The 144,179-nt window shown below is 38.9% G+C and overlaps 1 protein-coding gene across 1 annotated transcript; it reads right to left on the reverse strand.

The window, feature by feature from the left end:
* Positions 1 to 6,296: 6,296 nt before the first annotated feature.
* Positions 6,297 to 74,832, reverse strand: LOC122808196 (vomeronasal type-2 receptor 116-like). The gene is made up of 4 exons (XM_044079163.1): positions 74,629 to 74,832; positions 53,829 to 54,056; positions 43,700 to 43,823; positions 6,297 to 7,225 (listed from the first exon to the last, which is right to left on the reverse strand). The coding sequence occupies exons 1-4, from the start codon at positions 74,830 to 74,832 to the stop codon at positions 6,297 to 6,299; spliced, it is 1,485 nt and encodes a 494-aa protein (XP_043935098.1).
* Positions 74,833 to 144,179: the final 69,347 nt, after the last annotated feature.

A 144,179-nucleotide genomic window follows, 5' to 3' on the forward strand; every position in this document is an offset into this window, starting at 1 on the left:
ACGCAACTTCGATTTAGTGTTATTCGTACAAGTGGATTTTCGACACAGTGTTGTTTCGTACTAGTGAGTTGCTACATTTCCTTTTCGATTTAATGCACTTTTGTTCTAGTGAATGGTTTCCATATATATATATATATATATATATATATATATATATACATATATACATACATATATATACATATATATATATATATATATATATATATATATATATATATATATATATATATATATATTCATATATGGTTTACCATCATAATGTCTGCAGGCACATTGTTGAAACAAATTCCACGAACTCTGAACTGCAACTCCTCAAAACCATGAACACCAATATTCTGAATCACAAAATCTTGCCCCCTTTTTGACCCATGGTAGCACTTGTTTCAGGTATGGAGTGGTCAGAAGTGTCAATGTTCGCTGTTTTGTTTGACTTTTTGATGTCGGCGGTACAGAATTTACAGAAATGGTTCGACCATGTGCATGTTTTGGGATGTGCCTGCCAAGATTATGATGGTAAACCTAGACACACACACACACACACACACACACACACACACACACACATATATATATATATATATATATATATATATAGCCTCTGTTACAGGAGGTTTGGGAGGTCACTCTTTGAAAGTTCTAGCTTGGCTGGAGTTTTCATTTAGTTTTTTTTCTCATTGTTTTTTCAGTGTGACCTTTTAACTCTTTGTTTTATTTGTTTTAATTTGTTATTTGGGATATTTTTCAATCACCCTAATGAAAATGGACATCAGCTGGGTATAACAACCTCGTGTTTCTTAAGCCTAGTCAAACACTCTGCTTATGCTATGCTGAAGAGGTCATAACAAGGCCGAAATATGCATATCCATAGCTAGTGGGGTTTGGCTTTATTGGCCTGAAATTGTCCATTAAAATGACTTCAAACGTAAAAGTCATGGGCATTCTGAATCGCCATATAGCTGAAACACCTGATGTTCATAAGGGTCATTTGCATATATCCCATGGGCCTCTGTTACAGGAGGTTTGGGAGGTCACTCTTTGAAAGTTCTAGCTTGGCTGGAGTTTTCATTTAGTTTTTTTTCTCATTGGTTTTTCAGTGTGACCTTTTAACTCTTTGTTTATATATATATATACATATCTATATATATATCTATCTATATATATATATATATATATATATATATATATATATATATATATATATATAGACTATGTTTAGCAGTTTATAATATGTTTTTGAAGTCATTTCTGGAAATAATTGTTTGTACCTATTTGTTTGATCACGTGTCAGATTTTTTGGGGCTGTTTTAAGCACACTTGCCCAGAGTATGTGAAAGTAGTTCTTTTTAACTCAATTCACTGTGGTGATTTTCTGTAATGTTTGGTCACTCTCAGTTTTGATGTTGTTAACACTGTCTGTTTTCCAGTCTGGCTGTGCTTTCTCTCTTAGTTCAATCTGCTTCCTTAGTTCACTAGTCAGTCAAGGTAATACATTTTTTTGCTAATGGGCATAGATGGTCATTAATGGGGATAAATATGCTACAAAATGTAGAGAAGGCAGTAGTGGGATCATTAAAGCTCACATTATATCCAAGTTAAGGAGCTGCTGATCTGATTACCATTGTGTTTCGCTCACTTCTTTTATGCTCCATAATTAGTTTTATTTGTAGTAGGGCTTACTTTGCTTTTAAACTCCAGGATTAAACTATGGGGCAATGATCACTGAAGCTGATATATTTGTAGTACGGATAATCTCTCAGGGATGTCTGGTATGCATACCTTTCAATTGTACAGATTTTTGCAGAATGTCCAGATTTTTCCCTCAAATATCTGGTCTGATTGTAGTAAAATCAGCAGTTTGCTGGCAAATCACAGAAGGTAGAAATCACTAAATAATGATCAAATAATGACATATATTTGAGTTTCAGACTTCTTATCCTTCAGAAAATGTATGCAAACACAAATTATTTTATTCTAGCAGTTTTATAAGTTTATAAGAGCAATATTTAAAATCTGTCCTCATTTTGGGCCTTTGTCCTCCCATTATTTTAGGCTTTGTCCAGATTTCTTGCATTAAGAGGTTAAGAGATATGCTGGTATGGCGGCATCTAAAATAGTACTTTTCCTTGTGTGGGGCTTGGTCAAATGCTGTCTTTTATAACTTGGAAGCAATTGATAGAAGTCTATTTAGTTCCAAATAAAACAAAGAGCTGCTGCCACAGACTGAAGTTTAATGAAATAGTTAAAGCTAAATACTTAAAAGCATATAAAAAATACTAAAACACAAATTTAAACAGGATAAGCACTTTTGGTTCATGACCTTTCTCAGATCCTGACATAATGAAATATATTCATACATTTAAAACAACACAACCTACCAAGCTTGTCTGCACTATTGTATTGTGCCAAGAGACTTATGTGTCAAATGTATGCCTGATTATGGGAATTCATACCCTGACCTGCTAGCCAAGTGGCAAGCTTTAAATCTTTAAACAAGTTTAATTATATTAGATTATTTATTGAGCATTTTATACCTTTTGAGGATGAAGCTGCTAAGCTGATAGATAGTAAAAAAACTGAGCTGGAGGATACAGCATTAGCAGATGCCTCATATGAAAGAATAGAGAAATTACAGGATAATCTGAATATTTATGACAGTAAAGTTAAGAACATCACGAGCAGGAAGATATTAGGGACTATTGGCACTAAATCTGGAAATGTAGATGGTTTAAAATATGACTTTGAAAAGGTGATCCAGATAGTACTTACAATGAGTAAAGAAATAAATTCCATACTTTTCATTTTCTAAAGAAATTATCTGCTTACTGGATTTGTTATTAAATGATGATAAATTAATAGTGCCTGGTCATTGAATTAAAGAAATGTTAGGAAGATTACGAATCACCCTATGTGAACTATAGAGGAAGATGTTGGACTGGCCTTAAATGTCAGTATAAATAGAGGAAGTTCAGAGTTGTGTAGTGTGTAAAGTATATCCCACGAACAGTCCAACATATCAGATGAAACCTTTTATAGTAATAAATAGGAACATAATTGTGATGACAACTTTAAAATGCAAGAACAGAAAAACGTAAAAAAAAGATGACTCAATATTTGAAAGTTTTGAAAGATGGTTAGTTTATTGGTTCAAGGAAGACTGAATAAAAATAAAGTGGGAACAACTTTGTTTAAGGCTTATGCTTACTTGCCTTATCTTTCTAGCTCACTATATTTTCTCAAACATGTTGAATTAAGTTGTCATTTATTCAGAGTTCCATTGCTCATTTCTTTGCACAGTGAGATATGTATATTTATTTAAAGCAATGCCTGGATGGACTGAAGGCAGTATACCTCAAGGAAGGGACAAAATGGCACTGCGCTACTTGCCAGTGATCACCCTTTCTCTAAGGTGCACTGACCTCAAAGTGAAAATTATAAAGTTAGATGTTAGAGGGGTATAGATTATTTATCCCCACATGGAAGTGTGCGAGGGGACTTGTCTCTTGCAATTAGTGCTTATTTTTGTTACAAGTGCACACAAAAGTGAGCAGCTTGAGCACATGCATTCCTGGGGTCCAAGGGGGTTGCCCCTTGCAAAAAATGAGTAGTTTCAGTCACACTTGTTCATAGTTTGAGCTGCCCATGTATATGCACTCAAGGATGTGTGTACTCAAGTTGTAATGTATAAGCTTATGTGACTGCACAGGTATGCTACATCCATTTTGGTACAGATTAGTAGATGGTCTATTTATGCTTCAAGATTGTGTGTATTTCATCTTTGTATATTAGGTTTCCAGGCTCTTATAGCTGACCTCTACACCAAGCAGGGATGTGATTAATGCTCTTTAAACAGTATTTTCAAGACAACATATTTTTAATACACTCATGTTTGATAATGGTGCAGAGTACATAACCGTGAATTTCAAGAGATTTTCATAGCATAATGAATTTCAACATGCAGCCTCTATTCTGAACTACCAGCAGTTGAATGGTCAAGTTGAGAGGACTGTGGCCTCACAAAGAAATCATAGAACATTAACAGTGACTGTTTCTTAGCTGTGCAATTAGCTTTCATGGAGTATAGGACTACTTCACTGCAAGGTGTAGGTCTTTCTCCAGGTCAGATACTGATGGGTGAAAGATTAAAGGGCAGATTTCCAGCATCTGCTTAGTTATTACATCCTGAAAATCTGAGCTATATTTACTTCTGTTGTTCCACAATAAGATGATTATCCTCTTATAACGAAGGAAATAAAGTGAGACTCTAGCAAGATTCCACAGCAAAATTACCCTAAGGCATAGCTATGAGGTAGTGAGAGTAGCATAAATCATCTGTTGCTCATAAAGATGATGGACATTTATTGAGAAGAATTCAATGACATTTGATCCAAATAAATATGCCTCATAACTTTGCTGTATGCAGAGACAGCATTTATGACGTGTCCACCAAAGAAGCAGGCACTGAATTGTCTGCGCTGATAAGCAAAGAGCTACCTCAATGGGTAGTTCAGTCAGGTGGTCAGCAGGAGTTCAGTGTCTATCTGATTCCAGAACATCCTGAGAAATTGTTAATTTGTTATGCTAAGTGATTTTTAGTACATCAACATGAAAAGAGCAGACCATCTCAAACATTATAAGTATGGAAGATTGCTCATAAAGCCAATAAGTTATTCTCTGTTACAAGACTGATGCATATTAATTGTACTGAAAAGTAGTGAAAAATATTTCTACTATATTGTTTTGTTTTGTTTTTTTGCCAAATAGTACAAAAGAAAATAAATGCTTATAGGGTAACAAGGGTTTTCAGAAAAAGAATACCCTCCTGAAGTAAATATTTGTTAGCACAGTGTATGTGTGTGTGTGTGTGTGTGTGTGTGTGTGTGTGTGTGTGTGTGTGTGTGTGTGTGTGTGTGTGTGTGTGTGTGTGCACTCACATGTGCATGTGAGGATGAGAGAGAGAGTGAGAGAGAGAGAGAGACACTGCAAAATTTAGCTTCAGAAAAGGGGGTTGTAATTTTAAGAGTATACATTTAAGAAAATTGGTAACATTGGTCTCTGTCACAGTCACAGGTCCGGATCCTGAATGTGCTTCAGGCAGTCTGATATCCTATCTGTCTCTATGTGTTGCACAGTCTAATACAGCTGACTGTATACAGTCTGTGTCTATGTCATCATTTGATTATTTTCACTCTATGCAACACTCACATTTGCATGGTTGTTAACATCGCCAATTATTTCTCAGAACATTTGCTGTGGTCCATTACATACTAGATCTGCCTGACTGCTTATCCTGTGCCTTTTTTTTCCAAGGATCTGATGCCATCTTTGACTACAATACTAACTATGTTCATCCTGTTGTCCATGTCATGACCTCCGTAATAGTACAATAAGGCTAAGGTACACAGTCTTCTCATATATCTAGGTCTAACAGCTCTACCATGCATGGCACAATAGATATGCACAATGTGAGAGACAAGATGTGCTGTGGTTAAACACTAATGCTTTGTCTGCATCACAGGATATACAATGCTAACCCATCTTACACTTTGTTATAAATCTTGTCTTGTCTGCCATTTCTATTTTATCATAAACCCTCTGTTCTATAATTTTAATTATTTCTGTCATTTTGTATTATGGAAGGATGTTTTAAGTTATAGTACCTTAGTTTTCAGCAATATTTAGAAGAAATAATATTTTTTTATCCTGAATCATCAGATATCTTGCCATTTTCATATTATTTTACACATTATAGTTCTACAAATCAGGTATGCCCTATAAGAAGAGGTGCAGGCAATAGCCCTAACATGCATACCATATTTGCTATATTCCTTCTGATGCACCAACATGGGCACAGGTGTGTTGGATCACTGATGGCTGGAGTACAACTGATACCACAGAGTTGCACAGTTGCTACATTGCACATAAATAGAAGTGTTAAATAACCCTGTGTTCCCTTAGGAAACACTTAACACTGGTTCACTCTAATTCTCTGTTCTCCCTCCTTGTTCTCTGTGCCATGGTGATTACTTAACCTAGTAGTAGCTCAGTTATCTTATAATTAAGAGAATGTCAGTCTGTTCTATCAGCCTTTGTGTTACTGTTTGTAACTGTGATAACTCTTTTTCTGTAAGCAAGCTGCCATTTTTGTGATCTTTCTGAATTACATGTAAAATGAACTCCAGTGTCTAAATAATAACGCTGCATGTCTCTCTAAGGGACTGTTTGCTGATACTAATATTATAACATACAATAATGTCAAGCACCTAATGGTAAAGCTATTTCACCATTTTTATTCGTTAATTATTACTGTATATTTTATTTCTGAGACCATCTTTTCCTCGCAGATGATCTTTGTTGTTCTTTTCAGGCCTTATCAATATAATGTAACACCTGCCAAAAAATATGCAACCAAGCAATGCAGCACTAGATGATAAAATGGCAAATATCTCTACTGCTGTTGTATATTTGCCTTGTGTGCTAAGGTATGCAGGTATAAACAGTATCCAGACACTAACAAATATAAGCAAACTAAAGGTTATATGCTTAGCTTCATTAAAGCTTCCAGGTAGCTTCCTGGCTAGGAAAGCCACAATGAATGACATTATAGCTAAACTTCCAGTGTATCCCAGCATGACATAGAAAAACACTTTGCTCCCTTCATTGCACTCAGCTATTATACGTCTGTGGTTAGACTTTGCATTCAGATATGGGAATGGGCAAGATACAATTAACCAAACAGTACATATAATGACTTGTATAAGTGGACATGTAACTGTTATAATTTTGGGTGTTAGTAATCTTGCCCTCTTCTTTATTATACTCTCGGGCTTTGTTGCTTTAAAGGCAATGATCACCGTTACAGTTTTAGCAAGCACAGATGATATGCAGATGGAAAAAATAATTCCAAACACAGGTTGTTGGAACGTGCATGTCAGTTTCAGGGGGTAACCAATGAATAACAAAGTACAGAGGAAGCAAAACATGAGAGATAGTAGAAGGAAGTAACTCAAACTGCGGTTGTTAGCCTTCACAATTGGAGTGTCCTTGTACTTAATGAAAATGAGCAAGACAGATAATGTCATTAAAAAAAATGTCACAGCAATGCCAGCCAGAAATTTGCCTAGAGGTTCTTCATATGATAAGAATTCAATGTCCTTTTCAATGCACTTGTCATGTGTGTCAGTAGTCCACTGATCTTCTGGGCACATCAAGCAGTTAGCTGAATCTAAATTAAAAAAAAAAAGTATTTTCAAAAATACTGTTCGTTTCAATAATGTACTCCGGCTATATACACCAAAAAGCAAACATAAAGTAATGACAACTGTCTGTGGCATAGAAGAACAGGCTATTAAAACATTCATTTAGCTTTGGACAAGCTTCTTCAAAAAAGTGGTCTAAGTCATCAAAATTTCAAGTACAGCTATATAATTTTAACAGTGCAATATCCTTATCTTCGCACTAAAGTAGAATATTTTTGAAAAAAGCATCCTTTGAATGTATTTAGAACATTGATCACAGGTATGGTCTTAAATCTGCTATGCACTATAAAATTTTAAAATAATTTAGCGTTACAAAAATTATAGATGTCAAGCAAAATGCTAGTGATGGCTGTTAGTCATTACCTGGGTTCCCACTGCATGGGCAAGACCTAATAGTGCTAGTCCTAAAAAAAAAGAAATTAAATGTGCCTGGGAGAAATGTATACGTATTTGGACATTGCTGTATCTCGAAAAATTACCCCTTCAATGAGGTGCAAAGATTTCAGAATTAGTACATATAAGTGATTTTAATGTGTAACAATGAGTTTTATGCTTTACAGTTACAGTTGTGAACTATGCTTAATTTTTCAGTGTTCTGAGATTTATATTGTAGAGCGTCAAAATTCCAATATGTATTGTCATTATTTATGAATGTTTTTAATTATTTGTCCAAAAGAGTTGAAGATAGTATAAACTTTTAGTTATGTACTCACCATAACTTCAGATGTTTGGGATCCATCTCGCCTACATTCTGACTGATGGGTTCGGAGCCGATCCCTCGGCTCTGACTCGGCACGCTTATGCCAAAGAGCGAAGTCTCTTATTGGCTGAGCTTACTATATCCCAGGATGCACCACTACCAGTCCCCCAGATCTAGTTTGTCCGCATACATGCACACATGCAAGCACTGCTTATATAACATCGTCAGAAGAAACAAGATAAAACAGTAGAACTCAAAACCGTTCAATCTCTTCTGATCTCCAAGGCCGGGAAGGAGGGTGGGTATTAGGAATGTAGGCGAGATGGATCCCAAACATCTGAAGTTATGGTGAGTACATAACTAAAAGATGTTATGTGATCCTATCTCGCCTACATTCTGACTGATGGGACAGCGTCCCTAGCACCTGAATCCTGGGTGGCTCACTGGAAAACACTCCTGAGTACCGTGGAACCAAATGATGCTCGCCCTTTAGATGCCACATCCAATTTATAGTGGGAAATGAAAGTGTGCGGATTGGACCAAGTAGCCGCAGCACAAATCTCAGAAATAGCGAGCTTGGAATGAAAAGCTATAGAAGTAGCCATAGCTCTGGTAGAGTGAGCTTTGATAGATGTTGTAAGTTGCTTATTTGAAGAGGAATAAGCCTGAGTTATACAATCTCTAATCCATTTGGAGATAGTAGCTTTTGTGATGGTTTTACCCAATTTATTGTCTGAGAAGGACACAAACAACTGGTCTGATTTACGAATTTGCTGAGTCCTGTCTAGATAGAAGCGCAATTGCCTGTGAACATCCAATTTATGGAGAGTGTATTCTGCTTCATTGGAGAATTTTGGAAAGAAAACTGGTAGCTCTAGAGATTGTTGGAGACAGAGATTAGAACAGACCTTTGGGACAAAAGATGGATTAGGCCTAAGTGATACTCTATCCTTGTGAAAAATCAAGTACGGTGGTTTGATAGATAGGGCTTGAAGCTCTGAAACTCTTCTTGCAGAGGTAATTGCAACTAAGAAGGCAGTTTTCCAAGACAGATATTTCAACTCACATGTAGCAGCCGGTTCAAAAGGGGAAGATGTTAATGCACGAAGCACCAAATCAAGATCCCACGGAGGCGCAGGATGAAAAACTGGGGGTCTTAACAGCCCGCACCTTTAATGAAAGTTTTGCATAATCTGCTGCTCATCAACGGAGGATCCATGGATTCGTGAAATTTAGAGATAGCTGCTAGTTGGACTTTAATAGTAGAGACTGAAGATCCTTGATTAAACAAGGATGTTAAAAATTTCAAAACCTCTGGGATCGGGGCAGTGATAGGGTCTAAGCCCCTGAGTTGAGCCCAGATAGCAAACCTCTTCCACTTACTGAGGTACAATTTCTTAGTGGTGGGTTTGTGGGCCAAAGATAAAATGTGAATAACTTCCGGGTCTAAGGTGTGATTTCTGACTAAAGTCGGAAGTGGAGGAGCCAAGCTGTCAACTTCAAAGTGTGAAGGGACTGGTGTTGTCATCCCAACTGATGAATTAGCAGATCCGGAGTTAGATCTAAAACTCAAGGATCGTCCACCGCATGTTTCTTTAGGTAGGGAAACCATACCTGACGAGGCCAGTGCGGAGCAATTAGTATCATTGTGGACCCCAATTGAGAAGCTTTCTGAATGACTTTGGGGAGAAGTGGAATCGGAGGAAAGGCATAAAGTAGCCCTGTTGGACAAGGTTGTGCTAGAGCATCCATAGCTGCTTCCCCCTGATGTGGAGTCAAGGAGAAGAACCTTTTGCACTTTGTGTTTTGTGGTGTTGCAAACAGGTCGCAGCACGGCGTCCCCCATCTTCTGAAAACCTGAGCTGCTACTGTTTCGTTCAGGGACCACTCGTGAGGAGAGAGAATTGTCCTGCTTAATCTGTCTGCCAATATATTGGATTTCCCCGGAATGTGGGTCGCTACCAAGAAACGGCTGGTAGCTACAGCCCATTCCTACACCCTCATGGCCTCTCTGCAAAGGGGGTAAGATCTGGTCCCTCCTTGTTTGTTTATATACCAGACCACCGACATGTTGTCTGTGTGGATAGCGATAATGCCCTGAGGGAGAAACTTGTGGAGGGCCTGTAGGGACAGAAGTACAGCCCTCATCTCCAATACATTGATGTGGAGAAAGGTTTCGTCTGGAAGCCAAGAACCCTGAACTAACCTGCCCAGACAATGCCCCCCCCCACCCTGTCTGGGAGGCATCCGTCGTCAGGGTGACCACTGGAGGGGGGATAACAAAAGGACTTCCCTGATTCAGATTGGATGGCTGAAGCCACCAGCGAAGGTCCCGTTTGCACGTTTCTGTAATCATAATGGGGTGATTGAGGGGAAGATCCTGAAAGGATCATTGAGTCGATAATAGCCACTGAAGAATCCTCATGTGCAATCTTGCCAAAGGAACTAGGAGAACCGTGGCAGACATCGAACCTAAAAGTTGCAGGACCATCCTGGCTGGGGCCTTGGATCTTGAAAGCAGGGCTTGAACTTGGCCTTGTAAAGTTTGAATCCTTTCGTAGGAAGAAAACGCAGATCAATTTTGAGTCTATCTCTGCTCCTATGAACCTTATGCGCTGAGAGGGCAGCAAGACAGACTTTGACCAATTGAATGTAATTCCCAGGGTAGCACCCAGGGAAATGGTGGCTTTGAGGTTGTCCATTAGTAGATGACTGGTGGTGGCAGTCAGGAGCCAGTCGTCCAGATAGGGAAACACTTGGAATCCAAGACTCCTCAGGTGAGCAGTTACTACTGCCAAACACTTGGTGAACACCCTGGGGGCTGTGGTGAGACCAAAGGGCAGTGCACAAAATTGGAAATGACTGTCTCCCAGGCTGAAGCGCAGATACTTCCTGGACGCCCGATGTATCGGTATGTGATAATAGGCGTCCTTGAGATCTATGGAGCACATCCAAACATCCTTCTCCAATAATGGGAGAATGGATTGTAACGTGACCATTCGGAATTTGGATTTCGTGACGGATTGGTTTAGTCTGCTGAGATCCAATATCGGTCTCAGGTCCCCTGTCTTTTTTGGCACCAAAAAGAACCTTGAGTAATTTCCGGATCCGATCTGGTCTGTGGGGACCGGTTGGATGACTCCTTTTTCTAGCAGCTTTAACGCTTCTGCGGCTGCAATTTCCCTTTGACTGGGTGGTGGGTCCGGGATTTTTTTGGACGGTGGGGGTGAGTGTGTGAAGGGAATGGTGTAACCTCCGGCAATAATCCGAAGCACCCATCTGTCCTGAGTGATAGACTCCCAGGCTTTTAGGTGCTTGGCAAAATGGCACCCGACTGGCTCCGGAGCAGCACAGCCGGGCAATCCCTCATGAAGTGTGGGAGGCTGAAGAGCCATGAAAGGACTCGCGGTCTCCAGAATTGCGGGGCCCTCTGCCGCCTCTGGGACGGCGTCTCCCAGAAAAATTTCCCCGTCCTCTGCCTCTGGAAGGGGAATCTTCCTGCTGTTGAGGGAAAAACTTACGTGATTTGCGGAACCACATCTTCCCTCCTCCTTTAGCCTTGGGATAAGGCCGAAAGGGAGTGGAATAACGTGCACCTACGGCAGATAAAGTTTTTCCTTCTTGCTCACAGCGGGTAAGAGTGTCTTTAACCTTAGGTCCAAACAAAGAGGACCCATCAAAGGGAGCGTCGGCGAAGGAAGACTTGAAGGCCTCCGCAAAATGACACAAACGGAGCCAGGCTTGTCTCCGTAGAGCCACGCCTGTGCCTGCCGCTCTACCCACCCCTTCAGCCGCATATGAAATGAGCCTCATGGACGAGTTAGAAATTGAAGTAAGGATAGCCAACTGAGAGCTAATCGACTGGGCTAGCTGCTCAGGTAGGTTACCCGAGAGGGAATCTGACAGCTCCTTGACCAGATCCCTCTGAAGCCTGGTAAAATGTGCCAAATAATTCAGGGACCTTAAAGTAAAGGCCGCTGAAGTCAGGGTGCGCTTCCTGCATCGTCCATGCTCCTAGACTCCTTATTAGGAGGATGGACGGACGTTGAAGCCTCTGCCACGTCCTGTTGTGTAGCAGATGCCACCACCATGGCATCTACAGCCACGCCTTTAGTCAGGAACTCCTTCTCGGGTGGGGCAGACAAAAATTTGTTAGGATGAGAAGGGACTGGTTCCACGGTATCTGGATGTTCCCACGCCCTCCGACAAACCAAATCCAGGAGCTCGTCGAAGGGCGGAGACACCCAGGAGGCGGAGGGCTGAGCCCCAAAGGCCTTGAGAAGCACTGACTCATCAGCAGAGGGGGGTTTGGATATCCAGCCGCCTCGTTGTTTGAGGATCTCTAAAATGTCTGCAAATGAGACATCATCCGAGGACGACTTCGGGGACCCCTCCGCATCATCAAGATCAGTGTCCGATGTAATAGACTCGGGGGAGTCCACATGCTTCCTCTTGCACGATCTCTTCCTTGGGGGCTCCTCTGAAGACAACTCCGAAGAACCCTCAGGAGGAGGGGAACCCCCAGTGGGGGTAACCTCAGGCCCAGGGGCTCTGCTGCCTAAGGACAGGGGAACTGCCAAAGACCCAGTCTCCACGCCCAGGGGAAGGTGCCGGTAAAGCCGGAGAGATGGCCGAAGAAGACTTGGCCAAGGCACTCCTCATAGCTCTGAAAGCCGGACCCCCAGAATCCTGGGAGTGTCCGGTCCCCGGAGCCATGATAGCAGACAGAAGTCCCGCAGCCGAAGCACCGAGAGGGAGGCTCGGAACCGACAGCATAGGTCCCGAAACATCACCCCCGGGTCCAGCCGAAGAAGTCCGTGTACCAAACTCGGACCCAAGGCCGGGTTGGAGTAAGGGTCGGAGCCGACCCTAAGACCTCCACCGGCTCCAACAGCACCTGCTCCGACGGAGCCGAAGCGGTCGGAGGAGGAATGGCAATGACATGGGCATGGGCCGTCGGCTCCAAAGCCAACTGGGTCGGAGCCGAAACAAATTTTTGAAAGACTGGGGACTGGAACAGTCTTTGGAGCACCCTGTCTATGTCCGAATCTGACATCCTCGATGACCTAGAGGATACTGAACGGGTTCGAGATGGCCTCTCCAATGGCCCCAAGGGGCTAGGGGACCGGCTCCGAGGCGACTCGATGACTATCGGCGCCGAAGGAATACCCAAACTAGTTTCCATCGGTGCCGAGGAGGACTTTGGCGCCGAGGAGGAAGTGTCTGAGCGGACAACCTTCATCGGCTCCGAGACCAGTGGAGCCGCGAAGATGACCCGCCTCGATGCCCCAGCCATCGGCTCCGAAGCCAGAGGAGTCGAGACTGGTGGCATCGAGGCAGACCGTTCGCCTCGGCTCCAAGTCCTTGGAGCCAAGGAGAAACCTGCCTATGTCTTTTGGCGGTCGGATCCGACGGACTGGTCGGAGCCGACGCCTTTCTTTAGCAGGAGAAGGAGAGGATGCTAAAGCTTCTTCAAAGGAGGGTTTTATAAGGCCTTTTAATATGAGCTTATTTTTCCTCTCTTGGAGGACCCTCGAGGAAAAAGCGTGACACACGCTGCAGGACTCCTGCAAATGTTTTGCACCCAAACAATAAACACAGAGAGAGTGGTCATCTGTGATAGACATTTTAAAGTTGCACTTGGTGCACTTTTTAAAGCCTGAAGGCCTAGGAACCTGAGACATTCCGGTAAATTATTCAGTGAACTAGCCAAAACACAGTACAAACTGTAATTATGACAGAAAAAGAAATTTTCTCTGCTTTGTCCTTCTTTTAAAAGAAAGAGAAACTATCAGCAGTATAAAGGATCCGAGATCCCTAAACAGAACAGAAGTCACCTAACAACCAAAAAGACCGGGAAAGGCCTTTCCACACAAGAGGTACTCCTAGTCAATCAACACTCACAACACAAGAATTTACCAAGTAAATTTCTCCAAACGCACTCTAAACACAAGATAGCTGTTAAAACAGCTTTTAGTTGAAGAATAAAGAAATTCCTGACAGAAAGTTAGTGAAAATAATCACTACTTAGCTCAGCCAGCTCGAGACCACGTCTTCACTTGTTAGCGGCAAACGAGATCTGGGGGACTGGTAGTGGTGCATCCTGGGATATAGTAAGCTCAGCCAATAAGAGACTTCGCTCTTTGGCATAAGCGTGCCGAGTCGGAGCCGAGGGATCGGCTCCGAACCCATCATTCAGAATGTAGGCGAGATAGGATCACATAACATCAATTTATTTAATGTGAGTACCACTGTACTGTTATTCTGTACTAGCAACTGACAATGAAGTGAAATGCCAATCCCTGTATGCTCATATATATACCCACTTAAAGTTTATGTTTAATTTCAAAGTGAGATTAGGGACTGGCTTACTCTTCCTTTCATATAACTGACAGATTAGTGCCAACACTAGCATTATAAGATGTTGAACTGTAACCGGAAGGTACTTTTTAACTTAATTCACCTATAACAACAGCTGGCAAAAAATATAAAAAAGACATCATAAACTGCATTATGCAATTTAACACAGAAGTCATACTATAACATTATACAAATTTATAAAAGTATTGATAGAGTAAAACCTACAATCTATGTGTCCCTGAACACAAATGTCACTTTTCTTAATCTTAAATTTCCCTATTTAAGCTCTGTACCACTTCCCTAGCCTTCTTCCCCAAACGTTCACCTACTCTTATCTGCCATCAGAACATAAGGCAGCAAGTAAGCCCGCATATATTTACCATCTTTCTCTCTCTCTCTCTCTCTCTTTCTATTTATTCCTCCTACTAAGCCTACTCACCAGTCACTTTGACTGTTTTCTCATATGTCAGTAGTTTTGTTCCACTGACTTTGTTTATGCTTTGCTGTGTTCTCTCCACCAGTCTAAATGTCCTTTGTTTATATGGCTTCCAGAATTAAATACAGCTTTTCTAGCTCCCTAACCATGGTAATAGTTGAGAACCTTAACTATGAGCTTAACGGTCTACTCAGCGATTAATACATTACTTTTCTAACCTGTAGTTTGGATCATATATAGCCATGGTTGAAAAGCATACACATTATCATAATAAAATAGAATTACAGATTATGACACAACTAACAAAATTAGAATAATCAGCCACTCAATAATGGTTATCACGGGCTGTAAATAATTAGAATGTCAAAAGTCTGTAACTCAGATGTATGCACTGAAAAGTGGGTGATAAAGAATGTATCTGCAGCCAAAGTTAAGTGCAAAGTCATGAAAAGTACAACAGCGCAACATATCACCAGGCCAACCTCTCACAATAACCTGTGTGATTGGTAGAGTCATAAGTGGCTCCTAGGCTATCAGCTCAAAAAGGATTTTAAGCCTAGTCAAGCTTAACTCAAATTCACCAAAATTTTGAAGTGTCAACATCTCCTAGGAATTCTATGGTTATAATATTGGCATGTACACATCAGACATTCATAGGATGACCATGTCAGTTAGGGTCACAGGTGCCAAACCAGGAGTGATTCTGCAATTTCCTATCCATGGGTCCAAGTTACATTGAATAGGGTTAGGGAAGAGCTTTGCTTTAGATGGATTGGAAGCCTATTCAAGAAAAAAGGTAATCTTTGGGGCACATATCTGTCCCTCTGACATGTCCTGTTTATGTCACAGATGAGGTTTACAACCTTAGAATGTAAATGTCTTATGCTATTTGTTTTGCAGATGTGCAACAGATCCATCAGTGTGAGATCAGAGGATGCCTTGTAGGCCAAGTATAGATCACCCTGCAGCAGTCTGTAGGAGACTGAGTGCAGGGATATGGCTTTAAAATGGTCCACACTGGACTTGTTGTTTTCTCCCTGTATTATTTTTCTGAGGAACCTCTATGGTCCCTCAAGTTGTTGCAAGTGCCTGGGCAGGTGCATGTAGAAGGGTGAGTTGTTGTCGATGACTGATCTGATGAGAGCCAAGTACAGTGGAACAATGATCTCCTTTGACAACTACATATCTACTGTGGTGATAAAATATTTGTGGGTATGTAGGATTCTCAGTTAATGTTGGGATAGTTGAAGACCCCATGAATATTGTATTTAGTTGAATGGAGAGTGCCTCCAGTTCATGCAACTACATGGGATGGACTTCCTGGGACAAGGAGGGAGATCTATAGCCCCTCCCTATTGTGTCTTGTGTGGATGGATAACCACTGCAATCCTCTGTTGATATGTCACAAAACCTGGAGGGTATGGTGAAATAGATATTCTAGCTGGCCTGACAGGTCATGTTTCACGCTCTTCAGGAGGCATCCTGGAATATTATCAGGGCCCACTGAAGCAGTGTTCTTGGCCTTAGGCAGCACGGTGACAACTTGCTCCTTAGTGATAGTTGCTGGAGAAATGGGGGGGGGGTATTTCCTGGGGGGTGACTAGGGATGATAGAGGTTTAAAATTGGAGCTACATTTAACTGCCATCAGATTTGTTATATATTCTGGCTTTCTATAGGTGTGTTTAATTTGCCATTAGTTCGGCAACTTCATTAGCTTGGGAGCTATTTTTTTTCAAACATGGATTTGGTGGACTTGATTAATCCCCTGAATTACTTGTTCAAATTGATAAGGCAGTATTTACCTTGCCTGTAAAAGCCCTTTCTAATTTTGGACTTGATTTTTCTTTTATTATACTACCTGCTTATACTGGGATTCCACGTGGGGGCTTGTTTTTAGAGGTTGTCCTATGTTTATTTCAAGTAGGTATAGCTGTCTCTATGCAGCTATTTACATGACTATAAAGATTTTCTATGAACAATTCTACATAGGCAGCTGTGTTCTCAGGACTGGTGGAGGACTTGGAATTTTGCAAAACTGTCACTTTAAAGGAGATAGTTAGCCTTAGAATATTTTTAAAAGTTCCAAAGCTAAGTGAGGTTTCAGGCTTAATATTTATTTCAAAGGAAACAACTTTGTGGTGTGACCTGACCAATGAGGAATTTACATTGGGGGGAGTGCATCGTTCCCCCATGTTTGTGATGACCAGGTCAAGGTAACTTGTGTTCCTGGTGAGTGTGCTTGTGTTAACAAAGTCCAGAAATCTCTGAACATGCACGTATGAGGTGATGTAGAATTTCCATTTAATGATGGGGTAGATGACATTGCCCATAAATATTGTGGTGAGTTGAATGGGGAGTGTCTCCAGTTCATTCAGGATCTTGGGTTGGGATTCCTAGAACATGGATGGTGATCTGTAGCTTACAATGATATGGTATGGGACTTTATTTTGGTAATTTGGACATGGAGAAGCTCAAGTGTGTCATAATGTTTGAACAACCCTGAGGTGTGTTCATATTTAATGTAAATGTAAACTGCCTCACCTTTAAATCCCACCTGTTTAGTAGATGATCTAAATGTAACCTATGTAATTTTCCCTTGGTGCTGAGAAATATCTTTTGCATATGTTTAAACATAATTAACAGGTAGAAAACCAATGCTAACTCTGCTCTGCTCATGATAGTTCTCCTGTTCTAACGCTATCTGAATCTTGCAAGTATCTCATACCCTGTTAAAACATACAGGTATTTTGCTGTGTACTACCCAGACTGGGAGCTCATTTAATTTGTCCACTGCCCTTTCAGTGATATAGTACATTATTTCCAAAATAATACTAGACCCTCCCAATCACCACAAATAGAAATGCATGAGTGCACACATGCACGCACACACATCCACACACACACACACACACACACACACACACACACACACACACACACACACACACACACACACACACACACACACACACACACACACACACACACACACACACACACACACACACACATATGTACTTCATCTTCAGTTAATAGTTTTTTCAGTTCACTGTTTTTGTTTCTATAATATTTTTGTGCATACCAATTATACCCCTTCCATACTACAGAGAGAGCAACTCCTAGCTCTGTCTTCTCTAGTCCATGTCTATCATATTTCATTTTTTAGCACTGAATCACACTCACCAATAGGTCAATGCATTAAAATAACTTTCTCATATCTCTTAAGACTGTTTTTTTCCAACCCCCCAAGATCCACTCCAGTATGTATACGTGGAAAGGAGCTTCCAGTGTTGTCATGCTAAGTTGGTTCTGGTCCTTTGGAGCTTCCAGTGTTGTCGTGTTCAGTATGTATACATGTTAGCCATAGATTCTTCTGTGTGTAATGCTTTTTAATATTAAAATCTAGCTGATACTTCTCTGTTCACACTGAAATCTGTAACAGGACTTCTCAGAGACTAGGGCGTGCTCATATCACCACACCAATTTACTGTGGTAAGTATGTAGGCTGACATTGCTTTCCAATCCAAGTGTGACAACTGGCATACATTTTCTGAATAAGGCATTCTAGTAAAGAATCATTCATAAAGAACATTTACTATGACAGTAGATGCTCAAACAGACCACTGCTATGGTAGCCTAAGCTGTATGAGATGTATTCTTGCAAGAACTGGATGTCCAACCAGTATTCAAAGTGTTTCGGCACCTCTCATATGCCTGTATGTCTGAAGAAGCATGCGAGTATATCTGCATAAAAGTGGATGTACAGGTGCCAAAATTCCAAGCTTTAATGTCCAGGAGATCCAGAAGACAAAGAGCTATAGGAAAAATGGATACCCCGAAAGGATCATCACTCTGAATGCCTCAGAACATGAAAACAGACCCAAAAAGAAAAATTGAGGTTTATTATGTCTTGTGAAGAGTCAAGATAAAATGTCGAACATATAACACTTCATCCACATGTATTTTCATCCCAAACACCATCAGGACCTCCTCAGAACAATAAAACTCATATCTGCAACTTCCTTATAACTTTAACAGATCAAGTCACATAACATTAAAAAAGCAAATCAAAAAGTTCTTGTGCTACAACAACTACAACATACTTTTAAATACTACAATCATTTTTAAAATTGAGAAGCAAGCCGAGGTAGTAAACTAAAATAATGTTAGAATGTATACAACAAGTTTTAAGTAAGGACCAAAAACAGATTCATAAGAAAGACAAGGAAAATTCACCAAAATACTATATTACAGGTGGTGAAAAAATACATTACATAAAACAACAAGTATTAAACCATTCAAATAGAAGATCTTCTTAAATAAGATAGTCCGTCGGACTCCTTTTATTCCTAAAACATAAGTGCATTTCCATATAAAGCATGATAAAAAATGACCTAGGGTACATCCTAAACCAAGACCGAAAAAAAAAATCCTAACACTATAACTATCTGTTGGGTGATGTATTTATAATTAAATAAACCAACCAAGTCATAATTTAGCTGCCCTTAACCTGAGTACAGGAGCTATGGATATAAAATCATTAATTCCAGGGAAAACAGTAGTGTTCAACTTAAACTGCCAATATAATTCTCTGTACTCAACTCTTATTTCCCACAAACTACCTCTGGGATCTCATGGAACAACTTCCAAGATGCCAAACAGAAATTTTTGAAACTGTTACATTTGATGGAGTGTTTATCGAGAGCACTGTTCGTGTTCCATTTCTATATGTCATAACAGTGCTCATAAAAACGTTTTTTCAAAAGCCTTTCCATTTTCCCTATGTTGAATGCTGGTCAAGTTGCACATCTGGCTATACATATATATATATATATATATATATATATATATATATATATATATATATATATACACCAAGCTGCTGCTATTACAATTCCTATATGAGAGCGTGATTTTTGTTTATATAAGTTTTCAAATATAAACTCATCTACCCTCATTATAAAATCACAGTGCCTGTACATAAAGATGTGGTATGCAAATGAGCTTTGACTTTGAAAGAAAGGTTTCCTATGGGACAATAATAAAAATAGATTGCATGCAGTAACCACCCAGAAATAGTCTGATTTGGCATTGATTGTACCTTTTTCTTGCCTTCATGGGAAATAAAAAGTGGATTATAGGATCCAAAGTCCTTTGTCCTGTTAGTTTAGTGTGTGAGTTGTCTGTGTATGATTCTTTCTTTCATATTTTCTGGTCCAGAAAAGAACACAAGGAGATGACTAAATTACTTCAAAGATAACTCTGATACAACCTTTGGCTGAAGGATGCATTAGTTCTTAAGGATACCCTAATCTTATGAAAAGTGAAATAAGACTGAACTACTACCAGAGCGGACGACTCAGAAACTCTCCTTGCTGAAGTCAGAATACTGTTTTCCATGTTAAGAGCTTTAAATCGGTTTCATGAGCTAGTTCAAAAGGACAAAGAGTAAGTTTTTCTGCTACAAAAACTAAGATCTCATGGAGGAGTCACCTGTTTCATAACTAGACAAATATGAAGTACCCCTTTCAAAAATTGTTTTTTCTTGATATAAGGAGGAAAAGTGGAGGGCAGACAGGCAGACATTACAAACAGATTAATGTTAATAGACTAGGAAAGGCCAGATTTGAGAAATTCACAAAAATATTGAAGAATAAAAGGGGCTCCAGCATTAATAGGGCTTTGGCTTCTTTTATGGTACCAAATAGAAAATCTTTTCCACTTAGGCAAAGATGACTTTTCTAGTTGCAAGTTTCTTAACCTCATTTAAAATGTTGTGCATATATTTAGGAAAAATGTGCTTGAGAGGGATCACAACTCTGTTATTCAGGTCATCAGATATAGAATTTGAAGGTTGGGGTGACTTACAGATCCCTTGTCCTGTATGTGCAAGTCCATCCTATGGGGAAGTTTGTGGTAATTTCTCTTGGCCATTTTCTAGAGGAAGGAGAACCACTGTTGTCTGGGACAAAAGGGAGTTACTAAGATTATTTTTGGAAAGTCCTTTTGGATCTTTAAAAGAATTCTAGCTATTAGGTTTAAGGGATATAGGATATAGGAAGAAGGCATTTGTCATCCAGTCCTTTCTACAAGGAGTCCTGGAATAGAAATGTTCTAATTATCAGTTATGAACAGTGGCATACAAATATACTTAGGGAGAACCCCATATGTGCTTTATGCTCTGGAAGACCCCTGTGTTCAACTTCCCTTCGTGGGGGTCTGAACTGGACCTGCTCACAGTGTTTGCCACAATATTCTGCTCTGATAAAATGAAATCAGCCTGTAGGGATAGATTGTGCTGACTTGCAAGATCCCAGGCTATCATGGCTTGTCTGGATAGGGGGTACAACTTGGGCTCATTTACTTGTTTATGTACTGCATTAGACAGGTGTTGTCTATGATCACTAAAACAAGTCTAGAGTCCATGAATGATTCAGTCTTCAGTACATTTACCAGTGCCATCATTTTTTTCCCATGCTGAATTATTTCTAACACCCAAGAATTTGTTTTAATCTGGTACCACAGAGAAAGATTCTTTGAAAAGTGTATGCAGTTGCCAGGGTGGAAGGGGAGAGAAGGGGATTATAGTCAGTCATTTTTTTCTTGGACTGAGACTGGACTTGAGGTGTCCCTCCTTTTGTTTCAGAGCTGCTCTGACATTGTTTTTTAAACTGTTGCTTTCCTGACTTTTGATGTTGTTTAAATGGTTTCCTATAAAACAGCCTAGGGCTGAAATGCAAATTTCTGCTATATTTAGGTATAAGGGGTTGACAAAATGTGTTACCTATTGGATCAGTTTCCACATTTCATCAAATCACTCAAGAACATCATAAGAAAAAGTGCTAAGTAAAACCCCTTTATCCAGGGAATATTTATGAATTTTAGGTTTGATATCCTCTGGCAGATGTTAGAATTTTAGTTGTGCATACCTGCTCATCATTGATTCAGGTGCTGCAGCTCTGGATACTGCATCTGCAACATCATAAGAACATCTCAACAAAAATCTAGAAACAAATAAATAATGAACTCACACAAAGTAAAGAAGAAGTGACTTCTGAAGCAAGCAGTCTGGAATAACCTTATTATTTTTTTAAATATTCCCCTGACCTGCTCTGCTCTGTCCCAGCATAGGCTGCTCCTCCTTGCCCGCTGTCTGCACCGTGGCAACTCCGGGTGCTTCCATCCCTCTCTATCACTCTGCAAAGACAACTCCCTGAAAGGAAATCTCCTCCAGGACTCCTGAAGTGCTCCCTCAAGTTTCATTTCCATATAGTGTATGTACCTGTGTTTAACTGTTATTTGGTGCTCCCAGTACAGTAGAGCATGTGCTCCCCCCGTGCCTGAAAAGATGCCTACAGTGATACTTTATCTTTACTTGTTTTTCCCCTCATAACTCCCCTGTATTTTACTCCCTTTTTCTGGCCAATCTGGGTCAAAGGCTGTCACTCTCCTCCTTAGCCACTAGAAGGCATTATCCATCAACCTATACTCTTCTTAGACTTTACAGTACACCCGTGCTCCTGCTGAAGCAGACCCACTCCCTTATCATAAATCCCTTACTGCTGGCTTGCTTGCTTTATGTGCATCCAACATTTATTCCTGCTGGCTTGCTTCCTCTCTAATATATCTTACTTTACCTTCTATCCTCTGACTCCACAATATGGACTTACCTCTGCTACCTGCCCCTGCAATCCCTCCAGGTTTCCTTGCTCCAGACTCCACTGATTGACTCCAGCCATCCTCTCTCTTGGCTCTAGTCGCTCCGTTCGCCCTGTGGGCTCACTCCGCTCCCCTACCCTGCCCCCAATTCTCACCAGTCCCCCACTACTCCTACTTTTATTCTAGCCATTATTCCATCCCCTTCCTCTCTCAACCAATCCATTCAATTTCTTATTAACCCCTCCTCTACTCATTGTCCAATACTTAATTGCCCCTCCCCATCCCACACCATAAATCCTATATTTAAATCTATACTCCTCCTTCTTTCATTCTTACTACCCCCTACCATCCAACAACTTACATTCAACTCACATCATGCTTTCTCCACTTTCTCAAACCCTCCTCATCCCCATTCCCCACCTTATTTCTTCTAATCCCTCTATGCCATTCTACCTCCTATTCCTCTTACAAGCTTCCTCCTTCTTTCCTATCCCCCACCACCACCCCAACACCCATCCTCATCTTACCAGGTCTCACTTTCACACTATATCCTCCTCTCTAGTTCAACCAAACCTACTTCAATACTTCAAACCAAAACTCCTACTCTCCTCAATAAAACAATACATACCTAAAGCTATACTGCACTTCCCACAAAGCTCAAGAAGCAAACCCAAACCCCTGCTCCCTTTCCCCTTTAACTGCCTAATATTAGCAGGAGACATACACCCCAACCCAGGTCCTATTACCAGAAACAATCTTACTCCTCCCACCTCAACAAATATTGCCAACCCTAAATATCTCAAACTGCTAACCATTAATGCCCAAAGACTAAAAAACAAAACAACCCACTTCCATGCCTAGCTATGCCATACCCTACATGACATAGTAGCTGTCACTTAGACATGGCTAAAACCCTACATTTCTGACTCCGAAATCCTTTCCCCTGGGTTTCAGGCTCTCAGATATGACCGCCAAAATAGGAAAGGAGGAAGAGTGGCCTTAATCTTCTTAAGCCTACTCTCCATCACTCCCTACCAAAATCCTATTCCCCAATTCAGTAACACTGAACTAGTCATAGGAATACTCAAGCTGAATAACTATAAAAGCATCTGTGTTATGGCCCTCTATATCCCCCCTGGAAACAATACAACCCCTGTAGAAGAAATTCTTCTATGGGCCTCAACTAATATTAAGCTTGAAACTTACATACTAGGAGATGTAAACATCGACTGAAACAAAATCAATACCAATAATCCCTCCATAGAAATCAATCTATTCAATTTCACTCAGCTTACAAATGCCATCACCAGATCTAATAAAAACAACCCCCAGGCTTCACACTTGACTGGATCCTAGTATCTCACCCAAATAAAATCACACACACACAGGCATCTTACCAGACTCCATTAGTAACCACTTACCAGCCTTCATCCATAGAACAACCCCCTCCAATCCTCACCTACACCAATATATTCATACAAGAAAATTACTAACTTTAACCCCACAACTTACTCCAATGCATTCAATCTTACAAACTGGGACAATCTAAAAAATCTCCCCCTAGACAACACTGTGGAACTCTTCTACTCAACCTTCTTAAATACCATAAACTCCCAAGCCCCACTAAGAACAAAACGTATAAAACCCAATTCCACCCCATGGCTAACTAAAGACACCAAATCACTTATACATCTAAGAGACAAGACCTGGAAACTTTACCATTGCACTAAGCACCCTGACACCCTTCTTAAATATAAGCAACTCAGTAACCTTGCCAAAAAACAAATTATACAGGATAAAAAATCTTACTATACCAAACTCCAGTCAAATCATTCCAAGAACCCCAAACAATTCTGGAACTCCATCAACTCTCTCCTCAACCTAAGTACCAAAAATAATCCCTGCCCTGACACCACCAAATCTGACATAGAAATAGCTACTCTATTCAACTCCTTCTTTATTAACTCTATAGCAGAACTCACCAAGACTTTCCCAAACAACCCATCCTCCCAAACCAAACCCTCTACCCCTCCATCCCTAACCCTCCTCCCATATTTCATCTCAAACCCATCCCCACCTCATACATAAAAAAAACTTCTCTCTAAGCTTAAGCCTTGCTCCAATGCCCCTGACAATATCCCGTCTCTCTTTCTAAAACTGTCAGCAGGCAGTATCGTCATCCCCATCAGTATTCTCATTAATAGATCCATACAGGAGTCATATGTCCCCAAACTGTGGCATTCAGCCTTCATCCTACCCCTCCACAAAGAAGGTAAGAATACTAACATTTCTAACTTTCGACCTATAGCTATACTTTCCCCAATTTCAAAAATCCTTGAGAAATATATCCACCTCCAGCTCATGCCTTTCCTTACCAAAAACCAACTCCTCACCCCCATACAACATGGTTTCCGTCCTGGCCATAGCACAACAACTAATCTTCTCTCTTTCCTTGACATAGTAAACCATGCCTGTGACTCAGGAGAACTTGTATCCACAGTCCTTCTTGATCTCTCCAAGGCTTTTGACACAGTCTCCCATACCCACCTCATAAACCACCTCTCTAACCTTAACCTCTCTCAAAATACCCTTACCTGCTTCAACAGCTAACTCTCTGACAGATCTCAGCCTGTAAAATGGAAAACTGGCATCTCATCCTTCCTTCCTACCCCAACTGGGGTACCCCAGGGATCCATACTTGGTCCAATGCTCTTTAATATATGTATTAATGATTTCCATGCAGCCATTCCTAACACTAAGATTTTACAGTACGCAGATGACTCAACTCTCGTCTGCTGTGCTTCCAACCTTCCTGACCTGCAAACAAAAACTCAAACTGCCTTCTCAACTACTGAAAACTGGATGCTTCAAAATCACCTCTCTCTGAATGCCAAAAAATCTAAAATTGTACTATTCTCTCCCTCAAAATCCCTCCATCTTGACACAACCTCTTTCAATATTATCAGCCATGCCAACTTCACTATAGAAGTTGTTCCTTTTGCTAAACTCTTCGGGGTTACTATTGATGAGCATCTAAAATTCAAGACTCACATTCAGATAAATATTAAGAAAACACATCAGAAACTTGGCTTGCTGTACAGAAACTCCCACTTTCTATCCCCTACTACGAGACAGACACTCGCCACTACCTACGTACTACCATTACTATTGTACGGCACTTCCCTACTAACCAACCTATCTTCCTCTATTTCCTCCAAACTGGAAATCTGTTACAATAAAATCTCAAAATTTGCCACTATATCCAAATAAACCACCTACCACTGCATGTCTCTCCACCTGCTGAATTGGCTAGAGCTGCCCAACTACCTTGACTACCTCCAACTTACTACAGCCCAAAAGCTTATCTTTAACCCTACTAAATGCCCATCTCTAACAAACATCCTACCATCATATATCCCACACAGAACTCTAAGATCAGCCCACCAAAATCTAATTTCCGTATGCAAACCAAACCGCCCAGGTGGCCAGTTTCTCCTATCCTTCTCCTTAGCCAAGAAGTAGAATTCTCTCCCGCCTTCTCTAAGAACCACTGAAAACTTTGAACAATTTAAAACCCAGCTCCATTCCTACCTCTCCCATAATTGGAAATGCAATTGTACTCTACCTACCTAACCTGCCTATTACTTTAATGCACTCATTATACTTAATGTACTTCACACCTTATTCTCTCCTTTCCTGGGATTAATCTTATTTACTGCCATCTTACAAATGTTAGTTTGTATATCATTCACTGATGATTTTCAACCTCTGTACAACTTAAAGCCTGTAATACTTCTCTAATTTGTCATCATGTAAGTATGTAATGTATATTCATCTATTCTGCTGTTATACTTTGCTTAGTTCTACTATGTAATATAAAATTTGCTTAATTGTACTATTTTTACTATGTAATATGAAGTTTTTCTCCCCGGGCTTCCACTGAAAATGGGCTCCTTCAGCCCAGTGGACCTCCTCAGTCATCAAAGTGGAAATAAAATAAATAAATAAATAAATGTCAGGAAATGATGCAAAGGAACATCTGGAAATGAGGTAGTTCAAAAGCACATGTGTAAACCTACTTCTAATACCTGTCAAAGGATTTACCATCCTTGTCTGGGTGAACAGAATGAGGTGCAGTAATATATTTAGATTTAGAGCTTTTCTTCAAGGATATAACAAATAGGTCAGATATTGGGTTATAGAAAAGGAACTAGTAAGACTGAGGCACCTTGTAAAGTCTATCTGATTTCACAGGAACAGGTACATCACCAGTAACACTGTTAGCATTAAAGGTGTTTTGTAATGCTCTAATGACAGAAGAAATCACCAGTGATTTAGGGTTTTCTACCTGCAAAAGGTCAAAATACCTAATTTGTGTGTCAAATACTTCATTTTGCTCCAACTGAAGTAAGAATTCAGCCCCTTTGTAGTGACAACCAAAAAGATATTTTCCACAAGAGAATCTGAAGACATGTTTACTTCAGACTCTCATGCCAAGTTTTCAGGTAAAGACACGTGGGAACCATAATCTAACCCAATCTTCTCAATAACAGAATAAGAGTTAGATGGAGAAGGAGCTCTCTTCCTTTGTAAATGTAAAGAAGCTGGAAGCAGCCGGAAGTGACTGGAATTCCTTTAAAAGATCTGTAGCAAGGGAAAAATCATTCCCCTTTGGGTTCTTTAGAAGTTGGGGAAGTGGGAGTAGAGAGATTTTGAGGCTTCTGATTAATTTTCTTTGGAGATTCCAGAGAAACTCTAGGTAGACTCCAACATCTGGACCTCCACCTGGGTGCTAGGTACTTCTTTCTTAACTAAAATCCACCAGACACTATCAGCCCCTTCTGATATGACCAAGTGCAGTTCTTCCTTTTCCAAAGCTGTATCCTAGACTCCTCAGGAGCAGCACCACAGGGGTTAGAAGAAGCAGATGAAAGGTTTGAGGTTGCCAATATGGCCACAACAGAGTTATCCATCGAGGACCAGGGAAGAGAGGATATAACAGCAGGCATTACAGGAACCTTCTCATGGCTTTTTTTCTTCCTGACAACTGGAAGAGAGATATCAAAGTACCAGCACTTGTATCTACAGTTGGTTGTGTCAGAGATTTAAGCTGTTGATTTTCCTTGTAAAGTTTTAGGGAGCTAAGATGACTCTTTATCATTTCAGGGGTAAACAATAAACATATAAGACATGACCAGACATTGTGTCCCTCTCTTAAGCAGAAAAGACCAAGTATGTGGGAATATTTATATGGAATCTATTGTCAACACAGACACTTACCCTTCCTTCTAGACATAAGTAAAAAAATAGCACATATTTTTACAGAAATATGGAAGGAAAGTCCCCAACAGGGTACTTATCTGACCAATATCTTAATCTAGCTAACCTTTGCACCACTGAAGATGCAAAAAAAGACTGGCACTTATTGGTTTCTTCAATGGCAAGAATGTTCTGACTTTTGCCTCATTTATTTCCACTTTTATACCCACACTCACTTTAGTGTCCTTGGACATTACAGGCTCATGAAAAAGCTTTGTATACTGATTGCACATCTGATCCTCAGCAGGATACAGCTCATATAGCTTAGGCTACTGCAGCAGTGATATAATGATGAACATAAGTTGTAGTTACTAGTTTTCCATTAGCAAACACTCCCAAAAAAAGCAAGCTGTATTTTCTGTCAGCTAGCTAATTCACTCCACCCCCAGTTGTAGGAGCCAGTTTCATACGTTTTACTTTTTGCTATGATTTCTTAAGAGATGCAATATAAACAATATTGTTGGAGGCCAGATGTATGATATGAAAGAAATGTACTAATCCATTTTATTATTAATCCAGTTACAGAACTAGATTATGGTGGACCACAAAATCTCCACTCAAAAGGCAGCTGATATTCAAGAACTGAACTCACTATGATTTCAATTATTTTCCATAACATTAAATGCAATGCAGATGAAGCTGGTAGATAGTTATTGTTATGATTCGGCACTGAGGAAGCATTCCTTTGTAAATATTCTCCAGTCCTATGGCACAGGTTTTTTTTTTTTCTAGCAGGGGGTAATGATCAGTCAAGCAAATCTCCCAACTTAGTTAATACCTGTAGCTGTCTATACCATCCATCATGTGTGTTTTAATTTTCTAAGTGCATCTCAGATTCTATTACACTCTTCGCTTGGTATATCCCTGTATACCAAAACACCCCCAGTTCATCCTCTCTTTCTTTCAGGTTGATGTAGCCACACATTTCCATCCCTTTGGATTAATGGAGGTAAAAATACTAATTTAATACTGCTATCAGATCTCTGGCCTACTTGTTGTTCGTCTCTCCACCCTTTTTTACTATAATCCAGTGTCACTCCATTTCCTCCATTGTTTCAAAATATGTCAAAAGAGATTATGATTGCAGCCATATAATCTGCTATTCACTCCATTCATTAGGGCTCCCATGACAATCTGATGTACAAAATCATATTTCTTTAATATACTCTTAGGACTATGGCTCTCATTCTTTTAAATAACCACATCTTTTCTGTTATAATTTCCTTATTTATCTCTCTAGGCAGATTGTCAGAATTAACTTCCCATACTGCCGTCATTTCCTGGTATGTAACCCAATTTCTCTTACTCTTTCTCTTTGGTATCTACTAGTTCTTCTGCTACTGCCAGTTCCTCACACATGTTTCTGCTACACTTTCCATGCTGATGTATATTTAATTATCTGTCTCTGTCAATGCTGTGCCTTCAAAAGGCTGCTGTAGAAATAACAAAACATGTGCAATAATGTATATGGGTTGTCACATCTACAGCCACATTCAATCCAAATTGATGAGGATCAGATATTCAGTATCTGCATAGCCTATATGCAGGACCAGATCTAGCACTAGCAAACCTAGACAGATGCTTAGGGTCAGGTGCTGCCTGGGGAGCCTGGTCATACAACATTAATTAAAAAAAAAACACACAGCAAGGAAAGTTTTCCTACAACATTATTACTTTTCTGTTCTGTTCAATGTATGAACACCAACCAAATACTGCTGTGTTAAGATTTCCTGTTTGGTGTGCAACTGCGCCAGCCTTTTCACTGGCAGATGCCTTCAGCTGTTAAGCCAGTGAGACTGAAGCTGGCACACACAGCAAATGAGACACCTTACAGGTACTGACATGAGATTTAATCTCACAATAGAATGGGCAAGCACTTGTGCTAAATACAATACATTTGTGCAGTATTACGGAATTTTTTTGTGCATTAGAAACATTTTTCTTTGCTAATGGTATGCCATGGGAGAGGAACTTTGTGTACATGAATAGGGACTGATTTGTCTTTTGCAGCTTTCATCTGTTAATTTAGCAAATTTTAAATTCAGCAGTATTAAAATAATATTTAAAAACTTTCCTTGAGTTGGGACTTTTGTCCTTACTTATTTTACACCTGATTCTAGAGATAAGAAATTGAGAGTTTTTGTGGGATGCATAGCTATCAACTTTCCTCTCATATTATGGAATAAATGGGCAAAATGTAGAACTCTTCCTAACACCTTCAACTAAGAAATTTATAGAATGAATAAAATGTATCCCTTTAAACTTATAAAAAGTAATTTAATGAAATAGGATTCAGTAATATATACCACAGATGTTAGTGACTGACGCAGTCAATGTGGAACAGTAACGAGGATTGACTTTTTAAGACTCAAAATAAGTACTGTTCCTCATTGACATGCAAGACTTGAAAAGAGAAAAAAAAAATAACTACACTGGAATGTATTTGCATGAGCTAATGGTACACCTTATTTGCACACCTAATAATGTAATACTTTACAGTTAGCTACTAGGCCTAAATTTGAATTTATATCACCTTTAAGATTTGCAAACCAGTTTTCATGTACTAATGCTCTGTACCAGTTTTCTTACATTGATATAGTAAAAACATATTTTTATTGCCACATTCTTAATTATTTAAATTATAGTATGAACAATCCTTACAGATTCTGTTCCATATACCAGTTATGTCAGACTATTTAGCAAAAAAAAAAAACTCTGCCAAAAAGTTTTGAAGCTTATTTTTCAAATGATGTAAGAAGGAATAGCTATTCTTGAAGATAGACATACAGAGGTCAACAAATGGGATGGTGTCCTGCAGCATATAAGCTCCTCACCCCCAAAAAATATGTTTTATGCTGGAATATTTTTAATCTTTATATGACTTCTGGGTTGTTCAGCAAAAGCTTGAACAGGCCTTCATTACAGACTTTAGTGGAGATGCAGGGGTAATTCAAAAAGTGTTTAATAAAGAGTGGGATAAATTTGTTAAAATTACAGATCTCAGTTTTAAACGGAAAGAACCTTTGAATATTATTTTTAGGAGGGGACGAAACATTAAAGACTGGTTGACAGTTCAAAATAAAGGGAAAAAGAAAACTATTGAAGCCAGGGGGCACTCATCCATGTGGTATATGTGCACAATGCCCATGGATGGCCAACATGCATAGTATTTTTATTGAATCAAGGGGAAAGGAAATTACAAGTAAAACACATAATACTTGTGACTCATATGGAGTAGTATATATTGCAATATGTGAGATATGCTCTGCTTTTTATATAGGTAAGATGGAGAGAGAAATAAAAAGGAGAGTTTATGAGCATATGAATGACATTAAAAACAAAAAAGAAAGTAATGCATTATACAGACATATTAATATTTGTCCCTTAGCAAAATATAAGTTTTATATTGTTGAAGAACTTAAGAGAGATGAGAGGGGAGGTTTATGGGAAACTCATACTGAATACAGGGAATTGTATTGGCAGATTATTTTGGAGGCAAACAAATTCCCAGGTTTAAATGATAATATTTCCCTGGCCCCTGTTCTTAAATTGAGAGCAGCTAGGTTATAATATGCTATATATCTATATATAAATATATATATAAATATATATATATATATATATATATATATATATATATATATATATTTATATGACATTGTTTAAACAAATGTTTTATCATGTTGGCCAAGGTTCTTCTGGTTTTTAACTATAATTTGATACTTACATTTTATCAAATTATTTTATTTTATTAAATTATCTGTTATATAAAACACATTTATTGCCACTTGAATATTTGTATTTATGGGTTTTTATATATTTTATAACGTTTTTAAGATGTGTTTAACTAGTTATTTATATATTTATTTTAATTCATCTAATTTATAGCATTTATTGTCCTTTTACTCAGAATACCACTACATTCATTCATTCAGGTATATGCAGAGTTCATAGCATTATTCGTTGCAATTTTCAATTTGACCACAGGGTGGGAGCATTGTTTATTAGAACAAAGTTCTGCTTCAGTTTTTTTCATATAATGTTTTTATATGTGCAAATAAATAAATAAATAAATATGTAAACATTTCATATGATTTTACATCTTATGATATTACGTTTTACAAATTTGGACTATTTTGCACTTATTTACACACATAGGTGCTTATTTTAAATAGTTTTTGTTAAAAGGTTTGAAAAGGGAACGAAAGATGTTTATACATATTTATGAGGAGACGTTCTCTTTATTTTTTCATTGGGTGATTTAAATGTTCATCAGCATATAAATATGTGGTATTAATTAAGTGTCTTTGATGAAGTCTGTTTGTTCAAAGGACGAAAAACGTGGTGATTCGTCAAATGTTTAACTTGGATTATTTGTGCAATAAATTTCAGTTTGTGTATTGTTATAGGCTGTCTGGTGCTTCCGTTTTTTCCTCTCACAGTGTGTTTTTGGTTTACAGTATGAACAATCCTTACAGATTCTGTGCCATACACCAGTTATGTCAGACTATTTAGCAAAAAACAAAAACTCTGCCAAAAAGTTTTGAAGCTTATTTTTCAAATGATGTAAGAAGGAATAGCTTGAAGATAGACATATGGAGGTCAAAAAATGGGATGGAGTCCTGCAGCATATAAGCTCCTCACTCCCAAAAAATATGTTTTATGCTGGAATATTTTTAATCTTTACATGACTTCTGGTTTGTTCAGCAAAAGCTGCTGCAACATTTATATTGCTTTTAATTGTTTTGCTTTATTCATTGCATTAATTACTGAATTAATTCATTTATAGGGAAGGATTGTTATATATAGTATAAACATATTGTTTTTTTTTTCTAGTCTAAACATGTTGCATTTTAGTAATATATTTTGAGTGCCTTCTTAGCAGCCCCCAGCATCTCCAGAGGGGTTGATATTTGTCAGATCAATAAGTCTGAACTACTTTGAATGATGATCAGTAATATCTGAACCTCAGCATCCAGTATGTACTCATTGTTGAATATTATTATGATAATATTCTCTATAAGGTTGGAATGTAAAGATTTTCTGCATTTAGTTAAACATGTTACTGTGGTAGTTGGCAGAGAGGACTAAGGCTCAAAGTTCGTACTTGTTAATGAATTGCTTTCTGTGGCAAGGGTGAAGATTTTAATCTTTCTACCTTAATTTACCTGCTGTGGAATACTGAGTAACTCACTTAACCAAACAGTATATTGCAGCAATTGGGAATTAGGGCTAGGCTCCTTAAAGGTCTCCAAGACTGCATGCCTAGTAACCATGAATCTACTGTTGTTCACCAGGCAGTCCCTTTTGCATAGCTGATCCAGTTCAGGAACTGTTATGGTAATACGAACAGCACACACATTTTTAATGTAACATGGGCAATTTATTTTTCCAGCTTAGCAGTTACTGCATTTGTAGATTAAGTACTGAAATGCAAAGTTGCTTGCCAGCAGCTTCCTCTACAATAGTAGTAGCTCTCTTTAATATGGTATTATTCAGATGACTTTTACTTCTGCAAAGATTGTGGTATTGGCTTAGCATGTGTTATCAGATAGTTAATTTTTCTTATGTTCTCATAAATACTCTTCTATCTAAACTGTGCTACACATGGCTGGATCTTATGGTATGATGATGTTAATGATCATTATACAATTTCATGTAGTTCATCCAAAGCTACCAATAAAGAACAAATATATGGTATTGTTGTGTTATTCATAGGTTCATAGGTGTCTACTAGGCTAATGACCACAAGGGACTTTCTAAGCCTAGCCATGCATCTCAAATCTCTGACAAGTTCTGATACTCTTGATAAGTGTAATCATGGGGCTGGGAGATGAACCATTTACAGGTTACTTGTTTGCATTAGAGACACAGGTGCCAAACCAGGGATGAATTTCCAGTTTCCTATCCAATTGTCCATGTTGAATTTGAATTGGGTAAGGGAGGAACTCTGGTTCAAGTGGATGGGGAACCTGTTCCATAGACAGGGTAGTCTCTGGGATAAATACCTATCTCTACAGCAGGTCCTATTTATATCACAGGCAAGGTTTAAGACTTTAGAATGGGTAATTCTGGTACTGTTTGCATTGTGGATATGCAGGAGGTTCAGAGTGGGGTCTGACAATGCCCTGTATGCCAGGCATAGATCTGCCCTCAAAAGCCTGTAGGCGACAGAATACAGAAATAGGGATAGGGCCTTGAGGCAGTCTGCATATGACATATTACTTACACCATGTATTCATTTAGTGAGAAAACGTTGTGGACATTCCAGATAAGCCTGGTTAGGTATAGATCAAAGGGGGCATTGTACTCAATGATAGGTCTGATGAATGTTGAATATAGTGGAACAATGACTTCCTTGGACTTAGATGCCATACCTTTGTTTATAAGTTGCGCAATACAGAATAATTTCCTCACCACTGTAGACACGTGATGATCAAAGGCTAGATTACTGCCAGATTATTTCTCTACTATTGTACCATTGCTATAGGTGCCAAAACACGTTCTGTGTCAGGACAGCCAGCAGTCTCTACCCCCCTCTCTTTTTAGTATCTAACACTCACTTCCCCCTCTACCATCTACGTGTAACTCCCCATCCTAGCTCTCACTCTTCTCCTGTCTTTACACAGCTACCTCCCTCATATAGCTACCTGCAATTATAGACCTGCCCACTAGGGGGCAACATTCTCCCAATCTTATCTTACTCTTATCCTCCTGTGTCTATATCCCCTACCTTATTTTTCTGTCATCTCAGACCTGTTTTTTTAGCTCCTCCAACTACACCCTATACTATACTATCTTTTACTACCATTTCTAGGTTCTCTCATCGCTGTTCTTACCCATTTCTGACTTAGCAAACTTACCTTCTGTAGCCTGTACTGCTGATTGTTTCTTCCACAGTTGCTTCTTTACCTGTTTCTACCTGCTCTGTTCACCCTACGGGCTCACTCCGCTCCACTCCCTACCCCCAATTCCCACCCACCCCGGGGTCCTACACTTATACTTACAAGCCACACCCCTTTCTCCACCCAGTACTCTAGGTAAAGCTTTTTATTTGCTCATCTACTTCCACTCCTTCCTTCTCAAACCTCTCCCCGTAATCTCCACACACACCCCTCTCTACCCCTCATCCATACCTACTATACTTCCATACCTACAAATAACACAATTACTTACTCACCTATTAAAATGGATAAACCACACTCCACTGCTCATTTCCAAATACTACTCATTATTATACTACTTTCACCTCTTACTGTTGCCTTCATACTCTCCTCCTATGAAACTCCATTACTTCCATACTTTCACCACCCTAACAAACAAACCAGCTCCCTATATCTACCCATCCTCTCTAACCATGCCAACATAACAACTACTCCTAGTTACCCACTAGCACAATATCACAGAATACACCACATTAGATATAACAACCTCAATCCCAGGAAATCCCTACTCACAAGTAGCAAACTCCCTAGTCCATACTATCTCAAACAACTCCACTTATTAAGAGATGGAGACATTCACCCAAATCCAGGGCCAATAACAAACCCAGTCTCTCTCCCCAACCCCAACCAATCCACTAATTTTTTCATCACTAGACAATCTAATTCACTCCTTGTAGCTCACCTTAATATTCGAAGCATTAACAATAAAATAGCTCAACTCCATGCCCTCTTAGAGGTCTACTCCTTCGACATTCTTTGTTTAACAGAAACCTGGCTAAAACCTGAAACTAAAGATAATTAAGTCATCTCACCAGGGTATAATATTCTAAGACTTGACCGTGTAACCAAAAATGGTGGGGGGGGTTGCTATTCTATCTAAATCAGGATTACAATTAACCACTTATGACACTAAACCACCACCTAATACCAATGCAGAAATTCTCATATCCAAACTTGAACTTAACAAAGCCAAAGCCATCTATATTATTTGTATCTGTCTACCCCCCGGTAACAACAATACCACCATGGAAAATATCCTATGCTGGTTATTTCAACACCTGCACCAAGAAGCTATAATCCTTGGTGATATAAACATTGATTGGAATTGCTGTAGTAGCACCAACCCTAACACCCACATTAACCTTCACGGTTTCTCCCAAACCATCACCTCCCCCACCAGGATAAACAAACACAACAAGAAGGAAAGCACATTAGACTGGATTCTGATAAACAACCATCCACAAACATATGAATCTGGAACCCTTCCTGATGATATAAGTGACCACTCACTTACCTATATCATCAGGCATAAATCCTATTCTCCCATTCCTACCACTATCAGGAATATCAGTTCCAAAAAGAACTTCAACCCTGATCTCTTCCAAAATGAACTTAGAGCATGCAACTGGTCTCCCTTAAATTACCTCCCACTAGAAGAAGTGGTACAATACTTTAATTCAAATTTTTTAGCCATTCTTGATCACCATGCCCCAACCCGTGCAATCAGATTCAAGACCAAATCAGCCCCTTGGCTTTCTAAAGAAACCAAACAGAAAATGCATCTCAGAAATAAATACTGGGCTAAATGGAGAATGACCAAAATTCCTGTTGACCATGAAATTATCAGAGAATTAAGAAATAACACTAAGATAGCTATACTATCAGATAAAAGAAACTACTACCTTCAATTTCAAAAAGCTAACCATAATAACCCACAAAAGTTCTGGGCAAGCATCAACTAATTATTACATCCAGGTCAATCCAATACACCAAACCCACAAAATACTGACCAAAAAATTCCCATGCATACTGCCAATGCCTTCAATTCCTTTTTTACTGACGCTATCCAAACACTAGCCAGTAAGTTATCATCTAGTAATTTTACACTACCTACCTACAATAAAACTCAACCCCCACCATTTCTTCTCCAACCAGTCCCAATAACCCATATTCTTGCCCTAATCCAAAAATTGAAACCATGCTCTCCTTCAGCAGACCTAATACCTGCTGAATACCTACAGAAATGTGCCAAATTGATTGCTTATCCCATCCTCATTCTTATCAATAGAACTATTAGTGAAGGCCACATCCCTAGTATCCGGAGAGTCTCCCATATTATCCCCCTTCACAAAGGTGGCAACTCCACCAAATTCTCCAATTATCATCCCATAGCTCTTCTTTCTCCTTTGGCAAAGATCATGGAGAAATGCATACATAGACAATGGCTAGACCACCTAATCCACAATAACTTGCTCTCTAGCTGTCAACATGGTTTCAGACCTTCCCATAGCACTACCACTGCCCTCCTTTCCTTTACAGATTGTATCAACAAAAACTGTAACTGCAATTTGCTCTCCGCAGCACTATTTATCGACCTGTCCAAAACATTCAGTATGGTAAATCATCAAATTCTGATAAATATCCTCAAATCCCTGTCCTTACATGCACTCTCTATCAAATGGTTCCAATCCTACCTAAATAAACGACAACAAGCTGTACTTTGGCATAACACTCTGTCTACCCACATACCAGTTAACCTTGGTGTACCACAGGGGTCCATATTAGGACCTCTCCTTTTCTCCATATTCATCAATGACCTTCATCAAGCAATTCCCCAAGCTACTTCCATACAATATGCTGATGACTCCATACTTGTATGCTCCACTAAAGCCACCTCTAACCTTCACTCCCTTGCCCAAATTGTCTTTAACACTGTGGAACAATGGTTCACTCATCGTTATTTACCCTTAAACCCCAGAAAAACTAAACTCCTCCTTTTCAATCCAAATCTGAAGTCCTCCCCCTTAGATCTTTCTGTTTCTTCCACTAATGGCACTATTATATCACCCGACCTAACTACTAAGCTACTTGGTGTCACCATAGACAACAGTCTTTCCTTTGACATACACGTTAACAACACTATTAAATCTGTCAACAAAAAACTTGGTTCTCTGTGCAGAATAAAGCCCTTCCTATCACCTACAGCTAGAACTACTATTACACATACTCATCCAATCTCTACACTCCTCTATGCCTCTTCCATTTTCACCAACCTATCTAAAAACAACCTCAGTAAGATGGAAAGCTCCTACAATAATATAGTCAGATTTGCTACAGGTAACCCATTTAAAACTCGCCACTGTGTTAATTTAAAGCAACTTGAATGGTTGGAACTACAGAATCTGATCACGTACCACCAACTAATCATTGCACATAAAACTCTCTACCAACCTTCCAATACTCTTAGTCTCTCTACCATCATCACCCCCTATAATAATCTGAAGTCCTTATGTTCATCTCAGAAACTTCTAGTTAAAACATCTAAATCTAACAACAGGGCTGGGGATTCTCTCTTCTCCAATACTGTGGGAAAATTCTGGAATCTTCCACCCTGTGGCCTTTCCTCAATTTCCTCTTTATCACTCTTCAAAAAAAGACTGAAACTTTTCCTCAAAACACACTGGTCATGCCACTGTACTAAACCTGCCTAAACATCTTCTCTACCCAAATTATGCTCTGTCTTCCCTTTTTCTTTTAATTATTTTTTCTGGCATTTCCTTTTTTAGCAATATGACTTCTATGCTCTGTATCTCATTATTTTCCTTCCCTCTCTCACTTATTTGTAAAAAAAAAATATTATTAATTTTTCTTTGTAACTCCTTACTACTACTGATCATTAAGCAGCCTCTTACATTGTGTGCTGTACTGGATATGGTATCAGCCTGTATACCTCCTTTTTTATTTGCCATTAAGCGATGTACTTTACCTGTACACTGAACTAGCCTGTATGCCTCCTTTTTGCATTATGGAATGTACCTACATGTCATTTTTGAAACTCCAGTTTTCATTGTATTTGATGTCTCTTCTTCAAATGATTTCTTATTAACCTGATTTGTCAGTGTATATATTACTATAATTTCATTTTTTATATTTCTTTGTAATTTTTTTATGTTAACACTTTGTCTTGGAGCTTATCTCCCCGCGCCTGTACTGAAAATGGACATATATCCTGTTAGACTAGCCCGGTCAACAAATGTAAAATAAATAAATAAAATAAAATAGATTACTATCTTTTTGTGTCCCTAAGTCCCTGACTACTGAGTCAACTGTAAGGGGTATCTTTTCAATACTGATAGTTACCAGGGATGGGTGACTTCCTAAAGGATACTATTATGCATTTCTTGGCATTTAGTTTTAGTCCATGACTCTGGCACCAGTTGTTTGTCTGTGTCAGCCCCTCCTAGAGAACATTTGTGTCAGTGTGAGATTCTGTGACTGCTCCTAATTTGCAATCAACTGCAAATTTAGTCAGCCAGAGACCACTGACATTGGCCTTGACTTCTGCAAAGTAAATTCCAAAAAGGAGTGGTCCAAGCACTGATCCCTGAGGGACTCCACTTGTGACTGACCTCTTTGTAGAGGTGGACTGCTCTATTATAACTTCCTGGGAACTGTCAGTAAGCCAGTTGGATATCCAATGGGTGACATACAGGTTTGTACCCAACCTCTTGAGTCTGTCAACAATACCCGAGTTGGGTATTTTGTTAAATGCCTTGGCCAGGTCAAGGTAGGCAGTGTGAATGATTTTGCGCTCATCCATTGCTTTGGTGACCTTCTCAAAGAAGTCAGCCAAGAAGAGTAGGCATGATCTGCCCTTCACAAAACCAAACTGGGTTGGGTCCAATGTCTGGATGTTTACTATATCTCTATTGATCATCTCCATGATAATTCTTTCCATAGCTTTACATGTAAGACTAGAGAGACTTATGGGTCTGTGGTTTCCAGGGTCTGCAGATGGCCCATCTTTGTGCAGAGGGATGACTGTTGCCTTTCTCCAGTCATGATGCACCGAGCCTGTTTGGAGGCTACAGTTAAATAGCAATTCCTGAGGCCCTGATAGATTATGTTTCATGCTATTTAGAAGGCATCCTGGGATGCTGTCTGGGCCCACTGATGCAGTGTTCTTGGTCTTAGAGAGAGCATTAAGGACCTGTTGTCTAGTGATAGCAGGGGGAGGTATATTTGATGATATTTCCCGAGGGAAGTAAAGTTGGAGCTGAATTTATCATCCAGGCGGTTTGCTATATCTTCTGGCTCAGTATAGGTGGCTCCATTTACAAAGAGCTCTGCACACAATTGTTTAGTGCCTTTGAGGTTGTGGACATAGCTAAAGAATGCTTTGTGGCTGTTGTTGGTCTGGGAGGCCAAGCTTACCCCAAAATTGGCTTTGGTAGACTTTATTTTTCCTCTGAGTTGTTTGTTTAGTTTGATGAGAGTGCTTTTATCCTGCTGGTTGCTGCACCTCCTAATTTTTGCCATGATTTTTTTCCTCCTGTTATACACCCGATTGATTTTGTGATTTCACGAGGGTGGTTTGTTTTTTGAGTTAGTTCTGTACTTCTTCCTGGTGGGTACAGCTGCCTCTATGCAACTATTAACATGCTTGTACAGGGTTTCTGTGAACAGTTCTGCATAGGCAGAAGTGTTCTCAGGGTTTATGGAGGCTTGAAAGTTTGCCAGGTTCTCACTTAATAGCAGGAGGTTAGCCTTAGAATAGTTCCTGAATATTTCCAGTTTAGCTGGGGGCCCAGGTTTTATTTTTACTTCAAAGGAGATAATTTTGTGGTCTGACCTTACCAGGGAAGGCATTACAGTAGGGGGGTGTCCAGCAGTCTTCCATATTAGTGAAGACCAGATCCAGTATGGTTGCACCCCTGGTTGGTGTATTGACTATCTGGTCCAGGGAGTTTGTGTTACAAAATCCAGGAATCTCTGGGCATGTACGTTTGATGGCATATAGGATTCCCAGTTAATTGTGGGATAATTAAAGTCACCCATGAATATGGTATTGGGTTGGATGGTTAGTGTTTCTAGTAAGTTTAAATACCTGGTATGGGTTCCCTAGGTCATACAGGGGGACCTATAGTTTACAAGGAAGTGTCATTGGATATTACTTATGGTGATTTGAACATGAAACAGCTCAAGTGCATTGTCCTGTTTGACCAACTTTGAAGTATATTTATTTTTTATGTAAATAGAGACACCTCCACCTTTAATCCCTGCCTGTGAAGTAGCTGGTCTAACTGTGTGGAAGGCATTATAACCTTGCACTATTGGTGTGCTCTCCATGGCTTTAAACCATGTCTCAGTGACCGCACAGACATCAGCACTCTCTAGGGTAAAGAGAGCTTCTGGGGAGTGGAGTTTTTTGTTTAGGCTCCTAGCATTGTGCAGTAATACCTTTAGATTTTCTTGGTTTTGATTTACTATGTTGGAAGTACTTTCAATTTGACATTGTCTAAAAAGGCACTATGGGGGAAGACAATGTTTTAACTAATATTCAAAAGCCTGGAGGGGAGAGGTGCAGATCATCCCTGACACATCAGCATCTCCTTCCATGCTGACAAATATTACACCCCCTTAAAAATGACACCAGAAACTAAGCAAATTATTAAAGTCAATCATCTTTTGTTCATATTATGGCATCCTCCTTGGAGAAGGTAAAATGCTGCTCAATGCTAGGCTCATACCAACCTGAGACATATTCTGAGAGCTCTATGATGTCGCTCTTCAGATTGTCTAGGGAGGTATGTCTCAGGTCATTTACTCCCACATTGACTATGACTGAGTCATATTGGTAACTGTGGTCCAGTGACTGAGTGCATACGTAATGTGGCAGATTACTACTGATAAGCAACTGACCATAACTTTCTCCTTTCTCAGCCTTGTGAGAGGGACATCAGTGTGTCTCATGATGGAGTCTCCAATGACTAGAATGATGGATCGTGTGATGACATGCATTGTGGGCTTAGAGGTACAGACTCCATGAGATGTAGCGCTATGTGTTGATGTGGGTGTTGTTTTGAAAGAGTGCATTTGGAGCTGCTGAGGGTATTTCTTATGTGTACTTTGTCTAGGAGGTCTTTGTGGTTTAGGAAGGTTACATGTAAGTGCCTCAGTATATGTGGTTTTATATGTCTGCTTTGAATTGTGCATGATGAGGGCAGCATGTGTACTACTGACAACCTTATTGACATTAGAAGTATGTTTATGTGAGAGCTTTGACTCCAGTGACATTGAGTAAATACATCTCTCACATACCATATCAGTTTGTTTGAGAATTAATTGGTTGTCAGTAAACAGGAGGCAATTTCTACATTGCCTCAAGATGCCGATATTCACCAAGCTGATAACAGAGACAGTAGGAAAGTTCATATCCATGGAAATAGGCCCTTTTTTATCGATTAGACTGTTGGAGTGAGAATATCAATCATTGTCAGGATTATCTGGTTTGCAACTAAGTGGACAATGCTTCACTGCAAACTAGTTGTCCTGTGTACAACTAGATATTGAAGAAATTTCAATTGTGCTTTTACAGGAAAAATGTCACTCAAGGTGTCTGAGTCTGTACAGAGCACTGCCAAACACTTGAGGGGAAACTAATATGTAGACTCTGAAAATATAAGGATGAAGTATTTCGGCAGATATTCTGAAGTTAGAAACAAATCAATTAGCACTTACTGAAAACAAAGAATTAGCTTGTCAAGAATGATGAAAAGAGGGGAGTCACATGAATGGCTACTGCCTGGCTACTACTAATGCTGGTTTCATCACAGCTTCACTCTGTAGGGATACAATGCTCCTTTGCTTCTTCTTACACCAGAAGCAAAATGTCAGCACCAATCCCAAGAAGAGAAGCAGGCAACAGCTTCTTTGGTGATCCACAGTCTTGTCCCAGCTGATGCAAGGGTCTTTAGACTTGTAGTCTTTTTCTGGTAGATGCCTCAAATAGCAACCAGACCAGTCAGGTACGTTAAGCACAGACACTCGCTCCTCAACCAGAAACAGTCAGGAATCAATGCACTCTGCTCCTACTCTCACCAGGATCAGAATATAAGCACAGATTCCAAGCTGTCACCTATAAAGCAGTTATTAATCTTTCTGGTGATCAGCAGTCTCCAGGGAATAATGTCACTGCACTCCTTCTCTCACCAGGAGAAAACAGAAGCACTAATCCCAAGATGACTACTGAGAGGCAGAATGCAGGCTCTCCAGTAAACTGGTGGTCTTGCAATAGATGCTTAAAGAAAAGAAAAAATGGTTTATCCTAAACACTGTAATGTGTACTAAGCAGTTAGAAATGAAAGTGGGTAACAAGTTTTAGCTGTCTAAAAAGTTAAGTTTTAGTGGAGAGCCACTATTTTTAATAGAGCAAGATAGACTGAAAGGTGGTGGGCACTTTTGTGTTCTCGTACTATGGAATGCAGTAGGATGGCTAATACATTTAAATAGTTGAAGGGGAGTGATTTCACAAAATGATAATTTTGTGCTTACTCACACCAGTCAGTAAAAGGAGAGAGGAAATGAGATATATGGTCAAATTAACGTAAGGGGCAGGCAACTAGGAGATAACTTCTGGAGCATTTCTCCCCGGGCCTCTGCTGAAAACAAGATCTGTGGAACCTAGTCAGACTTTCCCAGTTAACAAATGTTAAATAAATAAATAAATAAATAAAAACTAGAAAGACAGTGGTGTTTAAGAACACAACAGTAACAAGGTGGGAGGGTAGGCTGAATTACAAGAAACAGAGCTGTGGTCCCTTTTCAAGTTTAAATAGAGCATCTGGAGTGTTTCTCCCCAGGCCTCCGCTGAAAACAGGCTCTGTGGAACCTAGTCGGACATTCCCGGTCAACAAATGTTAAATAAAATAAAAATAAATAAAATAAATATGCAGTTAAAAGCAGAATACAAGTAAAACTCAGTGTAAGGAAAACTAATCACAGTATACAAAATAGAAAAAGGCAATAAAGTAATACAAAATACAAGAAATAAAAAGGAAACTAATGTTTTCTTCACTGCAAGCTGTGGCAGAGTCTGGCTGAGTCTTTCCAGTAAAACTTAAGTTTTCATATCAATTTACCCCAATATATGTAGATGCTGCCCTCTTTTGACCACTCACATTTTTCTGCCTTTATGGAAATCTAAAGAAAGTGTGCACCAAAATGAAAAAAAAAACTCACCAGTTTCATTTGCAATTTCTCCAGTGGAGCATGGAACACAGTCAAAACAACAAGGTGGCTTCCCAGGGTTCACAATTTTTCTGTGACCCATTGTACAACTTTTACTGCAAACAGATGTAGGAATCTGTAAAGTTAAAAAATACGCTAATAAAGTGCTTTGTTTTCTGCATTGCTTTTCAAGTCATATACAACATGCAAAAGTCATAAGCTAATAATATTTATTTGTAAGAGGCTTCACAATGGCTAAAAGGTGAAGTTCATAAAGAAATGAGAACAGAAGGTACATCTAATTCAGAGAACAGAAGGTACATCTAATTCAATATATTTTATTAAGTCAGCAGCATGGATTTATAAATCAAATATATTATGTACTTTCCATCCCCTTTACGAGAGTGAACTGTGGTAAAGAAATAGCACTTAAAGTGTATTGGTTACATTCTGTAGCAAATCTAAGTTACAAACCATTTTAGTTGAGTATGACTTCCTTAGCATACTTACTGCCAAATTGTGCAGTTCTTGATGTGAAAACTTTGTTGTTTTTGTATTTTACTTTTCAATAAGGATGGCCCCCTGAAATTTTCTTGGGCCTGAAAACACCTTCTATGACATAATTAATGACTGAACCCACAATGCCTCACTACCTAAATTGATGTACATCTACTGTACATCCATATTAAATCCATCAGTAGCAGTTTTTTTTTTCTACGCCCTAGAAAGTTAAGTTAACAACTAGGCATTGCAGATGGCATACTTTATCTTGAGAAATAAAACGTGATGATGTAGCACTGACATCAAATTGTAGGTAAAAATCTGTTCTTCTAAAGATGTGAGTTATTTTTCATACCTATAATGCATTGTGGTTTATATAAATCACCATCCAATGCCTACCATGGCATCATTTTGTGGGTGTGGCTGTGAAGAAAAACTGAGTAAACAGTGAAACTGAAAAAAAACAAACACTATCATCTTCATTTTTTTGCTAAATCACTTGCAAAATTTACATGAGGAACATAATTGGAAATTAATGGTAAAAACAAAGATGCTTCAGAACATGACCAATACACTTTTAAGTGTTTATTTGTTGGTTTTGTGCTACCATGCATGGATGTTTAAGCAACATGCATTTCTCAATACTAGGCTTCATCACTGCTGACTGCTGTGCAGCAGATCTAGCTGTCAACTCACTAATTACCTGTCAGCAACATCATTATGAACAGTGCCAAAGGAATGACAGCAAGGAACTAACTAGTTTTATGACTGTCGCTTGTACTAATCTTTTGGATGTTGGACTACTTGCACTGGCATGATTCAGCATGGCAGTTTTACCAGCAGTCATAATAACTGCTAATCAAACTGTTCATCAGGCTCAGGGTAACACTAATCACCAGTCAAAGGTTTCCATCTGTCCCACACTATTACTCAATGTGTTTTTGTGCCCAACACTATGCACCACGCACCAAATGTAGTTCCTAAATTGAAACACAGACACATGTTCAGGATAGCCAAATGGATTATGTTACATGCACACATTTATACCATAAATTGCAAAAAAATCACCATCTGCACACATCATTCTTCAAATTAATACCAATAATGGGGTGCTTCAGCTTCAGTAACAACTACTTTTTATTCAACATTGCCAAGCTATACCGTCTAGATTCCAGATGTGGCTACAAAATAAAATGAAATGTATTTGACAGAAATACTAAAACTGGCAAAGCCCAATAACTCACTGTCAACTACTTATGTTCAGGATAGTCATTCTCCCACTCGGGCATTATAGATAAGCTCACCAGCTTAAATATAAACCCCTATGTCACTAGATGGGTTGCAAACTGGCTCAAGGACAGAACCCACATGGTTAGAATTGCTGGAGCCATGTCAGACTCCAAACCAGTTACAAGTGGCGTCCCACAAGGCTCAGTCCTGGGACCTCTCTTGTTCGGTATATATTTCTCAGAGGTACAAGCCAACATGGAAGAACTGTGGCTGACCAAGTTCGCAGATGACTGCAAACTGGGCGCCATAATCGACTCTCCAGCCGACACAAGCATTTTCCAAAATGGCCTCATAGAAACAGACAACTGGTGCCAGAGCCATGGACTCACGCTCAATGCCAAAAAGTGTATAGTCATCCCCTTTGGCAAAAACAAAGTGCCCACAAATTACCACATAAGTGGTAATCCATTAAGTACGGAAGAAGTAATTAGGGACCTGGGGACCCAAGTTGATAGCAATCTCTCATTTGACAACCAATTGGCCAAAGTGGTTAGAAAAACATTTTATATAGCCCACCTAATCATGAAGGGATTCACATCTAGATCAGGGGAGGTCATCGTGCCTCTTTACTCATCCCTCATCAGGCCCATAATTGAGTACAATGCCCCTTTTGGGATGTACCTTACCAGACACCTGCAGCAACTGGAAAGACCCCAAAAGTACCTCACCAAGAGGATCAAAGGGCTCAAATAGATGCCATATGCTGCCCAGTTAAAGAAAGTCCAGCTCTACTCAGTGGCATACCGCCTGCTCAGAGGTGATCTGTACCTGATGTATAAAGCCATGTCCAACCCGCAATTAATGGACATGCTGCACCTCAGAAAATCCAAATCCCATCGAGCTACGCGCTCGAGAGACTTGAACCTCAGCACTGAAATAAATAGGACATGCTGGAGGGACAGATTCATAACCCAGAGGCTCCCTTCACTCTGGAATAAATCCCAGTCCAGGTTAGGCAGAGTCCCTCATTGACTCTCTTCAAGAGGAATCTTGATGAGTGGATGGGGAAGCGTAGGTTTACCCCGGGTATCACTTCTGTGTCACTGTTAGACAGAGGCACAGTATACTAACCTCAAAAAAGGGCATAGCAAAATTAATTTAAAATGGGTGGCGAAAGCCAAACACACTCTGGCTAGGCTTATAAATGCCCTAGGGCAGATAGCCTAGTATGAACCTATGAACCTATGAACTCACCATAGTAACCCTAGAGTCCTTAAGTCATTGCTGAATAGACCTGTTTCTGTCTCTTTATTAAAAATAAACAAATAAATAAATAAATAAAAAATAAAATACAAAATACATATAGTTGTAATGCATGCTACTCAAGTCATGTAGGAAAGCTTCAAAATCATCTTCTCTATAACTTAGATATATCTATGAGATTAAATAATTCAAAAATGAACTCAAAATTCACCTAAGAAGAACTAGAACTGCAAGTGCATTGTCACATTGCCTCAGTCTCTATGTGCCATGTTCCCTTTGGTCTGCTGTGATTCATTTCTTGCTTAACTTATCTCATACTTATATGCTGCCTACTTTACTGTTACCTATTACATCCTATCTTTACTAAAGTCTTATGTTTTATCATGTCTTCCAACAGGTAAATTATGGGTCTAATTAAATCTGTATTACCCCGTCAGCTATTATGTCTTATTATTAATTTTCTATGCTTAATCATTTACAGCATATTAGCTGTACTATCAATGTAAATCTTTAATCTAAGTGTTATTGGTAATGTAACTGAAGTATGTATTATTTGTACTGTATTGAAATCTGAACAGTAGTCCTTGCTGTGCATTTGCTGATGCTTAAATAGGATCCTCTCAACACAGTCATGTATTGACAAGACTGATTGGTGAAGTATCAAGCCAAGAGGAAACCCTAACACAGAGTTATTATTTATATTCCAGCATAACAAAATATGCATGATTCCACCTCACCAAGTAAAATATTTGATCAGTATCAGTTTTGGAAGATAGAATGTAAGTGGCACAACTTTTGCAAAATATACGGGCACACTGTAACCTTACTAATCAGTCACATTTGCTAAACCTGTGATGAGATAAACTTATAATTTTCAGTAGTTTGGCCTACAAGCAAAGGTGCATTTCTTGTATTACAGGTTGTAACATGAGCTTGGTTCTTAAATGACAATTTTTACAATTTAAGATGACGCATATAGTTTGCAGCATTTACCTCACTGTTTGGCTCTAACACTTAAAGCGCATAAAGAATAAAAGCTGCTTAGGCGAACTGCCCTGACATCTAAATGGAAGGTGTACATTTCTTCAAATATTTTGCTTGTGTAGGTTATTCACTTCCATTCATTGTTTCTGTGCTATTTCTGATGGTTTAAAATATAATTTTATTTGTAGATTCGGGAATGCAATATAGAGCTGGTACCGCTAAGAATATCAAAATGCACAAACCAAATAATACAGCACTCAGAAACAGAAGATTCATCTTGGAAGCCACCTGCGAAACCCATCACAGTGCCATTTTGAAAAAGCTTGACTGGTTGCCTTTAAGTGATAGGTTAATCTATACCCAGTTCTCCTGTGACCATGCCCTTCTTCAGTCAGAAGTTGCTCCATCTTTATATAAACTCCTCATTTTGTACTCACCCTTCTGATCCTCCTACTTTCATACACCCACCCCCTCCACACATGCACACACTCACACACATACACACAATATTTCAATTCTTTGCACTGCTACTAGCTGCAAATTTGAGAATCACAGTATCTTTTGTGTCATACTCATATTGTGGAAATCAATGCCAGACAAACCTTAGAACTGAGTTCCACACATGCATTCAAAGCTTCATTATCAGTTCAGCTCTCTCATCAAAACAGTGCAAATGCCCAACTGGAGTAGCACCTATACAACAGATCCGCCACCTTGTGATATATATTCATTGTCTTTATTAGCTCTCTAAGATAGTGTGAGATGACTTAAGTTCTTTATTATCTATAAAGCTGCCTGTTTCTCTGCCAATGACATTGAAAACTGTTGTAGTGTACTTAGTATTTCTATTAATACTTACTGTGTGTGTGAACGTTACCCCCAGTCTTGGGCATTTAATGAAAGTGGGCTTAAGGACTCAGTGAAAATACTTAGTTAAAAATTCCAACAAAAAATAAATAATAGAATACACCTACTGAAATATAGAATGGAATTCAAAAATGTACATGCTTTGAAATATATCAGTGAAGACTGCAATTTTTTTACATCAGCAGCAGTTGGGAGCATTATAGTATCATAGCAAGATCATAAAAAAGTGACATGCACAAAACTTGCTGAAATATTTCAAAATTGCAAGCTGCATTACAGTGAAACATTTTTAGGAATCAAAAGGAGTTGATGGAACAGATAGTTTGCTTGTACGACATATAAAAGGGCTAAACTGCAAGTGGAGTACAAGAACTATGAACTAAGGTAATCTTGATATGGTTATGGATAAAATGCTAACAATAAATATTGACATATTGTGACTTAGTGAGTGAAAATGGACCAGAATGGGTCATTTTACATCAGGTAATTATTAGAATTTATGCTATGAGCAAGAATCCTAGAGAAAAAATCAAGCATCCTTCATAGTTAATGAAAGAGTATCAATAGTGTCAGTTATTGCTAAAAAATAATAGAATTATCTCAGTCAGACTACAAGGTAACCCACTTAATGTTTCAGTGAAGTATGTATTGCAATTACAGAGGAAGAAGTAGCCAGTCAGCTTTATGAGGATCTATGCCATGTTATAGAAATAACACCAAATAATACTACATAAAGCACAGGTGACTGGAATGTTAAAGTTGGTAGTCAGAATACAACTGGAATAATAGATGAGGTTGGTCATGGAGTACAAAATAAAGTATGGCATAGAATAATATAATTTTTCCAATACAAATCATTGATTAAGAATGTCTTTCAATAGCCTAAGAGACAGCTTTAAACCTGGATAGCATTAGAATGCCAATACAAAATCAGATTGACTATCCCTTGTATTCAGAGATAGAAGAGCTCTGTACAGTCAACAAGAACAATACCTGGAGCTGAATTTGTCTCCGACCATCAGTTTCTTAACACAAAGTTAAGAATGAAATTAAGGAAAAGAAGAAAAGCATACAGGCCAAATAGATACAAGTTCAACAATGTTCCAGGTGACTATGTAGTGGAATTGAAGAACAGATGTAAGGGATTAGACCTGGTGGATACAGCACCTGAACAATTATGGACAGCTGTTTGTAGCATTGTCCACATTTATATTACAGAAAGAGGGCAGACTGAAGAGGTAAAATGTCTGCCTGTGGAAACTTCAGAGGTGTCCATGGAAAGAAAGAGATCAAAAGGCAATGGAAGTAGGAAAGAAATATGCCAAAATAAATTCAGAACTTCTGAGAATAACAAGGAGGCATATTTAAACGAGCAGTGAAAAATAAAATAAGACAATAAAATGGGGAAGGCAAGAAATCTCTTCAAGTGGATTGACGACATTAACCCAACAGAAGCAGAAGATATTAAAGAAAATGTAGCAGGAATATATACAACAATTGTATAAGAAGTACCAAGGGATCCTAACACCACTGACACATATGATGGTATGTTATCTGGTCTTGAGAACAGGATATTAGAAAGTGAAGTTAAATGGACACTAAAGATCCTTCCTAAATAGCAAGACTACCAGAAATGATTTCTAGAATTCCAGCAAACTTGTTTAAATCATCTAAAATTATGTTGTTATTGCATTGTTTGGCATTTGAAGGCAAATTTGGAAAACACAACAGGGGCTATTGGAATGGAAAAGGTCAGCTTATGTTCTATTCCTAATAAAAGGGCATTGTTAATGAGTGCTCAAATTGTCAACAACTGGATTTGTTTTACTTCTTAGCAAGGTAATTCTCGTGATACTGCAAGCTAGACTACAAGAACATATAGACTGAAGACTGCCAGCTGTGCATGTTGCTTTTAGGAGGGCCAGAAGCACTGGAGATCAAAGTTCTAGTATCTATTACATGATAGCAAAAGCAGAAGAGTTCCAGAGAAAATATTTACTTTTGCTTTGTTGACTACACTAAAGCATTTGACTGTGTGGACCATAACAAACTGTGGCAAGTTCTTTGACAAATGTGGATAATAGTTCACCTTATTTGCCTCAAAAAGAGTCTCTGGACAGAACCAAAAGATAGAACTGAATATGAAATAACTGACTGGTTCAAGGTTGAGAAAAAACTACAACAAGGCTAAACCCCAAAACCTTGCTTATTGTAATATATACACTGAACATATAATGTGAAATTAAGGGTTAAATGAATAAGATGCTGGAGTCAAAACTGGCAGGACAAGAACTAACAGCCTTAAATATGTAGATGATAATACCATGTTGTTATTGTTGTTGTTTTTCTTTCGGCTTTTCCCAGTTAGGGGTCGCCACAGCAGAACTCCAGTCCGCTAATGATTGGCAGTAGGTTTTTACAGTGCCAAGGTGCCAGCCCGGCACCCAACCTTCAACGAAGGCACGCCCATTCACGCATGTCTTTCGAATGCCACTCGATCACGGGGAGGACATGCAAACTCCACACAGAAGAAGCTCCAGCCAAGAATCGAATGGGAGAACCTCTTGCTGTGAGGCGACAACGCGACCGCTGCACCACCATGGCTCATGTAGATGATAATACCATGATGAATAAAAATGAGGAACAGTTTAAGAGTTGATGAAGGTTGGAACCAAGGTATTGGCAGCAAATAACTACAGACAGAAAGGTGGACTGCAGGTTAGAGATTATGTTCCCTATCACAGATTGATATCAGAATATAGGCAAAGAGAAAGAAATGGGGGGGGGGTCCTAAATAAAAGACCAGCACCAGCAGAGGTTTTGGTAGACTCTAGAAAAGAAGTTGCTGTTAAGAAAGGAATAATTAGCAGAGAATATAGAATATTGCATGATGACAATAAGAATCAATCAGAGAAGGTTAGAAAGAATTGGGAAGAGAAATTGGATAAGCAATTCACAAAGAAACAATGGGGAGGGGATATATGTATGTCTCCCAAATATGCAAAAAGTCTAGATTTAGGATCTTTGCTTGGAAGTGTTTACATAGGTATTTTGGTTTATTTTCATTTATATAAATGTAAGATTGCCTATGTCATGCATAATAATTTAATAAAGATGTTTCTTCTTAAAAAAAATTAAGCAACGCATATCTCCACTTGTTGAACTCATTATGGCTATTTTACTTATGAAGCCATGGTCAGTATTGGCTAAAGTATGATGTACCACAAAAAAAGAGTTGATGAAAGTTAAAGTGAAAAAGAGGCTTGGTGCATAACATCAGCACAACTGTATTCACATCAATGTCAATTATTTACAGATGGGAAAGAAATGCAGGCAGTGACAACCTTATTTTCCTGGACTCAAATGTTTCTGCAGATAGTGACTGTAGCCAGGAAATTAAAAAAAAGAAAAAAACACTTGCTTATTGGAAGCAAAGCTATGGAAATCTGGATATGATTTTTAAGAGTAAATGTATCACATTGATAACAAAGGCCTGTAAACACAAACTTATGTTTTTTTCTCTTTATTAACATGGGGCTGAACAAATCAATCTTTTTGGAATTGTGATATTACAGAAAATTTTGAAAATTCCATGCGTTGCAAGATCATATTTATTTGAGGAAAAAAACCTAGATTGATCAATGACAGGCCAGCTAGCAACAGCAAAACTCTTAGTCCACATACTGCAAACAGGGGATTCAGGCAGCAGAGGCAAACCTTCATAGACAGATTATGGAACTAAGGAACATGAGTCTGTAGTAAGTTAAAAGAAACAGTCATTATCATTCAGGCCTACTGTGCTAATGTCTTTGTTGTCATGAACAGTCAGGCTCTACAACAATCTATATAAATGTAGTGACTGGCAGACAAGATTAAAGTAATCAAATCAGCCATGAAAGCTACAATAAGTACAAAGGAGTTATACCTGTGGAAGTTCTAACACCTGTATAATGTTGTAAATATCAGAAAAATAAGAGTAATGTATGCAGGATGAAACATGATTAGATTACAAAGAGCCAAGAATGTAAAGAGGATAATTACAAAGACTTACTGGCTGTAAAACTGGCTAATAAATAGGACAGGTAAAAGACAGAGGCAGAAAACTAAGAATGTAAACCAAAATATAAGTAGAATGACCTGCAAGCAGAAACCTTTCAGGATAAGGAGTAAAGATGGAAGCAAAAGCAGGATGTAAGACATAGATGTAAAGATTATCCATTTCCAAATGCAAGGTATGGAGTGCAGTTTGTAGACAGCGAACCATACAATAAAAATGATAACTTTAGGCAATGTAGTGCACATGTGCAAAAAAAGGTGAGTAAATGGAGGAGATGAAGCCACTCTGGAAAGTGACTCTCCTAAGGATGGTGAATGTAGATGCAAAGAATGACACAAATGACAGCAACTAGCTAAGAACAAAACAGGGTATCAGAAGTGCGGACTTGCATTAGTTATAACAGCAAGCAATTCATGCTTTGTTTTAGTTATTATGCATTCATTCATTTATGGCTTGAATATATATTTGCCAGTTTTTTGCACTTATTAGGGAGTCTAACACTTTAACTAATTTTGCCATTCAGGCCACTGTGTATGGATCCTTTTATTACAGAGACAAATCACCTGTTTCACCAGCATGCTTTTCAACATGCAGATATTGAAAATAGGTACCAAGGCCCCTGAAAAGTATGGACATGCAACTAAAAATATGGACATCTAATTAGCATAAAATTGAATACCAAATAGTTCACAGCTCCTCCTACCTCTAGTAGGATACTATTCAGAAACATGTTTCAAAAATAAAGAGTGACAAGGTTATAGAAAAAAAATATAAGCACGTTATCAGAGGCAGTATACAATGTGTAGACTTTAATGAACTATATTGCAAAATTCTATCACACAAGGTCATTTAATTTTGCTTCTGAAAAAATGAGATATAAGATGTCTGCCCTCTTTCTTTAAAGTATTATTAGCTCTAATACGTTGGTTATGTAGTGTGATTTTCTGTGTACTAAACAGCTTCAAAACTCACATGTAATGAGGGGGTTTCAGAAAATTGGGTGAAGGGGTATATCAAGCCTAAAAATAAGAACAGAACTCCATAAATAGGTATATCCAGTGCAGGGAGTATTAAATCAGGTCTGATAATTGCAATGTTCCTCCAAAAAACATACACTTGACAGGTCTGCTCTCAGTAATACTAAACAGTATGTTTTGTAATGTGAATCAACAATGAAAACACCATCTATACTAATTCATATTTGGTCATTTACAAATAATACAAAGACGTAGGCCTAACCTGAGTGTAATGCTCATTCCAAATGACTGCATTCACATCAATAACAATTTCTTTTCCTTGACTTGCCCACGGGTCTATTCTTCCCACCTTTTCCAGCTTGTACAGATGGTCTGAAAAAATCTGTAAATTAATGATGTTATATGCTGCCACTGCATCTCCATTTCCATCAAAAAATACCTCATCCCCTGTCTTGGTTGTAAAATGGATGTTTTTCACATAATGCAGAACCTACAGTGCAACAGAAATAATGGTATCAGTTTTGAAACAATAATCCCTAGAAGACCAGTTTACTATTATATGATAAACATGTGGTTATACATTAGGAAATTAAACTTGAATATTAAGTTAAGAATGTAGGTAATGCAGTGAGGCACCAAACACAAGGAGAGCAGGTAGCTAAGTATTAAATGAGTCACTGATGTCCGGTCAAAAAACTCTTGAAACTCACGGAAGATCCAAAAAGATTCTTTATTAAAACACACAGAATAAGCGCTTTCGCGTGGTGAATCCACGCTTCATCAGATGTCAATTTAAAACAACTGTTACATATATATATATCCGCTGGAGCGCGGGAAAAACTTACTAAGTTAATTGAAACAACAGGAACTGTGTTTTAAAATTGGCGCTAAACAATTGCGCTAATTGACTCAATGTTTGTTCTGTGAAGCAGTAAATAACTTCTCTATAGATAAAATAACTGTGGATTACTTATAATTCTAACGCATAGTTATACACCAACTAAAACTATATCAAATATCGAATGGAAAACCCATTCGGCATAATATATAAATGACCCCTTTTGGTTTGGTGTAAAGCCATATATAAGGTCATTTTGTGATGTTAGTCAGACTAAAATGTCAAACATAAATAAAGCGCATGAACGAATAGTAAATATACTCTAGATCTTACACTTCATAGTAGCAATATTAATTGATGTTGTCATTAGATATTTCATTGGTGTTGCTTACTTCAGCATAAAAAATCTAATACAAAACATGATCAATTATAAGCAGCATTGAGATGTGTACATTTATGACAAAATATATGAATCTTGTTGAAACATGACACTATTTACGTTAAAAACACAAACAATCCAAAACATTTGCTCAACTTGAAGAATCATTAGATATATACTCGCCTATTTTATAATGTTACTATAGCTAACTAAACACAACGGCATGTCTATGTTTACAGAAAACCAGACGTAAAGAAAGTATCTATATAGCAAATGCTAACTGTATAATGCGTTGCCTGATGGCAATATTAATAAAAACAATATAAATGATCAGCTGATGAATTGTAGTTAAATTACTTCAATATAAAATTCATTGCGTAAAAAACCCAATAAATCGTCATCATTTATAAACATCAATGTGTTCATGTGTATATAACAGATGTAGATATGTATATGTGAGGCTTATTTCAAAAACAGAGATACATATAGAGCAATGTATGTGTATAAATCATTATATTATGTCTCAAGCACTGACCAATCAGACACGTGCTTGACTGATCAAAACTTGAAAGATGTAACAAAATCAATCTACATGAATTCATTGATAAATACATGATGAAAATGAAGAATAAGAAATATGAAATAAAAATAAAAGTGATGTAAGAATGATGTAAAAAAAAATGAAATGAAAAAGTATGTCAATAAGTATGTGGTGTGAATATATATCAAATGGAATGTACATATGTGTGAACAAGTGTAAGATTATTGTGATAATAATACTGGCTTAATGGAAAGAGAATGGTTTATACCTGGTGCTATGTGTGCTCCTAATTTTAAAATCCAATTCAGTTCCGTGAGAGCCAGGATATTCTCTGTATCACCATCCCTACTATTATGGATCACTATCTGCAAAACTCTAAAACAGAAAGAGTGAGATGGAAATTCTATAGTATGTTTCGCTAAGGCATTAGTTTCTACAGCCTTGCGTATATCATACAAATGGTTGTATATGCGTTCTTGGAGCTTCCTTTTGGTTAACCCTACATAAAATGCCTGGCATTTATTACAGGTGGCAAGATATATCACATTGCGAGTGTTACAATTGGCATGGAAGTGTGGTTTGAAAGTATAGTTCATATGGGGATGAGTAAATAATTGTTCTTTAGTTATATATTTACATCTATTACAACCATGACAAGGAAACGTGCCTTGTTGTTTAAGATGAAGATTACTGATTGTATTTACTTCCTTATTCAGTGTAGGGCAATGATCACCACATAGAATTCTTTTGAGATTTTTGCTATTTTTATAAAGAAATGTGGGATTCCTGCCTACAATGTCTCTAGTTTTAGTATCAGTGATTAATATGTGCCAATTGTGATAAATAACTTGTTGTATATTCCTTATATCACTAGTGTACGTGGTGATGTATCTGACAAAACTTCTAGCCGAATATTCACTTCTGTAATTGTTGTAATAAGACTTTATATGCCCTACTTCCAAGTCAATTGGCTCTGTGGGTACCCTCCCCCCCCAATGTCTCCTGTTTGATTTTATGAACCATCGTCGGGTCATATCCCCTGTTGATAAATAATCTTTCTAAAGAAAAAACTTCCTTAGTTAAATCTTCAACTCTGCTGCATAATTTAAGTATCCGCACAAATTGGCTTTTCACTATGCCTTGAAAAACATGCCTTGGGTGCATGCTATCAAATGTTAATATCGAATTTTTCCAAGTCGATTTCCTATACAATGTAGAAATGATGTTACCTGCTGGGGTAAAACTGAGAGTTACATCAAGAAAATTAATGTGTGTAAGGGAAGTCTCCTTGGTAAACCTTAAAAATGTGGTGGTCATTTCCAGATAATTCAAGAAAGACTCAAAAAGTTCCAGGGTACCTTTCCAAACAATTAAAATGTCATCTACAAACCACCTGTAGAATTTTACATGTTTAAATTTCTCATTATTGAATAAGAATAGTTTCTCCCACCACAAAACTACCAAATTGGTGCCCATGGCCACCCCCCACTTCTGTAGATAATACTTATCGCCAAACATAAATGCGTTATTGGATAGCACAAGGTCCAAGAGTTGACATAGCAAAATAATCCTGTCATTGGTAAAGGTGGTTTCTCTGGCCAAAAATTGTCTTATGTATTCCATACCTGTTTCATTCGGTATTGATGTGAATAAATTTCTCACATCTAGCGTAATAAATATGTTCTGTTGCTTATGATCTAACTGAACTATTTTTATATTATCAAGGAGATCATAGGTATCTTTTAGAATGGTAGGAAATTGGTTTACCACTGGTCTTAGAGTATCTTCTATGAACTTGGAGATATGTGCTGTTATCCAGTTCTCCCCAAGTTAAGTTAAGAATATTAGAAATATTTTATGTACAGATACTCTGTTTATTTGTTTGTTTGTTTGACTTATTAACAAGGTAAGTGATCAGGTCCTCATGCCTTTTCCAGTCATAACCCAGGCAAAAGCAGGAAACAGTTAAATAAAAATGTGAATATATATATATATATATATATATATATATATATATATATATATATATGGGTAAAATAAGAATATTAGAAAAATTTGAAACAAAATGTTGCCTACAAAACACATGTAATGTGGATGAATAATATGGACATTTTACAAAAACTGAAACAAAATGGTGATAAAAGCATACAGTTAGTAAAGTTCAAGAGTCATCAGTGAATGAATGGAAAAAAAGCTTTTAATAAGAAACACTCTTTGTCACCTCACAGCAAGATGTTGTCACGTTCGATTCTCAGCTAGAACGTCTTCTGTGTGGAGGCATGCGTGAATGGGTGCGCCTTCGTTGAAGGTTGTGCATCAGGGCTGGTAACTCAGCACATAAAAATCCACTACCAAACATTAGCGGACCGGAGTTCCGCTGTGGTGACCCCTAACCGGGATAAGCCGAAAGACATAACAACAACAACAACTGTTTAGGAGAGAAAAGAGATGGGTAAAGTAAGGAAGGTAAAGGAGAGGAAGGGGTTGCGAGAAGACGCCTTCAGATAGAAGAGGATGAGTAAGGTTCAGGGGAGTCAATGCTATGTTTGGATAGAAGAGAGGTAGAAATAATATAAGACTAAGCATGGTTATTGATAGAGGAGTTTATATGTGGCGCTTAAAGCATGTACAGGAGTATGAGGTTATTAAAACAATTTGTTAACTTTTGTAAGTAGGACATTTTACAGCACCAATAATGTCAATGGTTACATGCTTCCAGCTGATAGAAATCATTTTACTGAGGCTTTTCTCTCTCACTGATTTAGTAAATGTATGAATTTGTAATTATTGTTGGTCCTGACATTGTACAGAGAGGTTGTAATGCTCAGTTTATACCTCAGAGATGGGCAATAATTGTTATGTAGTTATAATAAATATGGAAGAACTATACCTGCAAGAGTTCTAAAATCTATAAAAAAGAATCCAAGAATAAATATTACCCATCTGTAACAAGCAAATAGCTGCTCTTTCATTTGGACTACATTGAGAATCTGCTGATTTTTTTTTTAATTGTTGTTTGAATCAGTTGAGGGTTGGGACTACATTTGAGTATTATAAATGCTAGGGCATATTCAAAATTAGAGGTAAGTGCTTTCTTTAATATTGATCTCCTGGTGTCAGAAGAAACCTATTGGATGCTGAGGTGTACAGTTTTAGTTGTGATGTAATCTGATTAATTATGGTTTGAATGTGCTCTTTAAAGGACAGAGATGGAGCTAACCAGTCTAGCCATTGTCTCAAATATTATTATGTATGACTTTTGTGGACAATTTCTAGCTGAGTCTTGTAAGATGATTTTTAGCAGATGATTTTAGTTTACTTGGTCTCCAAAAGCATGTAAACCATTAATGGAAAGTAGGTTGCTTTTGATCCAGTTCCAAAGGAGATTGAAATCTGTATTTGTTCTTGTGTTTTCTGCAGAAATGGGGCAGGTCTACATATGAAGATATCATCAGTTTATAAGGAATGGAAAGGGTATGCAAGTGAAATCATTTATGAAGTGTTAGAACCCTAGTACAGACCCTTGATGAATACCGAAGTGATAACACCTGGACTAGAAATAGATCATCTGAAATAGCATGAAATGCCAACTATGTAAATAAACACTTTATGTTTGCACAAGCAAGTGCTTCTTTAAGGGCTATAAAAAGACCTCTTATAAGATCAACATTTTCTATATTTGTGAAGATTGTATCGAGTATTAAGTATTGCAGTGACAGTGTGACCATCCCAAAAATCATGTTGTGAGTCAGACAATAGCTACACTACTTAATGTGTTCTGTTATATGAGATTAAAAAATATTTTTAAAGACATTAGTGAGGGGGAACGTTTCAATTAGCCTGAAGTCTGATGTGGATGTGGAGTGAAATATTGCTGGGATTCAGAAAGGTTACTATCAGCGATAAGCCCTTTTTACTATTGGAGAATAACCATTTCCATAACAGAGACAGCTATTCCATAGTGTTCTATCACGAAGAGGTGCAGCATCACAGTGGGCTGTCTTTGTGGCCCACTGCAAATGCTAATGAGGCATTCTGTGGGAGATGACTATGCTAATTATCAAGCTGCTCTCCTCTGGAAATGTCACTAGTAATGCATTTACACAGCCAAGCAATTCAGAGAATTAGTCAGCAACGTAAGTCATCTTGGCAGTCTGAGTTAATGGTCTTGACCAAAAGTTACATTCATTCATTACTTTTGATGGTTGAGATCATGTTTAGATGACAGGCAGTGGTAGGGAGTGTGTGTGCCTGTGGATATGTGTGTGGCTGCATGTATGATTATAGGTAGGAGCAACGATGAGTGACCCCAAGTGAGAGAGAGAGAGAGAGAGAGTGTGTGTGTGTGTGTGTGTGTGTGTGTGTGTGTGTGTGTGTGTGTGTGTGTGTGTGTGTCTGTGTGTGCGCACGCATGTGTATGAGTGTAGGTGTGTGCCCTTGCAAACGTAATGCATGGACCACCATTAAGGACATCACAGATCAGACAGCATTACTGTTAAACAAGGGGGATTCAGAGATATGCTAATGAGCCAATAATAAGGTATTTCTCTTTGTGGTCATAGCTGTCTTTGAATCACTTTTTTTCACCATCATGTCAGTTGGCTTACTTGCAGTAGACAATTTACACAAGCAGTGAGGTTTTTTCTGAATCCTTGAGCCAGTGTTAAAAAAGATGAAATAGATGAAAGATGTATCTTAAAAGGTGCTTAGGATAATCCAGTCTTAAGCAATGTAAAGAGGTATTGAAGGACCAGGGGTGCATGTGCTTTACTGTGGTCCTACCCTCAATCCTGATACTAGACAGAAAACTGTACACATTGATATATAAGATGTTCTGATGTTAGGTTTCCTAGCTACTCTTAAAATCTGCAGCATGTCTTGAGAAACTGGTGTCTGAAAGGAATTAAAATCCTATTATCCAAAATGTGATCTTCAGGATCTCTAAGTTGTCATGTATCAGAGACCCCTTTTCATGAGTGATGAGATTCACTAAGAGTGGAAAAGTCTGGTAACAACCCCTAACCAACTCCTTGTTTTTAATCCTCTTCCCTGCAGCTGACCATCAGATGCTATCAGCTCCTCTCCTTGCTCACCAGTTCTAATAGATCCATCTTAGCCTCCCCCGAATTCAACCTGACCAGTGTCTGAGACCCTTGAGGAGATATAGGATACTGTTGCAGCATCACATTGCTGCCGGGGAGTGTGGATTTACCCCTCCCACCTTACAACAGCCTTTTGAGATCCACAACTGCTACATGGGGAGGTCCATGAGTGCTTTTGCTCATGTGCAACTTCTCATCCAAATGCTATACTGCTTAATGTGGAACTTGTCTGGCTCTTAATGTTGTTTCTGACAGCTTAATCATCCTTCTACCCCCTAGGATGGGCAAGTTGGTGTCAGCTGCTCTCAACTATCCGTCCCATCCACTACTCACAGCAGCCATGCCACTACTCAAACACAGGTCATGTGGAGACCATTAAGAGCTTTATCCCTCTGTACTGTGGGGTTGAAATAATCCCTGGCCAATTCATTCAGAAGAGAGAACCAACATTGTCTTGGTGTACCTTATGAGTTAGAGAACAAGGAGGAAAAGCATATAGAAACTTGACTTCCAAGTTCCTAAGAAGGTTTATTTGCAAGTAGAATAGAGTCAGCTGTCTGTTTTAAATTGAAGTAAACAAGTCTAATTGAGGAACTCTGGAATAATGGATGAAATTATCAAGAAAATATCCATGAAACAAAATATTAACAAAAAATGGATTAACAGTGATTTATTTTAATGACTTATTTTTTATTTGGTCAAGGTCTATTGATTCATTGAGAGATTTTTATCTTACATCTACAGAATAGCACTTCTTTTTTTTTAATTTATCTTGAGTTTTGCTGTGGATTCCATTGTGTTTTTTGATATAAGGATTAATAATCTGTCAGGTGTAGTGAGTACTCATAGTGATATGTTTGAGGCCTTTGAACGTTTAGCTGGTAGATTAACTCTGACAGGATATGAGGAGTCAGTTATTTTTGAGGCACAAAATGAAGTAATATCACATAGATTAGATAGATCTACTCCTTATTTTTCCAGTGGGTATCAGGTAGGAGATAGACAAGTCATCACCATGAAAGGCCAGGCAAGGATGTCTGTGATGCACACTACTGACTACCACCGTATTTGTGATACAGTAAAGAGGAACTTTGGATGGATTTTCAAGAGAAAGCAATAAATAATAAAAAAGAAAGAGAAAGGGACGGAAACATATGGAAGGAAGGGCAACAATAGGCTGGAGGAGAGTGTGAACAAGTAGAAGAAGAAATTGTAGAAGATAAAAAAATATGGAGAGGAAAATGAGAGAGAATGCATGCTGGAAGAAATGTCAGGAGAAGGAACTGAAACTAATATCTTTTAGAAGTTCTAGCCAGTGAAAAATCTGATTCCATGAATCCAGGATTATTTGTACATAAACCCAGGGAAAAGATATTCAACTGGTAAAGAACAAGAATAACAAATTAAAAGTATAAAAATATTTCCCCTAAACTTAAAAAGAAGGAAAAGCACCAATTTTAGATATTTTCTGTAAATGTGAACATTATTATTAACAGTGCAAGAAAGGCAGGATACTGTAGTCTATATTAGATAATCGAAAACTACTTACCTCAAGCACATATTCATCAACACAGGAACAATGAAATACACCTCAGCGAACATCTAAAATTTTATTAGGGTACATTCCCTCAGAATTTATACAAGCTATCAAAACCCTTTATTCTAAGGCTCACACTACACTACAAATTAACAAAATCTATCCTCCCATATTGACATTAAGAGTGGTGCCAGACAAGGCTGCCCTATGTCCTCCTACTTATTTAACCTATACATCAAACCACTATTCCTCTTCATCTCCCAGAAAACTTTCCATCATATTCCTACTCTCATTAACACCAAGGTCACTCTATCAGCTTTTGCAGACAATCTAAATCTATATTATTCTCTATCCAATTCAGATCTTCAGAAACTACTAACCTCTACTAACCACTACTCGACATTCTCAAACTATAAATTGAATTTAAGGAAAACAACTATCTTTCCTGCTAGCCCTTTATGTCAGTTACCCTCTTATCCCTTATCATCTGAATCGGAAGTAGTCACTCTCTGCAATATCTAGGAATAACATTCCACCAAGACCCGAAAAACTATTTCAGCAATATTACAAAAACCTGGTCTAACATACAACAAGACCTCAAAAGATAGACAAAACTTCAACTTTCATTTCCGGCTAAAATTGCCACAATCAAAATGAATCTATTATCCAGGTTTTTATACATCTTCAATGCCTCCAACATATATATCAACAATAAATTCTTTAATCCCTTCATTCCACCATTTCCATATTTATCTGGGACCTCAAGTCAATCAGAATCAGCTACAAAAACCTGATTTATCCCCAAAACAATGGAGTCTTAGGGCTACCTGATTTTAAATTGTATTACATCATCAACTGTAACAGAATAATAATAGTATCTGACTATTCCCCAATATTACATCAATGGGCACCGACGTAGGTAAAACTCCTACACAACTATATCAGAGTGTTTCACTTCAATCCCAAGGCCCTTCCCTTCCTTAACACTGAAAACTTAAAAAATATCAAACTACATGCAGCCATAAAACACAAAATAACCACCTTACAAAAGCTCTTCAAATCATTTAACTTAAATAATGCATTTACTACTCTACAACCTATTCACTCTAACCTAAATCTTAAAATGAATAATAAGATGATTCATCATAGGATCATAGGATCATAGGAAGTTACTAGGCTATTGGCCCTGAGGCCCTTATAAGCCTAGCCAAGAGTTTAGCCCATGCATAAGCAAATCAGCAACCGATGCCCCCAGTCCAGCAGGGACATGGGTGGAATCCCAGGAATGTATTTTCTATTTCCCATCCAGTTATCCAGATTGTGCTTAAAAAGGGGTAAAGAGGTACTCTGCTTGACATAGAGAGGGAGTTTATACCATAGATGGGGGAGTCTCTGAGACATAAATCTGTCCTGCCAGCAAGTCCTATTGATGTCACAGACCAGGTTGTGTCCGCATGTGCAGGTTACTCGAGTGAAGCTTGACTTGCGGATATGCAGCAGTCCCATCAAGGCGGGGTCCGAGATCGCCTTGTATGCCAGACAGAGGTCACTTCTGAGGAGTCTGTATGAAACAGAGTAGAGGCATAGGGCTTTTAGCCTATCTGTGTATGGTAGATTTTTGAGGACCTGGGGTCTCCTGGTGAGGAACCTCAGTGGTCTCTCTAGCTGCTGCATGTGCTTTGCAAGGTACATGCTGAATGGGGCATTGTACTCAATAATGGGCCTTATAAGGGAAGAATACAAGGATGTTGTGACCTCCTTGTCCCTGGATGAGATACCCTTATTTATGAGGTGGGCCATGTAGAAAGCTTTCCGTACAATGGAAGCAACATGGTGGTCAAAAGTCAGGCTGCTATCAATCTGGGTGCCCAAATCCCTCACAACTGACTGCATGCTTAGAATGTTGTTATTAATGTGATAATTTGTGGGGACATCTCTCTCCACAAAGGGGATGGTGATGCATTGTTTTGTATTCAGCTTGAGGCCATGTTTCTGGCACCAGTCATTTGTTTGGGTGACACCTTCTTGGAGGATGTCCATGTCACTAGGGGAATTGATGACAGCTCCCAACTTGCAATCATCTGCAAATTTGGTCAGCCATAGCCCACATGCTTTGGCCTGTACATCAGAAAAGTATATCCCAAATAACAGAGGCCCCAAGACCAAACCCTGGGGTACGTCACTTGATACGGGTCTACTGCTTGAGGTGGCTTCCCCTTAACTTAAATAAATACCCCCTCCTGAAGAAGATTACTATCTCTGACATCCTTCCCCTCAAGAATAAATCCATTACCAAAATGAGAACTCAAATGAACTTCCCCAAAAGCTACACAATCATAAACACCAATGACATTAAAACCTGTAAAACCCTATGGAACCACCAATCATTATAGAATAAAATGATATCCAGTTCTTACAGACTTATTTTCTCAATTAAAATCCAAAAAGATGTAATCTTTTCTAAACACTGGAATGACCTAGATTCATCAATCTCTAACAACCAAATCTCCTAAGCTATCCACCTAACCTCAAAACTTATTCCCCTTAAAAAAACTAAATTGCACAGAGCTCATGATATTCCATAATGCTTATGTTACTCCAACTATACTCAATACAATCTATCCCTAAACCTTCCCCTTTTGTCCCTATTGTGACAACCACAAGGCTGATCTTTTTCACATTTTCTGGAGCTGTAAGTGCTCCTACAAACTTTGGTGTTCATTAAGAGTTCAACTAGAAAAGATTGGCTATGAAAAAACAACTTTATCTTGGAAATTTGCTATCCTACATATCCCTCCTGCTGGGTTATCTAAACTGCAGACACATGTATTAATATCCCTTTTCTCATTACTCATATAATACATTACACTCAACTGGAAAGATAGGACCTTGCTTACTTTGGATAGATTTAAAGACCTAGCTACTAAGCACCTACTTGCTCATAAATATCTAAGCTATTCCCAAAAACTCCACCCTCACTTTATTGAATTTTGGAACATCTTCTTTGATCATACGCTAGCTTGATACCAGTAACCTTCTCTTAATGTTGGACATATGGCATATTTGTAAATAGTTTGATGTTGTTTTGATATACATGCTCTCTAGTGCATTATTGTTATTTCATCACTCTTATGGAGATGTTATTTCCACTATTTACTTGTTAAATGTTAAACTATGGTGGTGGTGGTGCTGCGGTAATGTTGTCTCCTCACAGTACGATGTTGTCCTGTTCGATTCTCAGCTAAAGCGTCTTCTGCGTGGAGACATGTGTGAATGGGCGTACCTTCGTTGAAGGTTGTGCATCAGACCTGGCAACTCGGTACGTAAAAATCTACTGCCAATCATTAGCGCACCGGAGTTCCGCTGTGGCGACCCCTAACCAGGAAAAGCCGAAAGATACAACAACAACTTGTTAAATGTTAAAACTGAAACTGAAATAAAAAGATTTTTCACAAAAAAATAAAATTTTATTAGGGTAAGGAAGCAATTGGCCAGCACCACAACTTTGCCCTTTTCCCTACTGTAGTGTGATCTTGGAGTTGGTATATATAGTTAGGGGGGTGTGGGGAGCAATGCCCTCACTTTGGTGGGTTTGATTTAGTGCAATGTGTGCTGTGGTGTTATGGTGGACAAGTTATTACTTACCCTACTAAAATTTTTGATGTTTGCTGAAGTGTGTTTTGCTGTTCCAGTGTCGATGAATACATATTCGTGGTAAGTAGATTTTGATTATCTAATATAGACCCAGATACTGAAATGGTGTGCTAAATGTGATATGAATGTTTTTCTGCTAGAGGATGCAAGACTAATGACAAGTGAAGAAAGACTGAAAACAAACAACATGTAGGGTAGAAATATAGTATAATATGGAAGTGAATGTCATTTTACTGTAGCTGTGTTGCATAAAAACAGTGAAAATACTACATGTAATGCTGGTATGGATGGGAAGGTTAACTGTTATGAATGTGAGGTGTAGAGAACATGTTTATAAAATTTATAGTATTATATGCATATATAACTAGCAAGGAAAGAGAAAATCTGTTTCATCAAATATTAGACTATGTAGTGGTTAACATAAAAATTATAATTGCATGGACTTCAATTGTGATTTAAGGGGAAAATGTAATAAGAAAGTGAAAGATGAAAAAATATAGGAAGTAATAAAATGTGGTAAATTAGATGTGTGGAACTAAAGTCAATGCACTTTTAGAAGGAGGAATTTGGATCTGAAATAGATTATTTTGTATTATCGGAAGGCTTTGAGGTAGCAGATGGTGATACAGTTGTGACAGTTTTTTCAGACACATATTAATATGGATGGAGGTGATGGAAGAAAAGGGGCATATTAAAATAGGAAAGGGAATAAAAAGAATAAACGAGACGTTATGGGATGGAACTGGAGCATCGGAATGATCGCAGTTATGGAAGGATCATATAATCATGAAGGACTTCTATGAAAACTGGTCTGAATGGTGGATTGAATATAAAAAGAAGTATTGAAAGTGTCATTTTTTTCAATAGCAGGATGACGTAAGTAAGGAAAAGAAAGTGAAGTATGAGAAAATGAACAGAAATTTATTAGAATAATGCAAGAGTATTATGATATAGGAAAAGAAATATATAAATGGAATTGAGAAAAAATAAGGCATTACTGTTTAGGCAGAGATATTTACAAGAGAGAAGAGAGGAGGTATCTTCATATTTCAGTAAACTAGTAAAGCATGATATTACTATAGTGACAGAAATGACAACTCTAAAGTGTGAGATAAAAAGAACACAAGAGCAAATTATAAGTATTGCAGTACAGCATGTGGAAAATATGTATAAAAGTAAAAATTAAAATAAGATTAAAATAAGAGAGAAGGAAAAGTTAATAAAAAGAATGAGTCAAGAAAGAATTTGAAAAATAAATTACTATTAGTGAATTTGATGAAGCACTTAGGAAAGTAAATGCTGATTCATGATCAGGCCCAGATGGTATAGGGTATGGAATGTACGAGAAATTAATGATCTGACAAAGACAGTGTTTTGTAAATTTACTGAATGGATGGTTGAAGGAAGGGTTTGCTTATGAAGAGGTATATAGTGGAATATTAAAATTTATATGGAAGAAAGATGATAAGAATGAAATAAAAAATTGAAACGCAGTAAGTAAAAATTTTGTATGAAAATAATACAGAGAACAAGAGAAGGAAGGCTGATGGATATTATTGAAGAAAGTGCATATTGTATAAAAGGCAATGGATGTCAAAAAGTGTTATCGGCTGTGAGACATGTGGATAATATTGTAAGTAAAAGGGAGAATGTAAAACTTATGATAGATGATAATAGCAAGGCATTTAATGCAGTAGGATGCAATACTTTATGGAATGTTATGGAGAAGTACAAAGGAGGCAAGAGAATTAGTACAATGTGTATGTCAGCATATCAATATATTAGAATGTGAGTGTTACTGAATGGGTGGTTGAGTAAAGAAATATGCATGAAGTGTGGTATAAGACAAGGACATCATGAGTGGAATATTGTTTGCATTGGTAATGAACTAGCTTATAGAATGAGAGATGCTACATATGCAATGAAAAGGGAGGTGGGGATTCCAGTAGTTTTTATATATGCAGATGATATATTTGTAGTTTCTAAGAAAGAATATAGATGAGGAAAGTATAGGTTTGTCTGAATGGATGTTTAAAGGAAATGGGACTGACCTTGCATAAAGATAAAAGTAAGGGCTTGGGTGATGTGGTGAAATTGGGGGGGTGTATCTTTTAATGAATGAAAAGTCTTTACTAGGGATAAAATGTGGGATAATTGTGTAGTTATGATGCAAAGGGAGCTTTTGAAAAATGAAATGAAAGAAATAAGTCTTCTGTGGAGGGCGTATAGATTTGCATTCAGGAAAATGGTCAATTCTGCATTAATGGGAAATAGCATATATGTCAAATGTTTATTTGATCTCAGAAAAATATTAACAGGGAATTGTGCATTTGGTGTGTACTTTCATATGCAATTCAGGATTATAATCAATGAAAAGAGATGTGTTCTATGTCAGTGAAGTAGACAGGCACACTGGTGTCAGAACTGGAAAAAACTACAGAGTAGAATCCTCAAGACACAGAAACATTCCTACAATGGGGTTAGGCCAAGCCCAGAGTGAGGATGCCCCCTGTTGAAGAAGGAAATAGTAGTCAACAAAAATCACAGAAATTGATAGGCCAAAAAAGAGCCATAAATATGACAGAGTCCATTATTGAGGATAAGAAAGAAATTATATATTGTTACTATTATACAAGATGCCCAGAATTTCTAGGCAGGACATATACAAAAAGATTAAGAGAAAAAAAAGAGGAAAGAAAAATACTTGCATAAGAAAAACTGTCAGAAGCTTCAAATGGAAATTTCTATTCATTAATACAACACATTTCTGAAAAAATATTATATAGACCAAGAAACCTTGGTCCATTTGGAAAAATAAGTGACTCAGGATGTGTGAAAATATAAACAACAACATTAAGAGGTTTTGAAAGGTATAAAAATAAATATGGACATGGAAAAGAAAGATAGATCTGATATGATGCAATATTTATGCAAAGGAGAAAGCCAAATTAATACAAAAAACACCCCCAAAGATATCTGAAGAGAAATACAGGGAAAGACATCCATATATGAAAAATTTCATAATACAAAAATAAGATCACAAAGAGGGAATATAAAACAGAAGATTAGTAAAGTAGAAGTTAAAAAAGAGAAGTTGAAGTTATGGAATGCCTGTGAAGTGAAGGATTTAGTGTAGAAAGTCTAACACAGGTTATATCACAGCATGATAGAACAAGTCCCCCAAGTAAGGAATAACATGAGGACCAGGAGACATCTAAAGAAGAAATATGGACATGGGGAAAGACAAAGAGATGCAATACGGTGCAATATTTACACAAAGGATAAAGCAAAACTAATCAATACAAAAAGAGCAGCACTGAAGATATTTGAATAAAAATACAGACAAAGGCATCCGGATATGAACATTTTATGATACAAAAAATAAGAAACCAAAGAGGAAAAGTATAAAAAAAGGATTAGAAAGGGAAAAGTTAAAGAAATAGAAAGTGAGGTTATGGATTACCTGCAAAGTGAAGGATTTAATGTAGAAAATCTAACTTTGATAACATTACAGCAGAATAGAGCAATGGATCCCCAAATTAAGGAGAAACCAGTGGACCAGAAAATACCTGATCAATTGCAATATGAAGATACTTTGGAGCCTTCCATAGGAAACCAGTGCAAAAGTTCAAATGGAGTTGCACACCAGGGGAAGAACAGATAACTGTGGCAACTCTTGATGCAGTTAGTGTTGTGGCATGATAGGCCAGAGAGTTCCCATATGAAAGATCAATAGTAGACATAGGATGAAATTGAAGAGAATGTTGCACAAGGAAATGCTTTGGAGCTTTCTATACAATGCCTACAGGAAACGAAGAACAAAGAATGTGCCCTCAGTTTAGAAGAAAATGATTTAAGAGAAGAGTTGCTTGATTTAATAGAGTTGGAAAGGCATATTAAGATCAATGAATGAAATAGACTGCAGAAAGTAAAAAAAAAAAAACAAAACTTAGAAATTTGATAAATCAACACAGTAATTAGGACTATTTGTAGAATTTCATGCAACATAACTAAAGTAAATAGGATATATTAATGTGCAGCTAAATTAATAACAAATTCTTACCACAAAAAAGAAAGGCAGTAAGGGAAAGAAAGGGAAGAAATCAACTGACATCATGGAAGCATTGAATAGAGTAAGCTAGAAAGCAACTAAGACAAGAAATGTCACTGTTAGAAGAGTATAGAAGAGGAAACAGATCAACAGCAATGCTCAGAAAGATAGATGTGATAAAAGCAATGTGCAATATCAGAACAGAGCAGGGTCTATCATTCACTGTTACAAATAATGAACTAAAAATATCAGCACATGCAGAAAAACTTAGAATATATGCAGATATATATATAAAGGAAAAGTACAAAATAAGCAATTACTGATGGCCTAAAAAGTTCTATAAAGAACTGGGAAACTGGGAAAAAGAAATTGAAACACCACCAAAAAAGAAGAAATATATACATTTTGGAGAAATATCTATGAAGATCCTGTGGAACATATCAAAGATCCTAAATGGATGGAAGAAGTGAAAGAAAGAATAAGAAGTTTATATGTACAGGAAATGAAATGGAATGAAGTAACAGCCAGAAAAACTGAAACAAAGTTAAGAAAAGCTCCTAAATGGAAATCCCAGGTCCAGATGCAGTACCTAACTTCTGGTTAAAAGTATTAACATCTTTACATGAAGATTTAGCAATGACAACTAGACACCAACCTGGTTACCAACAGGAAAAATAATACTCCTACTTAAGAGTAAACCTGCAAGCTATCCTAAAAAACTATAGGCCAATAACTTGCCTTCCGACAATGTATAAACTATACACTGGAATTGATGCTGACAGTTTATAGTAATTTAGAAGAAAACTAAGTCATGGCAATAGAACAAAAGGGTAATAAAAGAAAGTCATATGGAACAAAGGGTCATTTGTTGTTATACAAAATCATAATGGAGAACTGTAAGTGTCTAAGTATGGCATGGATAGACTACAAAAAAGCATTTGACAGTATCCCACATTTATGGATAAAAGAGTGCTTAAAATTTACAAGATACACCCTTTATTGGATGAATACATTATAGCAACCATGAAATAGTGGCAAACCACTTTGCAGTTAAGCTATGATAAAGGACAAATTATTATTCGAGGTATAAAAAATCAAAGGTGGATATTCCAGGGTAACTGTTTTGTCACCGCTGCTCTTTTGTTTTGCCCACAACTCATTAAGCTAGAAGATATGTAGATAAATATAAAGGAAAAGTACAAAATAAGCAATTTATTGATGGCCTAAAATGTTCTATAAAGAACTTGGAAACAGGGCAAAAGAAATTGAAACCCCACCAAAAAAGAAGAAATAGGTAAGTTTTGGAGAAATATCTATGAAGATCCTGTGGAACACATCAAAGATCCTAAATGGATAGAAGAAGTAAAAGAAAGAATAAGAAGTTTATATGTACAGGATATGATATGAAATGAAATGAAGTAAGCCAGAAAGACTCAAACAAAGTTAAGAAAAGCTCTTAATTGGAAAACCCAGGTCCAAATGCAGTACCTAACTTCTGGTTAAAACTATTAACATCTTTACATGAAGATTTAGCCATGAAAAATAGACACCAACCTGGTTAGTAACAAGAAAAATAATACTCCTACTTAAGAGCAAACCTGCAAGCTATCCTAAAAACTATAGGCCAATAACTTGCCTACCGACAATGTATAAACTATACACTGGAATTGATGCTGACAGTTTATAGTAATTTAGAAGAAAACTAAGTCATGGCAATAGAACAAAAGGGTAACAAAAGAAAGTCATATGGAACAAAGGGTCATTTGTTGTTATACAAAATCATAATGGGGAACTGTAAGTGTCTAAGTATGGCATGGATAGACTACAAAAAAGCATTTGACAGTATCCCACATTTATGGATAAAAGAGTGCATAAAAATGTACAGATGCAGTTAAGCCATGATAAAGGACAAATTATTATTCTGGGTATAAAAATTCAAAGGCAGATATTCCAGGGTGACTCTTTGTCAATGTTGCTCTTTTGTCTTGCCCTTAAGCCATTAAACTATCTACTTAACAGATTATGAGTGCAATTTATCTCCTAGAAAACAACAATGTGCAAATACTTCCCATCTTCTTTTGGTGGATAATTTAAAACTGTATAGATCATGAGATGTGGAACTGAAAGCACAACTGCAAGTGGTCAAAACTTTTTCAGATAATATAAGAATGTAAGAATGTAATTTCATCTTGATAAATGTGTAAAAGCAACCTTTAAAGCAGGAAAGCTGTAGCACCAAGAAAAAAAGAAGTTATATACTTACCACAATGTTCCATGTGAGTTGTTCTTCTCGCCTTCATTATTACTGATGGGTTCGGAGCTGATCCTCGGCTCTGAGTTGGCCAATTTGAAAAGCTTGAGGTCTCTAACAGCTCAAGGTCAAAGCCCTATCCCACAATGCACCACTACATTCCCCATATCTTGTTTGCTGCCAACTAACGTAAAACCTACCCCAGATTTTAAAGAAAACATACAGACCACTTGACAGAGGAAACTCCTTAGGAGAACCTAAACTGAGATAGAACCTCTTGAACTTCCAGACATTGGATGGGGGTAGGCGGGGAGGTCATAATAATGAAGGTGAGAAGAACAACTCACATGGAATATTATGGTAAGTACATAACTTTTTTATGTGAAGTTGCTCAATCTCGCCTTCATTCTTACTGATGGGTATTTTCCCCAGCACCACAATCTTGGGTGGCTCATGGGAGTACCTGCTTAAGGATAGCAGACCAAAATGAAGCTCTGTCCCTAGAGGCCTTGTCCACTTTGTAGAGAGATATAAAGGTTTGTGGCTTTGACCAGGTGGCAGCTGCACAAATTGAATCAATAGGTAGCCTGGTCAAAAAGGCTACACAAGTAGAAACCACTCTTGTAGAATGAGCCTTGACTTTGTCATGTAATGCAATGCTCACTTCATGGTAAATAAAGGATATACAATCAGAGATTCATTTAGACAAGGTAGATTTGGAAACCGGTGCACCTTTTTTAGAATCCAAGAAGGAGGCAAACAGCTGATCAGCCCTTCTATGGTCTTTTGTCCTGTCCAAATAGAACCGAAGTTGTCTATGGACGTCAAGTTTCTGAAGCATATATTCCAACTGATTTGAGTGATTGGGAAAGAAAACAGGTAATTCAATTTTCTGATTGTGAATTCTGAACACACTTTTGGTAAGAACAATGGATTAATTCTGAGGGAAACCTTATCTTTGTGAAATATTAAGTAAGACTGCTTAATAGAAAGGGCTTGCAACTCCGAAATTCTGCGTGCTGATGTAATGGCCACCAAGAAAATGGTCTTCCAAGTAAGATATTTCAGCTCACAAGAAGAGGCAGGTTCAAAGGGTGGGAGAATAATCTTGGACAGGACTAGGTTTAAGTTCCATGGAGCAGTAGGAGATCTGATCGGTGGTTTTAAGTGCATTGTACCCTTCAAAAAAGCCTTAGCCAACTTATTAGACATAATACCATTTTCAGATGCACCTATATGAAAATTAGAAATAGTACCCAGTTGAATTTGAATGGTTGCTGCTGCAGCTCCTTCTTTGAATAGTTTTATTAGAAATTCCAAAATATCTGAAATGGATGCCAGAAAAGGGTCAATCTTATTTTGCTGTGCCCAGATGGAAAACCTTTTCCACTTACTGAGATAAAGTTTCCTAGTTGAAGATTTGTGTGATGACAAGAGAATATGTCAAGCCTCTTCTGATAAATTCTGGAACCTGGCTATTCTGGGAATTGGAGCAGCCAAGCTGTCAGTTTGATGGACTGGAGAGAAGGGTGAAGAGCTCCTGATGAGTGGGTCAACAGATCCAGCATTGGGTCCAGGATCCAAGGCTCCTCCAGTAGATGAGGAAGGGGAACCAAATTTGACGAGGCCAATATGGGGCTATTAAGATAAGTGTCCTGCCCAGAAAACTGGCTTTCTGTAAGACTTTTGGAATCAGGGAAATGGGGTCTATATTAGATAAACAAAATTTTATCTTACCAAATGCTGAGATTATCAAAAATCCCGGAACTCAAAACTGCAATTATGGGGGCTGCACCCCCCACACCCCCACTAAATATATATTCCAACTATGAGATCGCACTATAGTGAGGAAAGGGCAAATATTCCAATCTTCACTGTACTGCGATCTCACAATTCCAGTTTCGGGTTCCGGGATTTTTGATAATGTCAGCGTTCGGTAAGATAAACTTTCGTTTATCTAATACAGACCCGAGCAAATGGAGGGAAAGCATAAAGGAGTCCCAGGGGTCAACAGTGGATGAGTGCATTCCTCAGGGGTTATCCCTGTTGTGTGATCAGGGCAAAGTAGTCGTTCCACTTGATGTTTGTGGAGGTGGCAAAAATGTCACAGCAAGGCTGGCCCCATCTTCGGAAAATCATTCCCGCTGTTTTGTTCTTGAGAGACCACTTGTGAGGTAACAGAATAGCTCTGCTGAGTCTGCCCGCTATCACGTTGGATTTCTCTGGGATGTGCATTGCTATCAGAAAGCGCTGGGTGGACTCTGCCCATTTTCATAATCTTAGAGCCTCTCGACATAGGGTAAGATTTGGTTCCACCTTGTTTGTTTATGTACCAGACTACAGACATTGTCTGACTGGATTGCAATCGTGCCTAGGGGAAGAGAGACTTGAAAGTACTGCAACACTAAAAGAACTGCTCTCATCTCCAGGACGTTTATGTGCAAATGAGCCTCATGAGCCTGCCATGTACCTTGGGCTGTCCATCCCTGATAATGCCCCCCACCCAATCAGGGAGGTGTCCGTGATCACTGTTGCAACTGGTGCTGGGAGGACAAATGGATGTCCCATAGTCGCCATCTCGGACATTAGCCACCACTGAAGATTGTCCTTGCAAGAGTTGGTAATCAGAACTGGGTGATTCATTGGTAAGTCCTGAAATGTCCACTGTGTGAATAGTAGCCACTGAAGAATGCGCATGTGATATCTCACAAGGGGTATTGCAATAATCGCTGCTGCCATAGTGCCGAGCAATTTGAGAATCTGTGATGCCGGTGCTTTTTGTCTTGACAGGAGATCCACAATTTGTTGTCGAAGGGTAAGCACTCTTTCTGGAGGGAGCTTCAGGGACATGCTGACCGTGTCTAAGTCTGCTGCTATAAAGACTGTATGCTGTGGTGGCAATAAAGCAGACATTTCTGAATTTATCGTAATACCCACTTGGAAGCACAGATCTAAAGCAGTGTCACTTGCCCGAATAAGTTGATGCCTGGTGGGAGCGGTAAAGTCCAAGTAAGGAAACACCTGGATTCCTAAATGTCTCAAGTAAGCCATGACCACTGCCATACATTTGGTGAACACTCTGGGGAACTGTAGTGAGACCAAAGGGCAGGGCCCAAAACTGGAAGTGACTGGCTCCCAGCCTGAAGCGCAGATGATCCCTGGATGGCCCGGTCATTTTGATATGGTAGTATGCATCTTGGAGATCTATAGAGCACATCCAATTGTCCCTCCCTAAGAACGAGAGTATGGACTGAAGCATGACCATCTGGAACTTCATCTTTACCACATATTTGTTGAGTCTACTGAGGTCCAAAATAGATCTCCAGTCCCCTGTCTTCTATGGTACTAAAAAGAATCTTGAGTAAGTTCTGGATCCTTGCTGGTCTGCTGGGACTGGCTGGATGACTCCGTTTTGCAATAGTTTTTGGATCTCTATGGATGCCACATCCCATAGACTGGATGAACATCTGGGATTCCTTTTGTTGGTCTGGGTTGTGAGAGAAAGGGGATAGAATATCCTCTGGATATACCGTTTTGTACCCATTGGTCTTCGGAGATGTTTAGCCAGGCGCCTAGGTACAAAGTCAAACATCCCCTGACTGCCTCCTGAGCAGGACAGTTGGGCCTCCTTTCAGGTGCTCTGATAGGGCTTTGCAAGGAACTGATCCTTGTCACCCTGGTTCTGCGAACCCCCTCTGCCGCATGGGCATCGCCTTCCATCATTGCCCCCCCCCTCTGCCCCTGGAGGAGGCTTCACCTTGTGAGTTCAGAAAGGCTCCATGGGTCTTACGGAACCACATTTTCCCTCCCTGCTGACCTTTGGGATAACACCTAGTAGGGGTAGAAAAATGTACTCCTACAGCAGATAGAGTCTTACCATCTTTCTCACATCTGGTGAAGGTCTCTTTAACTTTTGGTCCAAACAAGGAAGAACCATCGAAGGGGGCATTCACAAATGATGACTTGAAAGGTTCTGCAAAAGAACATAAGCGCATCCAGGAATGTCTTCAGGAGGAGATGGCCATATCAGAAGTTGTGGCAGTCTGGGGGGACAAAGCCCTCCTCATGACATTGAAGGCATCACGGCTCTGATGCGAGGAAGCACCCGGGTCCAAAGACACAGAAGACTCGTCCCTGCACCAGAACCACTGGCTCCGAGCCAGAGGTAGGAGCCGAACTCATCCGTGCCAAAGCCCCAAGGGGAAGAGTTGGAACCGACGTATCAGTTTGACTCCCCCCCAGAACTGACAGGAGAGTGTCGGCTCCCAGATTCCGCCACCGGAACAGAGGACATCAGGGTTGTCGGTACCGACAGGTCAGAAATGAGTGTCGGTACTGACAGTTCCACAAACGACTGAATAGTCTCCTCCGGCTCTGATGTCTCAATTCAAGTCGGAGGAGGAGCAGAAACTACAGGAGTGGACTTTGTCAGTTCCGAAGCTGCTTGAGTCGAAGCTGACAGTATTTTAGCTAGCGCTGGATCCTGTAAAAGTCTCTATACTACTTGATCCATGTCCGAATCAGAGAGTCTGGAAGCCCGAGAGGAAACCACCGACAGAGCCAGTGAACCCAGAATCGGGGATCTCAAGGTAGAAGGTACCCATTCCAAGACTGGGGACCGGCTCCTACCAACTACCTGTACAGTCGGTTTCAATGACAATGGAGCCGAGACAGGAGCTTTCTTAGAAGATTTCGGAACCGAAGAGCCCTTCGGACATGAACTGGTTGAAGACGCTGGTGAAGAAGGTTTTGGTTGTCCCAGAGCAGAATCCAAGTCTGATTGGAAAGCAGACTTAATCAATCCATGCTCCACTAACTTACATTTCCTTTCAGCCAAAACTCTAGAACTGAACCGATGACAAATGGAGCAAACTTCCTGTAAATGGACCTCACCCAAGCAATGTACACGTGGAGTGGCCATCAGTTATCGAATCTTCTGATTACATTTAGGGCTCCTTTTAAACCCTGATTTTGCCTTCTCAGACATAGTAACAAAAAATACAGAAGTCAGCAAGGAAAACAACAATACACTGTCAGCAAATGAAACTAAGCCTAACCGGCTACAAGTACAAAAAGGCAGCTTACTGTAGCTTCCTACTGTCTATTGCAAAGACAGAATAAGCCTAACAGGCTAGGGTAAAAAACAGAAAATAACCTAAAAATGGCTAAGAGCCTAACCGGCTAACAAAAAATTGCAGAAAACTGCAAAAGCCTAACTCGGCTAAGGATAGGGCAAATAAGCCTAACGGCCAAACACAGAAGAAGCAGAACGGGGCCAACACCTAACAACTAGAGAGATGATTTAGGTCAAAAAGGATATATAATTCATAAACAGATAAACTGTCCTAACTACAAGCTTATATAAACACTAACTAACATGAAAAATTAGGATTATTCTGAAAATATTTAGCACAAAATAGTAAACTTATCTCTCCAACGGCTTGAGCTGTAGAGAAACGCATGATCAGTTGCAGCGGCAAATTAGATCTGGGGAATGTAGTGATGCATTGTGGGATAGGACTTTGGCCTGAAGTTGTTAGCGACCTTGAGCTTTGCAAATTGGCTGACTCAGAACCAAGGATCGGCTCCAAACCCATCAGTAAGAAGGAAGGCGAGACTGAACAACTTCACATCATCAGTTTGGGACAGGAATGTGATATAAAAGAACTTGATCAAGAGAGAGTGTATAAATATTTGGAAACTGATAAAAGATCAACTATAAACATGAACAAATAAATGTGAATAAAACTTAGGAATTCTTTAGAAGACTCCAATTAATACTGAAAACAATGCTGGCATCTAGGAACAAAGTCCAAGCCATAAAGCAATGTGCTCTTCCTGTCCTAAGTTGCAGTTTTGGAGTTACTGACTGGCCCCAAAGGGGGTTGGATCAGTTGGACAGGAAAACAAGAATGATGCTTCATGCTTCATGCTTATCAAATTATTTATAAAAAAATCAGTGTACACCAAGACTACATATTCCCCATTCTGAAGGATGTATAGGCCTTCTCAAAATTGATTACATGTATAGATTAGTAATTGTAGGACTGCATACATATCTTGCTAACCTCACAAGACCAAAATTTAGTGAAAGTTTTAAAACATGAGGAGAATACATCCAAGAGATGACTTCCTTTCTTAGTTTAGCAGAAACATATCAGTGTCAAGCATGAATAGAAATCAAACCAGAAGTAGTTAAAAATCAGGCAGCAACTGAATGCGCCAAAAAATAAAAGAAAGAATATATGAAGGATCAGATGGGAAGGCAAGAAATGTGGAAGATGCATAAATATAGTTGCAAGTATAGAAAATTGTAGGAACAACCTGATGTTGATCAGGATCAAACACAGGATTGGTTACGGAGAGGTTAATTTAAACCAAATGATGAGGTTAATATTGTCGGCCCACGATAGTGGACTACAGACACGATGGTGTACACAGTCCATTGAACATGTGGGAGAAACAGACAAATGTAGGTTTTGGAAAGCATAATTGGAAACAGTCGCACATCTTTTTTGCTGGTTGTGATATACTAATGACAAAAGGACTGTATACGAAAGGCATAATAACGTGGCAAGATTGTTGCATTGGGGATTGTGCAAACATTATAATATTGAAGTACCTAAAAAACACTGGAAACTTGAGCCATAAGGCATTACAGAAGATGATGAAGTTTATAGGTTCATAGGTTCATAGGTAGGTGCTAAACTATCAGCCCAAGGGCCTAAGTAAGCCTAGCCAACAAGGTTCCCTGGCTTACGCCACCCAAGAATGTTAATTTCCTGTGCCCCTGTCGAGCAGAGCCACAGAAGTGATCCCCGGTGTGTACTTCCTATTTCCCATCCACTCACCAAGATTTTTCTTGAAGAGTGCTAATGAGGAACTTTGCTTGACATGAGATTACCCATTGCCAACAGTTTAAAAAAGAGATGTGAGAAAACCAGATATAGAAGACAAAAGTAGCATTGATCATTGAAATTGCTACATGTAGAGACTACAGTGTCTTACGTATAGAGAGACACAAAGTCATAAAATACAAGGATTTGCAGGCAGAAATGAGGGCAATGTGGAAGAAAGATACCTGGACAGTTCCAGTAGTAGGAGCCATGTACCAAAAAAAATTTACAATTGTACTTAAATATGTAACTGATACATGAAACTCCGCATGAATTGCAGAAGGAGTCATTACTAGGCACATTGTGGTTGCTGCAAAGAGCACTTCTGGTTAACGTCAAAGACTGAAACAATACTAATTTCATGAACTTTAATCATACTTTGATCTAGGAATGGAGTCTATTCCTGTCATGGTGTTAGAAACCCAAACGACTGGGAGAGATTAAAAAAGTGAAGATAACGGGGGAATAAATGTACTAAATCCAGTTGTTTATTTTGCTTCTTTGAACTTGAATAGAGTATTAAAATGGGTAACAGATGAGAATGAGAAATCAATAATGAGAATGTTTAAAAGATCAGGGAAATTATTAGAATGAGAAAAATAGAAAAAGAATATGTAAATGAAAATAAAAATTATCAAGAAAAAATGCTAACACAGAAAATAAAAATTGATGATATAGAGAATGATAAAACAATGTGGTAATAGAGTGACTAAACAATATTATAATGTAAATCCAGGGGACAATTTACCAGAAGAAATGAGTAAAGCCATTAAAGTAAGGAAAAAGTGGTGCACCAAGGTAATAGAGTGTCAGGATTTCCTATGGAGACTGGCAATAAATAAGCTGCCAGTAAAGGGAAATATGCCATATAAAAAGAAATTTGAAAGAGTGTGTTAATTTTGTTGGGAGGAAGAGATAGCAGAGCATATTTTTTGAAATGTAAAAGAATGGTGAAACTCTGCAAAAAGTTGTGTGAAGAAAAATGTTTTGAGAACATTAATGGCATAAACAATATACATATGAATATGATTATGTATAGACATATGAACAAGAAGAAAGAAAATGTGAGAAGGGTAGATAAGAAAAGCTAATAATTTATTTTATGTAATATAGGTTATTTGGAATGAGAGACTAAATGAAATTTTGTTTAGCACCATGCATCTCAAATCTCTGACAAGTTTTGTTCCCTTGATAAGTGTAAGCAGGAGCTTAGAGATGAGCCACTTACGGGTTGATTGTGTCCATTAGAGACACAAGTACCAAACCAGGGATGAATTTCCTGTTCCCCATCCAACTGTCCAAGTTACACTTGAATTGACTTAGGGAGGAACTCTGCTTCACATGGATGGGGAGCCTGTTCCAGAGATGTGGTAGTCTCTAGGATACAAACCTGTCTCTCCAGAAGGTTCTATTTATATCACAGACAAGGTTTAAGTCTTTAGAAAGGGAAATTCTGGATGAAATTTTGTTTAGTGGGACATGTTAAAATTTAGAATTGGTATTTGTGATGTTGAGTTTATATCTAGGTTGATTCTTTTAAATAGGTGGTTGAAGTTAGAGTCGAATAGGCTTTAGGCTATGAGTAAGAGGTTGTGAGATTCTGTACAGCAGCATGTGTGTGTGCTAGGGATGGTATAGGTTCATAGGTTCATAGGTTTATACTAGGCTATCTGCCCCAAGGCATTTATAAGCCTAGCCCGAATTTTTGTGGCTTACGCCACCCCTTATATGAAAAAATACTGTACCCATTAGTTTGTTGTGCCTCTGTCCAGCAGTGACACAGAGATGATTCCCGGGGTAAACCTACGATCTCCCATCCACAGGTCAAGATTTCTCTTGAACAGAGCCAGCGAGGTGCTCTGCCTCACATGGACCGGGACTCTATTCCACAGCATAGGGAGTCTCTGAGTGATAAATCTATCCCTCCAGCACGTCCTATGTATAGCCGTGCTAAGGTTTAAGTCACTTGCTCTAGTGGTTTTGGTGGATTTGGATTTTTTGAGGTGGAGCATGTCCATTAATTCTGGGTTGGACATGGCCTTGTATGTCAGGCACATGTCACCTCTGAGCAGACGGCATGCGACTGAATAGAGCTGGAGTTTCTTCAATCTGGCAGCATATGACAGATTTTGGAGTCCCTTTATCCTTTTGGTGAGAAACTTTTGGGGTCTCTCCAATTGCTGCAGATGTCGGGCGAGATACATCCCGAATGGGGCATTGTACTCGATCATTGGTCTGATAAGTGAAGAGTACAGGGAACAATGACCTCACTAGATCTGGATGTGAATCCCTTCATGATCAGGTGGGCAATGTAGAAGGTCTTTCTAACCACTTTAGCAACGTGAGTGTCAAAAGAAAGGCCACTTTCAACCTGGGTCCCCAGGTCCCTGATAACCTCTTCTGTGCTTAGTGGATTGCCACCTATATGGTAGCTTGGGGTTACCTTGTTTTTCCCAAAGGGTATGACTATACATTTTTGGCGTTTAACTTCAGGCCATGGCTCTGGCACCAGCTATCTGTTTCCGTGAGTCCCTTCTGAAGGATATCCGTGTCCGATGCACTTTCCACTATGGCGCCCAGTTTGCAGTCATCTGCAAACTTTGTAAGCCAAAGTCCTCCCATGTGGGCCTGTTCGTCTGAGAAGTAGGTGCCGAACAATAGGGGGCCAAGGACCGAGCCCTGTGGGACACCACTTGTGACCGGCTTGGAGTCTGACATAGTGCCAACAACTCTAACCCTGTGGGTTCTGTCCTTAAGCCAGTTTGCAACCCATCTTGTGACATATGGGTTTACATTTAAGCTGGTAAGTTTTCTACAATACCCGAGTGGGGTATTGTGTCGAAAGCCTTTGCAAGGTCAAGGTAGGCTGTATGGACTGCCTTTCCCTCATCAATGGCCTTGGTGACTGTTTCGAAGAAGTCGACCAAGTTCAAAAGGCATGATCTTCCCTTGACGAAGCCAAACTGGGTCGGGTCCAATGTCTGCAAGTCCCTTATATCTTTGTTTATGACCTCCATTATGAACCTCTCCATAGCTTTGCAGACTAGACTTGTTAAGCTTATGGGGCGGTAATTACCAGGGTCCGTAGAGGCACCGCCTTTGTGGAGTGGGACCACAGTTGCCGTACGCCACTCCTTGGGCACGTATCCTGTGGTAAGGCTGAGATTAAACAGCTGCCTTATGTGCGGGTTTAATTCCTCATTTAGCTCATGTAGCACACAGCTGGGGACACCATCCGGTCCCATTGATGCTGTGTTTTTAGCTTTAGAGAGAGCAGCTTTCACCTGCGCATTTGAGATGTCTGGGAGGCTACACTCCGCTGGGATAGTTATCTCTCCTTTAGGGGAGAGGGGTGAAGTTTGCACTGAACCTGTCTGCCAGTATGTTGGCAATGTCTGTGGGTTCAGTGATTTTTGTATCATTTTGGACTAATTCTGAGCATATCTGGGAGTTTCCACCCAGGTTCCTAACATAGCTGAAAAAGGCCTTATGATTGTCCTTTCAATCCATGGCAATTTTTCTCTCAAAATTGGCCTTAGTTGATTTTAAGAGTGCTCGTATTTTTTACTAATAATGATCAGGGGTGACTTCCCTTTTATGGATTTTGTTCTATCATGTAATAGCTTTCTCCTCTTATTGTAAAGTTTGTTAATGGCTGGGGTCCACCAGACTGGACGTTTGCCCTTTGTGGAAAGAGTCTTGGTTTTATTTGGGATTGCCTGATCCATGCAGTCCTGGAGGTGTTCATAGAAGGCATTTGTAAGGGCTTCCACAGCTTGGGTTGTGGTTTCCACTGTCTCAGGGCCTTGAAGGATACCACACCAGTCTTGAGTAGTGTGAAGTTTGCTTTATAGAAGTTCTTCACTGTGGTCTTTTGTTTGGGGTGGGGCGGGATGTGGATTTCCAGTGAGATTAGTTTATGATCAGATCTCACCAATGAGGGATATACTTCCGTGTGGAGCATTTTGTCCCCATGTTTGTGATAATGAGATCTAGTATATTTTCTCCTCTCGTGGGAACAGTGACTAGCTGTTCCATGGCATTTGAATTTATGAACTCCAGGAACCGTTGGGCTAGAAAGTTAGGGCTTGAGTAATGTTCCCAGTCTATATTCGGGTAGTTGAAGTCACCCAATATGATGGTGTTTGGAGATACATTTATACCCTCCAGTGTCTTCAGGAAGGCTGTGTGGGGTTCCTGAGTTTGAGAGGGTGGCCTGTAGCATGCTACAATTTGTAGAGCAGTTTTGCCTATGGTTAGTTGCACCTGGATGGTTTCCGAAGCTTCGTGCGTTGCCTCCAACCTGGAGGTGTGGGTATCCTTTATGAATATGGATACACCCCCTCCTTTTGTGGTGTGGTCCGGGTTTTGGGGCCGGAACGCATGATATGAGGTAAAACCTAATAGTGCCGGGGTGCTCTCAGGAGCCTTGAACCAGGTTTCAGTTACAGCACAGACATCGATGTTCTCCATACTGAGAAGGGCCTCGAGTGCGTGCATTTTGAGATTTAGACTTCTGGCATTGAGCAGCATTACCCTCAGTTTCTTTCCATTTTTGTTTTCTAGGGTGGTAGGGTTAGAATTTGAGCCTTGCCTAAAAAAGGCACTATAGGGTGGCAAGAGCCTTAGCCAATATCCGGAATCCCAGGGGTGACAGGTGAAAGCCATCCCTTGTGAAGCAGCGTGGCTTGTCAAGCATGTCATCCCAGGCAGACAGACACTGGATCCCCTTTGAATGACACCAGACATTAAGACAATTGTTAAAGCTGATCATCTTGTCTCTATATTGTGGCATCATTCTTGGTGAAGGAAGGATACTACTCAGGGTTAGGGTCATACCTGCCTGGGCTACATAATCAGAGAGCTCCTCTATGTCTCTTTTCATGTAGTCCAGGGAGGTACGTCTCAGGTCGTTCACACCAGCATGGACAATGACTGTGTCATATTTGTACTTGCCGTGGAGTGACCCGAGTGCTTGTGTTATGTGGCGGATTCTAGCCCGATAGGCAGCTTACTGTGACCCTCTCCTTGTTCAGCCTGGTGAGTGGGACGTCAGTGTGTCTGACTATGGAGTCACCTATGACAAGTATGTTTGGTGTTGTATTTGGCCTTAAGGGCTGTGACTGCTTTGCACACTGCTTTTGTGGTTTATGTGTTGCTTGTGGGGTGTCTTGAGGTAGCAGTTGTTTGGGTGTCTGCTTTGGAGGCCTCTGCTGTTTAGGTAAATTTTACTCAGAGCCTCCGAGTATGTCTTTGTGTGTTTATGTGTTTGATTCAGTGGTGTGGTAGCATTATGTGAGGCTGGTTTTGTGGTGTGTGTAGTTGCCTTCTCCTCCTGTCTGGTCTTGCCAGTCCTGAGTTGAGAGAGCTCAGCCTCCAGTTTGGCTAAATAGCTGCATCTCTCAAGTATTTGTGTTATGTGGGAGGAGGAGAGGGTTGTCTGTGTACATGAGGCAGTTATAACATTGCCTCAAGATTCCCAGATTCACCAGCTGGACTGGAGAGGAGATTGACAACTGACCTTTGGACATGCTAGAATAATATTGGGAATTCCTTAATAATTGAAAACAAGGGCCAGTGGGGAGTGAGGGTGTAGTGCTTTTAATTTTTAGTGCTGACTTATATAATTGCTTTAGTGAGCAAGTGCCGGGTAACTTGAGTGCAATGTGTTACAAGTAACTAAATGCAAAAACGACAAACAGTAACTTTCTTTCAAGTGAAACAAGGAAATAAGTACAGTAAGCAATGCAGATATCACTAGTGATCCACAGAAGCACTCAGAAGCCGCGTATTAGGTGGAATTAGCTTCCAGGGAAATAACAAGCAAACAAACAACAAGCATATAAACAAAGCTAGATTCAGCAGGCCTGGATCTAGTCTATGCTAGAGCAAACAAGGTGTACCAATTTCAGTAAGATACAGTTCAAATATTCAGGCACTATAAACCTTTAACCAGAAATTCCCAGCTCAGAAGGGCAGAGTCCAGCCTCTTCTCCCACAAGAGTGCAGACCACGAACCTTCTTAACGTAAAATAACTGGCCTGAAGCCCAAGTGCCTAAACCAGAACTAATACACTTGGACACTGGGCTCTCAATCAGCAGTTCCCAACTTAGAAGGATGAAAGCTACCTGTCCTGCCACAACAGTGCTTGCCACAAACCTTCCTAATGTAAAACAACTGGTCTGAAGCCTAAGTGCTTAATCCAAAAGACTTAGAATGATAGCTACACTTTAATCAAGTTACAACCAAGCAGTAATAAATACAATTGAATACTTTAGAGAATGTCTGGATTAGTGCTCAATTTACACAAACAACGCTAGATCCAGCAGGCCCGAATCCAGTCTATGCCACAGCAAACAAGGCACACCAACTTCAGTAAGAAGCAGTTCAGATATGCATGCACTATAAGCCTTTAACCAGAAATTCCCAGCTCAGAAGGGCAGAGTCCAGCCTCTCCTCCCACAAGAGTGCAGACCACGAACCCTCTTAATGTAAAATAACTGGCCTGAAAGCCCAAGTGCTTAAACCAGAATTAATACACTTTTAGAATAACAGACACTGAGCCCTCAATCAGCAGTTCCCAACCTAGAAGGATGTAAGCTACCTGTTCTGCCACAACAGTGCAGACCACAAACCCTCTCAGTGCAAAACAACTGGTCCGAAGCCCAAGTGTTTAAACCAAAAGGCTTAGAATGAGTTACACCAAGCAGTAATAAATGCAATTGAGTATTTTTAAGATGATGCAAAAGTAAAATGAAGTAGGTAGAAACACAAGAACAGTAAAAGCAGATGAAAATTCTTTTTTTTTTTTTTTTTATTTGAACAAGTGCTGAGATCAAAGAAACAGATTTGAGAGCTGAAACTAGAAAACTGGCTAGTTATAAGAAAAAAACAAGCTAGAAGGCTTCCCTCAAACACAGAAGGGCTTGGGGGCTCAGAAGCCTACAAATAGTCTATACCACTTAACAGGAAAGGCAGGAAATGAGCTTAATTTTTTTTGTCTGTTTCCCAGATGCTCTCTTTGTACACAGTAGGAGTGCCTGAAATCAGAATATGATCTCACTGCACTCAGTTGAGTGAGCAAATGAGATGAGCCCAGAGGCAGGCTGAGGGGCGGGCAGTTTCAAGGCCACTAAGATTAACACCAAAACAAAACCAGGGAGGGTGGGGTGGAAATAACTGAAGAGCAGAAAAACTGCCAGTTCAGTTAAAATTCCTTCAACACAGTTTAAATCAAATTAAATACCGTATATATATATATATATATATATATATATATATATATATATATATATATATATTTTTTTTAAAGTGCAGATAAAGGTACTTAAATTCTCTTATACGTCCAGTTGAATATAACCAAGTTGTTAGCCGGCCAACGCTGAGGTTTTAAGCAGAAAATACTTCACAATGCACCACTTAACTAGGCAAGGACAGGAAATCAAAGAATGCGGCTACCCCACACCTGTAATTACTAGCAAATAACAAAATTCAGCAAACACTAGCTTCTGTTCAAGTTACTAAAGAGCAGAAGAGCAGAAAAACTGCCAGTTCAGTTAAAATTCCTTCAACACAGTTTAAATCAAATTAAATACCGTATATATATATATATATATATATATATATATATATATATTTTTTTAAAAGTGCAGATAAAGGTACTTAAATTCTCTTATACGTCCAGTTGAATATAACCAAGTTGTTAGCCCGCCAAAGCTGAGGTTTTAAGCAGAAAATACTTCACAATGCACCACTTAACTAGGCAAGGACAGGAAATCAAAGAATGTGGCTACCCCCACACCTGTAATTACTAGCAAATAACAAAATTCAGCAAACACTAGCTTCTGTTCAAGTTACTAAAGAGCAGAAGAGCAGAAAAACTGCCAGTTCAGTTAAAATTCCTTCAACACAGTTTAAATCAAATTAAATACCGTATATATATATATATTTTTTTAAAAAGTGCAGATAAAGGTACTTAAATTCTCTTAAACGTCCAGTTGAATATAACCAAGTTGTTAGCCGGCCAAAGCTGAGGTTTTTAAGCAGAAAATACTTCACAATGCACCACTTAACTAGGCAAGGACAGGAAATCAAAGAATGTGGCTACCCCCACACCTGTAATTACTAGCAAATAACAAAATTCAGCAAACACTAGCTTCTGTTCAAGTTACTAAAGAGCAGAAGAGCAGAAAAACTGCCAGTTCAGTTAAAATTCCTTCAACACAGTTTAAATCAAATTAAATACCATATATATATATATATATATTTTTTAAAAAGTGCAGATAAAGGTACTTAAATTCTCTTATACGTCCAGTTGAATATAACCAGGTTGTTAGCCGGCCAAAGCTGAGGTTTTTAAGCAGAAAATACTTCACAATGCACCACTTAACTAGGCAAGGACAGGAAATCAAAGAATGTGGCTACCCCCACACCTGTAATTACTAGCAAATAACAAAATTCAGCAAACACTAGCTTCTGTTCAAGTTACTAAAGAGCAGAAGAGCAGAAAAACTGCCAGTTCAGTTAAAATTCCTTCAACACAGTTTAAATCAAATTAAATACCGTATATATATATATATATATATATATATATATATATATTTTTTTTTTTTTAAAAAGTGCAGATAAAGGTACTTAAATTCTCTTATACGTCCAGTTGAATATAACCAGGTTGTTAGCCGGCCAAAGCTGAGGTTTTTAAGCAGAAAATACTTCACAATGCACCACTTAACTAGGCAAGGACAGGAAATCAAAGAATGTGGCTACCCCCACACCTGTAATTACTAGCAAATAACAAAATTCAGCAAACACTAGCTTCTGTTCAAGTTACTAAAGAGCAGAAGAGCAGAAAAACTGCCAGTTCAGTTAAAATTCCTTCAACACAGTTTAAATCCAATTAAATACCGTATATATATATATTTTTTTAAAGTGCAGATAAAGGTACTTAAATTCTCTTAACGTCCAGTTGAATATAATCAAGTTGTTAGCCGGCCAAAGCTGAGGTTTTTAAGCAGAAAATACTTCACAATGCACCACTTAACTAGGCAAGGACAGGAAATCAAAGAATGTGGCTACCCCACACCTGTAATTACTAGCAAATAACAAAATTCAGCAAACACTAGCTTCTGTTCAAGTAACTAAAGAGCAGAAGAGCAGAAAAACTGCCAGTTCAGTTAAAATTCCTTCAACACAGTTTAAATCAAATTAAATACCGTATATATATATTTTTTTAAAAAGTGCAGATAAAGGTACTTAAATTCTCTTATACGTCCAGTTGAATATAACCAAGTTGTTAGCCGGCCAAAGCTGAGGTTATGTTGCTGATATAAAGATTGTCATATTGAGAAGTGGAGAGGGTCAGGAGGCACTGGGGTATAAAAAAGAACAAGCAATAGTTGAACATTGTGAATGGGTGTGTGTACTCAGAAGACTGGGGTGAGAAAGATGTGCAGGAGATAAATCTAGCACTACTCAAGAAATTTAGAGAGGAAAATAATATAATATGGGACAAAGGCCTTTAGTAGGAAAATCGGGTAGTATAGGTTTCTATAATGGCTGAAGTAAAATAATGTCATAAGATTACACTTAGGAAAGTTTTAATCCTAACAAGAAAAGTACATGCTAGAATGGGATGGGACAGGATATGAGCTGTATGAGCAATAGAAGGGAAATCTGGAAGGAGAAATAAGGGCTGGGAGATGAGGTGGCTAGTGGTGACTGATTGAATGAATGGGTGGAGATGGTTAAATATAAATGCAGTATAAGAGGTAGTAGGTGGGAATTGAAGAGTGGGCAGGTTAACAAAGTGAGGTGAAGCCTAGTGAAGACAAATGGAGCCGGGCCCATTGTGAGCATAATTTTAATTCAACAAAATAGACAATCTATGGAATTGAGGGTAGGCTTTCCTGGTGAAGCTAAACAACTAAAATAAGGGTAAACAAATATTTTGGAAAGTACAGAATATAAGAAAAGTATTGTTAGTTACTCTAGTACAATATAGCTAGGGAGAATTCTCTGGAGGCAATTAGGAAAGTAGGATTTCTAAATGGCACCAGAGGAAGTTTTGAAAAGCACACCCCAGAAACCAATGCAGTGCAAGGTTGCCCAAATGTTTTTTTCCATTTTAGTTTAAGTTTCTCTGATTATTATTCAAATAATGTGGTAGTCCTTGAACCCTTTAGCTCTTTCTCAATTGTGCAGCAGGAGTTGTTGTTAGTATACATCCCACTGGGTAGGTGTACCACTAAAGGACTGTGTTCAGCAAGGAGGAGACAGGAGCTGGCTATAGTCTACTTCACAGAAACATAGAAGCAGTATTACCCTTTCCCTATATAACAACCAACAGCCCTCACTGGTGACTCTCATCATTAGCTAAAGTTAAGAAAGGCTCTGTTTACTTTAAACAGAACTGCAGAGCTTATTGATGTCTTCACGTAATATTTGGGAATGCAAATACACTGCACTGTGGTCTTTCTCACTGAACAGTTAATTAGGGTAGAGTGGTTATGTGTTTATGCAGAACTGCAGAGCTCAGTGGCGTCGTCACTGAAAGCTTGAGAATGCAAATATTCTTCACTGCTGTCTTTTTTGCTGAGCGATAATTATTTGGTAAAGGGAGGTTATGTCCTGCATGAGTGCTGCCTCTACAGACGTTGGGCTATGTCGATGAAAGGTATTCGCTGGCAAGCCTTCCTTCTTGCTTTGTCAAGGATCATCTGCACCTCCAATAATAAGGATTTCACATTCTTTCTAAAGTTTATTTTTCCCCAGTAGTGCTTTTTAGGCAGAATCAGAATGCTAGGCATTCCAGCCTAGTATATTCTGCTACAGAGCACATTGATGTGGCTGCACTCATTGTCTATAGTTTAGACACAAAAAGTCCAATTTTTGAGGCTCTCTTGCAATGCAGACACATTCCTATATGTGTAGTTACAGAGTCATGGGTTTAAAATAATGAATGCATTGCCTTTATACCTGGTTGTAATGCCTATCATGTTTTCAGACCTACTGGCAATTGTAGGGAGTATCAGTATTTGTCAAATATATCATCACCATCATCATCATATGACAGATTGGGCAGAACACTAGATTTGATCTTCTGGTGTCCAAATCACACTGAAAAAGATGCATTACTACTTAATAGCTAGCTATAGAACACCCTGTTTGTTCCCTTCTCAGCATGATAGCTGCCATAATACCTTAGTTCAAATCTCCATTAAACATAATACTTTTCTGCTGGGGGACCTCAACTATGCATCATTACAATGGCTGACTTACACTGGCAGTATTTGGCATGCCCACCTCTTCCTTGACACTGTAAATGTTAACAAACCTTTTCCAGTTAGTAAACTGTCCTACTAGGTGGCCTAATATCCTTGATCTTATCCTCACATATAAGACAACTTCTTCTACATCTCCACACATCTAATCTTCTCTTTTTAGTTTAGACCATAAATCACTGAGCTTTTCCTTTAAAAGTGGTTACTTCCCCTTCAAATACCACTGTGTTTAGGGACTTCACAAAAGCAAATTTTCTTCATTTACCCAATTACTTAAATACATTTTGCTATAATTCATTTCCAGTGAGTACCATTGCTAAAACTTCTACTTATTATGCCTTTGATGTTGTTTGCACTTACATATCTGTATTGGTAAGGCAGTCCTTATCTGCACTAAAAATATGGAGAATTAAAAAAAAAATGTAAATAAGTTCAATAACAAGAGAGAGAAATTAATTCTTATAAGAAGTTCCATTCTACTTATCTTAGCATACTTAAGCAAACTAGTAAACAGCTTAAAGAAATCATTATTAAGCTCAAATCTGAATATACACTTATAGTAGCGAGTAAACCAAAAAGTAAATACTAACTCCCAGTGATGTTGAGGTGTAGACCACAATAATACCGCCTATGCTGACCAAAAGGGAATAGCTAATATCCTAGCTGGCAAATTTTCTGCAATGTTAACTCCATCCACAGTTATCACTGTTCCACAAGTTCCTCAGTCACAGCCACCTCCTTTATAGGTTCATAGGTTGATACTAGGCTATCTGTCCTAGGGCATTTATAAGCCTAGCCAGAGTGTGTTTGGCTTTCACCACCCTTTTAGATTAGTTGACTGTGCCTCTGTATAGTAGGTCACAGAAGATAGCCCTTTTAAGGTTAGTTTACTGTGCCTCTGTCTAGTAGGGACACAGAAGAGATCCCAGTGGTAAACCTACGATCTCCCATCCACTCGTCAAGATTTCTCTTGAAGACGGTCATTGAGGGGCTCTGCCTAACATGGATAGGGATTTTGTTCCAGAGTGAGGGGAGCCTCTGGGATATGAATCTCTCCCTCCAGCATGTCCTATTTATTTATGTGCTGAGGTTTAAGTCCCTGGAGCATGTAGCTCTAAGGGATTTGGATTTCCTGAGGTGGAGCATGCCCATTAATTCTGGTTTGGACAAGGCTTTATACGTCAGGCACAGATCATCTCTGAGTAGGCGGTAAGCAATTGAGTAGCACTGGAGTTTCTTTAGCCTAACTGCGTAGGGCATCTGTTTGAGTCCCTTGATCCTCTTGGTGAGGTACTTTTTGGGTCTTTCCAGTTGCTGCAGGTGTCGGGTAAGGTACATCCCAAATGGGGCATTGTATTCAATTATGGGCCTGGTGAGTGATGAGTAGAGGGGCACAATGACCTCTCTTGATCTAGATGTGAACCCTTTCATGATAAGGTGGGCTATATAGATGGTCTTTCTAACCACTTTGGCAACGTGATTGTCAAAGGAGAGATTGCTATCTTGGGTCACCAAATCCCTAATTACTTCTTCCGTACTTAATGGATTACCACCTATGTGGTAATTTGTGGGCACTTTGTTTTTCCCAAAGGGGATGACTATACACTTTTTTGGCATTTAGCTTTAGGCCATGGCTCTGGCACCAGTTATCCATCTCTGTAAGACCCTTTTGGAGGATGCTTGTGTCAGTCGGCGAGTCGATTATGGCACCCAGTTTGCAGTAATCTGTGAACTTGATCAGCCATAGTCCTCCCGTGTTAGCCTGTACCTCAGAGAAATATATACCGAACAAGAGAGGTCCCAGGACTGAGCCTTGTGGGACGCCACTTGTAACTGGTTTAGAGTCTGACATGGCACCTGCAATTCTGACCATGTATGTTCTATCCCTGAGCCAGTTTGCAACCCATCTTGTGACATAGGTTTACTTTAGTTTAGTCACTAGTTTAGTGACTTTAGTTATTACAGAATAAGTCCTACCAGCCCCTCAAAAGCTAAGAACACCTCATTCATGGATCCAGATAAGTCACCGATTACATTTATGAAGCCTAGGAAACAGCTGCTGTAGTGCCATTGCACAAGGGTTGTCTAACAACAGACTGTGGTAGCTATAGACCCATAAGTCTCACTAGCTTCATATGTAATGTTATGCAACATTATCTCAGTTATTATTAATCTGGACATTGAAAATCTGTTAATCCTAGATCCTCATCAATTTGACTTTGACAAATGAAGGTTCTGCCTCTTTAACCCCATCAATGTCTTTGAAAAAGGCACTGTAACAGTGAATAGTGGCTACAGAGTATATATAGCTTATCTGGATCTGGCCAAGGTCTTTGACAATTATCCAGGTTGCCATTATTGATACATTTGTAAATCTGAATATAAACCGTTATGTTCTGCAGTGGATAACAGACCCCATGTAGTTAAAATTACAGGTTCCACTTCTGAAATGTACTACAGGGCTCATTGTTAGGTATTCCACTATCTGACATCTGTTTCTCAGACCTTCAGACCAACACTACTCGCCTATGGTTATCTACGTTTGCAGATGACTGCAAATTGGGCATTGTCATTTGATACACCACTGATTCACAATTGCTCTAACATGGGTTTGACCATGCTAACAACTGGTGCAAGGACAATGGTCTTAAACTAAATGTGAAAAATATGTTATAGCCAGTTTTGGTAAACAAAACATTTTCTCATACCATATAGGTGACACAGCCTCCCCACCCCACCCCAGACACTACTGTAAGATATTTAGGCATTCTTGTTGACAATTCCTTATCTTTTGACCATTGTGTCACCACAGTAGTTAGGAAAGCCTTCTATCTATCTGATTTACAAAGGCATATCCTCTAGATCCAAAGAAGTCCTATTTACCATTTACTCATATCTCATCAGAACCATTATTGAATATAATACCCCTTTTGGAATGCATTTGTTGAAACATGCAACTCACCTCAGAGGTTTCTAACTGTAATAAGCAATGGCATCAGAAATTTTAGTTATCAGGATAAACTAGCAACCCTCCGTCCATATATTTTCTTATAGAGCCCTCCACTGAGATCTGTGTTTAGCCTTTCAGTCCATGAAAGATCCAACCCTATTTGGCCATTTATTTCTTTACTGAACAAATTATTCTAAAATTCCAAACTAAACAAACTAAATTTGCTTCAACAAATAAATAAATAAGATACATTGTCATGATAGGTTCATATCCAGATGTATCATCCAACTCTAGAACAGTATTTGGCTATATGTCAAGCACTTTTGCCACCTTCAAGTTAAGCCTTGATAATAACTGGACTGGCAACCTCAAACGTCCCCTGGTCTATCTTTTACTGCCCTCCTTGAGGCTGGAGGGAACTTTTGGATATAGGTTATTGTCCAGGCTTGTGATGGTCTCCAGGCTGATTGCCAAATTTACCTATGAACCTATGGTACTCCATACATTGTATGACAAATCTAACATCATATTTAAACATTTTTAGTATTTTTCAGGACAAACTATATTCTTATTTTCTAAAAATTCAAAGACTCTGCATTGCTAGTGTGGTGTCATGAATCACCAAGCTATCCTTCCACCTGTTTATGCTAAAAATATCTAGAAGATACTCATGTTAAGCCAAGAAACAAGAGTGGAACATGTACAACATGTAGACACTTCAGAGTAGTGTCATTACTCTCTCTCTCTCCTTCTCTATCTGAACAATATTTTTGAAAACATATAAGCAGTTCTAAGAACATTTAATCTTATAACTTATTTGTTTATATAATGTTTTCTATGCTATATTTGGCAGTTGCACAGCATCAAATGCATGACACGTAATATGTTGTCCTGCATATATCAGACACTCCCTACCGGAGGAGTGCTCATTCATTACTCATGGGATATAATATGGTAAATCATAATCTACCCATTGGGAAAATGGGGAATCCTGGGATAACCAAACAGTTGAAATGATGACTCGATGCCTACCACAGGGCTCATTCCTGGTGCATGTATTTTCTTTATTCATTAGATACATAATAATATTACAAAACCTCAAGGTCAGTGGAACATTCTGTGGTGATGATCTGGTCATGATTAGGAGTAATTCTTCTATGCCTTCGGATATTAATTGTTGTTGTTTGCGGCTTGCTATCCTAAAACACACATATTGAAAGTTGGAACAAGGTAAAAGCTACACTTTTCAAGTAAGGACAGAACCCGAGAAGGCTTAATATTCATAATATGCAAAACAATGCCTGCAAAGCAGATTGCCTAAGAGGGTTCAATGATTTAAATAACACTGGCTGCTGCTGGCAACACAAGTTATTTTCAATATCCATATGCCCGAAGCCATCACCATTTTAAGATTAGGTGCTAACTTCAGGGTAAAGCTTTACTAATCCTAAAAAGGTCGGATGATTGAAAGGTGGCTTTTTTCTTTCCTTTGCTATTTTCCTCAGGTAACCTCAGACATGTTGAAGGTACATCAGAATAAGATTCAGACTTCACACACACACACACATATATATATATATATATATATATATATATATATATATATATATATGCAAGATTTGTTCTGTAGGTTCTGATCATGAATTATTACTCTATTACATTAAAGGAATTATGAGAAATAGAATTATGACAAAGTGCAAAGTACAAACTAAGCAATATGCTTGTTTGCAGCCAGCCTAGTTTACATTTGTTTTGTGTCAAAATGAGACAACTAACCTAAATATCTTGCCCTTCTTAAAGTGTAGTTACATTCTACCTCATCTCCATTCCTGTCCTTCCCTTTCACACTTTCTTTATCTGTTGCAGTCCTCTAACATGATTCAATGGATTCCTTCTCCATCACCCATTTTGTTAGCCTATTTCAAGGGTTCAAACCCCACTCAGTGAAGAAATACAGGTAGTATTTTTTTCCTATAATTTGATGCAGTTCTTTATCAATTCTACCTGTTCATGATTTCTGTTATGATCTTCTGTAACTGTATCATGTTCCACCTGCTTTTCTGGTCTCTGTTGGAAGGAGCTCCAGCTCTTCTAATCCCTAATCATAACCTTCCCCTCCTCCATCATGCACATTCATTTGGTGGCTTAGCTCTGTACTATTTTCACCAGCCTGATATCTTAAAAGAAGTATCAGCATCAATTAATACATTATTTTGTATAAATCAATTGATAAAAAAATCATTAATAAACCAAAGATGCATGATTTTATACACATTCACTAGGCAAGTACATATATAATGGTGCTCTGAATCTATTCTGTCAGTAAAGTAGTTCAGGTATTACCTGCCAAGATTGCATTTCATTAATATTAGCACAAGATCCATTAGCAAAGGGTCCATGTTTAGGTTTGCATGAAATCAGGTTTTGAAAAGCATTGGCAAACACATGTACTGCCAGATATGCATGGTAAGTATAACTGAGATCACTCAGTTCAAACAAAGGCTTGTTAAGCTGATCTAACTTCTCAAGGCCTGAACAAAGTAAATTCATATGGCCGCTTTGTGAATCATTTGGTGAGGCCCAAATACAATCAAATGCTGTCTCCCAGAATTCTTTTATGAAAATATTGTTCACAGATGTTGAAGGGTGCATGCTATAAAGGAATTCTCTAAAATCAGGAATTTCAGCTGAATAGGGGGCTAATGCAATTGCCCCATGAAGCAGTCTCCATGTCTCTTTTGAAAATAAGCCAGCAGTAATGCCAAATGATGGTGTAAAGATAAAAACTCTTCCATCAAGATTCTGCATATAAATAATTTCCAGCAAAGCTTTTACATGCACCTCATCACTATTGATGATGATAACATTGACCTTTGACATCTTTATCAATTCTATTACTTTAATGAATGCATCTTGTGTATACTGCACATGGATTTTTTCCAGGAAGGCAACACATTTTCCAGCAGCTTGAATACTGTTCTTCAGATCAACGGTATTCATTACTCGTACATCATTATCTGATGACAGTAACCCTATCCAATTCCACACAAAATGCCCAACCAACTGAACCAAGGCATGATTTTGCAATTTGTTACTTGGAACAGTCCGTAGAAATGAAGGGAAATTAAACTTATCACTTAAGACAGACTGCACTGCACCATGACTGATCTAAAGCAAAAATAATGACATTAAATTAAGGGCATTCTTTAAATAATTTTAAGAAAATTATCAAATGTCACAAATAATGGATCAGTCTTTATATAGATATGATTAGCAATATATTTAGTTTTCTATGTCATTATAGTGGGAGAATCAGTAATAACTTCATTTTAAAATGTGCATGCTGTCATCAGTTTATAGCTATTTATGTACTAGGCATTTTGAGATTATAGCCTTCTTTAAAGAAGACTTATGTGGGAATTCATAAGGATTTGCATGAAGTATACCCGTGTACTTTTTGCATTAACCTTTTTGAATTCAAAGACAGCTCAAATGCTGTGCTTTGACATGAAAACTTTCAGCACCACATTGGACTGTCTCCACTTTTGTGATATATAGTAATGAGGCACTTCGGGGGAGAGGCATATCCTCATTAGCCACGTGGTCTCTTCCCTGGAACTGTCTCAGGCAAGGCATTGATGTGCAAAGTGATTCCATCATGGCTGCTCCTTGCAGTTAGTGACCATGGTAATAAGGCTGTGTTCAGCATTCACAGTAGGGATAAATACTGGAGAATTCAGAAGTAGAGATAGGAAGTGTGCATGGGAGATGCTAGGGACTACCTGTGCATGTGTGTGTGGGGGGTGCATGTGTGTGTGTGTGTGTGTGTGTGTGTGTGTGTGTGTGTGTGTGTGTGTGTGTGTCTGCCTGGAAGATAGCTAAGGGGGCAGTGAAGGATTAGGTGAAGTATACGTGTGTGTATGTGAATGAATAAGTGTGTGAATGCAATCAGGGAATAAGGGCCTGTGTGTGTGTGTGTGTGTGTGTGTGTGTGTGTGTGTGTGTGTGTGTGTGTGTGTGTGTGTGTGTGTGTGTGTGTGTGTGTGTGTGTGTGTGTGTGTGTGTGTGTGTGTGTGTGTGTGTGTGTGTGTGTGTGTGTGTGTGTATGTGTTGGGGTGAAGGTCATACTCACACACAACCATAGATTAACAAGCAGAGTTTATAACAATGATTAGTCTAAACTCTTGTGCTACAGATGCATAAACACTCACTAGATACCATTTATTACTCTAAAGTCTTGCACCATAATGGCACATACATGCTACTGGGATTGGGGTGTGGGAAACACTAGACACCAAAGATGCTGCTCTTGTGCCATAATGGCACTTAAACTGTGGACATCTGTGATGGAGTGGCATACTAATTTTGTGCGATAATGGCACTTATACTATGGGCATATGGGATGGGGGGAGCACTAGACACCAAGGAGTACTATAGCTCTCAACCTTCCATCTCCAAAATGAAGAACACTAGCCCTCATAATGTGGAACAAATGGGCAAAATGTGGGACATATACTACTGTCTTACTAACAACTTCTGCTAGGAAGGTCATAGGATGGTTAAAATATGCTGGTTTTACTGATTGATACAAAAGATCTTTTAATGAATTAATATGATTTATTTCTATTTACCATGGATTTTACTTAAAAAATTCCAAACACTGAATGTGTTACAGACCCTTTCAGTGTGGAACTTCGAGGAACATGAACTTTTTAAGACCTCAAATGAGGTATGTTCCTCATAATAATGTACACTTGAGAGGTATGAGGAGTACTCTAATGTCTTGTGCCATAATAGCATTAAAATGCTACAGGGATAGGGGATACCACTGGACTCCAGGGACATAAAGAATGCCATGTGAAACTCTAATGCATGGTAGTAATGTGGGGCTGCAACCTTTGTGACATAGGAGTGCAGGAAAAGGAGATGTCGAGGATGTTCAAACAACTCATGGACAGCTATGGGGTCTATGGTGTTTGTGTGAGTGTGTGCATGTGTGTGCGTGTGTGTGTGTGTGTGTGTGTGTGTGTGTGTGTGTGTGTGTGTGTGTGTGTGTGTGTGTGTGTGTGTGTGTGTGTACGTGTGTGTGTTTGAATGTGTATATGTGAGTATGGGAATGACTGAGAGGGGAGGGGTGTCTGTGCAAACAAAATGCAGCCACTGCAGTTAACTGCCATGGGAAATCCTGATCTGCACTTTGTTATCTATGATTTATAGACATGCAAATTAGCCCATAATGAGGTATTTCCTCATTAAGGCTAATGTGTCTATAAATCACAAAGTACTACATCATGTTAATAGGCCCTTTTCACCACAGTCCTTAATGCAATGCAGTAGCACTTTAAGGAGTCCCTGCGTTAGTGATATGAGTGTCTCTTACCTTAAAAAGTTAACTGTAGCACAGCTGTATAAATAGTGGTTTCACCAACATGATTACTTCAGAGTTCTGCCAAGAGGTTCCCATGATGAAAGTTGCAATACTGCATCATCTCCTAAAGATACAACTCAGTAACACAGGAAATTAATATATATTGCATAAGCTGAAGACCTTTATTTGTTAAAGGTTCAGAAGCCCAAAGATGTACTTTATGGATAATCTAGAAACAGAATCTTGTAACATGTGAAAAATGTTGAACAAAAAAAATTCCAGTAGGTGCTTTTTTCTACTTTTTATTCTATCTTGGATGAAAGAAAATATTTCCAATAGATGATTATTGTCTACTGTTAGTGTTAACTCATGCCGAAAAGGCACAACTGCATTGCATTTCTTTTCAGTGGGGACCTTTGAGCTTTGATCTGCTGAAGTGGCTTGCAGAGAGTTATACAGAATGCAAGAAGAGACTGAGGGAATGAGCAGTAATGCTTAAGCATGGATCTTGCTTGCAACTTGTAGCCTCAGCATTCATTGCGTCATGTCATGCCATGCCACCTGGTAGGGTTATGCCAAATGCATTGCTCATCTCTTTTTCAATATAATGCAGTTCTTTAAATAAGCCTTAGTCTAATTCTGTTTTAATGAAAAGAAATCTGGTGACCTAACAGTTACTCAAAAGAATGAAACGCAGGTTCCACAGAATCTTAAGTCATCTCTAAATCTGGAAAAAGAAATTGTCATTGTAGAGATGGATATATCAAGCCCTGTAGAAATTGGCACACTGGTGCATGATTTTGAAATGGATGAGTAAGTCATGACTGGTAAAAAGTAGCATATCAATGTCAAAATTTGGAAATATGTTTTATAATGTCTTTTTTTCTGAAAAAGGGATGTTGCTTCACTTTTGCTCTATTCACTTCATGGAAATGATAAATTTTACATGTTGTGGTGTTAAATGGAAATTCAGTTTTCAAAAAGACAGTCTTTCAAAATTTGATGGGCATTTCAGGAAGATTTTGCATTACTACATTTTACTTAGCTTAAGTGCACATCAGTGCAAGTCATCAGATACAGTTCAAAATATTATATTGTACATGAAAAGTTCAAAACCAGTGAAATAATGATTTCATATTTTACACAGTTATTCTTATGTTATTATATGATATGTTTGTCAGTTTGGCACAGAGGTTACAAATTATGTGCTGCTAGGCCTAGTCTCTGCAGTAGTCCTAGGATTGTTTTCCAGTATATCCATTTGTCCACAGTATGACTGAACAAGTCATTTAACCAGACATTGCTTTCAGGTCACCTTTGAAAAGGGATGGTGAAGAAATGAGTGTACTTAGTTAACAAACAGTTGGTATTATATTATATTGTACTGTATTGTATTATAATATCGTATATTATATTTGTCTCAGAACAGGCTTTGTGCTGGATGAATAAAAGACAGCAACAGTTATTTCCTTGCTCAAAGGTGGAGCTTCAACAGACCCAGGTAATCACAGACCCATAAACCTGACCAGTCTCCTCTGTAAGGTAATGGAAAAGATCATTAAGGATATAGGTAACCTTCAGAGTTTTGACCCAACCCAGTTTGGATTAATCAAGGGCAGGTCTTGCTTCTTAACCTGGTCAACATCTCCAAAAACGTTACTGAAGCAATGGATGAATGCAGAACAGTGCACACTGCATAGCTAGAGCTGGCAAAGGCATTCAATACCATCCCACACTTGGGTACCACAGATAACATCTCTTAGCTAAATGGCAATCAATAAGTAACTCACTGGATAGCAAATCTGGTTCACAAACAGAACCCATAAAGTTAGGGTGAGCAGATCTACCTGCTCCAATAGACTTACCATTACTGGTGTACTCCAGGGTTCAGTACTTGAGCCACTGCTCTTTGGCATTTACTTCTCAGAGGTCAAAGCTAACATTAAGCATTAGTGGCTGACCAAGTGTGCAGATGATCCCTGAAAAGGGGTCTGCAAACTTGTTGCCATCATAAATATCCCAAAGGACACCAAGATCCTCCACTATGGCCTGTTCCAAATAGTGTAAAAAACATGGACTAAAACTAAATTCTAAGAAGTGTATAATTATATCGTTTGGAAGGATGACTCTCCTTTTAAATATAATATTGACTGCACACCCCTGTAAACTGATTCCATGGCCAGGGATGTGGGAACCTTTTTCATCTACAAACCGTCCTTTGATTACCACATAGCCACTGTCATAAGGAAGTCCTTTTTCATTGCACAGCTTATATCTAAATGTACTGCAGCCAGATCCAAGAATGTAATAGTTTCACGGTACTCGCCACTCATTATGATGCTTCTTGCAGTATATATCTGTCCAAACACTTGACACAGCTGGAATGACCACAATGCTTTGCCACAAAAAAAAAAAAAAAAAAAAATCAGGGACACAAATTGTTAAAATTATGCTGACCATTTCAAAGCCTTGTCCTTCTTCTCAGAATCATATAGGCTAATGACAGGCAACTTCTGCCTTGTGTATAGCACTATGACAGACACTGTTCTGTTATACCTGTTATACATTTGCCAATGGCATCATAAACCCTTGTTCAGGGGATCTCAATCTTGTTTACAAAACAGAGCATGTTAGAGGTATATGTCTATATCACAAAGAATGACACTTCTAGGAGCCATATTCCACTCTACACTAAACAATATACTTGTCTTACTCTATTCAAACATGCTTTGGATGAATGGCTTGGTAATAATAAATTCAATCCAGTTTAGCACCCCAGTCCCAAATCAGATCTGTATCAGTTGATCTATGCATTATCGTTTCTAACAACAGTGTATACAATGTATTGCTTTTGACTTGCATTATGGCTGAAAAGTGTCCATTGACCTCATCCACTTACCAAGCTAACAAATTAATGTATAAATTATTAATATAGCTGAACAGTTGTAACCATATGAAATGTTGGGACTCGCTTAGCAAGTCCTGTATTATGGAGACTGAATGGCCAAAAAATGGACTTGGATATATTTTAAGTCCAAGACGAACATTTCTCTGATTATTCCCCTTTCTCCAAATTATGGCAATTTCAGAGTTGGTATATATAATTTCATGGAGTAGGGGGCTTGCCCCCTGCAAAAAATAAGTTTTAAAAAGAAGAATAATGTTCAGTATTTGCTCGTCTCCTGCATTTTTATTTATTTTTTCTTTTTTTCAGATGTGTCAGCACTCAACATTACAAGTGCTGACATTTTATTAGGGAACTCCAAATAGCTCTTGGATTACTTAATTTGTATTATAGTATCACAGTGGAATGTTTAGCAGATCAGGCATATATATCCAGTGATGAGGGAAATCATGTGATGCCTGGAACCTGAGGAGATTTAGTTTACACGTTTTAAAATTCAAGTTTTCACTGTCTTATTCTCCATAATTTTTTCAAGCACCAGTTATAATACTGATTTCCTAAACAGCCCACTTTTCTGATGTGATGTTGTAGGGAAATGGATAATAACTAAAATTTACTGAATTACTATTACACAATCAAGACAACTAGGGTAACCTTTTTTGCACCCTCATTGCCAAAACCACTAATCAAATGTAAAGTGATGCTCAGATGTCCATACGAGATAGCAAAGGACAGAAGATAAAAACAAAATTATATGGATGCAGTTCAAGTCTCACAAAAACAAAATTAATTTATTAAATGTGGACATGAATGTAAATTTTATGTAAGATCCTACAACAACCAATGGAAACAATATTAAAGAGTCAGGTAGCAACTGAAACAAGTGCTATAACTATGACAAAAATATAAGTCAGTAAGATAAAAAAATCATGAAAGATGATGAGTAAAACAAACACTCTTGAATTTTGCCTTGATGATAGTGAATGAAGAAGATGACATAAATATCTAATAATTTTACAGCAATTTCACAGCTTCCCAAAAAGCAGAAGGCTGTGACCCAGAAGACTTTACATTGAGCTTACTTCCGAAGGTGACAGGACCAATGCCCCTTTGGACTTATAAATAATCTGGAGATGAGTCGTCAGTGTTTTAAGGGAATTTCCCCAATGATCCTTATAATGCAGATCTGAAACTTTAAGGGGAGTGTCAGTGGAAGCCAGAGGGATAAATAAGATTGCATTGTGAAGTGTTGTAATGAAGTAAAATTGGGCACTGGCATACTGTTCAAACGGTTCAGCAGCTACCCCTCCCTTGTTCTTGTTTTAATCATCATAATTTACTTTTTTATGCTTAATGTCCTAATGCTACTCTTCACGACAGAGTAGAAATGATTATGGCCAAAGAGGAAACTTCTGTTTGCATATGTTGTGCATGTAATGTGGGGAGGCGAACAGCTTTCATGCAGTAGGCACACAGAATGCAGAAAACAGCTGGCTCAAATGCAAAAATGGTGGTCCTTCTGGAATTATGAGGAAGCACTGGGCTTTAGGAAAGAACTAGTGGACTATGAGAGATGGAAACAAGGGACAGGTTAGGAGATTGCAGTCAGTAAGTGGATTGCTGAATGCTGAGTGTGTGTGTGTGTGTGTGTGTGTGTGTGTGTGTGTGTGTGTGTGTGTGTGTGTGTGTGTGTGTGTGATGATGTTTTGACAAAAAAAAAAAAAATATATATATATATATATATATATATATATATATATATATATATATATATCACTGAGCATTTTGTAACAAAAGGCTATGGATATATAGGGAGTGTAGTCTTGTAGTTTAGCCATCTGACAGCTGTCAAGTGGCAAATTCTTCTCAGTAACAACTGAAGGCCCATTTAGGCTCTCAGTCTATTAGGACTTTTCATGACCTGATGAGTGTAACTGACTGATTATGAAAGGCTGAATCATGACATCTGTGGATGAAGAAACACAACCCCATGTTATGATACTGTGAAATGCTGACATCGAAAGGACATCACTTAATAGCACTACAGCTTGAGACACTGGGCTTTCTTTAATTGTGGAATGACATGTTTGTGATGATTACTATCCTGCTGTTCTTAGTGGATGACATGAAAGGCAAGGAAAGATGTCAAGATGCTTTCATTAGGATACTTCAGGCTATGGACCAACAATCTGAAGAACTCAAGCCTCAAATGTGACACATCACCCAAAAATGACTTATCACCACCCTGCTAGTGCAACAGTGCAGGTATACTTGTACACAGTATAACTATACTACACATCACATTTCACAATTTCACTGATTTACTAAAGCCTAAAAGAGTGTTTATTCACAACACCTCTGCTTCTGAAATGTGAGATATTTCTCATCTTCCTTTTTAATGCAGTGGCAGAGAAAAACATCACTGACCAATATGCATTTACTGGCCTTCTTTATTTAGTGCTGTTACCATTAAGGTGACAACCATAGCTAGGAATACACTGGGAAACAGATAACAATCTGGGAAAAAAGAACAGATGAAGCACTGTTCATGTGCACTGCAGAGTGTGTATTGCAAATCTACAAATCTGGTCATTATGGGTTGGGAATAGGATACACAATTAATATTTCAAGATAGAAGCATATTCTGGTTTCACATTACAGTATTTGTTGTAGACTGTAGGGGAAATGTGTGGACAGGAACAGATAGTTTTACCAATGCAATATTGTCTAGCATGGGCCAATGCAATATTGTCTAGCATGGGCCAATGCAATATTGTCTAGCATGGGCCAATGCAATATTGTCTAGCATGGGCCATCCTTTTGGCCAAGGTGTAATGGAAAAGGAGCAACAATGCTGTAGGCAGTTGGTGCTGCTATCCATTGTATGGGACTAGGTAAGATAGAATATACAGGCCTGCAGTTCAGATAACCATTTGTAACATGCATGGTAGCAAATGGCCAACCAAAACCACATCACCTCAGACAGCAAGGAAAGGGTATCTACTGATGGTAGCTATAAGCATCATTTCAGGTCTTTATATTGCTTATTACCTGACTGCTGTTAGCACCGACATTATATCTTCAAAGTTTTACACACTACAACATTGGCTTTCTTGTCTTTTTTTTTTTTTCAAATTACTTTTATTAGCTTTCAAAAGTCAAAAAAAGAGGGAAAAAATATAACACAACAAAAAACACAGCATGTATGATTAGGTGCAGAAAGAGAATAGCAAAAAGAAACAACTGTCTGAAATGCAGAGAAATATTTACAACTATATACAAAGATACAATGTACATTAAAAGTGTATATCTATCTATTTATGCAGCTATATATCTGTCTATTTAGTGATATAACTATATATATATATATATATATATATATATATACATATATACATCATAAACTCTAGTAATGTTAGTCTAAGGAAAATTTAACTAAGATACAGAAAAAAGAAATATTACATAAAGGAGCAATAAATAATGTAGGCAGGTAGAATGTAGAAAGGAAAGGGAAAGGGTCATAAATATTGTAGCGATAAACAGGAAAAAGAGAAAGGAAAGCCGACAAGAAGATGTTAGGGAATAATATCAAGAATGTTAGATAAATATCCCCAAAAGAAAGAGATATTTTACTAGTGGACCAGTAAAAGTTCTAAAACTATAATATATTTAGAAGCCATTTCAGTATATCCAGGCCAGAGTAATTTATTACGTTCTACCGATTGCTGATTAATGTACAATTTGATTGGCATAACTACTGCAATTCATCTAAAAGAATCCTTAATAAGTGTATTATCATGGAAGAATATGGAAAAGAGCAAATTTCCTAGTGTAAGGGTTGTTATAGTACCCCAGGTCTTTTAACTTTTAATTAAGGAAATGCAAAGCTGCTGTGAGAATCTCCAATCCCATAAAACATAATATGTCAGCATGTAGCAAGATACAAGATTTACATGTGGGGTAAAAAGTAGGAAAAAATAAGTTAATTTAGTAGGTGAAAGGTAAGCATTATTAAAAAATCAAAAAATGGGTAAAGAATTTTCTGAAAGGTAAAGACTTAATGTTAAGTTGAACTGACTCACAAATAAGTTGAGATTTAAAGGATAAATCAAAGTTTGTCCAGTATGGGCAGAAATGGTATTTGTATATCTGTAAGTTTTTACTTAGAGGAAACATAGAGAGGTCATTTATTTGAATGCTTATTTTAAAGTTGGGAGTTGAATGGGTTGGTTCTAAAAGTTCAAAATGTATATTGAAACCTAAGATATTAACAAATTTCTGAAGCAGGCATATTTTCCTAATTACAAAATTGTGTGCTTTGTAGATTTTAAACTCACTTGATTTTAGGAAGAAGGAGAATGAATTGCTATTGTCAGCAAGTGGGTATACCAGATTTTAATCCATACAGGTTGTCAGATAATAAAGTTTGGTGGGGAACTAAAGATTTTTAATAGTCTACTGGTATTAATAATCAGATACTATAACAGAAAATCAGACAATCCTAACGCTGTCTGATTTTTGTGTTCAACTAACTTGTTATATGCAATATGGGTTGATTTGATGGTCCAAATAAATTTTACAAGTATAGAGTTTACATTAGAAAATAATCTCATAAGAACATCATAAGAGGATGAAATAAAGTGAAATAAAAGATTTGGTAAAAGTTCATTTTGACCCATTCAGTTTTCAAGAGAAAGGCAAAATAAAGTTTGTCCCATCTTAGTATGTCATTCATGACGTTTGGCCAAGTTTTAGGTAGGTTATCTTATCATAAGAGGTTGTGGGTGAGTCTTTTTAAAATGTAATCTGTGGGTATTTTGTAGATGAATCTATCTTTATTTCCTTATAGCACTGATCTTCTGAAGGAAAAAAAACAATTGGGTTTTAGTGGAAGGAGTACTGATTTGTTGGGGTTAAGTTTATAGTTAGAGAATTCAGAGTAGATTGAGATCTGATTAATGATTTTTGAGTAGGTCTGAGTTAAGGGAGGAGATATAAACATTCCCCTAGGATTCATTAACAATTGTGTAGGCTTCACTCAAGGCCTACATGATTACAGCAAGTTACAGAGTTCATTGAACATGCATACAGCTCATCACACTTGCAGGTTTCCAAGCACCATTATGAGGTGAGCAGCAGTGTTAGTGGCCATCAAGCAATGCAGGGAAGCATGAGCACAGAATGTAAACAAAGCTGCTTGCCTGTAGGCAAACCTATTATGCTAGCCATGTGGACAGCTTATATGAAGAAGGGCACGTTGATTATAAGAAACAAGATGTTGGATACATGAAATTGGGAGAATGTACACACAATATAATGTTAATCTTGCATGCATAAGTATAAGGGGAAAGTAAACAGATAAAATGTACTCAATTAATGCATTCAAATATGATTATTCCACAAACAGACATTTTAAGCAAAAAGACATCCACATTGATAGCAATAATAAGTAATCTTGCTCCAAATTCTTTACCCATGTACATAACTAAAACGGACATGCTAACAACAGATGTGAGAGGGCACACTGCAACATTGTAAGAAAGGGGAGTAAATGCGATATTAATGGTCATAACATGCCAAGTTAAGATAACAGTTAGGAAGGATGGCTACATTAGGGGCTATTCACATACACTGTAGTCATTGAATATGACATGTATATACATGGAATGTGCGTGATGACTGACTGTAGAGCTATATTCTTCACTTTGTCTTGTATAAAAAAAAAGGAATGAGCCATAAAATGTTGTGTGACACACATCAGAAAGGGATATGTTACCATTTTTTGTTATTTGACAACCATAGACGAGGGGTATATTACCTTGACACGTATTAGACAAGGATGTGTTTTATATGCATATACATCATAAACAGTAATAAAATAGCACTCAAATACACAAGTGACAAATGACAACACAGATTTGATGATATTGTAGTAGTTCTTCTCCATTCATATATTGAGCTCATCTACTGCATGATTATACTTTGCCTGTGCCAAGAAATTCCAGCAAACACTGCTATAACAGCATGTAAACAAGACAAACACACAAGCAGCCCAGTCGCACTTTATGATGGTCTTGCATCATGACATAGAGTAAGAAATGTTATGGAAGTCATCATATGCTATAAAAATGTATAGTGTGAAGAAAACAATTACATTAATACATTAATGCTTGGAGGAAGACATGCAAGACAGTGCATTCTTATTTGTAAATTAAGTAATAACTGTGATAACATAGTCAACATTTGCATCTTGCCAGACTCAAACATGTGCCAGGACAGATATCAGAAAGATGCATATCAACCTGTGAAGCCCCAGAAATTGCCACTCTGTGTGTCATGATAAACTCACTTTGAGGGCGTACAGCACTTCCCTATTGTAATGGGTATGGGTCCCTACTTTGAAGGGTAATGCCTTAAAAATACTGCCCTCTGACATGCCACAGTTGCTTTCTTTGCCTAAGCCACTCATGTCTAACCCAGTTATCTGACAGATAGATGTTACCAGATTTAACCCCTGCCTATCATACTACACATGCAACAGAGATGTGTATTGACCATGTCTGCCACACGGTATCACACTGAATCTTGTCACAAATAAAGTAAATTAATGTGTGACGTAATAAAGGACAATTGAGGATAATTTGTACAATATGATTTTGTCACAATGATAACAAGGAGGTAACTAAGTTAATAGTCACATAATCATGCCCAATATGTGGATAATCACAGGATCAGAGGATCATAGGAAGTTACTAGGCTACTTGTCCTGAGGCCCTTATAAGCATAGCCAAGAGTTTAGCTCATGTTTAGCCAAATCAGCACCTGATACCCTAGTCCAGAAGGGACACAGCTGGAATCCCAGGGGTTTATTTTCTGTTTCCCAGCCAGTTATCCAGATTGCACTTCAAAATAGATAATGAGGTACTCTGCTTGATGTGAAGAGAGAGTCTATTCCACAGATGGAGGAGTCTCTGGAGCACAAATCTGTCCTACCATGAAGTCCTATTGATGTCACAGACCAGGTTGAGCTCATGTGTGTGGATTACTCAAGAGGACCTTGACTTGCGGATATGCAGCAGTCCCATCAAGGTGGGGTCTGAGATTGCCTTGTATGCCAGACAGAGGTCACCTCTGAGACGTCTGCATGAAACTGAGTAGAGGGACAGGATTTTAGCCTGTCAGTGTAAGATAGATGTTTGAGACCCTGGATTCACTTGTGAGGAACCTCTGTGGTCTCTCCAGCTGCTGTATTTGCTTTGTGAGGTACATCCCGAAAGGGGCATTGTACTCAATAATGGGCTTTATAAAGGAAGAATGCAGGGATATTATAACCTACTTGTCCCTGGATGAGATACCCTTACTTATAAGGTGGCCATGTAGAAAGCTTTCCGTACAACGGAAGCAGCATGGTAGTCGAAAGTCAGATGCTATCAACCTGGATGGCCAAATCCCTCATGAATGATTGCATGCTTAAGATGTTGTTATTAATGTGATAATTTGTGGGGACATCACTCTCCCTAAATGGGATGATGATACATTTTTTGGTATTTAGCGTGAGGCCATGTTTCTGGCACCAGTCATTTGTTTGTGTCAGACCCTCTTGGAAGATGTCCACATCATTAGGGGAATTGATGACAGCACCCAGCTTACAATCATCTGAAAACTTGGGTCAGCCATAGCCCACTGGTTCTGGCATGCACCTCAGAAAAGTATATCCCAGATAACACAGATCTCAAGACCAATTCTTGGGGAACACCACTTGTTATGGGTCTACTACTTGAGGTGGCTTCCCCTATTTTGACTATGTGGGTTCTATCAGTGAGCCACTTTGATACGGATTAATGTCTAGTTGAGAGTGTTTATCTATTATGCCTGAGTGGGGAATAGTGTTGAAGGCTTTGGTGACTGTCTCAAAGAAGTCGACTAAATTTAACAGACATGATCTCCCTTTGATGAATCCAAAGTGTGTGGGATCAAGTGTTTGGAGGTTGCCAATGTCCTTGTTAATGAGGTCCATGATAATGTGCTCCATAGTCTTGCAGATCAGGCAGGTTAGACTGATGGGTCTATAATTTCCCAGACTGGTGCATGCTCCACCTTTCTGCAAAGGGATGACAGTGGCTGTCCTCCACTCAGCTGGGACAGAGCCGGTACTCAGTCTTTGGTTGAATAGGGTGCCTAATGGTACTGCAATTTCCTGCCTGAGCCCATGTAGAATGCAGCCTGGGATGTTATCGGGTTCCATAGAGGCTGTATTTTTTGCCTTTGAGAGGGCAGTGATAACCTGCTCCCTAGAGATAAGGGGAGGGGGGCAGGTACTGGGATGTCCTGATTTACTGATGGAGGGACAGTGTGGTAAAGTTTTCATTGAATCTGTCAACCAGAAAGTTGACTATATCTATGGAATGTGTGTATGTGGTGTCCTTGAGCAGATCTGGGTGCTTCCTTTGAGACTGCAGATGTATGTGAAGAAGTCCTTATGACTGTCTTTAGTAGATGTGGCCAATGTGGACTCAAAGTTTGCTTTGGAGGATTTCCCTAGTGCTATTATTTGCTTGTTCAGGCTAAGGAGAGATTGCTTCCAATTGGATACCTGCTCCTTCTTGGTCCTGGGCAGCAATGTTTTCCTTTTGTTATAGAGTTTATTTATTGCAGATGTCCACCAGACAGGTTTACTCTTCCTTGTGGGGTATGATTTCGTCCTGTCAGGTATTCCTGATTCCTTGCATCTATATAAATGCTCACACAATGCTTTTGTGCACATTTGGACATTGGTACCAGTTCCTACAGAGGAGGAGAGGGTGGGAAACCATTTATACCATTCCACAGGAGGTTGTAATCAGCTTTGGAGAAGTTTTTTGTTTGACCCTAGGTAGAGGGGGGTCAGGGGAGATGATAACTTTGAAAGTGACCATCTTATGGTGAGATCTTACCAGGGAGGATGATACTGTAGAAATGCTGCAGTGGTTACTCATGTTGGTTAATACCAAGTCCAATATATTATCATCTCTTGTGTGGGTATCGACTAGCTGTTCCAAGGCATTTGCATTGACAAAGTCGAGGAATCTCTGGGCATTTGTGTTCTGGCATGAGTAGTTCTTTCAATCTTTGTTAAAGTTGCCCACGATCAGGGTAAATGGTTGAATTCTGACAGATTCAAAGAGGTCCAGATAGGCAGAGTGGGTATCTTGAGTCATATTTGGGGGCCTGCTAACTATGATTTGAACAGGGGTCATGTCAATGGTTAACTGCACCTGGAGTGTCTCATGTGCCTCATACTGATGGACTAGCCTGGAGATTTGTATGTCTTTAATATATAATGAAACTCCTTTGGCTTACTACCCACAGTTTGGGGTCTTAATGTATGATAGGATGAGTAATCCAGTAAGGCTGGGGTGCTCTCCACAGCTTTGAACCAGGTTTCTGTGATTGAGCAAATGTCAGTACCTTGCAGGGTTAAGAATGCTTACAATGAGTCCAGTTTCATGTTTAGACTTCTAGTGTTTAGCAGAATGACCTTTAATCTGTGTTTTGTTGATTTTTTTATGTTGGTAGTTTTGACTTCATCACTTTTCCTAAAAAAGGCACTATGGGAGAGGCAAAAGCCTTTGTCAGAATCCTGAAGCCCAAGTGAGACAGATGCAGGTCACCTCTGACAAAGCATCATGGTCTGTCAATCATATCTTCCCAGGCTGTCAGGTACTGGATCCCCCTGGAATGACAACAGAAACTAAGCCAATTGTTAGTCAATCACTTCTGCTTGTATTGAGGCATCATTCTAGGTGACGGTAGAATGCTGCTTAAGGCTAGGGACATAATTGCCCGGGAAACATATTCAGTGATCTCAATAATATCTCTCTTCATTTGTCCAGGAAACTACATTGCAAGTCATTCACACCAACATGGACTATGACAGAGTCATAGTAGTACCTGTTGTTGAGAGACTTGACTGCCTGTGTGATATGGCAGATTCTGGTACCAGACAAACAACTAACCGTGACCTTCTCCTTATCCACCCTGGTGAGTGGCACATCTGTGTGTCTCACAATACAGTCTCCTATGACTAATATGTTGGGTTTATGGTTAAGCCTTATTGTGTTGAGAACCTTCTCAGTACCACATATACTGGCTTGTGAGGGAGAGAGTATAGACTCTTGGTTCCTAATGTAATTGCATCTCTCACACATTTGTTCCTATGTGGTAGTAGTAGGGGGTTGTCTGTGTACATAAGGCAGTTACTACACTGTCTCAGGATACCCATATCAATGAGACTGGCAGGAGAAACAGCAGGAAATTGTCCTTCCATATTTGTCAGAATCTGAGGGAGACAGGCCAGGGAGAGCTAAGGGGTAGACCTAGAGCCCAAGTGCTTAAACCAAAACTAAGAGGCTTAGAATAACACTTACAATTTAAACAGGCTATAAACAAGCACTAATAAATGCAGCAGAAAAGATGCAATTAAATACTTTAGAGAACAAGCAGCAGAAAAACTCAAGATGAAGTAATAGAGTAAGAGGAGGAAACACAACTACAGTAAAAGCAGCTGCATGCAGTATTTTTTATTAGTAAAGTGGAAAGGGAGAGAAGGAGAGAGGAGGAACTGAAGATAATTGAAGGTTAACAACCTAAGGGGGTTGGCCTTAACAAATGATCTTTCTGTATTAGATAGAATGAGCTAATGAGAGGGGACAGACAGATCAAATTTATAGTAGGGATGGGCACTGCAAAAAACACCAAGTTTAAGACCATAACAATAGGATGGGAGGGTGGATACAACAAACTTCACATAGAGGTCCAGCAAATATATAAATGCAGATACTGATAGGTAATAATTCAGTCAATCATTGAAAACAGTTAAATCAAGTGCAAAAAATATACTTAGTTTAGGAAGCAATTCTGTCAGTCACAGTGCAGCTTCTAGCAAGATAAGCTGAAATTCACAGAAATGTAACACTTTTATGCTAGCAAGATAAAAGACCTTCCAAACCCAAGCCTTAAGCAATCCGATAAACACAAAAGCTGTTTGCCTAGAAGTTCCACCCTAGAATGAGTCTGCTTCAAACTCCCTGCTACCCCAAAGAGTGTAAATGAGTACCCTATATGCTATGACAAATGCCTTGGAACAGTAATACAAATTTCAGCAAGTTTCAGGAAATACATTTCACACATCACTGATTTTAACACATGCCTTACTAAGGCAACAGCATAGAGAATATTGTCTGGTGCCCTCATGCCACAGGAAAAGTCTAAATAGTTCTCATGGAAAAGCCAACTGTCATACCATGCAACATCATTATCTAATAAAGTGTTTCCATGTGACAAATGAGCATAAATTATTGTAATAGGAATCCCCAGCTTAACATGTACACAGCAGATAGCTGGGTGACAACATTGTTACCTACATGCATATTCACAATCATACTGACACAAGTGAGTCTAAAGACTAATGGCTGGATTTGAAAAAACTAAGATCACAAGGCACCAACAACTACCTGAACTGCATGCATCACATGAGGTGTTGTTTTACAGTTGTGACAGTGCACATTTTTATGGATAACATCACCATTCTTTAAAATGTTGATGTTCTTCTACAAAGGTATGAAGGTGGTTGAAGTGCACAGTAACATTACACAACTACACACATGCACAGTAGTCATTTATAGCTGGATTCAAACCTCCTCTCTTTGTAGTTATGCAGTCTAGAGAACATAGTATCAACAGCCAGTTTTACAGGATAACTCATACAAGTGTGATGCAGTTAATTTTTGACAGCATGATGTAACCATCGTGTTTCCAAAACTAGCTATTTCCTGTTGGTAACACAGACTTGTAGGTTAGCCCTCTTGGCATTGAAAATACATCTCCTAAGTGGAAGTTTACATAAGGGGTGTTGAAACAGACATGATTGTACGTAACAGTACACAAAGTCACATTATTTAAACAAGACTGGTTTTGAACCCCTGTCTTTCTAATTACACAATTTATAGAACACAACATTAACTGCAAGGACAACAGGGGAAGCCTGACTTGTAATGGCTGAGAGTGCACTTTTGACATGATGACCTCATCAGTGTGATCCAAAAAACAAGCTTGTGGTAAAAGTGGGATAAGGGGATGGGGTTGTCCTCACCCATGTTAAAATCTTCCCCTGTCTATTCAGGAAGCTATAAATACCTGCCTTTGAAGCCACACACACACAATTTCACTACTGGGAGATTTGAACCTCCTACCTATTTAGACAATCCAAAAATGCCAAATTAGATGCAAGCACTACAGGACAAGTCTAACCCTTATGGTTAGCTGGTGTACTTTTGATATAATGACCTCATCAGTGTGTTGCAGAGATGTTTGCCATAAATGTGGGATAATTGTGTGGTGTAATACTTGCCCAGGTTAAATGTCTGACGTGACTGGAAGTTGATAAAGCATGTCTGGTCAAGAAGCTATATGTATCTAATATTGCAGCCACACACAAAAATTCTTCACTGTGAGATTTGAACTTCATACCTATTCACATGATCTCGAAAACACATTATTAGCTGCAAGCGGCAGAGTGAAGTCAGACTCTTAAGGGCAGAGAGTGCCCTTTTGACATGATGACCTCATCAGTGTGTTGCAGAGAGGATGTTTGTGTTAAAAGTAGGATAAAGTGAAGCGGGATCTTTAGCCAAAGTTAAATTTATTGAAAAGAAGTGGACACAGCACATTTGATGTTGATGTGTTACTTACATGTCACTAGAAAGACACATACACACACAAGTTCACCACTGTGAGATTTGGACCTCTTATTTATCTAGTTAAAGAATCAAGAGATGACAGTATTAGCTGCAAATACCACAGGAGGGTGGTTAAGTTAAACACTTAAGAGCACAGTGTGCAGTTTTGACATGATGACCTCAGCAATGTATTGCAGAGGGGACATTTGTGTTAAAAGTGGGATAATGTGTACAGGAAGCTGTGTCCAAAGTTAAATTTATTCTCCTGAGTTGAAATTAATACAGCACATTTGGCACTGTGGTGTTACCTACCAGTCACTCGAATCAGACACACACTCACGCACGTTTACCACCAGGAGAGTTGAACCTCTTACCTATCTAGTTACACAATCTAGAGATTACAGTGTGCACACAGGAGAAGCCTAATTTCAATGATTCAGTGATGTGACAATGCACATTTGTAATTAAAAAACGTCACTATTTGTAATATCTGATACTGTGAATCACAGGTTTTGGCCTAAATGCATGTGTGTTTGGACACCCATTGTAACAGTGCTGTGCTTGTCCTATGTAATGACATAATTCCCTGCTAAGATCTATACAAAATTCATATACATTACATTATTGCGAGGGACATGTACCTGCTTCACAGTATAGAGTGTCAGTGACAATCACAGTTTTAAAACAGTGGATTATCAGGCAAGCATTCCTGCCAGTTCATGCAGGGATAATTGCATTCAAACAGTAAACATTTATAGTGCTACTGTCAGTTGTTTTGTTTCATACTTACACATTGTGCATTGACAATACAGACACTTCCTAAATATGGTAGTGCACTTCAGAATAACAGTGATGGATTATGTGTGTAAAAAGTGTGGAAAGTGAGAAGATGCCTGAGGAGTGCAGAAGAAGTGTTTTGGTACTGATTTTTAAGAATAAGGGTGATATTCAGAGCTGTAGTAACTACAGAGGGATAAAATTAATCAGTCACAGCATGAAGTTATGGAAAAGAGTAGTGGAAGCTAGGTTAAGAAGGGAGGTGATGATTAGTGAGCAATAGTATGGTTTCATGCTGAGAAAGAGCACTATAGATGCAATGTTTGCTCTGAGGGTGTTGATGGAGAAGCAGAGAGGGTCAGAAGGAGTTGCATTGTGTCTTTGTGGACTTAGAGAAAGCCTATGACAATGTAGCTATAGAGGAGTTGTGGTATTGTATGAGGAAGTTGGAAGTGGCAGATAAGTATGTAAGAGTGGTACAGGATATGTACGAGGGTAGTGTGACAGTGGAGAGGTCTGCGGTAGGAGTGATGGATGCATTCAAGGTGGAGGTGGGATTACATCAAAGATCAGCTCTGAGCCCTTTCTTATTTGCAGTGGTGATGGACAGGTTGGCAGACGTGATCAGACAGGAGTCCCCATGTGCTATGATGCTTGCGGATGATCTTTAGTAAGGGTAGGGAACAGGTTGAGAAGACCCTGAAGAGGAGGAGATATGCTCTAGAGAGGAGAGCAATGAAGGTCAACAAGACTAAGACAGAATATATGTATATAAATAATAGGGAGGATAGAGGAATGGTGAGGATGCAAGAAGGACCTGTCGAAGGTGGCTGAGTTTGAATACTTGGGATCAACAGATTATAGTAATGGTGAGTGTGGAAGGTAGGTGAAGAAGAGAGTACAAGGTGGAGTGGATGGAGAAGAGTGTCAGGAGTGATTTGTGACAGACAGGTACAAGTAAGAGTAAAAGAGGAGGTCTACAAGAGGGCAGTGAGACCAGCTATTTTATATGGGTTGGAGAAGGTGGCATTGACAAAAAGGCAGGAGTCACAGCTGGAGGTGGCAGAGTTAAATATGTTAAGATTTTCATTGGCTGTGACGAGGATGGACAGGATTAGCAATCAGTATATTAGAGGGTCAGCTTAAGTTGGATGGCTTGGGGACAAAGCCAGAGAGGCAAGATTGTGTTGGTTTGGACATGTGCTGAGGAGGGATGCTAGGTATATTGGGAAAAGGATGCTAAGGATGGAACTACCAGGCAAGAGGAAAAGAGGAAGGCCTAAGATTAGGTTTATGGATGTGGTGAGAGAGGGCATGCAGGTAGTTGGTGTGACACAGCAAGATGCAGAGGACAGGAGGAGATAGAAACAGATGATCTGCTGTGGTGAGCCCTAACAGGAACAGCTGAAAAAATATGGATTATGTGTGTAAAGGTTACACACCATTGGGACACAGTTGCACGTGTAACCATCTGAATACAGACATGCATTCAAAGACTGACTTAATTGAGTCAATGTCATTCTGGTATTCAGATACCTTAGTTTGAAAATTCAGTAAAGACATACAGAAGTTGTACAACCCACAAAAATAATTATTTGTTGTAAATATTTTTTAATCTCTGCCTGAAACTCAGTTCTGGCAAGCTCATGATGATGGCAAATTATCAGCACATGTGTAATCATATCTTGAGGTATAGATATTAGAATAGGATTTAGCAGGACTCTGTGGATTCTGTACTGACCTTCACACAACTAAGCATTATATACATACAGCCATGTCTGAATCTGATGGAATACAGAGCAGATATGCATTATGGTCATGTTTCAGGTGTCATGATTTAAACAGTTGTCATGGCAGTTGCAGTTCTTCAGTACTGATATGAATACAAGTGTATTCTGAAACAATTGAGGGAGCAAGTATATTATTGTTGATAGAAACATGTCTTACGGAAACTGGTTGAAATCAAGGAGATTTACTGTATGACAGAAGAGGTGTGAATAGCTGAACAGTTGATGACAGGAATACGTATGCAGATATATTAAGACTTAGTTTATGGTTCATTTCGGTACATATTTGTGTTGTATTACTGTTTGCCTTATTATCATAATTATTCAGGCAAGATCTGCAAAAGATAGTGTCCACAACAGGAAGCAAGTCCATTAATACAGAAATAGGATAATGTTTTGTTACGAAAATATGTAGCTAGCATTTACACCCACAGGAGTTATACCAAACATTCAAAAACATGTTGGCATGCATCTAAATTTGAAACTTGACAGTGTTCCAAGAAAAGTCTACAGACCGGAATATTACCTAACCACACCACATAGAAACTCCTACTTCAGAATGTTCAAATATGAGAACAGAATGAAGAAAATGGGAATGTATGTATTACTCTTCATTACTTCATGACAATTGTATGTTGTACATTCAGCTCTTCAGCTTGTTCAATGGAAGATTACCCTGATTATGCATAGCTAAGCACAGAAGCATGAAGAACACCATAGTAATGCACCTGAAGGCAAAAACTCATAAGATTTTGCCATAAGCTGTGCACTTCCATTTAGTCTGAGTTACAGTTGGTACTCAGGGGTCTATATTGTAATATTGGCATTTTAGAATGTCGAATCCCACTTTTCTGACACGAAAATATCAAACTCTAAGGTTTCCGAATGGCCAAATAACCGATTTCTTTCCATTGGAAAGAAATCGGTTGGCCATTTTGTTCCACCTGCCCTTTCCCTGATTGTAGTGCAGTCTCAGAGTTAGACTATTTAGTTAGGAGGGTATGGAGGCACAGCCCCTCATTTTGAGGGTGTTGGGAGCAAAGCCCCCCACTTAAATATGTTTGTTTTTCTGTGGTGTTGGTGTTTGGCCAACCAATTTCTTTCCGTTGGAAAGAAATCAGTTATTTGACCTTTTTGGGAACCTTGGAGTTCGACATTTTTGTGTTGAACAAGTGGGATTCAATATGTTGTAATCATTTATATTACAATATAAATCTGGTACTCAGTGCTAGATATTGCACAAATGCAGAGGAGAAGGACTAGTGATATAGAAGGAAGACAACACATAGATAGGAGGCAGGAACCAAGTAGCCTCTGACAGAAGTATGATAATGATGGCTCGTAACATGTAGGCACCAGCTACACATAAATCAGTGCACTAAAAACAGTCAATAACAGTTAGCTATTGCCTCTACCAGGACATGTGAAAGTATGCAAAAATCAGTCTCTAGATCTGAGTATTATCTCATCACACCACAAAGGGACTCCTACTGCACAGACTTTAAATCCCATAATTGAAGGGGCAGTGAAAACTTACTGAAGCAAAAAGGGTGAACAGAGACAGACAGACATGGAGAGAGAAACAACAACAGTATTGTTTCTGGAACATGTGGGGCCATCTTTATGGTGTTACCCTTATTTGTTTCCTCATTATTAATCTGCCACATTCTGTAGAATAAAGTGCTTGCTAGAGGGAGCAAGAAGGAGTAAGAGAGTGCAACCAACATTTAAACATAAGTAGAGTAAGGGTGACTTACTAAATCTCCCTGTTGTCAGTGGAATTCTTTTACAAACAGCTATGGTAGCGAAATGTTGTAATGGGAGAGAAGTACACGTTTGCAGTTAACCATATGATGCGTATATAAAATCTCATGAAATAATAATTTAACATACAGCTGTAATCAAACCCATGACACTGCAAAACCATTAGTCTACAGACAGGGGAATTATCTCAGCACACCACACAGGATCTTCTAGTTTGTTACATCCATAAGCCTAAAATCTGGTACAGTAAGTGTTTTAAAGTAGTGCCTTTACTCTGCCTTTGCAATGTATTACTATAGCGCAATGGATTTAAGTACATTTGCTTACAGATAACTGTACTCCTGTGGATAAAACTAAAATCTGTAGCTTTTGCCATAGGAAGTTAAATGGCACGTGCCGTCATTCCCCACTGGTGTGCAATGCCAATCTTCGTACCAATGCTGAGGACAAAAATGAAGGCATTTTGATGGGCCATTTCTGGCCATGTGTGTTGTGTGTGATTCGATTTTTTGAACAAATTAAATGTGTGAAAAAGAGGTTGAAAAAACAATGGTAAAAATGAGGGGAAGGGCAAGAAAAGGCTAGGATTCAGAGGAAGTAATACAGGAATTTGCAGGAGGGTGGTGGGAGAGGACCATATACCTTCTCTTCTTTGGAACATAAATGCAGTATTGTACACACAATTCCATGACTTCTAAGAGTCAATACAACAGTATTGGGAGACAACAACAGAATGTTCTATAGCAAATTGGACCAAAACAAGAATGTCAATATGACGCATAGGCAATGTGAAGAGCTATGTATGAGGCATATTTTTTTGTTTGTTTGGAGAGAGAATGTTGGGAAGGTGCTTAGGAATGAGATGTTCAGGTAGATTGGGTAGATTAGGTAGCACACACTGACATACAGGATATACAAGACAGACAAGGATGGTGATTGACAGAAAAAGTTGGGGACACTGTGATTGGGGATATTTAGTGGAACTTGGAGGTGCATCCATGTCCAGCTTATGAACAGTGATAATCTAATCCTCACCCTCAGAACTGTCATCACTCTTTCCTGTGTCAGCTGCCTGGGTTGGTGCTAGATGTGGTATCATTTTGGCAATATGACTCAGGACCTTTTCAACCCTGCCAGTTCAGGTACCAAGGTCCTTCTCCATAATGCCCTCCATCAGCTTTGTCAACTCCTGCTGAGTGACAAAATCCCCACCTCCACTAATACTATAACTCCCATAGAGTATCACTGCACTAGCAGCCAGGATAGAGCTACCTACCACAGGTAGAGCAGGTAGGGCAGGAGTTGTGGAGGCATCCTAACAGGTTATGATCCAGATGTGCTGGATGTCTTTGCTGCCTGTGGTGGTGCCACTGCAGCCACCTGTGGAGGCATGGTTTGCCAAACCACAGTGGTTGGTCTATGTCCCTGTACTGATGGTTATTTTGTTTTCAACAGCAGTGTATGTTAAGTATTAACAAATAAAAATATATATGTGAAAAATGAGAGGGTCGGGGAACACAAAACAGACAGAATTAGACCAATGGCATGTCACATTAGTTTACTATTTCAGTAAACCAATATGAGAAATATATAAGTGCACCTTGGCCACATCCAGATATTATGAACAGTCATTAATGCATCTTAAATTCAATCAATCAAATGTATGATATGGCTAATAGAATCATGTATTTCAGTGAGTCATATCAGATAGCTGCTTTCAAAGGTAATATTTGCATTTGCCAAAATTTGTTTATGTCATGCAGTATTGTAGTTACTATCTTATAATACTATCCTTAAAAAAATCTAATGTGTATATTTCTGAGCATTGAACCCACACACAATTAAGCTGATGTGCTCACTGCCTAATGCAATCACCACGAGCTATTGGAACATGCATGTATGCTTGATATAAAAGTTAAGGTACACCTGCTAGAGATTATATAGCATGATGGACTGAAAATACTACTCTGCCTTGCATTCAGACCTGGTGCATATTTACCTTGTGCCTCTATGAGGTGAGTTAGTCTCTCCTGATATCCTTTTTGGTTTTCTGTTATCTCTGTTTCAGCTGTATAATAGAGAAAATAAAAAATATATTTAAAAGCATGTTGAATAACTCCATTGGCTGGCTAATTAATGCCATATCATACACAGGTGATGGGTCAGTAAACTTAGATAACTGAGGGGTGTTTGCAGCCTTAAATTCATCCTCCCATCACTTCAGGAGGTCTAGTTTGTGCCTTATCATGTCACTGTAATGTAATGACATTGCTCCCTAGTGAGTGGGATGCCAGTTGCACTGGAGACAACCTTGACCAAGCTATTCCAAAGCTCACCTTATATTGAGAACTAGTAAATGCCCCTTCAGTAGAATCCAGCTATTGCACTTCATGAGGAGTGCCACAAAAGTAATGCTCTCATCAACACCCCACCTTTGTGCTCTAAATGGAACACCATCCCTTCTATCAGCAGCCATGTATGCAGCAGTCAATCTACAACTATGGGTTTGAAACGGCACCAAGTTCAGATCTCATATATAATAACTTGTATGGAAAGAGATACAGCTCTGCCAAATGCGTTTGTGCAACTGAAAGCACAGTAACGTCTTGTCAAATATACTAGCACTGATTACTTCCAAATGCAAAGAAGGTGTGAAATATGGCAGTGACATTTGGCCAAGTGTGGTGCTCAAACACTTGACACACATTCCAATGTTAATGACATGTTTTATGGTGTTTGTTATAATCATGGTCGGATGGAGAAAAATGATGTAACTTGTGACATATAGGCTGTTGGGAGTTACATACTGGTAAAGATTGAGTAGTACCACCTGAGAATTGAACCTATGAGAGAAAAAGGATAAAATGTTAAACTTTGTTTAACTGTCAGTGCCACAGGAGAACTTACTTTTTTAATATTGTAATTACAGGTATACTAATTTAAGACTAAATGGAGAACTACTTAAGAGATGCCTGTATGTCTGTGACTATATGTTGTCATGGGACTGCATTTCTATAAAAAAGGCAGAATTTAGGTTTGTAAATACATTTCATATGTATGCAGTTACATAACCTGAGTAGCAAGATGGGTTAGGTTATATACATACATACGTCACAAAACACACTGTCATAAACACATATTTATAATAACGGATATGTCATAAGACTTGCACAAAAATATGGTGCACATCATACCTGTGTATGTGCAATCTAATGCAAATGTCATCACTGTCACATTTAACATGATTTATACATATTATATGGGGCTTTGATAGCAAGCAGTAATACGTTTCTTGCAATAAACATAGTTTTGATACTCAAGTGTATTTACTTTGGCATTCCTAATCAAAATTTTGTGACAAATGGCATTCTTACTCCCCACTGTAAACTAACTGACAACTAGATTCAAACCTTGCATCACCTGTTTTTGTTGTCTAAGATCACTGAATTTACACCTTGCCCCACAGAGAAAGTTACCTGACAGGTGCATTTTCTGAGTACTATCCTGAGTGCTAATGGATGCATAGCAGTGCCAGGCTAATTTGTGTTTTAAAAGGCAGTCTACGTTTTTTCCTTAGGAAGTAAACTGTATTTCACTGCTAGTGATTGCTGTCAGTCCAGAGTGCACAATGCCAAACAGTGAACAAATGATGAAGAGATAAGAAATACATTTGACTTAAACAGAGGAAACATTATGAAACAGGTAGTTAAAATGTGCAGTTTTGATATTTCCTCAAATCTGCTGTCTTGCAACATGAATATATGCTCCTTAAACATCATTATGTTATCTCAAAAAAAACCAACCTCTCTGGATTAGAACCCTAGACATTCACAAGACACACTTGAGATTATTCTTGTAATGGAAAAAATGAGGGTACAAATACACAAGATGTAACATGGCATCAACCGACATTACAGGTGCAACAGAAACAACTTTGCTCTGTGTAATTTGAAGTTAGATGTGTGGATTGCTGTGATACTGGTAATAGGAAAGATAATCTTTCCTCACTCCATATAAAATAAAAATTTGCAACACTGCAGCTCTCTTCTTTTATTTTGTGAACATCATTCCTTTATCTCTGCTTTGCTAACAAGACTATGTGATTTGCCATGAGATTGATATATGTTGAAATGAATAATGCACTTTCTTAGAACTGCAGGCACTGTGTACTCTGAAGCAGAAACTCTGGTCATAAACAATTCATATAAATGTTAGAAATGTTGTACTCCTAAGTCAGTGAACGTACTCACAAACTCTCTTGTAAATCTCTTCTCCCTGATCCATCCTTGATAAATATGCAACAAACAGGACTGACTGTGAAAACTTGATTCTTACTGCAGTCAGACTACTCAACACTTTTAACCACTTAGCAGGTAACACTTCTCAGTGATCATCCTTGCAGAAGTAGGGCATGTACATTCAATTGTTTAGGTCCTTACACCATGTTTACATTCCTTGTATTTAGTGTCAAGTGCTGACAGGGCTGAATCTGCGCTATATAAAGGTAATTATGTAGGTAAGGAACTTGTATCATATTTGGGGAAACTCTTTGGATCCAGAGAGGTCAATACTGCTAATTACTGATACTTGCTTTGAAAACTTTATCCTACTTTCACAAATGACTTGCTGGCTATTATGTACAAATTGATGTTGTTTACATTAGTTATGGATTGCATTTCACATGTACTGGTTTACTGTCTGCATTATTCGCAGTGCTATTGGCATAGGCATGCATAGCAATTATTTATTGACCATGCAGAATTATTGTAAATAATCCTCAGATTTTGGGGGGAATTTCAGTCTGAAAAGCTGATCACTTTGTGCAAAACACTGTTGTATTGCTGATTATCAAGTCTCTGATGTCTACCTGGCTGTCCTCCATGGAAGTGGATATTACACAAAAAATGATCGATTTTTCCTTTGTATGTGTACATTATATTTGTTAATGCTATAATGACTACAGAGTTAACAGAAATGTTTCTGCCACTATTAATTTAGTATCAAGTTCTTTTTTCTTTCTTTTGTCAATGGGGGGTCTCTATTATGTTGTGTGTATTCATATGGAGCGTTCCTTTTTCATATAGATTTTGTGTATGAGGAATGGCTAAATTCATACATAATTTTTGAGGATTAACAATCAATTTTGTTTTACTTATATTTTGTTCATATTATGTTTCCTCTTATACAGGGCTATGGTGCCCAAGACATATGCACCCTGTAAACTGCCATACACTGACACCAAGAATGATGTGATCATTCAAGCACATCACTATGGACCATTCATCTTAGAGATAGGAAGGGGTGACAAGTTTTCCCATGACAGTATCTGGGAGCAGGTGGTCAATGACACAAATGCAGTTAAAGGCCACATACGTGGACATACATTTTCCAAAATAAGTCATAGGGCCAGTGTTATGATCACAGTGGCCAGGCACTGGACAGCTACAATGGCTACATGGTGTAGTTCTGCTACTGGGCCACCATTGACTGAAATAGAAAAGCTCCTGTCCACTGTCAGAGATCCAGACAGCTCACCATAGGGTTCACACAGAATCCTTGATGTCAGGGCTGACATGGAAGACAATTCAAGTGTGTCTACTGCAGCACTTTCAGGTATGCAATATAATTAAATAATTGACATTGTAGATATATATGTCATATTTATACACATGCACGCGCGCACACACACACACACACACACACACACACACACACATATATATATATATATAGAAAGAGAGAGAGAGAGACATTGGTGAGATAGAAGAGACATTAAGGGAGAAGGAGGGGGAATGAGGAAGGGGAAGGCCAGTGCACAGTAAAGATATTTATGAGATGTGTTTTATTGTGCAGTTCTAAAAGTAATTGTGCTCTGTTTCTTCAGTCATTTGCTTTTTGATGCTTATCATCTGTGCTTTATCTCTCTCTCTTTTTTATATCTAGGCACATCTGGGTCTGGTATTGAATGACCACCTGCATATGGTAAGGACACCTTCTGTATTCTTATGAATGTAGAAAAGATAGATGTATGTGTAACTGAAAGTTATTAATTTTCATTCCATTAGCATCTCTTAATTTCTAATATATGTTTAACATAATACAGGTTTGATCATTGTTTGTTCTATTTCTCTCTTTTTTTGTGTGTGCGTTGCTTACTTGTTATCATAGGTGATCCTGTCAATGGCACTGTGGAACTCCTACTGTCTGATGTCACAGTATTAGTAGTAAACAGTCTGGGGATGCAGATGGTCAGTCTGACTCTGAAGTTGCACCTTCAACTTCTTCCCCAATTTCAGACACAGTCAGTATGCCTATGTATACCCATGATACAGCAACCTCAGACATTGGGCAGGTTGAGGGTGACACAGTTGATCAGCATAGTGCAGTTACCTCAGTTGCAGAACTAGTTGATTCTCCCCATAGCCATCTTGAGGGTGAAGTACCACACAGGCGGCTTGGTAGAGGTGCTCAGAGACACCTGCTGTCTAGCCTCAACCTGCTTTTACTGTGTCAGTAGGTGCCATACGACTGATACATAGGGCAGTCACAGAGGCACAGGCAGGTTCCACTAGTGCCTCAGAAGAGATAGTGTGAGCACTAAATATTGTGCATTCTGACATGTGGGATTGCCTGAACCATGTAGGTGACTCCTTGGACAGGATGAATGACACACTGGATTGGACAGTGTCTGTAATGGAAACATCTGCTGGAGGCAGGTCGTCATCCACATGACCATAGACCCGCTACATAGTCTAGTATTACCTGACATGGCCATGTTAAATCCTGCTCCCATTGTGGCACTGCATCCATTGCACCACCAGACACGCGCGGACACACACATACACACACACACACACACACACACACACACACACACACACACACACACACACACACACACACACACACACTCAAAAGCTGTACTGTTGGCTGCTAAACATATCTTGCTATTGGCCCTACAAATTGGATACTTAAGGAATAAATTGTTTTACTTACGCACACTCAATACTTTGGTGTCAGGCTTGCCCTCTTGTCACCCCCCCCCACACACACACACACACACACACACACACACACACACGCTGTGCAAGTAATGATGACCATGCCTTGCCTTTTGCACATTTCTTTGTGAGTTTGGGTTGCATAAATGTCTGATGCACAGAGTGAATAGCTAATGCTTGCTTATTATGTAAATGTATTGCAGAATAAATGTTTTTTTATCATAGTTCATAACCAGTTTTGAATGATTGTTTCTGTAATTTTTGACCCTTAGTGTATTTCTGCTACTGTTATTATTAATGCAGCCAAAGTATAAGTAATGCCAACTGTTATAGTTGTGCAAATGATGTTAACATTGACCTGCTAAATGGTTTATGTGCAGTGACCAGCTGAAATGATTGATGTACATTATTGGGCAAAATCCAATGCTGTATATTGCAAAGATCAATCATAAGCATTACTGTACGTTTGGGAAATGTACCTCTTTAGGGGCACATGACAATTTGCATATTACAGTAATCACTTATATAACTATATTACTTTTTCTATACAGGTCCCAGACTTACCTTGGTAGTAATGCAGATGCAAGATGTCTCCTTGGGGAGTTGCCTGTGTATGATGCTAACAGAATACAATCATTACATGGTTAAGTAAAGGTTGTGCAGTTTGGCAGGTATTAGTTTTAATATTTGTATGTGCCAAGTTGTGTTTAGGTATTCAGTGTGTGTGCTATCTTTTGCCTCTTAGCCAGAGTCATGCCATACTGTGCATGTCTATGTCTGCTAGCAGCATCTGCGGCTGGTGGTTCTCACACAAACTCTTTATCTGTATTTGCTGGAGCTGATGCCCCTGTCTGTGACACTGGGAACAATGGTGAATCCCCTAGTTGTCCTTGTTGAAGGTATTTTGTAATAATGATATTGTGCAAGATGGAACAGACAGTGAGCATTTTAGCAGAGGTTGCTGGATCATACTGCAGGGCACCTCCTAAGGTGTTGAATTGAGCACGCTGAATACACATTTTGTGATATTCCTAGTTTGAACATGGGCATCACTGTATCCTTGTTTGGTTGGGTTGTGTGCATGTTTCACATGGGTGCCATGAACTAAGTTTCCAGTGTGTAACCTACATCCCCCACTAGATGCCCTTGTGGAAAGTCATCCCTAGCAAACCTTGTATACAACTCACAGCTGTGCTGTATATGTGAGTCTTGTAAACTACATGGGTCACCTGCAGAGACACCATAGATGATCTTTTGAGCATTACAGACAACCTGACAGTTTAAATCATTTCCTGTTAATGCACTTCCTTTCCTGTTCACTGGGTGGGGCTTTTACTTTTATGTGTTTGAAATCTATGGCCCTGAACACCTCAGGGAAGTATGCTATTGCATAAAATTCCTGCATGGTTCTTGCTCTTTCCTCTGGGGTGCATGAGAAAAAGATATGCTCCCTTGCATGTTGTAGCATTGCATCTATAAACTGATGTAATATTCTGGAAGATTAGGCTTGTAACACCCCTAATGTATCCCCTGTACATCTCTGAAAAGTACCTGTAGTTAGTATACGTAAAGCTACACATACCTTCATTTCCACTTTGATGGGTTCCCCATGATTTCTATGGGGCCTCATGACAGCAGCAGAGGTTGCATATTTCTTCTAGTGTTTCCCTGTCCACCTGGTATCACTCTACAATTTGTGTTTCATGCAGTCCAGCATAAGTCAAACGGGGTCTAAACACCCTTCTTATTATTGGCTGAGGTCTGGAAGCTATAGCACCTTGAATTAAAGTCTGTTGCACATACAGGTTAATGATGGGAGCAGCAACTACTAAGTTGCTTTTTTCTAAGTGTACTTGTAGCTATAATCCAAAGAGTGTTGGATTTCAGGGCAAATAGGACACGTACTGTACACTATTGCTTTATAATTTCCTGAATAACTCCAGCATGTTGGATTGGTTAATTAGCATCTAATTCAGCTACTTATGCTGTCCTTAGCATATTCTGTTTTGTGGCTTTACATTAAATAGTAAGCTATCATGTGCGCGCAGTGACTCATAAAGAATAGCTGCACTTTGTGCAGGCGTTCATTAATCTGGCCCATTAATATCATCTGAAAAAGCAAAGAGAGAGGTACAGGAACATTATTAATGCTAGTTGTAGAGTAGTAGTAATTTTGAATAAGAGACATAAATAGAGGTTCAGTATAAAGGTTAAACAAATATGGAGAAAGTGGGCAGCTTTGTCTAGCTCCACGAATGATTAGTATAGGGTAAGATAATGTTTTATTAATCAATAGTTGGATAGATTCTTTGTTGTATAAACTCAGGTGGAGGAAGTCTGACAAATGCAGAGTTAAAAATAAAAAGTTATGATTCATGCGATCAAAGGCCTTATTAGCATCTACTGCCAAAGCATACATGTTGTGTTTTTTTAGCTTGACTGATAATTTATAATGTTTTTAATGTAAGGGTATACTGTTTAGTTTGTATCATTTACAAAATATTTAAACAAAGAGATGATATAGGGAAGAATGGGTGTTACTCTGTCAGCCAAAACAGAGGTGTATTTTTTAAAATCAATGTTTATAAGTGTGATTGGTCTGCACCTGTCAGGTTTTTTTGGGTCAAGATTATTCTTAGGGATAAGAATAGTTTTGGAGCTATTTAAATATAGATCTGAAATACCCCTGGAGCTAATTATATTAAATCATTCAAGCAAAACTTTCTCCAAGGGGAAAGAAAAGCATTTGTAGAATTCAGGAGTGAAGCAATCTGGACCTGGGGATTTATCTTTCTTAAGTGTTTTAATAGAATCAGAGATCTTTTGAATTGAGAAAGGTGCAGCTATGAGGTTTTTTTTTTCTTTTTTGTTCAGAATTAAGTTTTAAAAATTTCAGCTGAGAAAGATAGGAATTTATATCACTGCTATTAAGGTTATGATCATGATTACCATATAGTTGTGAGTAAATGTTTGTAAATATTTGTAATATATATTTTGTTGCATGGACTATTTTGTCTTCATGTTCAACACCTGCAACTGTAGAAAGGGAGTTATTAGTTTTAATCAATTTTAATAGAATTTTTGAAGGAGGTTGAGCTCACTTAGTCAGATACCTTGTTTCAAGCCACAAGATTTGGTTTAGGTATAACAAGTTAAAGTCCTTGCATATAGAAATTATTTGGTTTAACCAAGTCTTTGTTGCGTTGACTGGATTGTTTAGTTTCTAGTTCAACCAGTTTAAATTTTAGTTGAGCTTTTTTGCTAGTCCAGATTAATTTATAATATTTATAACTAGACCTCTTTGTTTTAAATGTGGGAATTGTTTCCTTATACATGATAGATTTAAAGTTTTTTAAGTAGGATATTATCTCTTTTCTAATATCATCCTTTTATAAAAATCTGTTAGGTTTTAGCTTGACCAGGGATAGTGGGAACCAGTTTAAGTCTAATGTAATGTTTGTATGATCAGAAAAAATCTGGGTTCAGCACTGAAAGAGGTAAATGAGTCTAGAAAAATATTAAAAATCAAGAAGAAATCGGATCTAGACCACATTTTTTGGCATTGTGAATAATATATAAACGTAGTATGCAGGGGATCAAACTTGTAAACTGAGTATGTATTTAAATACATTAAAATCAGAAAATAAATATAGGACTGCAAGTGAGGCATTAATATTATAAGATTTCTGAATTGTTAGATCTATATTTGGTTGGCTCAATAACCAAGTTCCAGTTCCCCCTAATAACACAGTAGTGTTATCAAAGGTAAGAAAAAGATTGTATATATATCAATAATAACATTATTATTGTAGCAGGGTGTATAGACACTAAGAAAAAGAACAGGTTTGTCACAGGCATTGTTATTACAAAGTCATACTATCTGACAACTGGGTTTGAGCCTGTGTCTAAAAAGGAGTGGTGAAGATATGATTTAACTAATATAGCCAGTTGTAGTTATGTTTTTCAGCCAAGTTGATTTGGTCCTACTGGTCTGCTGACATATGAGTTTCTTGAATAAAACTGATAGAAGCTTTGGCTGTATGTGTTAGATGAAAGTACAATTTCCTTTTTTTTCACCTTGCTTTGTACCATTTAAGTTCCAAGATTCTATGCTCCACGTTATTAAACCATGTCTCGATAAAAGGTTAGTTAGTAAGCTTTAGATGTGTATGATATGCAGGTACAAGGAATACGCAATGTATTATACCTGGGGGAATTTAACCTCAATAAGTAAGAGAAAGTAATTTAAAATGAGTAATAAATAAGCAAGACAATATTATGTTTATTTACAGTACATTGGAGATAACAAGGTAGTAGGTGAATAAAGATGCTGCACTAAGTGTCCATGTAACAGTGTTGGCCTAACCCTAAAATACCTAATTGGGAAGATAATTATAATAAGAGAGGAATAAGTTTCAAAACATATATTGGTTGTTGCCAGAATGTTGCTTGGTTAGAAAAACAATGTAAAAAAAAAACTAAAGGTTAAGATATAAAAACATACACTATGATCAGAACAGATTTACACCACTATAAAGGAAGACATATCAGACACAGCAAGCTCCTAAGTAACACATAATAGAGACAATAATTAACCAGTATCATCAGGTAATAGAATTAAAGGCAGCAATTGAATTAAATGTCATTATAAGAGTATAAAGAGAGATTAAAACGTTGTAGGTAATAAGATACATTAAAATACATCCTAACCTTCAAGAATTTTAAGGTGCAATATCAGATATGTATATCAACTAAAAAGATGTAAACTGCAGAAGTTACTAGTAGATTGTATAACAACAATTAGTAAACAGGTTTTTAGTATTAACATCTTAGAATAAACTAATAGAAGTAGTATATGGCATGAAGTAAGAGAAAAATAGGGGTGTAAGTTGCTTAGCTCTATTTTAGGTATCCATCTAAAAATAGCATTATCAAGTACAAGCTAATGATTCCAGTTTCAAATTAACAACAGATGTTAAACCTTAATGCAGGCATAAATTACATTTTGTATTGCTTTGGTATGATGAATGGAACATCAGGATAAGCAAGTCATCAGTAAGTAGATGTTTAGATACAAGTAACACAGGAAGGGCATGAAGATCATCAGCTAACAAGAAAATGACATCTTGGCATAAGCTGGGATTGTTTCCTGCTCAATTTGTTAGCAAGTAGCAAATGCCTTAATTCTAATGTCTCAAGAGTAGCTTCCACCTGTATAGAAATATTCCAGAATCAATAATAGCAGGTCTCCTCTCTGGCAAACAGCCAACAGTGTAACAGAATGGACATTGTTGATACACTCACTGGCAAACAACCAGTGGAGGAACAGAATGAACATTGCTGGTAAGTTCATTCAGGTTTGAGATAAACAATTTTAATACAAATGGAGTTATCTTCAGAAAGAAAGTTAATAAATTGTCTGCTGCCATTATAACTAAAGGACAAAGTGGCATAATATTTCATTTAAAATGTGATTTGTTCAATCAGAGAGGTGCAAAATGGTTAAAGCTGTTGTCTTCACATTTTAATCTGCAAAGGAAGGTCTTAGGAAAACTGAAGCTTGTGACCTTGCCACAGAAAGTTTTTTTTTCCTTTTTTGATGCTAGTAGCATTTTACTCACATCTTGAATATTGAGAATTTTAATACAGATTTGTCTTGATTGGTTACTCAGTAGAGAGGATTGTTGAGCTCTCTGCTGGCATTCAATAATCATTGTCCAACAAAGAGAAGAAGATAAATTACAAGGTATGAAAAAATACTGAACGATCAAAACTTTCTGAGAGGCTTCTACCAGTATATTATTGTGTGTGCTCTGTGCCTCAAGATCTAATTTTTTTTCATTAATTTGTTGACTGCTTTATTATGTCATGACTGGTTGGTGTCAATTTTATGAATGGCATCTTCACAGGTAGTAATTCTTCTCTTAAAAGTGTCCACTCTTTTTAGGATATCTACTAAAGTTGAATTTAGGTTAATGACTTGCTTGGAGAGTTGTTAATTAGCTTTTTGTATTGGCATAAGGGTCAGCTTGAGGTCTTCTAGGACAAAGGATTAATCCAGTCTAGCTTTTTATGTAGAAAATGTTTTGTCTTCTCGATTGTCTTGTCTAAGTCATTTAGAGGTAAAATTCTTCTCTGCTGTAAGAGATGAACATTTGTTAACTATGGTCTGAGAGTTCATATGTCCAGTGTCCATAGACATAAGGGTATTGAAGATTTAAGTCACTGATTTGTTGAGACAAAGTTTGTTTTTATTTTCAGAAATAGATAGGAGAGAAGGTGATATTCACAAATACAACAGAAAATACAAAAATATAGAAGTAGAAATAATTTTGATTGCGTTAACAGTAATTTGAGATGTTTTGATGTTTCAGTAAGCTAGCTGCCACTGGGTTTAAATTGTAAAGTGGAAGGAACTGTACTGCACGGTTGCTACACATCAGTGGCCATCTTCCGGACTGTGTCTTGTCCTACTAACTGTAGATTATTAGCATGGTGCATGTGTGATGCCCTTGCACTGGCCCAGTAATCAAGGAGCCTTAATCCTCACCACTAACACCAGTGCACATCAGGAGGATGAGAAGTACACACACAGTAAAGTACAATTTCCCTTAAGAGCACACAGAGATCACAGTCAATCTGGGGCTGGTTTCTCCCTCTCTCTTCAGATCCCCAGTAAGACTCCCCATTGTCACAGCTATAGGGTTAAGATCTCAGCCGAGTGGTCAAGCTAAAACCTCCAGTACCCTCTCTGTCCAACTAGTGCTTCATGTCCCCAAAAATGACCTCACCTGCTTTTTGGTAACAGGTGCAGGCCATGCCTGAATGGCTTCGACTTCTGGCCTGATCTTACCACTGCCCACTCTATGTCCCAGGTAGGAGAACTCTGCCATACCTACATGACATTTGTTGGGCTTAATTGTCAACCCTGCCCTCTGTAGTCTGCCCAGCACCTCCCTGACATGCCATCTACATGCCAGGAATGGCTGTAGATGGCAATATCATCTAGGTAAGCAAGGGCAAAATTTCCTGCTCCTGCTAGGATACAATCTACCAGCCTCTGGAAAGTTGCTGGAGCATTTTTCATCCTAAAGGGCATCTTTTTGAACTCATACAAGCTAAAAGGAGTCACAAAGGCTGACCTCTCTCTAGCACTTGGAGTCAAGGGCACCTGCCAGTAACCCTTGGTAAGATCAATGGTGGTAAGATACATAGCCCCACCCAGCTGTTCTAGGGCTTCATCTGTCCTAGGCATGGGGTAAGCATCTGACTCTGTGTGACTATTCAATTTCCTGTAGTCCACACAGAACCTGGTACTGTCATCCTTGTTTGGTACCAGAACCACTGGGGAGGCCCATGAACTGTTGGACTTCTCAATTACCCCTAGTTCCAACATTTCCTGTATCTCCTCAGTCAGAGTCTGTTTGACTGTCAAAGGGACCCTATAAGGGGCCTGCCTAATAGGCCTTTGGGGTCCTGTATCCACATGGTGCTGCACCAAGTGGGTGCATTCTGGTTTCCCAGTGAACATGTCCCCAAACTCCTGTAACACTGCTCGGATTTCTCAAACCTGGGTAGGAGATAGCTGCTGGGACATTGCTACCCCTTCCACTGAGGTGTCAGCCCGAGCCTCACTGAGGAGATCAGTCACCAGGTCCCCCTCAGACTCTTACTCTTCCTGAAATCCACTGCAAATACTCAGCACCAGGGCCTCCCTATCATGGTAAGGTTTCAGCATGTTAACATGGTATAATTTGTGCTCCTACCTCCTGCCTAGCAGTTCTACCATGTAGTTAAGATCACTGACCTTCCTTACCACCTTTTAGGGTCCCTCCCAGGCTGCCTGGAGCTTGTTGTGTCTGACAGGAATGAGAACCATTACCTGCTGCCCTACAGCATACTCTCTAGCTTGAGCATTCCTGTCAGACAAGACCTTTTTCTGCTGTTGGGCTCCTGCTATGTGTTCCTGGGCCAAGCCCATGAGTTCCCTGAGCATTGTCCTGAGGTTTAGGACATATGCCACAACAGACTCCTTGAAGGATTCACACTCATCCTACCACTCATCTCAAATTAGATCTAGAGGTCCCCTCACCCTCTGTCCATGCAACAAATTGAAGGGTGAAAAACCTGTGGATTCCTGGGGAACCTCTCTGTAAGCAAACAACAGATGGGGCAAATAATTGTCCCAGTCCCTCTTAAACTGGTCTGCAAATGGCTGTAGCATGTTTTGAGAGTAGAGTTTAATCTCTCAACAAGACCATTAGTCTGGGGGTGGTAGGGGGTAGTTTTTAGGTGCTTCACCCCACAGTACTTCTACAGACAAGTCAGCAGGTCTGACATGAAATTGGCACCTCTGTCAGTCAGTATTTCTTTTGGGAAACCTACCCTGCTGAAAATCTCTAACAAAGCATTTGCCACCTTTTCTGCCTCAGTAGAGGACAGAGCCACTGCCTCAAGGTATCTTGTAGCATAATCTTCTACCACAATGATATACTTTTTCCCTGTGGAACTTGGGGTACTCAGAGGCCTCACAATATCCATAGCTACCCTGTAAAATAGCTCCATAATTACAGGCAACAGCATCAAAGGAGCTTTCACCTTGCCTCCAGCCTTGCCTACCTTTAGGCACTGCTCAGAGGTCCTGAAGTACCTTGTTACATCTCTGAAAATCCCAGGCCAATAGAAGTTCTGAATAATATGTCTCTTGGTATGTTTAATGCTCATATGACCTGTAAAAAGAATATCACAGGCTATGGCTAGAAGTGCCAGATGTTAGGCTCTGGGCACTACCAACTGCTGCATTCTCTCACCCTCTAGCCCTCCCTCAGTGATCCACTCTCTGTAAAGTAACCCTTTGTCCCAGTATACAGATTCCCCTTTTCCTTGATAATCAGGTGCCTCACTAGCTACCTCTATCAGGCCTTGTAATGTAGGGTCTGAGAGCTGAGCCTGTCTCAACTCTCTCTTTGTAACCCTTCCCAGTTCCCCTTCCACAGGAAGTCTGGCATCCTGACAGCGGTGCCTCACTGTCAGCCTGGGTACTACTACTCACCTCTGCCCTTGCAGTCACTCTGTCCAAGGGAACATCAGTACCCACAAGCAGCTGTGGCTCACCTTCAGTCTCACTGCTACAGGGTAGCTTCCTCTCTGAAATAACCACCTCAACAGTCCTGACTGCAAGTGTGCAGTCTGTCTGGGTCTCCCCAAGCTACCAGACCCATATACTTGTCTCCAAGCCTGACTGCGTATAACTGCATGAACACATGGTACTGTATTACCAACATCATTCCCTATCAGGACATCTGCAGGGTGGTAGTTTGGTACCCCTGGTGTCTCAAGACAACCTACTGTTGGCATTTTGTCATTCCCAGTTACTGGCTTTCCCACCTTTTGTTCCCCACCTTGCTTCCATGGACATCTGTATGCTACATGGCCCCACTGGTTGCATTTAAAACATTTAACCCTAGGTCCTGGACATGTACCTGGACTAGTGTCTTCCCCTGCTACAGGAAGATTCTGTTGGGGTAGTCTGGGCTGCCCACCAGGGGTTTCTTTAGACCCATGAGCAGTACTGAGTGTCCACTTCCTGTGCTAGGTATAGGTCTCCCTTCTTCCCCAACTGATCTACAGTAAGGCATTGTCTCATGTCCTAAGTGCTAAAGGCTTGTTCCCTCACCAAAAGGTCTGCCAGCCCTTCAGAAATGGCAACCTGACATTTACTCACCCACCTATGAAAATGAGTGCTTAGTTCAGTGCCATATTCACACGCATTTTAATCTGCCTTGCATCTATGCTCATTAAACTTTTTTCTATAAGCTTCAGGTGTTAACTTAAAAATTTCTAGCAAACAATTCTTTACAGTATTATAATTTAAAAAGCCATTATCAAACAGTTTGGGCATGACAGTTACAGCTTTACCATGGAGCAAGGGGGTCACAAACTGTACCCAGAGCCCTTGGTCAACATTATACTGTTTACATACTCCCTCAAACATATGAATGAAACTATCAAAATTATCCCCCTCTGTAAATTGTGGAAGAAATTTACTTATCTTTGTTGCTTCTGAGGTTTGGTTACTCCCTTCCCCATTACCTCTATGACTCTGGCGAAGAGTCCGCATCTCCTTTTCATGTTGCCTCTGCCTCTCCTTCTCCTAAGTTTCCAGATGCCTCAGTCTCTCTGCTGCTTCCATTCCCAAATGCTTGGCCTCCAACTCAAGTCTCTTTAACTCCAGATGGATTTTTAAGTCCTCTGTGGAAAGGTTGAGCTGTCCATTTTCTGAGAGTTGTACATTCCCACGGCCTGTCTGATCATCCTCCTGGTTGCTATTCTCTGATGCAGCTGTGACTAAAGCTGCAGTCATGTCTGCCTTAGTCAGGTTGGCATGCACCAGTCCCTTAGCCTGGCACATCTCAGCCAACTGGCTCCTTGTCAGCTTGCCATACTCCTCTGCTGAAATGTTTGCCTGCTCTCCTTAACTAACTAAGCTAACAAAAAAAAAATAAATAAAACAGTTGTGATATGAACTCTGAATGTTCACTGCATGGCTGATTAAGAGAACAAACACCTTCAGTAATCATTCTACACAAGCTACAGGAATTCAATATCCACACCACTACAGGCTGTGGTGGGGCAGCAGTTAGTGTTGTCACCTCACAGCAAAAGGTTGTCCGGTTCGATTCTCGGCTGGACTGCCTTCTGTATGGATCTGCATGTCCTCCCCACAGTCAAGTGATATTTAAAGACATGCAGGTAGGTGCATGCGTGAATGGGTGTGCCTTCGTTAAAGGTTGGGTGTCGGGCTGGCACCTCGGCACCATAAAAATCTACTGCCAATCATAAGCAGACTGGAGTTCTACTGTGGTGACCCCTAACTGGGAAAAGCCAGAAGAAGAAAGACAAGCCAATTAATATGTGATGTGGCTAACTCACCATTCCCAACCAATTAATAGAATCATAGATAGGTACTAGGCTATTGGCCCTAGGGCCTATATAAGCCTAGCCAAACGGTACCATGGCTTTTGCCACCCAAGAAAATTATTTTCCTGTGCCCCTGTCAAGCAGAGCCACAGAAGTGATCCCTGGGGTGAATTTCCTATCTCCCATTCAATCATCAAGATTTTTCTTGAAGAGTGCTAATGAGGAGCTTTGTTTGATATAGATAGGTAGTTTGTTCCAGAGTATGGGAAGTCTGGGACAGGAATCTATCACTCCAGCATGTTCTGTTTATTGTGGTGACAAGGTTTAGGTCCCTAGAGCATGTAGCTTGGAGGGATTGGGATTTCTTTAAGTGGAGAATGTCCAACAGCTCTGGGTTTGACATAGCTTTGTATGTTAGGCAGAGATCGCCTCTAAGAAGGCAATATGCAACAGAGTAAAGCTAGAGTTTTTTGAAACGGTCTGCGTAGGGCATCTGTTTCAGGGCATTAATCCTCTTTGTGATGTATTTCTGTGGCCTTTCCAGTTGTTGTAGATGTCTTGTGAGGTACATACCAAAAGGGGCATTGTACCCTATAATGGGTCTAATGAGTGATGAGTAGAGGGGAACAATGACCTCTTTTTTCCCGGATGAGAAACCTTTTGTGATGAGGTGTGCCACGTAGAAGGATTTCCTGACTACTGTGGTGATGTGATTATCAAAGAAGAGACTACTGTCCACCTGTGTCCCAAGGTCTCTTATCACACTTTCGGTATTAATAAATAAACTACCACCTATGAGGTAGTTCATGGGTACAGAGTTTTTACCAAAAGGGATGACAATGCACTTTTTGGCATTGATGTAGATATCCCACCACTGCCAAAAATTAATATGTTATGCCCCTGCACTGGCCCAGTAATCAAGGAGCCTCAATCCTCACCACTAACACCAGTGAGGGACGTGCACATTGGGAGAATGATAAGCACACACACAGTAAAGTACAATTTCCCTTAAGAGCACACAGAGATTACAGTCAGTCTGGGGCTGGTTTCTCCCTCTCTCTCCAGATCCCCACTAAGACTCCCCACTGGCACAGCTATAGGGTTAAGATCTCAGCGGAGTGGTCAAGCCAAAATTTCCAGCACCCTCTCTGTCCAACCAGTGACAAGTAGCTGACACACACACACACACACACACACACACACACACACACTTTGAGATTTGATGTATATGCAAACACACAAACACTACTGGGCAAGGCAGGTACAGGTTCACTAGCTATGCCCCCTTCTGTCCAGACTACAAGGCACTTGATGGCTGTAGGGAAGAACTTGGTAGAGGTTGTAAAGTTTGCTAGTTATTCCAGTGAGCCATTCCTCTAACCTAATATGTACTATTGTGGAGTGAAACAATGCAGATTCATTATATGTGAAATGGAGACATCAAGGTCAAAGTTATATTTAGAGTCACTAATGCCCCCAAATTCTCTAAGAACTGTTCAGGGGAAAATTTAGGAATGCCTTATTTGGAATGATCTTGACTATGGTGGTGATACTTTGAGACTGGGACAGGAACAATGTCCGGAAAGTGAGGTTGAACAAACTTCCCCTCAACACATACACACAATAAACAACCATTAAACAACCATTGCAAGGTAAAACAAAGATCTGATGCTTTTTAATCTACACAAAGGTTGAGGAACTCTTCTGTTCTGTCTGATAATAATAGGTCTGATTTCATATTTTTGTTTTTTCCCACAGCTGTAAGCCTGTCCCTAGGACAGATTATATTCTCTTAGATATGGATATGTTAAAGACAGTTACGCTGTCCTTAACTGACCCTAGAATAGTTCTGAACCAGAATCCCATCTATCAATAAAAGAGTGTGTTGAGACATAAACTAAGTGCATAACATAGTAAAATCCAAAGAGGGATCTGAGACAAATACAGGACGCACATGTGAACTGGCAGGCTAAAAATGTCTCTACTAGAGATATGTGTTGACCATTGGTAGCTTATGCTAACTTGTAAAGTTGAGAATGTGAGGGCTCCCCCGAAGCAAACTGTTTTATCTTTAAAAAACAGGAATTGACAGATATAACTGCAGGTGGAGGCTGAGGCTCGTTTAGGCCTTACAGTGAAGAGTAAGATGAACAGAGACTTAAAAAAATCTATGAGGTGTACTTGATGGATGGGGACCTGACCGATTCAGTATTAACCTGAAAATGTAAGGACTGGCAGGCACTGAGATCCATCTCTGGGTCACACACTCAAGAAATGATGAAATTTCAGACAGTGCATTAACCCATGAAACTTGTCATGTGAAAGAGAAAGTTGTTATTTTCTATTAGGGTGTTTATGATAGAGCCCCAGCAGTAAAGTAGGCAAATTCAGTGTCATACCTTTCTGTTTGAATGTGATAAAACTTGTCTTCATCCCCAACTGAAGAAGTCACTTTTAAATTATTTCAGTATTCATTCTATCATGTATAGCCAAAGGAATGCAAACCTGAACAAATCCTTAGGTCCTCTAGGTCATCCATGGAAATTGTATAAGGCATTTGTAGACCTGATGGCTAACAGCTTTTTCGAGGTTTATCCATTTTTATTTCTTCATTTATTAAGTTGGTGAGTAAACTAGTCTTCAGACCCTTTTCAGTCATGATTTTAAACACAAGGGTAGGGCTAAATGCAATAACTATATCTGTGTGTGTGTGTGTGTGTGTGTGTGTGTGTGTGTGTGTGTGTGTGTGTGTGTGTGTGTGTGTGTGTGTGTGTGTGTGTATGTGTGCACATATATATATATATATATATATAGAGAGAGAGAGAGAGAGAGAGAAAGATATCTTTTAACCAGCATGTTTCAGGAATTTGAAGGAAACTGTAATACCTGAAGAAAATCTATTCAGACAAAGGGAGAACATGCTAACTAATACAGGAAGTGACCAGAAGTCAGGCCACTGGACATTGTAGCTGTAAGGCAGAGAATTTAACCAGTGAGACATAATGCTGCCTGAATCCAGGAATATTAGCTAACCACTCAGTATCACTTTTATCCCAAAAAACAACCACTGAGATGGGGAAGCTGTAGACTACAGATTCTTTTTGTAATTAATTATGACCCGAAGCTTTGGTTTCACTTACCAACCCAGAGAAAGAGACATTGTTCCACCATTTAGCACTAATGAACAATCACTGCTTCTTCCTGTGGGGTACTGCTTACAAGGACTATATCAGACATCACTGAAACTAAATTAGATCAGCACAAGCAGAACAGGTACAGGAGTACTGAGACTTTGCCTATATGGGACTACCTACACCCATCCCTGAGTAATATAAAATACTTCAGTGTATTCTATACTGTACCTTTCTCCTTCCACAATGAAACAGTTTCCAGTAAAAATATGTGTAGTTACCTGCCTGAGAGATGAAATGATACTGCAATAGATATCTGATTTATATTTATATAAAACTCCTTACATGCATATGTAAATTAATGCAATCTGAAAATAATGTTTTGAGAAGCTCAAACCTACTTATTAAGCACTGTGTGTTTAACTTAAACTTGATCTTGCCAGACAACACTGTTTGAGTAGCTTGAACCAGCATACAAGCCATAGTGTTTTTAGTTCAGACTTGCATCTCTCTCTACACTGCTTACAATGATTTTTGGAGGCAATTGTATCCTGACAAAATTACAAAAACTATTTTCAGCTTACATTTTTAACCAATTAATATACAATCTATAACTGATATTAAAATGGGCAAGGAATACTTCTGTTTCGAGAAGTAACATCACTTTAAAAAACATGCAGCAGCAATTTAAATGTGCTATTTTGGTCAGTTAGCTTCCAGCCCCTTTTCTGCTCTCCGACTGTGGAAGTGTTTAAAGATTCTATTTTGGATGTCACTGAAATGGAACCAGAATCATGCAAACAGAAGACGATCAGGAAAACAGAGACATTGATAGAGTGTGGTAAACTCCCTAGTCCTAGGCAGTAGTTAGTGCTAAATTAAATATTATAATTTAAGATCACATTTTTCTTGTCAGCATGATAACGGCATTCTTAGTGTGTACTGCTTGTGCCTTGTTTACAACTTATAATGAAAAAAGTAGCAGATTTGATAATAGTTTAAACATGTCTCTTCATAATGCATACCTATAGAGTTTCTTCTGCTCCCAGGTTTATGACATCTTTTATGTTTCAAAATGATCTACTTAGCTTATTTATTTATTATTTATTTGTTTTGTTTACCGGGAAAGTCTGATTGGGTAATGTACATTTTTGGAGGAGGTCTGGGGAGAAAAGCTGCATTTGCTTATATTGCATTATACTAAGTTCCAGTTAAACAGAGAGTTGTTACATTTCTATTTACTTTTATACACAAACAGTAGTTACATTTATACAGTCTAAATTTTATAGAAATGGAAGTTACTAAAGTAAAAGCCCACGTGCAACTTAGTGGATTGTACAGACAGTAGTTATGTATAAAAATTGTTTTGTCATTTCAGTGAGAGGTTGAGAATATTCTATTTAAGGAGAGTATTTGGAAAGTATTGTACAGAGAACACAAAGTCTTAACCTAGTGATGAGCATTTGCAGCACAAGGACTGGTTACGATCTTGTTTAAGCAATGGTTTAAAACTATTGAGTTTGTCAGATAGTTTTATTTGTGTAGGGATGCTATTCCAGAGTTTAGTAACATAATGGGAGTAGAGCAAGTCTCCTGCAACATTATTTGACTTATCTGTAAGTAATAAGAATTTGTTAATAGAGTGGAGGTTCCTTGCTGGACAGTAGGCCAATAATACATTTTGTAGAGCAGGGCATTTTTTTCTGGATGATGAATGAGTTTGTGTGCTTTACTTAGTTGTGAATATGTTAGGCAGTTGTGTAATTCAAGTGAGTTTAATTGCTTTAAGCTATGACAATGGTGGGTCCTGTAAGAGAGAATGTTGGCAAATTTAGCTATTTTATTGTAGTAGGAGGCAAGTTTCTTTCTTTGAGTATTGTTTAAGTTTGTTAGGATAGGAGCGGTATATAAGAGAGATGCCAATAAGAAGGTGGTGGCTAGAGTTTCTCTTCCAGTATCTGTAAGGAATCCATTGATCCTATAAAAGTAGTCTAGTTTCTAGTGTGTTGATTTAATGGTGTGCAGCATATGCTGGTCATAGTTGAGACTGTCATCTATTATAATCCCTAGAAGTTTACTGTGAGTTACAGTTTCAGTCACACTATTATTTGCTGACTTTATGGTAAAAGATTGCTTTTGATTTTGGCAACTTTTTGAGGTAAAACACATAGCCGGATTCAGGATGGCTTGCACAGAGTGTACGAGTAGAGTAAGACTCCATGCAGCCATCATGTCCAACAAGCGATCCAGGAACAGCTTGTAGGGGCGTGTAAGAGAGCTCCTAAAATGTCTCCTACACAGACAGAGCTGGGATATGCAAATTACCTCACTTGCAGCCGAAAGGCATGCAAATGAGGTAAATTTGCGATCCAGGAAGCACAAACCTGTCCGAGTAGGAGCCGTGTTAGCTGCAAAAATGTACTCAGTTGACAACTGAGTACCGTTCTGCAAATATCACAATGGAGCCTTGCTAGCTCTAAATAAAGGTTGCATATGGTTGAAGAAGCATGCCAATGGCCAAATATATGGCCATTGGAAATGCTCCCAGATGCAAAATTAAAATAAAACTACTTTTTTTTTTTTCGGTGATTTCCGATGTTTAAGCCACAAACGTGGAATCTATGAAAATTGTTAAATTACAATGTAAGGGAATAGCAGGCTGAAGACAACATGGCCACAGAGTAGGGGTTGCTAAGGGGAGAAGCCCAATCTAAGACATGTAACCAAGCATTAGTAGGCAATCCTATGTAAATGAGTGTTAGGATAGTGAATCGCACTTTTACATAGCAAATGAGCACAGTCAGTGGAGTGTAGGAGTAGGATATGGGGAGTAACAGAGTAGGAGATAGGTGACATCACAAGGGGGGTATGTATGAAAGTAGTGAAGCTCATAGGAGCAGAGTGGCATGTGTCAGCTGTCAGATAGACATCATGGAAAGAGGTGTGTCAACAGGTAGGCCAGGGAAAGCCAAGAAATGGAAGGTGTATACTGTGAATAACACCAAAGTTTCTTGCTGAGCGGGTATGCACGTGTGTGCGTGCCTGTAAACCCGAGTAAGACAGAGTGCGCGCGTGAAAGCGTGAGTGTGCGCATTTAAGCCAGAGTAAGCATGTATAAGGTTGTGTAAAGACTTGTGAGCTTGTTTGCGCTGGTGTGCACGTGTTTTAACCCGAATAAGCAGGTTTTCGTCCATCTAAGCATGTGTGCACGCGTGTGAGCTGCTGTGAGTGTGTTTGCGCTTGTATGCGCGTCGCTCCCCCCTGAGGAAACAGAAAGGAAAAAGGAAGCACAACAAATAGTAGGAAACTACCAGGGAATACTAGTAGAGCTAGCAGGTGAAAGCAATCAGAATCAGGCAATTATACAGGCAGAACACTAGCCCAGCCCAGCCCAGCACTTAAAACTCTGCAAACAACAGTGTAGTTTGTTTCTCTCAAGAGACACTGCAACACTGGAGTAAGCTATTAGAAGTGAAAACTGAAAAATCTTCATTCAGACAAAAAGTTAGGGGCTGCCATTGCTGTTATAAGGTGACATATGCAACATGCTGAGGGTGGAGACAATGCAAATGCTGCTGGACAACCCACAGTGAGGAGACGGAGAAGAGTGTACAGGCCCAGGGTCACCTACCAGGGGTTACATGAGTTAGAGATAGTGGAGCGCTATAGAGTGGACAGAGACCTCCTGCAGCAAATTGTTGAGCTGTGCAGGCCACGCCTCACACACAGAACCAACAGAGGGGAACCCATCCCAGTGGAAACCAAGGTATGTGTTGGCCTAAGAATACTAGCAACTGGTACCTTCCAGAGACCAACTGGTGATATGATGGGGATATCACAGGCATCAGCATCCAGGGTACTGCACCAGTTCCTGGATGCCATGTCAGCACATGTTGGCGATCATGTATATTTCCCCAATTCCCATGCGGTATTGGCCAGCAATATGCGTCTCTTCCAGCAAATAGCAGAATACCCTGAGGTAGTGGGTGCAATAGACTGCACACATATACGCATCAAAGCACCAGCCGGTGAGCGGGGTAGGGCCTACATTAACCGCAAGGGCTTCCCCTCCATCAACTGCCAGGTCGTGTGTGATGCCCAGGGCATAATAATGAATGTGTGTGCTGGCTGCCCTGGAAGCTACCATGATTCCCATATCTGGCATCTGACACAGCTGTACCAGACATTTGCCAATGGGGACATCCCACATGGTCACTTAGTGGGGGATGCTGGCTATGCACTGGAGCCGTGGTTGATGACACCCATCAGAAACGCACACACACCTGAACAGGAACTCCATAATGAGGCACATGCACAAACACGAAATGTAATTGAGTGTGTGTTTGGGTTGCTCAAGTCATGGTTCCGGTGCCTGGACATATCTGGTGGAGCCTTGTAATACTCACCAACTACATGTACCCAAATTGTCATGGTATGTGCTATGCTAAATAATATGATTCTGCGAAAACAGCTGCAGCAGGACCAGTATAGGCCTGGGCCAAACAGCCCCCCACTATTGCCAAGGCCATCACAGGCAGAGCGTGACTCGGAGGAGGAACAACCTGAGCTTGCCCCAGTAGGCAGAAGGAGGTGTGCCCAGTATGCCTTGGCCTTGGCAAAGAGGCAACGCATAGCACATACACTGGCTCAGTAGGAACCCTGGAAATTATACCTCTCCCTGACTCCCACATATAGTGAAAGGGATGCCTAAGTTGACACAACCTGCTTTCAAACATGTGCAGGGAGTGTAGTATGTGCATCCGAC

Source organism: Protopterus annectens, chromosome 8.part0, assembly GCF_019279795.1.
Source record: "Protopterus annectens isolate FY-2018-M chromosome 8.part0, PAN1.0, whole genome shotgun sequence".
Taxonomy (NCBI): domain Eukaryota; kingdom Metazoa; phylum Chordata; order Ceratodontiformes; family Protopteridae; genus Protopterus; species Protopterus annectens.

Excerpts from the sequence above, each read along its gene's own strand:
- LOC122808196 (XM_044079163.1), bottom strand. The coding sequence starts at position 74,832 with ATGTCTGCTTTATTGCCACCACAGCATACAGTCTTTATAGCAGCAGAC. Across the intron at positions 54,057-74,628 it reads CGATTATTGCAATACCCCTT|GTTCTGCATTATGTGAAAAA; the intron begins GTGAGATATCAC and ends GTTGCACTGTAG. Across the intron at positions 7,226-43,699 it reads AGAAATTGCAAATGAAACTG|ATTCAGCTAACTGCTTGATG; the intron begins GTGAGTTTTTTT and ends TTTTTAATTTAG.